We start from the raw sequence: 144,179 nt of genomic DNA on the forward strand, positions 1-144,179 counted from the left end.
TTGAGTGATTTTTGTGTCAATTCCGCATGTAAAAGGCATTCTAAAATTTTGACAAAAATAGTAATTTTCTGCCGAACCCAGAATTCTCAAATTCGAAGCCTAACTATGACTTTTCGAAGGTTTTAGTTTTTCGAATGCAAAATTTCGTAAATTTAAGATGTTAAATTAAATATTTGCGATTCTTGTTGATAAATCTTGAATTTTTGATTGACCTACTGTATATGTTTAACAAGTTTGAATGCCTAGCCTTGTTAATTATGCAATCTAATTTGTAATTATGATTAATTTGTTGAAAATTAGAATAATTTAGAATTAATTTGATTTTCATAATTAATTATAATTTAATTAGAAACCTATGATTAAAAACCACCATAAAAATTGTAAATTTATGATAAATTTTAAATTTTTATGACCTAGACTTGAATCCATGACAATCGGAAATCAATTGAATAATAAATTTTCGATTTTTCGCCCTAAAATTATGAAATTAATATTATTTATTAATTTGTCATTAATTTTAAATATAAATTTTAAATTTTTATGCGATTCGTTCATATAACTTGCACGCACAAAGCAATGGACGCTTCGTGTTACCCTTAAGGGGTGTTGTATAGTGCGGGCATGCGACGACGAGCAAGGGAGCTCGTCGCCCGTGCGGCACGAATGCAATGAGCAAGGCATGGTGCACGAGCACAAGGCAGCAGCCCTGCCTTGTGTCGTGGGCCACGAGCTATGAAAAAATGGGCATGGGCGAAAGGCAAGCCAAGGCAGTCGTGTGTGGGCAGCAAGCGAGCTACGCCACAACGCGCACTGCCTCGCGCAAGGGCGCGCAGCCTCGCGCGCAGCGAGCGCAAGCTCGCGTGCCACGAGCGCTGCGCCCAGCGATTGATCGCGCGCAACTGCTCGCGCGCACAGCGAGCGATGGCTCGCGCGCAGCGAGCGCTGGCGAGCGCGCGCAGCGAGCGCTGGCGAGCGCGCACAGCGAGCGATGGCTCGCGTGCGTCGAGCGCTGGCGCGCGCGCAGCGAGCACCATAGCGTGCGATGCCTTGCGATGGAAGATGCAGCAGCTATGCGACGAGCGCATGGGCTGCGCGCACATGGCCAGCGATGGCTGTGTGCGTGCGGCCCATAGGCGTGCAATGCGTAGGGTGTTTGCGTTGCGATTAGATCGTTTTGAATGTTTAATTTGAAATTTTTCAGTTTACGTAATTCTAATTAATTTTAAAATTAATAATTTAAATTATTTTCTAGGATTTTAATTTTGAATATTGTAATTATAATAAATTTTATTTATTCTAATTATTTTACTAAAATTAAAATCATGAATTAATTTAAATACGACTGAAATTAAATTAAACTTTTTGGATTCAATTATAAATTTATATGAGCTTTAAATTTTAATTAAATTTGTATGTTTCCGGTTAGACTTGAAATACATTTTTATGTTTAAAATTAGTAAAGCATATGAATTTATTGGTTTAAGTGGGAGCCCTTTTAGTCATAAAACTCTTGATTAGGTCTACAAATCCTTAAGGTTAAAACAACTTGATTAGAATTAATAAGGACTGAATAATTGGTAGATTATTAGAGCCCTTGATTAATTGCTGCAAATATTTACGTGATGCATAATGTGTTTTACTAACCAGCTATGTGGGCCATTCATGATAATGAATGGGTGAATGGTATATATTGTATATGTACTGTTTTGCAGGTTATGAAGTGACTAGTATGGCCCAAATAGGATAGAAAATATGGTCTGCGTACCATTAATTTGAATGTAATTGGTCTAAAGTACCAAAGTTATTTTTCAATTCAAATATGGTCTGCGTACCATCAAATAGTTGTAATTAGTTATAGCTTATCCTATTTGAAGAAAATGGTGCCTCCCACGGAGATTTTCAAGACGGACTTTGAAGTCAAAGCTTCAAGATGAAGTCGGGCCATACTAGATCACATTTATCTTATGCATGTTTTAAGTTATTTATTGCTTTTAAATATGTCTTAAAATGCATGAGATCAAAAGCTTGATTATGTTGCATGATTAAGGATTTTAGTTCACTTAAAATCTAACCAACATAGTAAGAGCCTTAAGTTCCAAACTTAAAAAATTGAGTTAAACGGTGCCATGCCAAAATATACACTTGCTTGGATATCCTTTACATCAATCTAGTAATAGTTTTCGCTCAGCGAGGTGTTACTTATTGGTCCTAAAGGGGCAAGGTACACAAATAATTGTGAGTACATGTTAGTTTTGGTGAAACTCAACGATATAAGTAAGGAGTCCTTTTATGTCGTGGCAAAATCGATAGGTTTACCTAATAAGTTCTTAGACGTACCTATCAACCAAGAATAGTTTCTAGACTATTAGCAAAAGGCTTTTGCTTACCTAAGATGTTCTAGGATTAAGTCGACAAACTGTGCTTAGTTCTTCAATGATTTTAGGATCTTAGAATCATTTTATTCACACCTGCCGGAACACATAACTTGAATAAAATGCTTAATAAACATTGAATTATGCATGTATGCTGGAATTTAAGTTTATTAAGAGAAACTGTGAATGGTTATTTATTTGTTTATTCTTTTCAATTGTAGTTTTTAATATGGCAAACAGCAATTCATTCAACATTCGATCAATTCTCGAAAAGGAGAAGTTGAACGGGAAAAACTTCCTTGACTGGCAAAGGAACTTGCAAATAGTTCTTATGCAGGAAGAAAAGGAGTATGTCCTAGATGAGGCGATGCCCGAAGCCGCAGGCGACGGGGTCACTCAGGCAGCCCTCAATCGTTGGATTGATGCCAACAAGGATGTGAAATGTCTAATGCTCGCCACCATGAGTGCGGATCTGCAGAAAACGTTCATCAACTCAGATGCTTTCACAATCATCAGTGAGTTGAAGAACATGTTCCAAGATCTGGCTCGAGTCGAAAGATTCGAGACTCATAGGCAAATTCTTGAGACCAAGCTTAAGAAAGGCGAGCCCGTAAGTCCACATGTTCTCAAAATGATTGGACTCATTGAGAATATGAGTCGGCTGGATCAGCAGTTTTCTCAGGAAATGGCTATAGACACCATCCTCCATTCTCTTCATAGCGGGTATGATCAGTTCAAACTGAACTACAGTATGAATAGTCTGGACAAAATGCTCACTGAGCTTCACGGTATGCTGAAGACCGCTGAAAAGACGCTCAAAAGTGATAAGCAGGATGTGCTTATGGTGCGTGGGGGCAAGTTCAAGAAATCTGGAAAGAAGAGGAATGCTAAGAAAGGTGGCGACAAGGCCAGCCCAACTAAGCAAACTGGCGCCAAATCTGTAAAGAGGAAGGTCAGTCAACCCACTTCTGAATCCGAATGCTTCTACTGCAAGAAGAAGGGGCATTGGAAGAGAGATTGCTTGAAGCTAAAGGAAGATCAGAAGAACGGAACAGTCGTTCCATCTTCAGGTATTTTCGTTATAGACTGTATACTTGCTAATTCAACTTCTTGGGTATTAGATACAGGTTGTGGCTCACACTTATGTTCCAATCCACAGGGACTAAGAAGAAGTAGAAAGTTAAGCAAGGGTGAAGTCGACCTACGAGTGGGAAATGGAGCACGGATTGCTGCATTAGCTGTAGGAACTTACTATTTGTCGTTGCCCTCCGGGCTAGTTTTGGAACTGGAAGAATGTTTCCATGTTCCAAGTCTTACTAAAAACATCATTTCAGTTTCTTGCTTAGATGCTAAGGGATTTTCCTTTTTAATAAAAGACAATAGTTGTTCGTTTTATTTTAAAGAGATGTTTTATGGATCTGCTAGATTAGTCAATGGACTTTATTTATTAGATCACGACAAACAAGTATATAACATAAATACCAAAAAGGCCAAAAAGGATGATTCAGATCTCACCTATCTGTGGCATTGTCGATTAGGCCATATAAACTTGAAACGCTTAGAAAGACTTCAAAAGGAAGGAATTCTAGAACCATTTGACTTAGAGGATTATGGTAAATGCGAATCATGTTTACTTGGCAAAATGACAAAGCAACCTTTCTCTAAAGTTGGAGAAAGAGCAAATGAACTATTGGGTTTAATCCATACAGATGTATGTGGACCAATGAGTACAAATGCTAGAGGTGGTTTCAGCTACTTTATCACTTTCACTGATGACTTCAGTAGGTATGGTTATGTCTACCTAATGAAGCATAAGTCTGAATCCTTTGACAAATTCAAGGAATTTCAGAGTGAAGTAGAGAATCAATTAGGCAAGAAGATTAAGGCACTGCGGTCTGATAGAGGCGGTGAATATCTGAGCTATGAATTTGATGACCATCTGAAAGAATGTGGAATTCTATCAGAATTGACTCCTCCTAGAACACCACAATGGAACGGTGTGTCGGAACGGAGGAACAGAACCTTGCTAGACATGGTCAGGTCAATGATGGGTCAGGCCGAACTTCCATTAGAATTTTGGGGACATGCACTAAATACAGCTGCACTCACTATAAATAGAGCTCCGTCTAAAGCTGTCGAAAAGACTCTATACGAATTATGGTTTGGAAAGCCTCCAAATGTGTCTTTTCTTAAGATTTGGGGATGTGAAGTATACGTCAAACGATTAATTTCAGACAAACTTCATCCAAAATCTGACAAATGTATCCTTGTGGGCTATCCAAAGGAAACAAAGGGGTATTACTTCTACAATACATCTGAGAACAAGGTGTTTGTTGCTCGAGATGGTGTCTTTTTGGAGAAAGATCACATTTCCAAAATGACAAGTGGGAGAAAAGTAGACCTCGAAGAAATTCGAGTCGAACAACAAACTCTAGAGAATGCTCAAGATGACATTCAGGATGAAACTCAGAGATCTTTAGAAGAATCTAGTGAGAATCATGGTCAATCTAGAAATATTACCCCGCGTAGATCGCAAAGATATAGATCTCAACCGGAAAGGTACTTAGGTATCTTGACGAACGAGAGCTATGACGTTCTATTACTTGAAAGTGATGAACCTGCGACTTACAAACAAGCTATGACGAGCCCTAGCTCCAAGCAATGGCAAGAAGCCATGCAATCTGAATTAGACTCCATGTCTGAAAACCAAGTATGGGATTTGGTCGATTTGCCAGATGGCTACCAAGCCATTGGAAGCAAATGGGTTTTCAAACTGAAAAAGGACAAGGATGGGAAACTTGAAGTTTTCAAAGCTAGATTGGTTGCAAAAGGTTACAGGCAAGTCCACGGTGTGGACTACGATGAAACCTTTTCACCAGTTGCAATGCTAAAGTCTATTCGGATAATGTTAGCAATCGCTGCATATTACGATTACGAAATATGGCAGATGGATGTCAAAACTGCTTTCTTAAACGGCGTTTTAACAGAAACTGTGTTTATGACACAGCCTGAAGGTTTTGAGGATCCAAAGAATGCTAAAAAGGTATGCAAGCTAAAGAAGTCAATCTACGGATTGAAGCAGGCATCCAGGAGCTGGAATATACGTTTTGATGAAGCAGTCAAGGACTTTGGTTTCATCAAGAACGCAGACGAATCTTGTGTATACAAGAAGGTCAGTGGGAGCAAAATTGCTTTCCTAGTATTATATGTCGACGACATATTACTTATCGGAAATGACATTCCTATGTTGAATTCTGTCAAGATTTGGCTTGGGAAATGTTTTTCGATGAAGGATCTAGGAGAAGCACAGTACATATTGGGCATCAAGATTTACAGAGATAGATCTAAAAGGATGATTGGACTTAGTCAAAGCACTTATATCAATAAGGTGCTTGATAGGTTCAAGATGGCGGACTCCAAGCGAGGCTACCTACTCAGTGCTACGCAAGACTCAGTGCCCAAAAACACTTGATGAGCGTAGACGAATGAATGGGATTCCATATGCATCATTGATTGGTTCAATAATGTATGCTATGATATGTACACGCCCGGATGTTGCGTACGCACTCAGTGCTACGAGCAGATACCAGTCAGACCCAGGAGAGGCGCATTGGACTGCTGCCAAGAACATTCTGAAGTACCTGAAAAGGCACAAAGATGACTTCCTGGTCTATGGTGGAGATGATGAATTAATTGTTAAAGGCTATACGGACGCAAGTTTCCAAACCGACAAAGATGATTTCAGATCACAGTCTGGGTTTGTCTTCTGCCTCAACGGAGGAGCAGTAAGCTGGAAAAGTGCTAAGCAAAGCACCATTGCGGATTCTACAACTGAAGCGGAGTACATTGCTGCACATGAAGCAGCAAAGGAAGCTATATGGCTAAGGAAGTTCATAGGTGAACTTGGTGTAGTCCCCTCCATTAAAGGACCAATAGCCCTGTATTGTGACAATAACGGAGCTATTGCACAGGCAAAAGAGCCTAGACACCACCAGAGAGTCAAGCATGTACTTCGTAGATTTCACCTTCTACGAGAGTTCGTTGAAAGAAAAGAAGTCGAGATAAGCAAAATTGGAACTGATGACAACATATCAGATCCATTAACTAAACCTCTGCCGCAGGCGAAGCACAACTCACACACTGCAGCTATGGGAATCAAGCATATTGGAGAATGGCTTTGATGTCTCTGTTTAATGTTTTGAAGTTTTAGAGTTTAAATCTTTGTAAAACATTATTGGTTAATCATTCACAATAAATGAAAAGAATTCATTTTTCCATTTAATTTGTGGTTTATTAAATGATGAGTCCCTTCAATTTGACGATATATTCAAGATAGACTGTCAGGACCAGTCCTGTGACTAAGAAATGTCTATCAAGTGAACTTGAATGTCAAAGGTTGAAAATGGTCCCTAGTCGGAGTTTTCTATAAAATTGGACGCATAGAAAACGTTAGACGACTAGAATGCAAGATGACTAGTAGTTCTGTTTCTTGAACTATGTGGACATGGCAATGTCATAATCATTTGCATAGATACTTACTTTGGGAAGACTAGTATCGGACAAGACCTATGAAACTTTACTGTAAGAGATGAAAATCTGTCATAAGTAAATTTCATTAAATTATTAGACACTAAATCCTCAATACCTGAGTGATTTGAGATTACTTGTTTGAGAACTGGTTGCTTTGACGTTGACCAACCGTCGCACCGTAAAAGGAGGCTATAAAGGCAACGCTCAGGTAATCACCTATCAAACGAAGTCTAATCTCAAGATCGCAAGATTGGGATTGTCCTCCCATAAATCGGGATGAGATGCTTAAAAGTTGTACAAGGCCACTCGGAGAGCTAGAAACTGTGAAATGCATGGCCGTGCTCGGATGAATCATAGGCTATGATTATCTGTTTATTTGATCAGTTGAACTCTGAAACCGAGGAACACCTCTGGACATAATAAGGATGACAACTCTTACCTTATGTTCAAGAGCAAGCATCGAGCGACAAAGGAATTAGGAAATGCACACTTGTCCCTAAGGACAAGTGGGAGACTGAAGGAAATAATGCCCTTGGTCCAAGTATGCATTCTATGTTAAGTCTAATAAATGCGGTTCAGTATTAATTAACAAGTTAATAATTCAGTGAGATCAAGTGAGCTGAATGCCTAGCTAGAGGCCGCTTCAGTTCAAGTGGAAATTAATAATATTAATCCACAGCTTACTCTTGACTGAACCCGTAGGGTCACACAAATAGTACGTAAACGGATCAAGTATTTAATGGCATTAGATACTCCATCTATGGATATTCGGAATCGACGGATCTTGGTTTCAGTGGGAGCTGAGATCGTCACAGGCAAGAAATGAATACTCCGGAAACGATGATATTGCCGGAAACGGAAATATGGATCGTATCGGAAATATAAATATTATCCAAGTCGTAGATGTTGCCGGAAACGGAAACATGGTACGTATCGGAAAATATTATCGGAAATGGAAATATTACCAGAATCGGAAATATTGCCGGAAACGGAAATATTGTCAGAATCGGAAATATTATCAGAATCGGAAAATAATTCCGGAAACGGAAATATTAAATATTTGTTCGAAACAGGAAATTGATTCCGGAATCAGAAATATTAAATATTGTTCGTATCGGAAATGAATTCCGGAACCGGGAATTTAATCGGAAGCGTATCATACGAATTAGCATCGGACGAGGCCTGCCGGACGAAGGCCCAGCACGAAGTCGGGCCATCGCCCAACAAGCCAAACGCGCGCCCAGCCAAGGCAGCGCCCAGGCCCACCGCAAGGCAGGCCCAGCGCGCGCCTAAGGCCATGGGCCTCGCTGCGTGGGCTGCTGCTCGCACGCACGCATGGGCGGCCCTCGTGGCTGTCGTGTGTGTGTGTGAGTTTGTGTTCATGCACGATTCCTAAAACTATTAGAATTAGTATATGATTAAATTCCTATTCCTAAAAGGATAAATTAATTAATTAGAGTTCTTGTAGGATTCTAAGTTTAATTAATTCGTATCCTACTAGGATTCAATTCCCTTTCCATAACTCTATAAATAAGTGCCTAGGGTCACATATTTTCAGAGATTAATTCAAGTATTCAAAGTGAGTTTTGAGAGAAAAATTCAACCATATTTCTTACCTAAGAGTGCCGAAAATTCTAGTACCTTAAGGGTGATTCTAGTTGGTCAATCTTAAGGCGGATCCGGACGTGCTGTGGACTATCTACGGAGGGACGACACTTGGAGTCCTAAAGACTTGTTCTTGTTCGGTTCGGGCGCAGCTAGGGAAGGCACGCAACAAAGAGTATGCATCTAAATTATGTTATATGATTATGTGTAAATAATATGTATTCCTGGCTTAATGGTTATTTCCGCATGATTTATGTATTGTCATATGTATCATAACCTAACATAATCAACATGCAAAAGCCATATAATAACAATTCAAACAATCATGAGATACAAGACTCGACTCTTGACTCGACTCTTGACTCACAATTTAATTAGAATAAGCTTCGAACGGGCCAAAAGAATAATCCACAAAGGGAAAAAAGGTGATGGGAGCCAACCAAACACCAAATATAATAATAATAAAATCGGGCCATACCGAGTGTCGGGCCATACCGACGGAATTCTTGCACATAATATAAATGAAACAACGTCTTGTATCATTAGTAGGAGTACGAGCTTTCCGGCAAGACTCCCCCCATTGTTCATACTCAAGGTATATACGTTCCAAGAGTTTTGAAGCTTGTTCCGGTTGCACTTTACGTTTATTAATATTTTAATAAGGCGAACTCAAGACTCGACAACATGCATACATACAATTAATAACGACAACCAAAACAATCTTATTTTAATGCTTTAAGACTTGTGATCAACCAAGCAAGACACTTGTGATATTACTACCATGTTCCTCCTCACCAAAGTGAGACTCCACATCATGCATATTAACATGAGGGTTGTGCCCTTGCACGACAAATCCTAATTCATTTCATACATAATATTCCCAACTGAAACCTACATGTGCGGTGGCTTACGTGAGCTAACCCTTCACATGTGGTAAAATAAATAGTACAACGAGGTACAAATAAATGGCTCAAAGTATGCTAGACATCCCGTACAATAGCATACAATTAATTAATCCATCCCTTGCATGTGAATTTAACCATACATGCATAAATATTGAACAACATGATTGACAATGAAATCCATACTCATAATAATCTCAACATGCTTGTTCAACAATTAATTCAATAAATCCAACATCACAAAACACATGCTCGTTCACCAAAATAAACATGATTTCACATAATGTAATTCACATCATCAACAATCATGTAATGTCATTGACAAAAAGGTGTGGTCGCCCTAGACTTGTACGTACCTTGAATACCTAAGCGTAGGGGCCACTTTGCAATAACGAGCACTCAACTAGAAATCACCTCCTATCATCAAAATAATGAAACTTAAATTATTTCCATGTTCATTAAATTTCCAGCAACTTTATAAAATTTAAAACTCCCTTTAGACTTTAGAATTCAATCGTTTTTCAATAATAAAGTTGTCTCAATTTGCAAAATCAATCCCTAGTACAAAAACCTACTTTTTCCGCCTTTAAAATCAATAAAAATCAACACTTTAAACCTTTATTCAAATCTGAAAATATAATTGATTATCATAATTAAAATCATCACCTAATTATGCTAATCAATTGACTCATTAGGTCTAGGTTAAAACCCTAACTTGAAAATCCCAATAACACTAGTTTAATATAATAAAAATCCATGCTTTATTAAATAAACAAATCTAAAAATTCATCCTTTAATAATTAAAACAAACCTAATGAATCACAACACACAAATCCTCAAACCACGGTATTCATAACCGGTTCCCGGCATTTTAATTTCTCAAAACAATATTAATATAATAATTTAAAATACGGAATTTAAATAGAATAGGTAAGGAAGAAGAGAATTATACCAATCCGACCTATAGCACGGAACAATCACGAATTAGGGTGATTGGGCGAAAAATTGAACAAGAACGAACACGAACAACACACACACACACACGCACCAACCGTGTGTGGGTGTGCGCGCAGCGACGAGGGACGAAGCACAGGCGCGCGCTGCGCGAGGGAGAGGCAGCAGGGGCGCGCTGATGTGCGCGAGGAGGGAGCAAGGGGCGCGCTGCGTACGCGAGGGAGAGAGAGAGCAGGGGGCGCGCTGGTGCACGAGGAAGAGGGGGCAAGGGGTGCGCTGGTGCGCGAGCAAGAGAGAGCAAGGGGCACGCTGGGCGCGAGGAGAGGGAGAGGGGCGTGCGAGTGTGCGGGGCGTGAGGCCGAGGCACGAGAGCACGAGCAGTGTGCGGGGCGTGAGGCCGAGCACACGAAGGGCACGAGCACGGGTGTGCGTGCGTGCGGACGAGAGGAGAGAGAGAGAGGAGTGAGGTGCAAGAAATCAAAAAGCGGATTTATGAAATTTTAGGGGTTTATTTAATGATTGGGAGTCCTATTTATAGGCTCCCTAATCCCTTGATGGGCTAGGCTTAGGATATTTAAGTTGGGCTTAGGAATTAAATGAATTGGGCTAGCTTAGGACTTCAATTAAATACTTTTGATTGGGCTCGTTTAATAAAACGAATTGGACATTTTTATTAAAAACCTGAAGTTTTTAAAAATCATTTGCAACTCATTTAATTTCCCGACTCAAGAGTTAAATTCGTTTCGTAATTAATTAAAATAATAAATATTCTAATTAATTAAAATACATTAAATACATTTAAATATTATTTAAATGCTAATAAATCGTAAAATTCTTTATAAATATAATAAAATATATTTATAAATATTATAAAAATACGAGGTATTACATTGGCCTTTGTTGACATAAACTCATGACACTAGCTTGAGGCTGCAAATAGTGAGTCCTAGCAGATATGATCCTCGTGCTTACCTGTACAAATTATCTTACCTCATTCAACCCATCTTTCAAACCGTCTTGAGTCACGAATAAAAAAAGAAAACAAATGAAAAGTACAAAAAAATAATAAATAATAAAAAAGCAAACTTTGCAAAGCGCCTTTAAAAAGTTCGTTTAAAAAGAAAAAAAAAGCATTTAGCGCACCAAAAAAGATCCGCCCAGAAGTCATTCTCAGCGCCCATAGCTGGGCGCCGAAATCTTTAGCGCCCCAGCCTGGGCGCTGAATCTCTCTGCTTGCTAAAATTTGTCCAGAAGTGCTCGTCATTTTATCCGCACATACACGGAAAAATAACGAACACTTGGGGGGTACAGCATGTATTCAGATATACGTACCACCAAAAAATACATGTACTCAAAATAAATATATATAAAACAAATTTTTGGCTTACGGCAAGGCAGCAGATTAAAATAATAATAAACTTCACTTATTCTACCGTTTCAAATAATATGTTCCCACCTCATAACGTACTTGTTTAAAATCGGCATTCTAAGAAACCATTTTCTGGCTAAGAACTACGCAAGACCTGATTCCGAATTAAATCTATTTAAGGCGGATACGTAGGCAATCCATGATTCGGTCCAACCAATATTAAAGCCTATAGAAAAACAAGAATAAAAATAGAAGTCCCTTATTGAAATTTAATTACTTGCAATCCAAGTCGAAAGAAAAATTTAAGTCAAAAGGAAGAATCCAAGTCGTCAAAATGCCAAAATTAATGAGCACACATCGAAAAATAATAAGGGCACGTACCCTTGCCAGAAGGAGCACTCACACTCCTAGGCACTTAGCCAAGACTCAAAAAGATCGCTTTGCCTCAATTGAATGGGGGCTAGCGCAAGCGTCTATGACCTCTAAAGTACTCGGCTTGACCCTCCCTAAAGCGAACTAACTCACTTAAAGACTTTCTTTCACCACTAGACATAGTCGTTCGCTTAAAGACCTTCTTTCACCACTAGACACAGTCATAATCGCCAACAAGTAGTAAAGGCAGTAAGTTTGCTATAAAGAGGATTATTCTACGGCATTGCCCCATCGTTCCTTCGAACTCAGGGCACCCGTTCGTGGTAATTCAAATGCTTGCAAATCCCCTTTGAACCCGTAAATTAGACATTGTCAATAGGACTTGGCACTTAACCAAGGCTCACCCTACTCAGACATATGACACGGGCATCTAAAATCGAAATCTGAAAACATTATTAATGGGAAGACATAAACAGCAACTGGGGGCTAAAAAATTGAAATGAAAGAGATAGGGAAGGAACTAAGTATACCTCGACCTTTTATACAGACATACACCAAGTAAATCTAAGTCAATTTGAAAACGGTTTATATTCCCGCAATTTTGGAAAAGATGGCCCTAAAAGCCTAAAGTATATGCCAAACGGGCACAAGTATACCTTGACGCCTGCACCTTGGCTTCCAGCTAATCCTTAGACAGCATTCCAAAAATCGTAACAGTATTTTGATTCACTCATGTAATCCTGTACGAACCCTTCTATAAGTCAACTTACTTAGGACACCTCGGATTGTACACAGTAGGACTCGGACTTCAAATGATTTTCAAAGACTTCTTCGAACATAATAAAGTGTCGTTGGTTTAGGCTAAGTATGCGTTTATCTCAATGTTGCAAGTGAGTCAAAAGATTTCTAAATATGATTATGGGTAAAGAAAGGCACCTAGCTTTTGGTCAAGGCGCACTTCAACATGTGACTACCTTGACCATAGCAAGGTCGCACAATACGACATTTACAAGAGAAGTAGCAAAATCACTACTCGAACATACCTCGCACTAAACGAGTCTGGTTCAAACTATTCATGATCCATGTCACCATGAATGCACAAAAACGTATGCAAGGCATTATAGCACCAAGCCAATCCCGTAGCTACAGTTGGAGGCTTGAGAAAAACACTCTAAAAATGCTCGAAATGACGATTTCATCGCAAATTCTTGACGCTAATGCTATACATATGTCATAGGGGCACGATCCTAAGGTCTAATCATGTAAAACGAACCTTAGAATGGCTACAACCCCTCCCAAATTCTAAGCGCTACTTAGAATATATAAAGTCACCCCACTAACAAAGGTAACTGAAAATCGCGAGTCACCAAAACTCCGATCAAACTACTGCACATAACGCTCGCCCTACAAGCGCCCGTTACACAGTCTAAGTCATTCCAAAGCAAAAGCGAAAGAAAAATCAAGGATAAGAACTGTCAAAATATACCTAGAGATAATTTTCAACGCCCAGGGCTGGGCGCCAATATCTTTAACGCCCCAGCCTGGGCGCTGAATATCTCTGCTTGCTAAATCTTGCCCTGATATAAAAAAAAGAGAAAGAAACACCTATGAATCCTCGCATCGAACGAAGTAATAAGACGTGCAAACCCACGCAGAAGGTGCTACACTTGTTCGAACACCTGAACGAGGCATGATGAAGTACTCCAATGCAAAAATAATAATGATATCCTAACGCCTGGAGGAATGTTCTAAGACACGCTGTTAGGCCACACAAGCCTACGTCGCACCATAATTTAAACCATCCCACGGTACAAGTCTAAAAAAGAGAGTAAGGCATATCGCACTAATGCGGGCACGACCAAGAGCATGAGTAAAAGAGGCAAAGACTGCTTATCGCCCAAATTCAAAATGCAAGCCCCACGAAGGGATAGCTCGCACCTACACGAGCGGAACCCCAAGGCATCTTTCTCGAAAGAACCTACAAAAATCGTACGCCAAAAGGAAGCATCCCAACATGCATACTTGGGGGGCTCCAAGCTACGAGACAACCATAGCAAAATAAAAAAAATCTCGAAGCAAATGTTTGAACAATCGAAAGGGTACGATGTTTGAGCCCACTTCATGAATGGGCCTGAACCCTATCAAGCTTCTAAGCAAACTATTCAAAATCCGTCATTGCTCAAAAACAAGAAGAAAATGAATGATTCAAGAAAACTGATTAATGGACCGCACACAACGGCCATTCTATGAACGCTCGTTCGCACACACATGTCATCATTCTAAGTATCGAACATTCACGAACGCGTTCAAAAGGAAAAATATACAACAACAAGAGCGGTCAAAGTCTTACGCCTCAAGGTATGTTCCTCGGGCCATATAGACTCGCCCAGCTATCGCAATAACTGTACGCCTTAAGAGCAACAGTTCCTTAAAATAATCGCCCCAAAGCGACAAGCACCGTAGTCCACCAATCGGCTACGGCTTCTCAAGAAAATCATCACGTTCTAAAAACAAAGGAAAAAACAAAAGAAAAGAGAATACATAGAACTTCCAAGTGAAATAAACGAATGAACAAGAGGCCAACTGTGTCATCAAAGACCAGCCCAAACAACACTTTCAACGCCCCACCTGGGCGTGAATTATTTCAACGCCCAGGCCTGGGCGCCGAAAATGAACCCAGGCTCAAAAAAGGCCCTAACTTCTATTGGGCCCTGCCGCATCCATTCGACTCAAAAATTGCACCTCACGACTTTGTCAAGAGTAGCATACCACTACGAAGATCGCTCGCACTTACGAGCACGATCCCAAACACAATCAAGGACATTACAAAATGCGTATCCCCAAAGAACCTCTTTGACAAGAACTGACCGCCAAGCACGAGTGCTTGGTGGCTCGAAAGAAAATATATATTTCAAAAGAAAGTGTGCAAAGTTAAAACAATATTCCCAGACTACGCTGTTCAAAGTCCCGTGTTTGGATAATCTCAAAAAAAAAAAAAAAAAACCGGATTACGACCTCAAGACAAAGGTCGCCATTGATACTTATACATAGTCCCCTAATCAAGGACCCCAAGTAGTGGCAAAATTGAGCCGAAAAGACTAGCTCAAAACTATGAAAAGATGATGGCCACAAGACAATGGTCCGTCTAAGCACGTTGTCAACCCACATTCAAGTGACAACTAAATCCGAGCATCCCTCGAAAGAATTCGCTCTTACAAGAATGAATAAAAGAAATTCTCAAAAGAAATCACGATAGGGACTTGTCCACCTCAATCAGGCAAGACCGCGACACGCGAATCCCAAATTAAAAGACGAATTCAGGTTCGCTCACCTCCAGCGAGCGGGGCGTCCACCCTTAGCGGACAGGGCTCGCCCACCTTCAGCGGGCGAAGGAGCGCTGAGGGGAATTAAATTTTTTTTTTAATTTGAAATTGGTTGGGAGGCAAATCCAGCGGGGGTGCTGGATTGCCAGCGGGCATGGCAGTAACTGCGATTTCGGAATGTTTACGGGCCAGCGGGCCCGCTAGGAGAGCGCTGGAAAACACGCACATGAGGGAGCAGCCAACTTGTGTAGACACCTACTTTTGTCCCCATTCCCGAAAGGGAAAGGTTCTATGATGAAAACATAAATCTCCACTTAACAACGCATCTCCTATAAAATAAACGAATCTCAATTCCCCTTTTCATTTCACCCGAAACCTGCTATTTATAGAAACCTGCTAAAAATAGTAACTGCCGTAAAAGGTAGCTTCTAAAAGTGGCAAGTCATAAAAGATAGAAACCTGTCAGAATTAGGTGTTGCACTCCAACATAAATCCTACATGAGATAGAAAACTGCGAGAATCCTATTCCTAATATGATTCAGAAATAAGAGTTACGTATTAATTAAAATCCTAACGAGCCTAGAGTTCGTAACGGGCCCAGACGCATTCCGTCAAGAAATTGATACGCACTAAAAGACTCGATTAAGTCTCAAACACTACGGATTTCAGGAATCCGAATCTGACAAAGAAACGGCCCAAACAGCAATTTCAACGCCCAGCCCTGGGCGCTGAAATTGCCTGGATCCTATTTTCAACGCCCAGAGCTGGGCGCCGAAATCTTTGGCGCCCAGGCCTGGGCGCTGAAATTACCTGGGTACGTGTTTTTTCCTAATTCTTTGTGGATTAGAACTCTGCAATTCTATCTTTCCACGAACTCTTCCCCATAAATACAACCCGAAATTTGACGTGAAAAGGACACACAAACACACACAATTATATTCTGAGTATTGACTCCAACCCTAACCTAAGCCTCACGCTGCGAAATTGTTCACGCGTTCTGTCGCAATCGATCCATAAATCGAACAGAACGTATCATGTCCCATAATTGAGATTCGTTAAATAAAAAGGAGAAATAGCAAAGTCAAAGTGGTTAGTTTTCTGAGAACCGTGACGCACCTCTCAAGGGTGCGTCGTAATGTATCCCTTTTCGATGATTTAAATGCTTTCCTCGCCCTTTTTATGAACTGTTAAACTAACTAAATCTGATTGTTCTATCACGCCTAACAAATATAATATTTTTGGGAAATCGGATTATCATGCTAGGTCCCTTAATGTTATTTAAATCAGATAATCGCGATCGATCTAGTATTATATGTTGCATATTGCTAAAATCAACTCAGATTAGTTTAATAGTTAACGCATGTCCCTTCAATTATTTATGCTGAGCTAGTAAGGATATCCTGCCTCTGGAGTTATCGACGAGCGAAAAACTCCTCTCGGTAGTTACAGTCCCCCGAACCCTCAATCTCTACCTTGCGGGTGTATGTTGAGAGATCCCCACACCAGGGATCACAAGGGAACCTACGGCCGTCGTGGTCAAACATAATTGCACTCCCTTTATGTCACGATAACCGGGTTTTGTCAGTTTTTCTCATTGTTGTTAAAAACTGAATGGCGACTCCTATATTACTAGTCAATTGGGTGTATACTCACAGGGAATCCAATTACACTTGATTGAATAAAAGAATCGTCACACCCACGAGGGACGAGGTCACGCATTAGCCTCGTGCTTTTTCGACCCCCTCATAGCTTGCTCGCTGCATTGGTGATGCTCGCCGATGCATCATCGTGGCTTGCTAAGACTTGTCGATGCATTGGGATTTTCATAATTAATTTGATCTTACACCTATAATCCTAAAAAAAAAATCAAGCACCACTATACTCAAAAGTTAGAACCGTTAGTATAATTAAACACACACAAAAAAAAATACGATTAACGAAAGAGAAAACTAATCTAAAATGAAAATAAAATAAAAATATGAATTCAAGTGAAATCAAAAGAAAATAATCGTTAGTGAAAATTAAACGCACAAAATGAATAAACAAATAAATAAAAAAATACGAGTAACGAAAATTAATCGGAAAAAAATAAAAAAAAATTATGAATTCAAGTGAACTCAAAGGAAAATATTTTTGTGCTTTGTTGTTTTTTTAATTTTTATTTTTCAATAAATTAAGCAAATAGAAATAAAATACTAAATTAAAATGGAAATAAATGAAGAAAGTTGAAATGAGGGAAAGTTAGGAATCGGGTTGTCTCCCGATAAGCGCTCGTTTTAGGTCATTAGCTTGACTCCACTCAAATTGTTAATTAGAAGAATCCAACGCCTTGAGTAATTTATCAAATGCCCCTGCAAACATGTCATTGAGCACTACGTATGGCTTGAGTAAAACCAAATTCATCCTCGCAAATAGGGTATTAGATAAATAAGCAGAAAAAATAAAACCAAAAGAAAAAGAATCAGAATAGAGGAAAAATCAAAAGAAAAAGAAAAAGGAGAATATTTACAACTTCCCTCTAATTGCTCCTCGGGCAATGTAAACGTTTTAGAATGAGCATCAAGGTCGGCAAGGTCAAATGTATCATGGAATGGAGACCTATTGATAAAGTGCGAAAGACTTAACATGGGAGATGTAGGAAAAAGATCAAGCCTCTGCGAGAACGGGACATAGGCGGGAGGAGATATAGGCTCAACATTAATTCTTTTACCTATAATTCCACCCTCGTGAACAAACTCGTCACTAAAATCGTCAACCAAAAGTTTCGCAACCAACGATTCTACAACCATTAGTGATTCTTCATCCTCCAAAGTCTCCGTTATATCCAACTTTTCCTCATCAGTACCAAAAGTCAAATGATAACCTTCCTCTAATGAACTAACATTCTCAACAAATCCACCATCATCATCATCATCATCATTATAAAGGATTTTCATGTCACAATAAGATGGTTCGAGTTGGAAATTTTGCATATCAAATCGAAGGAAAGGGTTGACAGTACTAACACATGACTCGTTATAGGGACAAAGAGAAGTATCATGGTCATGACAATGACAATAAGAACAATAATATGGGGGAGGGGTGTGAGTTTGAGGAATAGGAAAAGAGAAATTTTGCAGAGTAGGTTCAACAAACATTGTCATCTCCCACTCATATGTATCCCTAGCTAATTGCTCAATCAAATCCCAACACTCTTCTGGAGTCTTCTCCACAAATATATAACTACTCATGGAATCCAACACCAATCTTGTATCTTCATTCAATCCTTCATGAATCACCATACATAGTTCCCATTGTTCAAAAAGATGATTTGGACCAAGAAAATCTCCGAGCCTATAATAATACCTCCAAAACACTTCATTCTCGAATTGAGGAAAACAAATAGAAGCCATGTATATTTTAAAAAAAGCTAAAAAGAAAAATAAAACTGTCTCCCCGGCAACGGCGCCAAAAACTTGATGAATTAAAAAGTGATACCGCAAGTGCACGGTGTCTGTTGTTAGCAGATACTTAGCAAATACGGGTCGATCCCACAGGGAGACAAGTTCTATTAGTTTTTGCCCAATTATTGTAAACTATTTCAATAAACGAAAGTTGATTTTGGTTTATAAACTAATGAAACTAAAGCAATAATATAAATGTTGAATTTGACAATGAATTAAAGGTCTAGGGCATCTGTTCGGTTCACCATGCTTATACCAATCCAAGAACACAGATCAATCCAGAAAAGAATAAACTAAGCCGAGTAATTAAAGTACATGTTAATCCTACGGTCGGGTCTTAACACTTTCAATCCAACATATGCAGTATGGTCGCTAGCATAATCAGAATTGCCAATTGCACCAAGCCTCTAAGAATATGATCTTTCAATTCTAATTCCTATTAGATAAATAATCAATCCACGATATTGGCCAATTACATTAATCAACAATTAAGAACAAATCAATTGGAAATACTCAAATATAATCTACAAATTTACAAACTTTAATGCATAATAATCATGGTATAAACATGGCTTCCCTTACTTAGCCCTAGAAAATGACTACTCGCTCATAATTGAATTAACAAACATGAAATAAATAATTAAAACGAGATTCATAATCAAAGGACGAATTAGCTAAGGAACGAAAATAATAAGAAAGAATTAAAGCAAAAACAATTCTTGAATTACCTCTAGATCGATGAATTGAAATATGTAAAATCTAGGGTTCAACAATGGAGGAAAGAAAGAAAACAAAAAATAACGTGAAAGAGTTCTAAGAGAATTTAAAACGTAAGGGGAAATAAAAGCGTAAGGGAAATAAATTAATTCCCTTGAAGTATTTACATGCTTCCTAAATTCTAAACAAAATAGGAAATAACAACAATTACATAAGTTATCATTTAATTCCACGATCACCAAAACGAATGAAACGCCCGCACGGAATTCAGTTGGGCGGAGAAACCAGCGGGCCCGCTGGTGGGTCACTGGTTTTCGCGCCCATGGGGAAGATTCGGGCCATCGTTTTGGGCTGCGGGCGAATCGGATAGTCGAGCCACCTTGTTTTTGTCATAACTCTTGTTCTACAATTCCTAAAGGGACGTATGACCTGTCATTGGAAAGCTCTTGAAGCCTAATTTCTAGTCCAATCAAAATCGTCTCATTCCGACATGTAAAACTTGAGATATCATCAAAAGAGTGAACGCATGTCCGTTTTGATGCTTAGAAAAATAGCGTTTAGCTTCGTTGTTGACTCAAAATTATCCCTAGAGACATGCAATGATCCTCGAGTCAACATTCCGTCCGTTCATCATCCAAATCAACTCATAACACTCCGAAAGCACCGTGAAATCACCTGAAACATTAAAGAAAACACAAACGGGGCGTAATAGAGTACGACAACGATAACTTATGCAAATGTGACCCTAAATGCAACTAAAATGATATAAATGCCTAATAATGCAACCTAAATGTGCCTAAAATACCTTATACAAATATGACTCATCAAGTGTCCTTATACAATAGAAATAGTTGATTTATATTGAGGGGAATATGTTAATCTTGGTAACATAAGTCATTAAGTCTACAACGAGTACTCCGTATACCTTTCGGCTTTCTAAGGGAATTGGGGAAGTGTCTTACGATAATTCCTTATGCAACATTACATTAAAGTATTAAATATTTAAATGGCATACGAGGAGTACTGACAACGAGTCGTTCTTGATGCAAACATAACTAGTATTCTGAGATAATGTGGGTATCACTATTGATATGTGAGATTATGTTAGTGGGTTAGATGGAGGGAGTTAACAATTATCGATTCATCTTAACACGTTCACGGAACCATTTGATCAGTGGATTTTGGAGTTTTTTCTATTTAATTAATTAGGGAAAATAATTTTTATTTCTGCATTTAGAAAATAAAATATGCACTAAGTAACACCCATCTTTATCAAAAATTCTTATTTACATGGGGATGTACGATAAATATTGTACACCGAAGTTAAAGTTAACGTAAAATGCTTAAAAGTTACCCTTATATATGTAAAAGTTATCTATTTTTTTAGTGATAAAATTTTCAATTTAATAAAAAATATTTTTTCAAAATTACTAATAATGTATAAAATTAATCATTTAACCCTTAAAATGTTTATCTATCAATTTTTTTTAATAATATAAAAGTTGGAGAAAACTAGGTAAAAGTTAGAGAAAACTGGATAAAAGTTATGTTGGTGTACAATAAATTTCTTGTACGCCTTGTGTATGCAAGACCTTTTGCATCTTTATTTACAACAAACTGAAATCATATACTCAAAAGTATGATGCTGTGCATCATGGCATCGAGCGTAGAAACGACGAACTTTCCTTTGCTTCGCAACTACAGAGTAAATTAAACGGTTTTTCATGAAATGCCCATGAGGTTTTGAAAAGGCGCACCAAATACCCTCGCGTCTTTTGAATCACATAACCCAAGTTTGCACCAAATACCCTTAAACCGACCTTCCGTTAGTCCTCCGTTAAGTCGTGTTTATAATTCACAAAATGCCCCTATTTATAAATGTATTGCACAATATACACCTTTTTTGAAACTAAGTTGCACCAAATACCCATAATGCTTTTAAACTACAGAATTTGATTTCCACAAATCGTTCACCTAATATTATATGCTTAATATGCTAATTTGCATATGCTTTTAAACAAAGGGTCAAATTAAACCGTTATGAGTTCAAGAAACCCTGTATATAATGGAACCAAAGAGTACAAGATGATATGGAAATCAAAACTGTAGAAATGCAGAAATTAGTAAAAATAACAGTCCTTGTGAATAAAAACTGAAGCTCAGAACCGTCTTTTCAACTCTTTTGCATCTTTGAGTCATTCTTCATTCTATTTCGGGACAATTTAGATGAGTCTGCATCCAATTTTAGTTTGTGGTGAGGGAGGATTTTTTTTTCTTCTTTTTTGGGGGTGTCCGGGGAAGGGAATTGCTAACCATCATTATCAAATTGTTATCTGAAATGGCTACAAATGACCAACCACCTCCTCCTCTGCTTTCCGAAACCTAGGGCCTTGAACCCAAGCACCATCTATGGAATCAATAAATCCAGTCAAGCCATCGTCAACAAAATCACCAATACTCTTAACTTTGGCCTCCTTGGGCTCAACAAGGTAATTCCCTGAGAAACAAGCATATCAAAATTTGGGCGAATCACCACCCAACAACTTCCTCAAACTATCAAGATTTAAAAACGCAAGCGAATCAGACCCAATGAACTCCCTAATTTGCTCCACATTCAACCTATTTGAGATTAGCTCCTCGGAGCTAGGAGCTGAGTATCCACACCATAATAGCAAGAACCAATGATGGGCGGGCTAGCAATCCTCATATGTACCTCCTTTTCACCCGCCTCCTTGAGTAATCGAACTATCTTCGATGATGTGGTTCCCCTAACAATCGAATCATCAACAACCACAACCCTCTTCCCCTCTAAAACAGCCTTAACCGGTGCCAACTTAAGCTTCACACCTCTGTGAAGCTCGATAAAGGTTCTCCCCACATCAAACCCTGTTGAAAAGGCACTCCATCTTTCTCAGCATACCCAAGAGAAGAAACAACCCCAGAATCAGGCACTGCAATAACCACATCACATTCAACAGGCGAATCAAACCAAAGAAAAAAGGCCCAGAAATCATACGCCAATTTGTAATCAAAACAACTAATCAACAAGATCAAGAAATCAAACCTAGCAGAAGAATTGCAAGAACGGTCAATCCTTCAATCAAAATCAAGACTGAGGAATGAGATGCCTTGCTCCAAACAACAAACCCAAGAATCATAACCAAACCACCGATCAAAATCTGGTCAATCCTTTGATCAAAACGCTGAAGAACGCACAAACAAATCCGGCGACCTTTAGCTAGATCCCGGGCTCGATCTGGTTTAGTATCCTTGCAATTCGATGGCGATCGAGCCACTATACTTCAAAATTGTGAGTTAGGCTTGTCGGCGACCAGAGATCGGAGATTGGCCTCCGTCGGCGACCAGAGAGCGGAGATCGGACGCCGCCGGCGACCAGAGAGCAGGAGGAAGAACATCAGAGAGGAGAGAGAAAGAGAAAGAAATTGAGATTTTTTTGGGGAATTTATGTCGAAAAACATGTATTAAGGGAAAAATAGTAAAACGCGCGCGCCTAACGGCAGACTAACACCATTAACTCAAAGGTATATCTCATGAACAGTACGCAAAAATAGGGGTATACTAGGTTAGGTCCCGTGCAATGCATGGATGAGACTAAATATTTTTTTTTCCGTTCTAAATAATTTATTTAAACGAAGTTTTTAATAAAATAAAATCATTTTTTATCAACGGTTGTTGGGAAAATCAGAGAAAATTATTATTTATTTGGATTGTAAAGTGATTTGTGCAATTTTAGGAGTTTAACATTTCGACAAAAATACTTAAGTTGGGAAAATATAAGAAAAAAACTTATCAGACAATTATTAGATATCATTTTATTTTGGAATTGAATAATATCCCTAACCGTAATCATACCCGTACCCTCGATCTATCCAAATTTTGGGATATGGTATTAATTTGATAACTATATCAGTTATAATACCCTATTTTCTAGATTGGGTATATAATAGGCTTTCAGGTTTATAAGTAATTTTGTTGGACACACTTTTTAACACTTGTTTTACATAAAATAAAAAATAAAAGATTATTTTTTGTTTGGTATAGTCGTATAATAACACATTTCAGTGTAATTTGTTTATTTATTTATTTATTAACAATTGTAGGTTAAGGGTATAATGCATTTTTTTGAAATTTTATATGCAAATCAAAAAATATTTTGCTTGCTTGCTTTTACGGAGTTTCCGTAATAGCTTACTACGTATATTATAGAAACAGTAATATAAAAAAAACTATGATTTTTTTTCCATTCCTAACATATATGTTCTTCAAATGAATAATAAAATATATATTTTTATCCTTGCCGTAATACATGAAATCATAATTTATTTTTTCTTTAAAACAAAATCGCGCGGTTTTTTAACTTTTATTATAAAACCGCGTGGTTTTATAAGGGGTTAACCGCTACCTGAAATGGAGGCTCATTAAATACATAAGCCGCTATTTCAGATAGCGGTTTACCCCTTTAAACCGCTGTTTCAGATAGCGGTTTATTGTAGATTTTATAAAAAAAATTAGACCGACTTTCTTGCTGACGTGGACGGTAGAGTGGGAAATAAGTGAAAATGTAGCGTATTTTGGGAATTTACGAATCTTCAAACAATATTGAAGGAAATCGCTCTGATTTTTAATCAATTACTAATCAACTTTTTAAATAACAAATAATAAATTTTTAATTGAATTTTATTATATTATATGGGGGTAGTTTAGTCATTTTTGAAAGAGACACCAAAAGTGTGATTACTATTTTAACCTCAACTGATTATGTGATTTAAAAAACGCGAGGGTATTTGGTGCGTTTTTGCAAATGAAAAAATCGTAAATTAAATCGTTCCATTTTCTTTTTGGCGCAATAACCAGCGAGCCCGGCACAACTATAAAGCCGTTGCTGTATATCTGTCATCATAATCATAATCGTCCTCAGTTCTTCAACAATCCGCCACACAAATCTTCACTACTTGCAGGCCTGTTCAACACTTGTTTATTTCGGTAGGTTCCTTGTTTTCCTGGTAATAATTTCGGTTCCTAATTATCGTTTCAATTTGAAAAAAGAAATTACATTTCAATTTTCATCATCAATAATTGTCTCAGATTTCGTGGTTTTAACCTTGACTTTCACAAATTTTGTCACAAATTCTCTATTTTATTGAGCAATATTTTCGTTTAATTGAGTGTTTGCATCTATGTATAAGATTAGATTAATGAACTGTTCATAAAAATAGTAAAATATATTGTATTTTTTTTATATTTCTATTTTTATTTAGGGTTAACGAAAATGAGGAGTAATGTTCATTTTTGACATGAGAACTCTGAGATTTTCTCCCAAATTGAAGCTTAAACCCATTATTGCTAGTTTCAAGGTTATAAAAATATAATTCTAGCTTAGGGACACAATGTATTTTGAATGTGGATCTCTTATCTTGGAAGATTGATATGATACTTGATAGACTGTTTGTTGAGAAGATTAACTAACACATGAGTTGAGACTAATTGTCCCACGTGGAATAACATATAAAATTGGCGGGCTATTCCACCTTTCACCAATTGGTTATAGGATGGAACCCGTTAGACTTGTATGTGTTCAATATCTTCTCTTGTATGGGCTTGTGTATGGCCTGGTGAGTTTATCACTGTTGCTTACTCAAACTCGAATACCCGTGTCAGACACATGAACATACGGCTGTTTCACGAATTTGGTCTAAAATGAAGTGTCGAGGATCCGGCATGGTTATTAGCGGTGAAATAATGAGGGTTCCAAGTAATATAGAATGCATCCTCTGTGGCTCTGTCTGAAAAGTATATGCGTGTAGTTCACTTAATTTGTTAGTTCCAATTTGTGGTACATATTGTATTGTGATGGTATAATATTGTGATGATTTGGGTGTTTTCTTTCTTGAAGACTTTTCTATTTCCCATAAATGTGTGATTACTTTAAAAGGTCTATAGTTGCCTATTAGCATTTGAATATGAAATGAACAGAATGATTTTGAGAACTGCAAGACTGCGGAAGCTTTAACTAGAGATATTATTTTTATGGTGGCTTGTAGAAGCTATTTTAACCTGAATTATGAATTAAAGTTGTAATAAACCCATGCAGATGAAGAAAATTCCTCAAAATCCGCCTATTAGGGTGTGGGGGAGTGAATACTGATGCATTTATATGGGTGTTAAGCTTTCTGTGGCTTAGAGGTTTGTTCTCCATTGTCATATCATTGTAATAATCAAATTTTCTGTTTGTGAATTAAATATTTATTTCCCAAGAAAGGTTTATGTTGGTATATAGTGCATTGTCCGAATCGTGTAAATGATGATTCTCTTGAGCATAAAGAATTTATGGAACTTTTTGGAGAAGGGGACTATAACTCTAGGTCAATAACCAAGCAATTTGATAAGTATTGTGAGTTAGTTTGAAGTAGGTGGTATTCAACTGCCATGCTTCTATAACAAGAAAGTACAATACAATTCTTGTATACAGAGTAAAGCATAGTGTAACTGTCCAGAGACATAACTTTACATTAGGAAAACCACTTAGAAACATTCGTCAAGAACTCATGAGCTTGTAGAATATCGACCTTTTCTTTTTCTGAAGCATGTTTTATATGTCCCTACGTTTCGGTAAGTTTGTGTATGGGCAATGAGACATGCCTAGTTCCATCCTTTGCTGTTTAAGGTCAGGGGAGTTCTTTAGTAGTAAAAAACTAATAATCATCTGGTGATGTGTGCAATGAGTGAGTCCATTTCTAAGTGAGCAGTACCACCTTTAGTGACCGATCCTTGAACAACTTTTCCTAGTTTTGCAGCTCTTTTTCTCATCTCTTCTCCTTCCTTTGTGGCCATCAATGTTTTGATATGTTCACCATAGTATTTGATTCTACCAACTGAGCGTGGTGTGACCAATCCCTCACCAATGTGCAAATTCTTTAAATCTCTGTTACCAGAACGGTGTTCCTTGGTTGGTCAGAATCTCAGACCAGGCTGCTGTAGGGACTCCCACACTGATACCATCATTGCACGAGTTCCATCCACAGTGACTCATGAACCCCCCTGTTGCCCAGTCTCTTACTACCATCCTCTTTTTTTCACTGTCTCTTCATACCCTTGTGGTAGTTGGGGACCTCTTACGTTCATCTTCTGCAATAAAATGTCACTTGTATTAGAGTCTCTAAGCACCCATACAAAGTTTTGCCCGCTTCTTTCAAACCCTGTTGCCAATTCCTGATCTGCTCAGCACTTAGGGATGTTGAATTGTCGATGATCTAAAAGATACATGTACAACATAACTTTTGCTATTGTTCGTCTAGCCATTCTAAGGGTTGATGTCTCTGTTTTCCACTTTTTCTTTACATTTCCACAATTAAAAGGTCCAAATACAAGTCTTTTATCTCTGCACTTGTTGATATCTTGTCCAACAGATCAACTTACCTGCCTTCTATCAATCTGGAAGTGTTTTAGATTCTTCCAGATTCAAGCCCAACAACATGAATTGATTGGTCACAAAGCTGTCATCTCTGGTGGAGTGCATCCTCAATTAGAAGGAATGCATTTTGGGATATCTTCTAATTCAAGCTGAAAAGGTTTTTCAGCTACGCTGTCCCAGGAATTCAAGAAAAGGGTAAAAGCAGAAATGAAATCAAATTGTAAGATTCAGCATTTTGGATGAATTTTACATCTCAGAAGCCAGTACTATATCATAAATGGCTATAATCCTCCTATCGATAGTTGAGACTTTCCTTGAGAGCTGCTTCGAGAAATGGATAAAAGTGCACAGGATAAGGGATACAGTTTCGGGGTTCTGAAGTAGGTTGTACTATAAGCAGGGAGTTGGAAGTCATGGAAATGGATTTTAGTTAAACCTTTTACATCCATCCATGGAGATGGAGCTTTGCTTTGCAATCGTAGCTTGCTGATCCAGCAAAATGAACTGGTATTCCATAGGAGGTAATGAGACGAGAGGAAGTAATGAGGACGAGAGAGATGAAGGAGTTGGTTGAGATGGCCTTGCATTGTAAGGGGCACAACGCCGCTGTCACTTGAGGAAGTTGGTTTAGGTTGCAATTCTGGCCTTCCATTTTGGTTCAAGTTTGTGGGGCTAGACTTGGAGCTGGAGGAATATAATTTTTAAACTGTTGCAGCCTTTGAGTGCACACAAAAGGAATTTGCTTGACCTAACATTTCTCACAACGGAATTTACTAGCTTATGAGCCTTGTGCTCTCTTAGACAAAAGTAGTATTAGACTAATTTTCCTAGTCCCAAGGACTCCCAACGTTTTATTTTGTGCTGATTATATTCAGAAGAAAGTAATAGCCACTTTTCTTTTAACTTCTTTTAAACATCTCAATAATAATAATAGAATCACTTTGGCATTGTTTTGTAACCCAAGTGTAGAAAACAGCTAGTGATGTGTGCATAATTGCTTAGGTCATCCATTATAGTATCTGGAATAAAAACAATAGAATCTGAATTGAATACCCGTCACATAATTTCTTATCTCTTAGGGAAGTTGCACTTCATGTGATGCGGAAGTCAATTAAGTAATTCATGTCAAGAGATGAGCTTCGTTCTTGTATTTTAATGCATAAATATTTCCTCGTTAATCTAAGATATCATATCTTTTGTTTTGATCTTGTTCTTCATGCTCATTAGGGTGAATTTTCTATGCTTTAGGTATCCGCGGCGGCTTCCGTGGTCACTAAATATGTCCTTTGTTCTTTTTAAATGGTTGATCTGTTCTCCCTGCATTTCCTGAAGGTGTGATATTTCAGTTCTCATAGAAATATGTTTCTCTTAATTTTCATCTTCACATTGCTTTCAGTCTCTTGTTCTTGCTTTGGCATAATGTTGTTAGGTTTTAATCTGGTGCAGACATAAATCTAGTTTTCCTATAAGCAGATACTTCTAGCCTAGAAGTATCTGCTTACAAGAAAATTAGATTTATTTTGGACATTGGAGTCATACAGAATGCTAAATGGAGCAATGTCTTTATTCAATACAGAACTTTTTAAGAAGTAAAATGAGATTCCTTGATCTAATTATTATCGAATGAGCAGCACATTTTCAAGATTTCTTTTTCAATTTTAAATTCTTGATGGGTGAAGAGAATGTATTTAGATTGACGTAGTATAGTTAAGTCCTTTGGAAACATTTGCTTCAGCAACTCTAGTTGGATCTCTTATCCACTAAACCATCTTAAATAAGACTAAAGTTCATTTGGAAACCTATTCCTTCAGCTACTTTGTTATGCATGGAGGAAGTTACCAAATTAATGGCAAAAAAAAGATTTTTTTTGGGTATTTACTACTTTAAAATACACCTCTTTACTATTTACTACCTTATTGAAAGGTTTTTGTTATTTACTAACTTAAAGTATGTTTTTGTGTTGGAAACACTATCACTTTACGGTTTTCTCATTTTAAAATTAAGATATCTCTTTATTTTATTTTATTTTTATGCAAAGAAGGGAAGAGTTTAGAATAAAATTAAAGAGTAGCTACAAAAAGTCTAGGGACGCATTTCGTCCATACTTACATCCGAAACTAAACCAGGAGGGTTATTTAAAATAATCTCTACAGAACTTGCATACCTATTACAAGCAGTAGTTCTACACAACTTTACCAAAATATCGGCTATTCTGTTTGATTCCCTGCCTGCATGTTCTGTCTGTAAGAGCCCTTCATTGTATAATGATGTTACGATGAATATCATCATAATTTAAGATCCTGTCAACAGCCTGTTTTGAATCCGAATGAACCATGACTTTATTCCATCCTTGGTGAATTGCAATTTCAGTCCCTCCAAAATAGCTAATAATTACCCCATAAGAACTGGGTAGACTGTGTTCTTTTGAAAACCAAGGATCCAATGTCCATTGTTGTTTTTGAAAATCTCAACAACACCTGCACGTTCTGAATCCTTGGAGAAGGAGACATCACAATCATTTCAACCAATCCCCCGGGGGAGGGACCATACATGGGTAGGTGGGTGGGGGGAAGTGGATAGGCTAAGCTGCGGTTTAGAGGAGAAAAATTCCAGCAAGGTTGTGAGCTTAGTTTGAAAGTTTTTGGAAGATGACCTTGTTTCTTCTTTTCCAGATGGACCTTATGATGCATGGAAACAAGGTCTTCCATGGGAGAATAGTGCGGTTAGCAGTTGCATGGTTGGATGGGTGTTTGAGGTTCTGCTGCATCCATGCCTAAAGGGGTTGGCTAAAAAAGGAGGGGTGGAGAGGGAATAGGTTCCAAACTTGTCTCGCTTGCTTGACAATCTCTCATAATGTGAAGAGAATTCTCATTTGATTGAGGACACCAATCACAAGTACCAGATTGAGACATATTTCGACAAAATAGAAGCTTTGTGTGGGAGTCTATCTTGGATAACCACCAAAGAAAGAATTTTATCTTTGGTAAGGTATCACACCTCCAAATCCACTAAGACCAACAATTCATAACATCAGGATTAGCAAAAAGTTAACAACTATTTTGAAATCAATTTTTTTTATTCAAAGTGAAATCAGAGAAAATAAAGTCAGATGTTTGGAGTGTAGGATGAGGATCAGGGATAGGAATTGAGTGCATAGACTGTAAGATATGAGCAGGAAGGGTAATAGAGAGGTGAGACACATCCCAAGTAATATACCAGCATTAAGGGTCAAATTTTCCTCTCCCTCCCTCAGCAGGCCACTAATGAGACTTCTAAGAGGACCTAACCCCAACAGATTATCGTGCCAAAGAGAAAAATTTCCCCCTTTCCCATACCCCGTCAAATAGAATCTGAAAAAACTGACCAGGTTGTACCCATGCTTTTCCACAAGGGGGAACCATTCCTAAAGGATTTAAACTTCACCACCATTTGAATATCTATCCTTAATAACCCTCATAGCTAAATTTCCTTGTTGATTCAACATTTTCCATCGTAACTTACTGATGTGGGCTTTGTTCAAGGCTTTTCAACATATAATGTTGAGCTAATTTTTAATGGACGTGGGGATATTTAGGGCCTGCATGTAGTAATTAGGGATAGTATTCAAGGTAGCATTTGTCAAGCAAAGTTTTCCTGCTTTGGAGAAAAAGTTGGTTTTCCAGTTTGTAAGCCTCCCTTTTACCTTTTGGAGAATGAAATTGGCCTTACTTTTTGACATTCTGATAGGGGAGAGAGGAAAACCTAAATAGATGGATAAATCCTTTGGTTCCTTCACATTGGGAGCATCTTCTTGGGAGGTGTTCTTAGAAATTAGGATTTTACTCTTTTCCTCACTACTGGTTTGACCCGAGTGATCCATAAATTTTCCTCGTGGAGATTAAGTTTTCTACAATTTCTCATAGAGATTAAGTTTTCTACGAAGGCTTCACCAAAGAGTAGGATATCATCCGCAAAAAGGAAGTGAGAAATAGGAGTGTTGCCCTTCCCCATAGTAAAAGGTTTCCCAAAACCCGTATCGCTAGCATCATAATCATTCTGGACAAAGTTTCCATACACATGATAAATATGTACGGGGATGGGATCACCTTGCCTAATACCCCTAGATGGGAAGAATTGAGTAGTAGGGGAGCCATTTACAAGGACGGAAGAGGAGTCAGAGGAGATACAATTCATGATCAAATGAAGAATACTCATCTAAACCATACATATATAAACAACTCCTAATGAAACCCCATTCTAGCTTATCATAAGCTTTTTCAAGATCTAACTTTAAAGCAAACCATCCCGGAGAATTTCATTAGTGATGATAACATTCGTCTCAGTGAAGAAAACTATTTTGATTGGGGGAGATCCTACTAGGAATGTAGATTCTAAGCCTATTGGCAATAATCTTGAAAATCAGTTTGCACAAACTAATGGGCCTAAATTGCTTGATGGTTTCAGGATTGTCAATCTTGGGAATCTAAGCAATTGAAGTCTCATTAATGGAAGGAGGAACCATCTTTTCAGAGAAAACCTTTTGAACAAGATGAGAGAGGTCCTGGTGATAGTGTTCCAAACTTTTTGTAGAAGAAATCATGGTAACCATCCGGCCCCGGGTAGGGATGGCAGTGGGTAATGGACCCGACCCGGATCCGTGGATCCAGATCCGTTTTCAACGGATCTGGATCCTCAATTTTTGGACCCGACGGATCCGGGTAGGATATGGATCCTTGGTTTTAAAAACGGATCTGGATCGGGTCCTAAGTCATTATCCGGATCCAGATCCGTTTACCCGTTTTTATATAAAAATATAAAAGTAAAGACTTAAGACTTGTAGTATTATTGAAGTTTTTGAACTTTTAATATTATTTATGTTGGATTTGTTAAATTTTATTTTAGTAAATGCTTGTATGGAAAAATAGCTTTGTTATTGAAGTTTTATTAAACTATGTTTTAAGGTTAAAATGAAAATTAAGGTCGTTTGATGAAAAAATAAGTTAGGATCCGTTTTGGATCCGTTTTGGACCCGGATCCGTAGGATCCGTCGGATCTGGATCTGGATCCTCAATTTCATTACCCAGCGGATCCGGGTAGGATCTGGATCCTTGCCCAAAAAACGAATCTGGATCTGGATCTTAGAGGATCCGGTCCAGATCCTACCCGTTGCCATCCCTAGCCCCGGGGTCTTACAAGAACCTATTTGGAACGCCACGTTCTTAATTTCAAAGAAGGAGAGTGGGTAGTGGAGATAGGACTACCCCTTAAAATCACTTATGAAACAAAACAGAGGTCCAAACTCTATCATCAGCTAGGAAAGTGGAGGTAAACAACTTATCAAAATAATGTTTGATATGATTAGCACAGAAAAGGAGGGTCACATATGTCTTCCCCTACATCATTTGGGAGATGATTCTATTTCTCTTACACCTAACAATCACATTCTTATGAGAAAACGAGGTATATCTATCCCCCTTTATATAATCCATTTATCTCTAGACTTCATTTTCCTAAAAAAACTTCTTCCTGATTTAAGATGTTTAAAAGCTATTTTTAAAGTGAATCCTCTAGGTTAAACAAGAAGGGGATGCAAAGGTTTTGACATTGCAAGTTCAGGATGCCCTCTATCCTCTTCATTAACCTAGCTTTTTTCTTAAAAATGTGACAAAAAACAGTTTTGTTCCAATTCTGGAATTTTGGAGAGAGACCGTTAAGCTTTGGGAAGAAAGGTTGGGAACAACTATTCCAATGGTTAAGGACCAGATTCCTGAACTCATAGTATAGGCACCACATCAGTTCAAATTTGAAAGGTTTTTTTTATGTGGATATGGATTTTGTTGAAAGATGGATAAGGATGAGACAATATTCCGACGTTAATCTGGGAAGGTGTTGTAAAAAGGCAGTTTGAAACACTTGCAACAATCTATAGTTGCACAGGCTCTGTCAAGTCTTTCTGTGATTGGTTGAATTCTCTGTATTCGTCCTGGTGAATTTTTTGACCACAAAATCCTATTTCAACTAAACCACAATCCGACATACGATTCAAATAAGCAGAAGCACGATATTGTTTCATGGGCCTTCCACCAAGTTTCTCACTCTGAAAACATTAATTGCATTCCAAAGCAAATTTATTATAGCCGCAAGCTCCATAAATCCAGCCAAAGAGATTTCCTAATTCTATATTTTTTATTAGGGTAAACACAGGAAATGAAAAAGGTTTTTTTTTTTGAGAAAAAGTACTTGAATAATTCCATGGATACCCTGCTCCAATTCTTGTTTTCTTAAAGAGAACATCCATTGAGCGACGCCTGGTACATTGGTGGGTTCAAGAGGGGAGGGGGTTCGCTCATTCTCATTTTCTCTCTCTACATATCTCTTATTTTTCTTAATCGTTTTAAATGATTCAAGGCCCATTCTCCTTCTTTATGTGTAAGAATTCCATAGAAACTGTGCTTTTGAAATTTTATAAAGAATCAAATTATAAAAACATTGTGAACTTTTAAAATATTTGTGAAGGATTAAACGAGTTGTTTTGAGTATCGGTCTATGAAATCCTTATAGAAAAGGAGAAATGTGAGCTTTCAATCACTTAAAACGGTTAAGAAATGAAAGATATATCTTAATTTGAAAATGAGAAAACTGTCAAGCGATAGTGTTTCCAACAAAAAAAAGTACTTCAAGGCAGTAAATAACAAAAAACTTTTCATAAGGTAGTAAATGGTAAATAGATATATTTTTAAGGTGGTTATTACCAAAAAAGTCCCAAAAAAAAATGAGTATAGACAACATTACAATCCATTTTTTTTTTGCTATATGATTGTTATCTGAAATCTGATTCTTAAGAGGTTCCTGTGACTTTTATGCGTCTGTGGTCTTCTGATTTTTTGTTAGCTTGTTTAGTATACTTACTCTGATTTGCTTGGAGATCAGTAAAGTATTGGATCATGTCATTTGTCAGAAGTTTTATGCTCCTTTGTTTGGAATTAGGTATACATTTCTTTCTGAAGTAACCTTTAGGTGTAAGTCAAGTCATAAAGTTGCTTCCTTGACAGTAATTGTAAATTTTGAGCAGAGATAAAGAAAAATCTCATTCTGGCTATTGTTCATCTGACTGAAAATAGTAGATTAATGAGTTTGAAGGTTGGAATCCCTTGACGATTAGCAGATGTCAGGTAGCTTGCCTAATAGATCGACAAAGTCGGTGCATGTATACCATTTCTGCCTCCTTGTGAACTATGTCAACTATCCTTTAGTCAAAATTTAATCCAAGGACAAGCAGATGCAGAAGTATAGGGCTCGAACTCAGCTTATTAGTCGTATGACTCGTATCAGCATTTTGTTGAGCCTTATAGGCTCAATGTCCATGAAGTGCACATCTGTTTTTCTTGGAGAAGAGGCAGGAATGTCTAATGGAACATCTTCTCTACTTGGTGATAAAATAGGCATAATGGTCCCTTGGTACATTTCATACCACCACCCCTTACTCTAAAAAGTTGTTTTCTGTTTATAAGACAAGTCAAGTTCAACTACACATCCTCAACTGGATTTATTTTGAGTCTTCTTAGAGCTTTCTTCCACTAGTACAATTGTAATCTAGATTCTAGAGAAAGATGAACTTGCAATATTGATTCATTACATGTTTAGGAACAATGCTGAACTTGTGTTTCACTGCATTAAATAACAATGTTGAATACAAATGAGATACATAGGAGTATAGGACTAGTTGGGAACCATTGGAAAATCTTAAGAAAGCTTATTGATTATTAGGAGTACTACCATGATAAGCTAATGCAGATAGATTGGTAAAGTATAAACATAACATGTGATTCTGTTAATATTGTATAAGACACTGCATAACTGGGATGTTGAGCTTTATGGACTTGAAGCAACTGAGATCCTCAGTGAAGTAGTCACTTTCTTAGTGAGAAATCTGCAGAAGCATCCATTAATGACGGCTGACGCTGACCATCATCTGGTGATGTGAAAAATGAAAGAATCCATTTCTACGCAAGAAGCACCACCTTTAGTAACTGATGTTCGGACTGCATCACCCAGTTTTTCAGCTCATTTCCGCTTCTCCTCTCCTTCCTTTGATGCCATCAATCTTCTCAATACATTCTATATAGTGGTTGAGGTTACTAGGTCAGCACGGTTTGTCCAATCCCTCACCAGAATACCAGTTCTTAGCACCTCTGTCACCAAAATGGCGTTCCTGGGTTGATCGGAATGCATGGGCCAAGCTGCCATTGGCACACTCATGCTAGTGCTCTCCATGCATGAGTTCCACCCACAGTGACTCATGAACCCACCTGTGGATGGATGTGCTAGAATTTGCAGTTGGGGTGCCCAGTCTCTTACCACCATTCCCCTGTTTTTCACTCTCTCTTCATACCCGTCTGGAAGTAGAGGATTTCTCACTTCAGTTCTCGAGAAAATATCAGTTGTATCAGCTCTTCGAAGCACCCATATAAACATTTGTCCACTTTTTTCCAATCCTAGTGCCAACTCCATGATTTGCTGATCAGTCATTGAGGTTGTTGATCCAAAAGAGACATATATCACCGAACCTACCTCTTGTTTGTCTAGCCATAGTAGGCATATATGTCTATCATTTTCGTTTTCCTTTTCCACTAGATTCAGAGGTCCAATAACAAAGTGCTTTGTCTCAGGATTTATTGATAGCTTCTCCAACAGTTGGATATATCGACCTTCTATCAGCCTGGATGAGTTGTAAATCATTCCTGCCTCAAAACCCAAAAGTTTATGTTGATCGACTATGAAGTTCAAAACCTTGGGCGTCAAGCACCCTTCATTAGAGGGAATACATTTTGGGACCTCAAAATCTAACTGAAAAGGTTTTTGAGGTATTCCTTCCCAGATATTAAAGAACATGGTAAAGGCAGAGATGGGTAAGAAGACATAGGATTCAGCATTTGGGATGACTTTTACATCCTGGATCACAGAAGTCATCACACTATCAAAAATGACAATGATTTTCCTGAACTTAGTAGAAAGTTTTTGCAAGAGTTTGGAAACAGGTTCACGGAGATGCGTAGTAGCATCGAAAAGTGGCTCAAGGTTTGTAGGAAAAAGGGTAGATGGGTCAGGGTTGGGAGGGGGTGAGCTATAAGGAGGGATCTGGAAGTCATGGAAATGGATTTTACTTAAAGTTTCAGAATCCCAACCATGGATTCGTAGCTTCACCTGTTGGTTGTGAGTTGCAGATCCAGCATAATGAACTGGTAATTCATAGGACGTTACGAGATTAGAGAGGTGGAGAAGCTGGTTCAGATGACCTTGGGCGGGAAAAGGTACCATCACCACTGCCACTTGAGGGTGTTGTACTTCATTTTGCTTGCCATTTTCACTGCAATTGTGGTCTTCCATTTTGGGGTCAATTTTTGGGGTTGAGTATAGAGAATTAGGAAGTGACGTTTAAACTACTCTTGATAAATAGGAATTCTATATTGAATTATGCATACTTGGAGTGCAAACAAAGCAGGACTTGTCTAATGTTAATTAATAATACAAGTAGCAACATGATGCCGCCTCAAGGCCCTCAGTTGTTACGTCACTAGTTGCGTCATTGCCCCCAAAGATGCATGTTACAGTTGGATTTATATCATTTTATTAGCGATCCTGTATGCTGAGAGCCTGAGAGGTAGTTTTTGGTTGTATAAGAGTGACAATCTTTTCTTCTTGCACGTCTACGCTGTAATTTGTTCAAGCAGTTAATTATGTTCAAATAGGGTTCAGATAATTTTTTTTAATTCGTGACACATTTTAAATAAACACAAGTAAAAAAAAATTATTCATCTATTCTCTATACTTATATTTTTCTGTGTAGATTTACTAGTTTATATTGTGTGTCCGTCGTACTTCTTACTAGTAAAGTGGTACGATGGTTCTAAAGGGGTTTGGGACTTATTTAGGAATGCTATACTAAGCCTCAGGAATAGGAAATATATCAGCCATATAGGAAATTTGTAAGTTTGAAGGCGGAAGCTAAAACATGTAATATGCCTTATGAATAAATTAGGAACATTAGTCTTGTCAAGAATGAAAGTAGAGGTCTCAAACTGAGACGTTAACTCAGGTTTCTAGATAAATGGAGGAATAACTAATGGATCATCCTTCCTTGACAGTGATGGCTTCGTCGAAATGGCTACATTCTATGCCAGCATTTTTTTAAAATCATCACCTGCTTTCTGCTCTTACAAACTAAAAAGTCGTGGTTTCTTGATTCACATATTCTCACCGACCTTTGTGTAGGATTTTTTACAGCTTTCCTGAATATCTTAGTGTCTAGTGGTAATCTAGAGGACATGAAAGGAACAATGCCAAACACAGAGGAAATAACAAGATCAGGAATAATGAACTATAGAGAAGCTAACAGTCTGTTGACTATGATGCTGGTAATGTGATAAAGGATCAACAGTAATGCGTAAATGGCCAATTTCTGGAATTAGGATAAAATAGATCATAATTTTGTTGTACATCCTTATGCATTCATATCAATCTAGTCTTGCTGTAATTATTTAATATCATCTGGTGATATGAGAAATGAAAGAATCCATTTCTAAGTGAGAAGCACCTCCGTTGACAACTGATGCTCGAACCGCATCACCTAGCTCTGCTGCCCTTTTCCGCATTTCCTTTCCTTCCTCAGACACCATCAATATTCTTACAACATACTCTATAGTAGTTGATGCCACCAGCTCAGCACGGTGTTCCCAATCCCTCACTAGCGTACCCATTCTTAGCACCTCTGTCACCAAAACTGCGTTCCTTGGTTGGTCGGAATGCATAGGCCATGCTGCCATCGGCACTCCCATGCTGATACTTTCTAGGCATGAGTTCCACCCGCAATGACTGACGAACCCAGCTGTAGATGGATGTCCCAGAATTTCTATCTGAGGTGCCCAGTCTCTTACCACAATTCCTCTGCTTTCCACTCTCTCTTTGTACCCTTTTGGCAGCTGTAGCTCTTTTACTTGAGCACCATTAAAAATATCACCTGTATCAGCCCTTCTAAGCACCCATATAAACTTTTGCTTACTTCTTTCCAATCCTAATGCCAATTCTGTGATCTGCTCATCTGTCATTGAGGTTGTAGATCCAAAGGAGATGTATATCACCGAATTAGTCTCTTGTTTGTCTAGCCATTCCAGGCACACATGTTTATGATTCTCAGTTTTTCTTTCTATTTCCATTGGATTCAAAGGTCCAACTGCGAAGTGCTTCATTCCATATTTTCTTGGCAGCTTCTTCAACAATTCAACATATTCACCTTCTATCACCCTTGATGTGTTGTAGAGCCTTCCAGACTCGAACCCCAAAAGTTCTCGTTGGTTGACTATAAAGCTTGTTACCCTAGGAGTTGAGCACCCATCCGTGGAAGGGATGCCTTTTGTGACATGTAAATCCAATGTAAAAGGTTTCTGTGGCATTTTTTCCCAGGAATTGAAGAAAGATGTAAAAGCAGATATAGGAACGAAAGCATATGGTTCAGCGTTTGGGATGTTTTTTACATCTTGGACCACAGCAGCCATTAGGCAATCATGAATAACGATGACTCTCTTCAACTCACTTGACAGTTGTTGTAAGAGTTGGGAAACAGGTTGACGGAGATGCAAAGAAACTTCAAAAAGCGGTTGAAGGTGCGTAGGGAAATGGTTGGAAGGATCTGGTTTGGGAGGAGGAGTGTTGTAAGGAGGGAGGTCGAAGTCATGGAAACGGATCTTACTCAAACTCTCCAAGTCCCAACCGTGAAGGCGGAGTTTCGCTTGTCGATTGTGAGTGGAGGATCCAGCATAGTGAACTGGTAATCCATAGGAAGTAATGAGATTAGAGAGATGGAGGAGTTGATTGAGATGGCCTTGTGCTGGAAAGGGTACCATCAGAACTGCCACTTCGGGCTGAGATTTTTGGCCTTCCATTTTAGGATTGGAGTGGGATTTGGTAAGGCTGTAGATTTTCTGTTGTTGAAGATGAGCAAACTTATTTGAGAATTTAACGCACGGGAGATTTGTAAAATGAGAGCAGCTAGTTTTTTTACCACTATGTACTACTCCGTACTCAACTATTTCGTACTTTAAAATAGTGGTAGTCCTCCCGTCCCCGATTACTCGCACCACAATTTTTTTAAGTCCATCCCGATTTCTCTCATTTAGCTATAATTTTTTAAGGTGTAACCATTCACAACCCCAATGAAAAGTTTTTGATTGGTTGAAAAGGTAACTCGTCCGTATTAATAAATTTAAAATAAAATATAGAAATGTGTTAGTCAGACATTAATTACTGTCTAAGTGTCAAACATGTATGACTGGGACCATTACTTAACATGGTAGACTCTATGTTGGAGTATTGTTTAAAGTGAATGAAAATTGCGTGCGAAAGTCTATCTCCTACATAGATGGATTCTTGTTTATGTTCCTCGTTTGCGTTAAAAAAAATTTCTTGTTTATGTTAGATTACTACAGACTGTAAGATAAATTTCTAACGTTATCCATTGTAATTATTAACATTCCATTTTTGGGCCCACTGTCTTCTAGGTACCGATTTTCTTAAAATAGAACGGAGGTAGTATAGTAGTAATACCTTTTCAAAAGGAATTGATATATGATTTAATTGCAATTGTATCGACTGATTCATCACCCGTATATAGAGGAAGTATAAGCGCATATCAGATAATGTATGGGCAAATACATATCAGAACAAAAGACAAAATAGGAAAAAGGACGAAAAAGAAATTAAATGGAGAGTACTTTTTTAAACAAAAATGGTACTTTTTTTTTACAGAATGGTACTTTTTTTAACAGAATGGTATTTTTTTTTAACATGAATGGTACTTTTTTTTTTTTGTCAAAAAACAACCTCCCCGTATATGACCCGGAACAATTGACTTATAACCAAGCCGGTGGTCTAAGATGTTTAACGCCTCTTAGTTTCAGCTACATTCTTATTGGTAGAGGGGGATGCGCTGTGGCCCGGTTGAACCCGCTTAATGGAATAATGGATGGGTTGAGAACTTCTAGCTTTTATGTCATTAAAGAAACTGAGAAAAAATGGTCCTCTTGGACTGGTCCACCTCCCACGGCCCGATAACAATGACTGTCGGCTATATATTTTGGTGATTATTTTCGAGATTATTGCCTTGTTTTTTGTTAATGTGGAAGTAGACCTTTGGCTTTCAATTCGGGGTGAAATGAAGTTGTTAATTTGTGTAGTAGCTCTGATTGTAAAACATTCCAGTGACTTCACTTTTGTTGTGATTTTTTTGATCCATTTATTAGTTTGCTTCTGTTTAAGATATGTAGTCTAGTTTGTTTTTCACAGCCCAAAATCCTTGAACTATGTTTTATATCTGTAGTTTTCTTACAGTTCAGCAGACATTTCTTTCTGAGGATATGCTCTTGGCTACTAGAATTTTTCTTTAACTGAAAGTAAATTCTGAGATCAGGCAACAAGATTCAAGTTGTTGGAAGGAGTTCATTCTGTAAGTATGATGGGCTGAAGCTAGAACATGTATTTCGCCCCATGAGTCGGAAAAGGAAAATTGGTTCTGTGACGAAAATGGGAATACTGAGCTCAAACTCAGTCTTTGAACTTGGTTTATTATCGTCTTAAGCCCTTTTAAAACTTCAGTTCTCATTCCCCAGTTTGCACCATTCCTTTTAATGGTAGATATTCCTTTGCAGTGGTACACTGATAGTTTTGTTTAAGTGGATACCGAGAGCATTCTATGCCAGCAATTGGTTGACGTAGTCTTAGCTACACCAATTATTTACAGTTTCCTGAATGAGATTGTTCCATGAGTTTAGTTATGATCTTGAGCAAGAGGACTATGCAGTTTAGTTTCAGTATAGGGAAGAAACAGAGCTGAACACGAGGAGGCAAGATAGGAATAAGGAACCATAGGAAAGATAAAGTGTCTTCTTGCTATGATGAGAAGACACGGAATACATGATAAAAGATAAATGATGGAACAATGATGCTTAATCGATGGTATCAGAAATTATAATAAGATAAAACATAAATGTCAGCCGAGATTGAGAGTGATTTTATTCCTTTCCATCAGAGAATTTTACAGTGAATAAATCCCTTTTGATTTAGATTATTTTCTTGTGATGTGAGAAATGAAAGCATCCATTTCTAAGCGAGAAGCACCTCCTTCAACAACTGATGCTCGAACAGCATCACCTAGCTCTGTTGCCCTTTTCCGCATCTCCTTTCCTTCTGCCGATGCCATCAATCTTCTCAATGCAGAATCAATAGTCTTGGATGACACTAGCTCAGCGTGTTGTGTCCAATCCCTCACTAGCACACCAACTTTTAGCACTTCTGTAACCAAAACGGCATTACTAGGTTGGTCGGAATGCATTGGCCAAGCTGCGATTGGTACTCCCAAGCTGATGCTCTCCATGCATGAGTTCCACCCACAGTGACTCATGAACCCACCTGTTGCTGGGTGACCCAAAATCTCCAGTTGGGGTGCCCAGTCTCTTACCACCATTCCCCTGTTTTTTACTCTCTCGTCGTACCCTTCTGGTAGCTGATCCTTTCTTACTTCAGCACTTGTGAAGACATCACCAGTATCAGCCTTTCTAAGCACCCATATGAACTTTTGTTGGCTTTTTTCCAACCCTAATGCTAGCTCTGTGATCTGGTCATCTGTCATCGAGGTTGTGGATCCAAAAGATATGTATATAACAGAATCTTTCTGTTGTTTATTTAGCCATTCAAGGCATATATGTTTTCCATTTTTGTTTTCCATTTCCACTGAATTTACAGGTCCAATGGCAAAGTGTTTTTTCTCAGGACATATTAGCAGCTTCTCAAACAGTTCAACATATCTACCTTCTATCACCCTGGATGTATTGTAGAGCCAACCTGACTCGAACCCCAAACATTTTTTCTGATTGGCCAAAAAGTGTAAAAACTCAAACGGTAAGCATTCATCCATCGAGGGGACGCATTTTGGGGATTCTGAATCTATAAGAAAAGGTTTCTCAGGGAATCTGGACCAGGCATTGAAGAAGGTTGTAAAGGCAGAGATGGGAACAAAGACATAGGATTCAGTATTTGAAAGGATTTTTGCGTCTTGGACCACAGAAGCCAGTAGTGCGTCATGGATCATAATGACTCTCCTGAACTTACATGAGAGTTGCTCTAAGAGTTGGGAAACAGGTTGACGGAGATGCAGAGATGCATTGAAAAGTGGTTGGAGGTGCGTAGGGAAAGGAATGGAAGGGTCTGGGTTGGGTAGAGGGTTGGTGTAAGGAGGGAGTTGAAAGTCATGAAAATGGATCTTACTTAAACTTTGTGAGCCCCAACCGTGTAAACGGAGCTTGGCTTGGCGGTTGTGAGAGGAGGATCCAGCAAAGTGAACTGGTAATCCATAGGAGGTTATGAGATGAGAAAGCTGGAGGAGTTGATTGAGGTGGCCTTGTGCCGGAAATGGTACCATCACCACTGCTACTGTTGGTGGAGCAATTTGAATACAGGCATTTTGGCCTTCCATTTTGCAAATGGGTAAAGTTTGCAACGATTCAGACTTCGTGCTTGTAGTATTCAGGGATCTTAGGGATGAGATTTATACGGGTTGAAGATTTGAGAAGCTGCTATAGCTTGATAGCAATTACTACTCCATAGCTTGTAAGTAACAACTTCAGTAACATTAATACTACTCCATAACTTGTAGGCTACAACTTAGTAGTAACATGAACTACATATGAGGCTATCATGCTGAAATGGCCATGTGCGAAATAAAGTACCATCATCGTTGCCACTCGAGGTTGAGAGGCATATCTTCAGCAAGGATGTAAATCTATGCTGCTGAACATTTCAAAAAATTTGAGCAGCTTCTGTAGTTTGGCAATGCGTAGCTGCTTGATAAGTTGTAATAGATCTGCTCTTCCAGACTTCAATATTTCGTATTTGTATTTGCCATGCCATATTGCGTGGGCATTGTTTTTATCTGATAACAAATGCTGTACTTTTTCAATCACCTATCTTGAGAAGGAGTTTATATTTGTTAGTGTTGGCTAATCTGGTATAGTTTTTAAAACACTGCCTGTGTTGGGAATTAATTGTTGCATTGTCCCATTTCGTAAGAGTATGTCCTGAAATCTAGTTGGTTGAGGAGGTTAATCATGAACAATAATTTCACTCTTTCTAAAACAGGTGTGCTGTATTTCACAGTCTAGTGCTTGATTCATGGGTAATGAAGCTCCTTATACTGCAAAGTTTTGAGCATCTCCTATGAAGTTCACAGGAAAGGTATCTGCAAGAAACTATGGTAAGAATCAAACTTACAGAACCTATATCGTGCTCCATTTGTTTATACTAGTCTTATATGCACGCGATGCGTGCAGAATTGTACAAATATTAGTCACTAAAAACCATTCGCAAAGTTCATATTTTGCTATAATACTTGTAGCCTTACATGAAGAAAAATCGAACCATTCAATTGATGCTCGTAGTCTTATAAATATTATTAACTGTTTTACGATAGTGAGTTCATACAATACTTGTAGCCTTACATGACGAAAAATCGAACCATACAGATGATGACCTTTAGGTGTTTCATAGAGTGTGCCTTGAGCTAACCACTCCTCAAGCCGCTTTTGACTGGAAGGGTTTCCCTCTCTATGAAACAAAAGAAGATGAGGAAGAATAAAGAGATAAATTAGTTTTGTTTCACATATAAACTGAAACTGAATGCAAAAGCAAGCAAAAAGGAACAGCTCAAGAAAATGAAGCAAATAGAAATATTTTACTTGTTCAACAGCAAAATTATGTTGATAAAGCCCAATATTTTCTCCATCTACGTACTATAGCCTCATAGTAAGAATGGTTGTCAATCCACTCCTGCAACACAGCAGAGCAACATAGGTCATAAGAAAAGGGATAAGAAGTGATGCTTATCAGTTATCACCATCGCAGCTTATGTTATCATCAAAGTGGTAAAAGAATTTACTGATATGGTTCAGACGCGTGTAGAATCTACCGACCTTGACATTTTTCAGTCAAAGCATCCCATTAGCTAAGCACCATAAACTTTTTCCTCCCAAAATAAATAAAAAAGTTCAAGTATTTTACTCATCTTCTTATGCATTAACATGCCCCATACTTTCTTCCTTAATCTTCCAAGAACATCATAATCCAATTGACAACGTAATCTAGTCCAATAATCACGACTCACAACACGATCCTTCATTTCAACAGCAAATCATAAACTTCAGCAATTGAGGCATCCATTACCATTAATTAAGTATCAATCTTCCAATTTAATTTAGTAACCTTGATTATTCATTCAAGGTCAAGATTGTTCAATCATGGAAAATGAATTAATTACAGTGACTACCATTTTTTTTTGTTATAGTTTGCTTCTTGCATTGTCCTAAATCTAAAAAAAGTTTGAACGCCAATTGTCCTCAATTTACACTCTATATAGAACGAAATTCTATTTTTTTTCCTGAAAATAGAGAACGAACAGAGTACAAATAGAAATCGCCATCATTCCGGCGACCAAACCTTGAAAATTCAAGGGTTTATGAAAAATTTCATCAAATCGTTTGATTTTATAAAAAATAAATAAAAAGATGATGAAATTGGGGGAGATGAGTAATAGGATCAGATAGAGCGCTAATACATTGTTGCCATCATATCGGCGAATCAAACCAATAGGGAACAAAATAGTTCAATCATCATTCGTAATTTATAAATTTTATGAAAATAAATGAACAAAATGTGATAGCAAAACTACGTAGATCTGAAAAACATAAGAAAAAAAATAAAAATAAAAAGATAGGAGGGAGATACGATAATGGCAAAAGAGGATGAAGAGTGGTGATGAGAGTGATACGATAATTACATTTCAATCCCATCGCGTGCATATAAGATTAATTAAATTCAATCCAAAATCAATTGATTAGATCAATTCAAACCTAAAATAGAAAGTTAGAAACCAGATTAACAAAAGAAGATGAGGAAGAAGGAAAAATAATTCATACCTGATGAGATGGCGCCGGAGAATTAAAGTACACGGCAGCGTGACAGAAGAGCGCAACAAAACATTCATGCCAAAAATTCATTCTTGAGATAAATGCTGACGCTTGGTCACATCAATTTTTACCTCCTCGAATTCGATATTGTTAACCCTACAACAAAACATTCATGCCAAAAAAAATACCCAATTAAACAGTAAAGTGAAGAGAAATAGCATAACAAACGCAAATAAGTAACTCTCAATCTGCTCCCTGAGCCTCCTGATTGTACTTCTCAAGGGTACTGCACTGGCGGTGTTGTTCAAACATAAAAAAGACAATGAAATTATGTATGATTAGCATAAATTTCTGCCTATATACTTCAAAGTGTAAGCACCACCAACCTTGACCTTCCCACAGTCCTTGCATCCCCAAATACCAACAGCCTTTCTCTTCACGGCGTACTGCAATGCATCATAGTGTTTTTGCAGTCAGACATCAAAAGTTAAGTCGATTCACAGACCATAGATATCTTATTGATTGAGAATGGAACTTTACCTTTCCGCAGAACTCACAAAAGTACTTGTTGTGTTGACTGACCTCCATCTTCTTAATCTTCTTACACAGAGTGGCACCAGACCGGGTATCTAAACAATATAATGATATTCATTAATTGTGATAATACATTTCATCCACTCAGCGAGACAAACAACCAAATTAAGACCCTAGAGAAGATAACTCGCTCCTAATAATAATCAAACAGAAACATTTAAACAGAAAAGTCTCAAATTAACTTCTCATTATCTTACACCACTTTAGTATGAAGCTATTCTAGACAAAAATGTATCAAATCTCTATTATATAAAGATACCGGATGATATCTTGTTTTTCTCACTATTGTCACATACATGATTTCAAAACAAATGGCATTGATTTATGCTATGTGACATCCTTTGACATTATCGCAACAGAACTCACCGTATTTCCCAACAATATTGACCTTCTTGGTTCTCTTGGCATGTATGCATCAATAACATACAAAGTCAAAAGTAGCGATCAAAAAAATCTACATAACTTTAATGAGCATTATTAACTAAACTCAGCTCACCCAAAAATATACAACAAACAAATGACATCAATAACAAAAACAACAAAGCAAAAATTACAACTCCGTAATATTACTGGACAACCCATTGGTTCTCTACTTCTTGTTTAAACTTTAATGTGGATAGACTTTGCTTTTTTTTTGTTTTGGTTTTATATCATCAATCTCATCTTAAGCTCATTTTAAACTTTAATGTGGATAGACTTTGCTTTTTTTTGTTTTGGTTTTATATCATCAATCTCATCTTAAGCTCATTTTATTTCTACTCCTGAAAGAATGCCAGCTTTTTTATATGGCGCCTTTTTTAACCATCTTAATACTCCAATATTGTTCTTATGTATACAATTAGTTCAATACTACTTACCTTTTCCAGTGCTAATTACCCAACTGAAAGTACAATTAGTTCACTATGAGATCGAGTATGGAATTCTGTTTACTCAATTTAAATTGAGTATGCTCCCATTTTTAATAAAATTCCGGCTAGCAGCATAATTAGTTCACTATTCAGTTCAGTTCAATCAAGGGCTTATTTCAACTTAAAAAACATTGTCTGAGCATAAACCCTAGAACACTTTCTCAATCTACACACCCATAATAATGGAATAAATAAACAAAGTTCTGAATTTTGATAAACAATTAAAACCCAGAATATAAAAAATAAGAGATAATTACTTTGAATTTCGAGGGAGGGTGAATTGGAATTGCAGGGTCCTCCATGGTTGCTTTCGAATCATCGCCTCCGTTTCTGCTTGTATTGTTGTACTTCACAAAAATTCAATTCAAGATTAATAAGAACTCAAATTTCATAATGTAATCAACAATTTAACACTAAAATATTAAGTAGTAACAATGTCGATTATCGGAAAATAAAAAACCTTAAAAATTAAACCAACCACATTTTACATAATCCTCTACACAAACTTAAATCCCCCAAAAACACATCACTTATCTTTAGTAGAAACACCATATTTCTCCTGCAATTTGGTAATATCCTCCTTCTTAAAATCAATCTTCGTGTTCATCTTAACAGGCTAATAATAAGACACAATCAAGTACCGATTTGCGACATTGAACCCAGTCAGATGATTAAGGGCAGTCTTAGCATCGTAGATATCCTCATACACCATTCGACGGAGATAATTAGGGAAAACGGGATTAGGTTGCAGAGAAGTGGACGTCGATGGAAGGCCGATCAGAGTGATGGTGGAGACGACGGTGATAGCAGACGGCTGAGAAGCAGTAGGAGAGAGAAAGTTTGAGAGAAAAAGTGGCGAGGTTTGAGAAGCGAAGACGGCGAAGATCGAAGGAGAAGATCTGATGGAGGAGAGAGAAGAAAACGAACGGGACTACGGGAGGGAGTGCGAAGGGTTTGGGTAGGTACTGAAGTGTGAAGGGTATATTAGACATTTTAAATGGGGACACGAAAAGTTAAGTTACAAAAAAGTCCTCGGGAGTTGGCTTATATAATAGAGATATGTGTCCCATTCCTGATAAAAAAAAATGAAACTGTAATTTGATTGTTATACTGAGGTGAAAAAAGAAGGGGGGTGAGATTCCGAACATAAAAGTTGGGGTGTGGAGGATATCAGTTACCTAACTTATTCTCCAACTCCTTGGCGCCACAAATGACAAAAGTACGATTACATCCTCTTGGAGTTGGAGATTTCTCAACCATAAATAACTTTTGACAAGCAGCTTTTTCTACTCCTGTAGTGAGAATGGCGTGTCTGAAAAAATGCATTCAATCTGGATCAAACATTTTTTTCTCAGGAATTTACTAGTGAATATTGTTTCCATAAATGGCTCTGCAAAGTCAAGTTTGGAAAATTAATCAGCGATTGTAAAGTTTCTTAAAGGTTTGATCTAGTGTCCTTTAGATGATCTAATCGGTAATAAATGATATTAGATAATCTAGTGTACGTCAAGAGTTCTAAGAGAATAAGATAGCCCTTTGTACGTCCAAAGTTAATAATCACGTTGATAGTGTTATATGATAACTAAATCCGGACTGTGTAAATATATAGGTTTTACAGTGAAGCCAATAGGATAGCGAACTGGTTGGCAAAAATACACTCTGATCAGTGATCAGTGATCAGTGATCAGTGATCAGTGATCAGAAAAGGGGGATGGCTATTATTGAAATACCAGTTTTCCTGTTGACCTAATTGGTTGAGAGGTCAAATGTTAACCTCTTGATCTTAGGAATAAGCAGTGTGTAATGTCAGGCCTGCACAACCATATAACATTGCCTCAGATTTTGCAATGTCTGGATGACTGGATCAAAACTACAACTTCACTGCCTAATTCCCATGGTAACTACACCCACTTCGCTGCCCCGCACAACAACCCAACACCAACGGTTAAATTATAGTATGATATTATTCGTAGGCATGCTCCTCTATTTATATTTAAACTAGATATCCTACCCTTTGTAATTTTCCTATGTCTTGTACACTTCTATTTGATATCCTTTAACATAACATAACTCTATCTTATATGATATTCTATCCTCACTACGTTATCCTCAACACCCTCCCACAATCGTAACGGCAGTTTCACGAACGTTGCGATTGTAAACGTAAAAAATGTCTTCTAGTTAGCACCAGTTGAACGTATTCGTACGTCTTTGTTCGTTGAAGTCCATATTTACAACTTAGTGATGTCGGCTCCAAAAAAAACTCGATCGAGCAGGAACGCCATTCTTTTCAAACCTGCATTTTTTTTTCTCTTAATGAGAACGCCTTTCTTTTGGAATTCACCAATTATCTCAACATAATGGGAACACCATCGGCTTCTCTTGAGCAAATGATGCTCAATCCGTCATTGGTTTTTCGGAGCAAAACCTAGCTCAAATTCTTCATTGGTTTTTCAAATCAAACCAATCTCAAATCTTCTTTGGTTTTTCGAAGCAAAATCAAACTCAGATTTATACTCAAATTGGACGTGACCCAAAATATGAGTCTTTTCTCTAACACAAACTCATTGCTCAGAGGAATTTTTCGTCTCTAAACCATAAACTATCAAACTCTAACTAAACCCATGGTGGCAAAAGAAGCCACGAACATCATCATGCATATACTAGAAAGATGCAGTCAAAACAACGTACTCTTATCACGTCAATAATAATATATCCTTCAACTCACAAAATAGTGAAATCACAACTAGCATTAAGCCATTAACGCAACGGAAATATGTAACCGAAACTTTTTGTTAGACGGTCCCTAAGATTTCCCTAGACTTTTGATACCATGCTAAATTATACGGGGCAAATTAATATTTGATTGCCTCATATTATTCGTGGGCATACGCCTCTATTTATATATTACAAACTAGATGTGCTACACTTAATGTTTGGCAATACTAGCTGAAATCAAGCTGAAACTGATAAGGTAGCTGAAACTGATAAAATAACACCTGAAATTGATAAGGTGCTGAAACTGATAAGGTCGTAGTTTACATTAACTGTTTGGTACGACTAATTTTTTAAGTACCTGAAATTAAGTTATATTTATTTCAGATGAAACCTTCCATTGGTTTTCCTTATTAAAATTCAACCCCAAAAAAAAAAACAATTAGCACAGGTATTTGTTTCAAATGGAAATATGAGTATGATTTTCTTTTTAAACAAAATTGGATAAGTATTAAGTTAATATAGCTGAAAAAAGTTACAGGCCATTACCAATAATGAATATAAATATGAGCAGTGGTATAGTATAAAGAAGATAAACTCTTTGCAACACAGTTGAAAAATACAGCCACATATGCCCATTAATACGTTAACAGCAAGTCAACATGTGCTTTGGAGGCAAAAATTTCAGTGACTGATTGTAAAACGTTACTCTCGTTAACGTTTGAATTTCAGTCAAGTTATCAACCTTAAATTTTAATTTATCTTCCTATCAAACACTCCTAATCATTTAAAGTGACTTAAATTACTAGCACCTAATTATTTAAGGTGACTGAAAATAGTTGCCAAACATAGTAAGGTTTCTTATGTTCTACAGACCTTGTATCTGATATCATACTCCGTATAACATAACTCTATCTTATATGATATTCTATCATATAGGATAACTAACACCAACACTAAATCATACTTTTGGACCGTTCTGCACATACTCAGCTGAAATTGACCCGACTTGGACCAAATCAACCAAAAATGGCAACAAAAAAAAAAAAATTCATTGATTTTAACTTGGGATTAGATTTATTGGATTAGACATGAATGTGACACAAACTTAAATAAACAAGGTTGCAGAAAGATAGCATTATCTAGAGATATGGGCAATAAAAGCTTCCCTTTCTAAACAACAAACACCACCTTCAGCAACTGAACCTCTAACAGCTTCACCTAATTCTGCAGCTCTTTTCTTTATCTCCTTTCCCTCCTCTGAAGCCATCAGTGTTTTCACTGCATCCTCTATAGTACTCGACTTCACTATCTCACCGCGGTGTTTCCAATCTCTAACCATTACACCAACTTTGAGCACGTTGCTCAACAGAAACGCATTCCTTGGCTGGTCCGAATGCATAGGCCATGCTGCTACCGGCACACCCATACTTATACTTTCCATACATGAATTCCACCCACAATGACTCATGAACCCACCTGTTGATGGATGTGCCAATATTTCAAGTTGTGGCGCCCAATCTCTCAATACAATTCCCCTGTCTTTTACTCTTTCTTCATAACCTTCAGGAAGTTGGGGATTGTTCACTTTATCAGCTTCTGCAAAAACGTCGTTTGAATCTGCTCTTCTAAGCACCCATATAAACTTCTCCCCGCATATCTCCAACCCATTTGCCAACTCTTTGATCTGTTCATCGGTCAGTGATGTTGTCGACCCAAACGACACATATATCACCGAACCTTTCTCTTGTTCGTCGAGCCATTCAAGGCACTCATGTCTGTTTTTGCCATTGCTGCATCTGATATCCACTGGATTAAAAGGTCCTAAGACAAAGTGCTTCTTTTGTGTTTCAGTTGAATATTTCTTCTCCAGCAATTGAACATATCTATCTTCTATAACTCTTGAGGTGTTGTAAATCCACCCTGACTCGAAACCGAGTAACTTCATTTGTTTGGCAGCAAACTCCAATACTTGTTCCGTAGCACACCCGTCTTCAGTGGGGATACCTTGAGGGATATCTTTTGAATCTAGCTGAACTGAATTATCTTCCTTAGATAAGCCTTTCCATGCATTTACGAAAAAGGTAAAGGCAGAGATAGGAATGAAGTTATATGCTTCAGCATTTGAGATGAGCTTCACATCTTGGACAACATACGTCATAAGAAGATCATGAATAACTATGACTCTGTCGAACTCTGCAGACAATTGTTGCAAAAGAAGAGAAACAGGTTGACGAAGATGTAAGGAAGCCTCGAAAAGGGGTTGCAAGTGCTCAGGGAAGGGGACGGAGGGGTCGTCTTTCGGAGCACGTGACTCAAAAGGAGGGAGCTCTAAATCATGAAAATGAATGTTGGTTAAGCTTTCTGAGTTCCACCCGTTGAGTCGGAGCTTCGCCTGACGGTTGTGGGAGGCGGAGCAAGCATAATGGACGGGTATCCCGTATGAGGTGATGAGGTGAGAGAGGTGGAGGAGTTGGTTGAGATGGCCTTGGGCTAGTAGTGGCACCATTACCACTACAACTTGAGGGTGTTCTTGTTTGCCATTTTGGTCTTTCATTTTTTTGTGGTGTAAGTTTTGGTGGTTAGAATTTGGACAGGATGTTATATTTATTAACAAATGAGTTTATATGGTGATCACTTAGGAAATCATGCCAAATCTGTTACAATGATGTCACTTGACTGTATATGCAAGTGTTAGCCAGTCAATATCTGTTAATTGTAGTGCGTATTCTGGATGGTGTCCACTGCTTGACATGACAAAATATGGATTATAGCTCTCGTTGTTAAAGTCTAAAGAATAGTGAAGAAGGGTCAATTATTATCCTCATCGTGTCTCTTCACACGCCGTACAAAACCAAAATGCCAATTACTGGAGTACTAAATAATTCCCCTATCCTTAAAAGATTGCCCTATAAAATTGCCCTATATATCTTTTTGAATATCTCTATTTGTTTTATCGCATATCCTTTTAATAACTTTTCCTACTGGCTAGATCTGTTTTTTTTGTTTTTTTCAAGGGCTCACTTTAGCAACCCATGTGTACATTTTATATTCAAATATTAAGGCTTTGTTATGTGACTTGGCCATATTCTCTTCACCTTATCATTGTTACTTATTGAATCAGATCTTATTAGACCAGACCAGACCAGATCAGATCAAACCAGCAACATTCAGACCAGACCAGACCAGACCAGGAATTTTTAATTATTTATTATTATTATTTTAATTATTTATTATTATTATTTTAATTATAATTATAATAATTAAAAAAATTATTATTATTAATTAATAATATTATAAATTAATAATTAATTATTAATTATTATTATAAATTAATAATTAATAATTAATTATAATTATAAATATAATTAATAATTATTAATTATTTATAATTAATATTTAATTTTTAATTTTTAATTATTAATTATAATAATTAATAATTAATAATTAATAATAAATATATATTAATTTTTAATTTTTAATTAATAGTTACCAATTTTTAATTTTTAATTTTTAATTATTAATTAATAATTAATAATTAATAAATAACAATTTTTAGTTATTCATTATTAAATCTTAGATATTAGTTAATTTTTATTAAGTAGTCATTAATTATTAAAAATTAATTTTTAATTATGAAATAATTTATATTTATTATTTATTATTTATTATTTACTGTTTATTGTTTATTGTTTATTATTTATTATTTATTTTAATAATAATTAGAATAGTTCAGACCAGACCAGCATGAATCAGACCAGACCAGACCAGCAAAATGAAAAACCAGACCAGACCAGACCAAGAGAACAGAGCCTTATTTTGACTTAATTTAGACAAAATAAATTTAGATAAGTTCAGAAATAATAAGTTTTTTCCAAATATTTTTACACAAATAAGTTTATTTCAGAAAAGATAAGTTATCATTCCAGATAAAATAAGTTCAGAAAAGTTCAGATTAAAATAAGTCCAGACAAAATAAGTTGAATAGAACGGAGCTTAATTTAGTGAAGTTTGTTCTATAGACCAGTCTTTTAGGGACATAGAAAATATTGATTTTCAATAGCTTTCTATAAGACCATTTTTTATGTATTTTTGCGTGTGCAGCATGACGTCAATTTTTCTTTTAACATTTATTTTAGTACTACATAAATTAATCCTAACACTTTAAAACATACAAACTTCAAGTTACTATTGCAGCAATAGTGTGCTGCCTATTTTACCCCTACCTATATCTCTTTACTACTCATTTACCCTTCTTTTCGGATCATGCCAAGTGCACCCTTCATCCATCGTTGTTTCTTGCGTCTGTTCTCCCTCTTCATTCTTCACTGCTTCGGTGCTTCCCCCCCTTTTTTTAGGGGTTTTCCCTTTCCTCCTCTCCCTTTCGGCGCCTCCTTTTCTGATCTACCCTTCCCAATTTCTTTTTCTTCGTTCTTCGTTTGATTCTCAAAGGTGAGTATGTCTCTTTTATTTAATTCTTACTCTGTGAATTCTCAAAATGGTAGATCTAATTGCGGAAATAATTTCCCCATTTCGTTGCCTTTTCTTTTAATTGGGTGTTTGAATTTGCAGGGTTTAATTGAGGGTTTGGAATCGAAGGATTTGATTAAGGTCAGCGAAAATTCATGAGTCGGTGGTCGATCTCCATTCGCGAACTATTAAAAAAAAGTGAGGATCGTTGGTGAAATAAAAATGGGATCGTTGAAAAGTGAGGAAGAAATTGAATGATCGAAGCGAAAGAATCATATGGCGCTATAATTTACATCGATGGTGTTAGGAAAGTAATTCCTGATGGTTTAGCTCACTTGACTCTCCTTCCTTTAGTATCTTCGAGGTACTTTGATTATTATTATTACTCCTTAATTTCCATTTTTAATTGGTGATTTGACTTGTTTTTTTATTTTACTGGGTTGAAAATATTGTTCATAATTTGTATTGATTTATGTAGTTTGTAAAATTCGTGATCTTTAAGGAATTATGTAGTTACTATTATCATTATTATTATCCTTAATTTCCATTTTTAATTTGTTATTTAAATTGTTATTGAATTCGTTGGGTCGAAAAAATTGTTAATAATTCGTATTGATTTATGTAGTTTGTGAAGTTTGTGATCTTAAGGAATTATGTATTTGTTACTATGATTTATTATCGAGGATTGATGTTTGGCTTTGCTGGGGAAATCACTGACTTATGCTTGTTAGGGTTTGGCAGTTTAGTTTTAGTGGGGGACTCTTGATCAATTTATAGTCCCCGAGCCCCTGGTTGATTGTTGATTGTTTATTGGTTATATATTGGTTGTTGTATACCCTGGTTGTCCTTCCATGATTGGAATGTTTATATCTTCATGTCTAAAAGAATTGAAATCAAGTTGTATTATTGTTTATTAAACTTGGGATATCTGCATTTCAATTTCCGGGTGATATGTTGTGAGGTAAAATTCTTCCTCTGATATGTTCCAAGGACCTTAACCTTTACATTTAAGTTTCTTGTAGCTGGTTCTAATCTTATTAGTTACTGTGGTGAATCACCTTATTTATCTGGCAGCTATTCATTTTTTTTTACCAGGATTTTTGTGCTCCTGCTCAATTTTTCGGTGCATCAATTTCGGTTTGTTAATTTTTTTTTTTGTGTTCCCTTATTTTAGTTGAATTCTGATGAACTGAATCTCTTTGTTTTGTTTTGTTTTTTATATTTTTATATTTGTTTCTTTTTTGGTGATATAAGCGGACCTGATTCTTCGAGATATGTTGAGATTTCAATTGATAATTTTTTTGAAGTAATTGGTCAATATTAGTTCATTGTGTATTTGTAGTTACGAGTTATGACTTCTGACGCGCGATTTCTATTTGATTAAAATCTTTGATATAATTCGCAACACGCGTACCAAGCTTTGATGCTAAATAAGATCACGTACCTAAAACTATTCTCTTTTGTTGCTATTCTGCATAAGTTCAAAATTTGAGAGTCACTGTTTTCATCAATTTTACGGTTGAGGTTTTCGGATTGCGACGAGAAACCATTTGACGAGTGAGTTGTTATTTTTGGTATAAGAGGCATAGAGCATGACCGGGTTTTGTTCTTCTATTTTGGTACTTTTTAATTGAGAGTGTATGATTTTTTTTTGGTGCTTCACAAATTTCTCTCCGTCTCCATAACTATATTATTGTCATAAGTATAATTGTGCTTTTATTGATGTAGATTCGAAGGTTATAGGTTATATCATGATGGTGTACAGATCTTGGTGATGTTGTAAGCATGCAGTCAACTGAAAACACTCCTTTACAATGTATTGAACACCTTAGTTCTGGTTAAGGGAATGGGGGTGGGGCTTTCGAGTGGCAAGGTGACGCCGGTGTCGATTAGTGGGAGGTCGGAATCAGTGGTGTTTATGGAGGAGGATGAGCCTAAAGAATGGGTGCCTCAGGTGGACCCTGGTCTTCTTATTACTTTTGTTTCCATGCCCCAAGGTGGTAATGATCTCAAGCGCATTCGTTTCAGGTATAATTTATGTTTTTGGTGGTTTTTTTTTATCTGATTTTTTGTTAGTGGGTTGATATACCTCGTTCTCTTGAGCATTTCTCTTAACTCTCAGTATTTTAAGTGTTATCATTTCATCTAATGGCTTCCAGATTTTTATTAGTTAATAACCTATGATGTTAACTGTTCAAACCTATAATTTAGGCCGGACATCTGGACCATCCTCCAAAATGTGTAGTAGTTCGATAAAATCCTTGAGTACATTTTATGCCTTTGCTTCAAGTGGGTTTTTTTTTTCCTAATTTGGTCCTTTGCAGGTAATTAGTGTTGTGCGTCTGATGTGCATTCTATAGTCACCGTGGAAATCGAGCTATTGTGAAAAAGAAGCAGAATTTCAACTGGTTTCCCTTTTGGAAGAAGGAAAACAGGAACACATGGCTTGCAAAGTTTATGCAAATGAATGAGTTGAAAGACCAAGTGTGCTCTTCTTGGTTTGCTCCTGTTGGATCTACAAGTGACTACCCTTTATTGACGAAGTGGGTAATTTACAGCAAGGTATGTGATCAAAATTTTAAAGAATTTTTCTTGGTAATGTTATGGCGATTAAGCTCTTCGTAATTTATCTTATAACACTGCGTGCTTGTTGGTCTATTCTTTTGTTCCATGGCAGCTTGCATGCAGCAAGCGAGCAGCGGCACATGTGCAGAGTCGCCAGACAAAATTTCCCCTATATAGTCCTTATGGGCCACCTTTATAGGGATTTGCATAGCTAAGTATGTAGTGGCAAGGTCAACTGGGTGAGTTATTACTCTCTCTATTCCCATTTTCGTTACCAAGTGATATTTTACCTGTTACTGAATTTATAGCTGCCAAAATTGTATTAACGATGTTCAGGCAAGAAGGGACTAGGCTAAGACATCTAGGAATTCTATCACCTTTACCTATGATACTTGACTTCTTCATTTCAACCAAAGTGTCGTTTCCAAATTTTATTACTTCCTATAACATGAAATAATTCACCTCCAGCAAAGACTGAAATGTTTTAGAAGTTGCAAGATCCGGTTGCTTCTTTGTGTAAATAGTATCTATCCCTTTTTATCATGATTTTGAGGTTCTGCACTTCAGTATTGTCTTGCAGTCAGAGAAATCTGAGCTTTACGACGATTTGAATGCTATTAAGGGTGAAAAGGAACAAAACTGGGCATTTATAAATGAAAAAGATCGCAATTGAAGCTCTTGCAGGAAGCGTTGGGCTCCTTACGTGGTGATGGTGGTGGAGAGAAGAGATTTCTCATATGTTCACTAAGAAGAGTTGTATTACTTATGTCCAGCCTATCTACGTGCCTGCTGATGATTTGACAGATCCTGCTACAACTTCTGCTCACTTGGATGCCACTACTGTGTTATCCCAACAGTAAACTGAGGAGCTTATTTGATATTTGCAAATAAAAAACTTAGATAAAAGGATTTGTTCTTGTCTGCGTCTTTTGAGTAATATGTACCTTGTGTGGAGGATCATTCTTTAATATAACTCAAATCTCTCTCTTTCTATCTCCTGACATAACTCAAAACTCAAGTCACTGTCATAATTCGCATTGTTATTTGTCTTACATGCACGTCATACAGAAGGGAACTGTCCTAATCATAGAAATTTCATGTTTTCAGGGACATTTTGAGCTGCTAAATTGGTATATGCGGCACCTAAAAAGAACAAAAGAGTTGGTTTGTTCTCTTCCCTATTCATGTCCTGCATTGTTTTCAAGATTTTATTTATCACCAAAGACCATGTAACTGACCTGCCTACTTTTTACTTTACCTTCTATGCAGGATGCTCATTCGAGCTTCTCACTGATCATCCTAAGGTTTCTTCTCGCGCAGAGAGATCTTAACCAAGAGGTGTAACTTCTAATTTTGATTGCATTTTAGTAATTTTGATATCTAGGGTTGGGGTTCTATCTATTTGCTTTTGCATCTCCCATTCTCTACTCCCTCGTCCTCTTTAATTATATCTCCTGCATTTTCGATTTGAATTGGATTTTAACTTCTTTTTTTTGTTTTTCTTGTAAAAATTTGACAGTGAGAGTACAATGTCCACAATACAGCAATTCGCGAGCGCAAAAGTCGATGAATCGGTTAGTCGTTGATGAATCAGTTATTATTATGCATCCTGATACAATGAAAACGCTTCAGCCCTTTCGCGGTGATACTTTTCTAATCCAGGTATAATTTTTATCATTGATGTGTTTATATTGTTATAGTTTTTGTTGTTTCTATAATTATATAGTCAATTGTCTACTTGAGGGCTCCTTTTCTAATGTTGCAAGAACTAAAATAAATTAAGCATAAATAATTTTTGTTGTTTCTATAATTCTATTGTTAATTTATGATGGAAGAGTGTCGTATGATCATTCAATAATACACTGGTGTGAAACTGAACCTTGAGTAATTTTGAGTTATTCCTTGTATTTGTATTGAATTTATATCAGTTGTTCATATGGAATTTGTCTGACTTGTTAGTTTTTACCTATGACAGGAAAAGAGAAAAACATTTGATACGTCATCAGTGTACAAAATAGGACAGACGAGCTGTTGTTCCATGCATCACGTGCAAGGAAAAATAGTACTATGTGCGATGTATCAGACAATGGTAAGAAGCTACTGCAATGCGCTGTGCGTTTTGCTGCACTTACAAATTCGATTATCGTGCAACTATATTTCTTTTTCTTTTTTTTAACTGAGGTGTTTTCTTCGGCGAGTAGGTATCCTCGTGCTTCTGAAGTGGAACTTGCACAAGCCAGTCCCTTCTGTCAAATTTGTGATTGTAATGAGAGCAATTTGACTGAGCAAGCCTGCCCATGTATTGTTAGATTCTTATGTTTCTTTGAAGTTGAATAGGGTAGGATGACATATCTGGGTTCCTAATTGGAGATAGTGAGATACTTGGCATGTTTCCTTGATTTCTCCGAACAACTGAAAATTCTTGGAAGTATGAGGTAAAAGCTGGTTTTGTCTTGATGTTATCTACTTGCCAGTGTTCATTTGGATCACTTTCTTAACCTCTTTGTTGCTTATTATAGTGTGTAGGTCGTTTTTCTGTTTGGTAAAGAGTGATAAAGATAATAAGTTTTCCTGATAGTTTTTTCAAGTATGTTTCGTAAAACCACTGCAGTATTAATGTGAAGGCGAGAAGTTGTTTCCGAAGTGTGGCAGAGACAAAGCAAGAGCAGAAGAAAAAGGAACCCAATAAAGTGACATTTTTCGATAACGGTAGACATTGCTCAAATTACCCATCTACCAAGATTTCAGAGCATGAGAACTATCCAGCTACAGGTATTTTTGTTCCTTGTGAACTCCTTTTCTCTCTTTTTTCTGAATTCATTTGTTGTAGTGATTGCTTTTATGTAATTCTTAGACATAGATAACTGATTTGTGATTCATTCATACTATGTGGTAAATGTGATGCATTCATACTATGTGATAACTGGTGAAAAGCAGACATGACTATCTGAGGAATATCTTTATGGAACTCATGTTTTCAGTTCAATAAGATCATATGCTAGGTTTATCTGTTCTCTTTCCCTTGTTTAGGTGTGGAATTAGGGGCTCATTAGCATGGGTTCCACTTCCCCACCCCTTCCTTCCACCACATATGTTTAATTCTATCCCACAATTAATTTTGAATTTAGTGTAATAAGAATATTCGAGTAATGAAAGAAGTGGAGTACTACACATTCAATGATTCAAAGATATAAAGAAGTATTACTCATCCTTCATCCCTGTTTTTGCATTTTAGAATATTTTGGATGACCTTGTTCTAACAATAGACTAAAGGCATTAGTGGTACTTAAATATTTCTCTTCTTGTCTTTTGTGACAGTGACATAGATAGCAGTTGTCAAATATTTAAATTTGTTGTTATTTGTGATGTAGGAAGAAGATGTTGCTGTTTTGGAGTGCATGTTTGGCGAAAGATAACTTGAAAGTTCGAACGTGAAATTAGTAATTACCGTCTCCAAATTCAGATCAAGAAGGATAAGACACAGAAGAAGGATATAAATTTAGTAATTTTATTAGTTTGGCGGAAAAAATACTTAATTATTTATTAGTAAGAATAATTCTTTAAAATAGTAGTTTGAAAACAACTTGGTGTATATATTAAACTTTTGTGGACAATAAGGAGAAGGTAGCTACATTGATATACTACCAAACATCGTGTATTCTAAAGTTGTCTAAACTTGAAAGCTTTATTTTTCTTTTCATGGCTCCAAAACCTTAAATGATACATTATGATATTCTCAATGCAGACTTACCCTCCAAAGATGAACTCAATTGGCAATTCTTCCTCTTAACCAAGTGAATGGCTGAATAATGTCAACAAAAGATAGCTTTCACTTATGTGTAGCTTTTTTATTTTTTTCATAAGCATTTTTTTGTTGCTGCTACAAATATATCAATTAAGAAAATTATAATTTCACAAAACATACCATTCATATTTTAACAAAATAGATTTCTATATCTCGGGGGACGGCGCGCGTTAGCGCGCCGGCCAACGACTAGTTAATATAAAGTATAGAAGTATATTAAAAGTAATAGAATCATACTCCCTCCGTCCCTTAATACTCGCCCCGCTTTTCTTATAAAGTCGTCTCTTAATACCCGCTCCGTTTCATTAAATGGCATATCTTTATTAATATTATATTATTTCTCACTTAACCATGGACCCACATATATTCCTTATTTTCTTAAAAAAAACATTAATAAATTCAATTTTCACTCATCCTATCTCATCCCAACCCATTTATTTGACACTTTTTTCACTAACTATATTAAAAAAAGGAAAATTTGTCAGAAAGCACATTTTAAATGATAGATTTTGCGAGAAACCACCTTTTAAAAAATTTCTTGCGAGAAGAAACCCAATTTATAAAATGTTTTGCGAGACACCACCTTTACTCGGATTCTGATTGTTGACTTGATTTTCCGGCGTTGACCACCCTCGGAGGACCCCCTCCCATTTTTTTCCCTCAAGCTTTCCTTGGATTTAATTTCCGCTCGGCTCTTCCCCAATTTAACTTCATGGACTGATATTTCTTCAACGCAACTCAATATTCTTCCACTAAATTACAATTCATCCACAGTACTAGTTGTTATTAATGGCTTTGATATCCTCTTTTGTAAGGTAATTTGTTGGTTTTTTTTGTTTATTGTTTTTGTTAAAATAAGATTTGTATTAATTTGTGAAAAATGAAAGTATGCAATTAGTAAATAAATATATTTTGTTTGCATATAATGATCGTAATTCGTGTTAATGTTGAAGAATTCCATCCACCTCAATGATTATTGTGATCCCATAACGGGTGATAATGAATTCGAAGTATGATTGTTTATGGAAGATAAATATATGCAGATTTTAAGAAATAGTTGGGAGATATTGAAGGATGTAGTGATGAGTAAATCTGTAAATGTTAGCCATTGTAAATGATGGGTTGTAAAGGACAAAGAATGAAAATGGAAGGAAAGCAGGGGAAAATTAGAAAGAAATGGGAGGGAAGTTTGTCACATGGGTCCCATGTGGGGTGGTCAATGCCGGAAAATCAAGTCAATCACCGGAATCTGGCTAAAGGTGGTCTCTTACAAAATATTTTATAAACTAGGTTTCTTCTCGCAAGATTTTTTTTAAAAGGTGGTTTCTCGCAAAATCTCTCTTTTAAAAGGTGATTTTTGACAAATTTCCCTAAAAAAAAATAACGCACTATAACTACCACATAATAAATTAATAAGTCAATTAAGTTGCCTAAAACTATGTGTCGGTCAAACTGGGGCGAGTATTAAGGGACGGAGAGAGTAATTAATTAAAAAAACAAAATACTTATACTCACTCCGTATTTATTTAAGGGATACACTTGGCCGGACACGTGTATTAAGAATAAGAATTGAATGAAATAAAATAATAAAACAAGTGGGGTTGGGTAGATATTTTAATAAATAAAACAAGTGGGGACCATGTCATTTTAAGGGATGGGGGTGGGGTGTAGTTCTGAAATTATTTGTTTAATAGTGTGGTGGGACATGAGATATATTAGATAGATTATTTAATAAGATGGTGGGGTTGATAAATTACTAAAAATGGCAAGTGTATCTCTTAAATAAATACGGCCGAAAAAGGCAAGTGTATCCCTTAAATAAATACGGAGGGAGTACTTTCGAGTACAATACACATAGTTAAGTTCTTATATAATTAGTTAAAGCCATACAAGTAGTTGTACTTATGAATTGAATAGTCAAGTTATTATCTAGGATAAATTGTTTTTTACCACCTAAAAAACTAAAACTTGTATTTTACCACCTAAAAAAAAATTAAAACTTGTTTTTTACCACCTGAAAATTGGAAAAATAGATGAAAATGTTATGTGGGAGGCCACAATAACGGTAATATTTATGATATGTTCTCTTTTTCAACTATTTCATGTATTTAACTCTCTTCTCTTCCCCCACTTTCTTATCTTCTATAAATTCACATAATTTTCCACCACTATTAATTCATAAAATTAATAAATTAAATTTGATGAAAATAAAGAGATAGGTAAAAGAGTTAAAGAAAATCACAAAGGGGTGTAAAAAAATGGAGGGGAATTGAAGTAGGAAGCCACGCGTAAAGATTTCATCTATTTTTTCGTTTTCAAGTGGCAAAAAACAAGTTTTAAATTTTTTTTTAGGTGGTAAAATACAAATTTTAGTTTTTTAGGTGGTAAAAAATAATTTTTCGATTTTTATAGGTGTATAAAACAATTTGTCCTATTATCTATGTTACTATTCCTGGACGGCAGAAGTACATAAATTAGTAATAGTATAATACAAATAGTTGCACTTATGAGCCGAATAGTTAAGTTCTTATATGGAGCCGATTTCCGGCAATAATATGTTAGAAAAATGCTAAAATTCCCAAAACACGTCTCATGTTATGTTAATTCCCATTCTATTGCCCACGTAAGCAAGCAAATCGGTCTATTTTTTCTTTTTATCAGTCAACGCGAAACAGCCAACGAAAGGTTCGCTTAAGCAACTTCATACCTTAAACTAGTAAAGGTTGTTTCAAATTCAGGATCTTTAGCTTCACGGATTTCATGAGAAATGAAGTCATAGGCACATTTTATTAGGTTTATGCTCTACTCAAGGTAAAAATATGCCCTACCGTGTCCGTAGTGCCTAGAGAACAAGGATTGCTTAGCTTAGAAAGCTAACTTACTAAGAAATACATAAGAACTCTTGAATGGAAATGCTCGAGGTATAATATCAAACACTTCACGTCCATCCGAAGATTCATTAAATTGTGAAACATTACCCTACAATAATGTGATTGATCTAACTAGATACTATGTTTCCATATGAATCCCCGCCTCAGCTCGTTCCATTCCATCTAGATGAAAAAGAAATGGAAGTTCCTTTGTAAAGGATAAAAAGCAAGTTTTGGTAGAAAGATTGGATTGTTCAAACTTTGGAACTTCCTAACACTTGTATATATGCAACTATACAAGTGTTAGGAAGTCGGTATCTCTCAATTGTGGTCCGCATATGCATGGTGCATGTATATTCAGTCAGTAATAGTATTCACTGCTAGAACATGACATGTATACGGATTATACCTCTTGTTGATAAAGTCTGCAGAATAACGAACAAGGATAGTTTTATAGCTGTATACCCGTACATATCTATTAGATTATGGTCTTCAATGTTGAAGTTATGTAGCACTTTGTCCCACTGGGAAAATATCAAGTATTTGATTGCTTTAGAAAGTGTAATCATGCCTTAATCTAGTTTATTTATTTTTCCGTTTTGGTATTTCGTAGTATACGGAGTAGTTGATAACAATATCATTGTCATTGTGGCTCCTTATAGGGTTGTACACAGTTGTACACAGTACACTGTACTAAAGAATATTATGCAGACCTATAAAGAAAAGTAGTCTTTAAGTAGAGATGTTAGATCTGAGCAGTGAGAACCTTAGTTAGCTTAGTCTAACTGGACCAAATCTAATATTATGAACTCTTTATTAGATTAAACACCGAAAATTGTAAGCAGAGAAACAAAAGTGCATCATTTTATTAACTATTTGAGACAACTACAAGTGTTCTGAGTAACTCATACCCCTAACAGAGGATTTTGATACGGTAATGTTCCGGAATATAACCTTACTGAAAAATCAACCCGATCTGAACGACTCTGTGTAATTTATAGAGGGAAAAGAGACTAACAACTTACACGGTTGCTAACATTATCTAGAGATATGGGCAATGAAAGCTTCCCTTTCTAAACAACAAACACCACCTTCAGCAACTGAACCTCTAACAGCTTCACCTAATTCTGCAGCTCTTTTCTTTATCTCTTTTCCTTCCTCTGAAGCCATTAATGTTTTCACTGCGTCTTCTATAGTACTCGACTTCACAACCTCACCCCGGTGTTTCCAATCTCTCACAGTTACACCAACTTTGAGCAAGTTGCTCAACAGAAACGCATTCCTTGGCTGGTCCGAATGCATAGGCCATGCTGCTATTGGCACACCCATACTTATACTTTCCATACAAGAATTCCACCCACAATGACTCATGAACCCACCTGTTGATGGATGTGCCAATATTTCAAGCTGTGGCGCCCAATCTCTCACTACCATTCCTCTGTCTTTTACTCTTTCTTCATAACCTGCAGGAAGTTGGGGATTTCTCACTTTATCAGCTTCTGCAAAAACGTCGTTTGAATCCGCTCTTCTAAGCACCCATATAAACTTCTCCCCGCATTTCTCCAACCCATTTGCCAACTCTTTGGTCTGTTCATCGGTCAGTGATGTTGTCGACCCAAAGGACACATATATCACCGAACTTTTCTCTTGTTCGTCGAGCCATTCAAGGCACTCATGTCTGTTTTGTCCACTTTCGCTTTTGATATGCAGCGGATTAAAAGGTCCTAAAGCAAAGTGTTTTATGTTTGTTTTAGTTGAAGATAGTTTCTCCATCAATTCCACATATCTACCTTCGATGACTCTTGAAGTATTGTAGAGCCATCCTGACTCGAATCCTAGACATTTAGATTGATTGATTACAAATTCTAACATATCTTCTGTAATGCATCCCTCTCGTGAGGGGAGACATTCTGGAAAATCATTTGGATCTATCTGAAAGGGTTTCTCTTCCTCAGGTATGTTTTCCCATAAACAGACAAAATAGTAAAAGGCACATGTAGGAATGAAGGTATATGCTTCACCATTTGTAATTAGCTTTACATCTTGAACAACGTAAGTCATACTATTATCATGAATGACAACTACTCGGTTGTACTTAACCGAGAGTTGTTGCATCAGATTATAGACAGGTTTACGAAGATGCATGGAAGCCTCAAATAGGGGCTGCAAGTGCGAGGGAAAGGGGACCGAGAGGTCGTCTTTCGGAGGACGTGACTCAAAAGGAGGAAGCTCAAAATCATGGAAATGAATATTTGTTAAGCTTTCTAAGTCCCACCCGTTGAGTCGGACCTTCGCTTGACGGTTGTGGGAGGTGGAGCCTGCGTAATGGACCGGAATCCCGTATGAGGTGATGAGATGAGAGAGGTGGAGGAGTTGGTTGAGGTGGCCTTGTGCTGGTAGTGGCACCATCACCACTACTACTTGAGGCCGTTGTTGGTTGCCATTTTGAACTTCCATTTTTTTTTTCTTCCTATGGTGAAGTGTTGGAGGTTTGAGTTGGAAAGGAAAAGGTTTGCTTTAAATAAGTAGATAGTGATACTCCTACCACTAATTCTTAACTAGACCTAGTCCACAAATTTATCATTGACCATACCTAATAAAAAAAATCAAACAACTTGATTCTAAATTATTTTGACATATTTATTAGATTTATTATGAAAAAATACTACATTAGTGACATTAGTACATGTGGTGCTTGAATAATTTGATCTTAAATCCCAATTCTTTTAAAAAAAACATAGGGCTATATATTCAAAAACTATATCTATAAAAATCCGTGTTTAATTTATTATAGTGACTATCTGAACAATAAATATCATTATGTATGTAAAATGAGTGTTAGAGCAAATTGTTGACTTTGTCTACAATAATATCATCGTGGACCAGATTCATGCAAGAAGAATATATCTTTATTCATTTTTTTATTTTATTTTTATTTTTATATGCCGCCAAAGAATTACAAGAAGAGTCTGTCTTATATTTTCCTTTTGACCTCACTAACTGCGTCATTTGGTGTGGTAGTGAACAAATTAAAATTAAAATTACTTGTGGACCTGGTCTAGATGTTGTCTAGGAAGAATTCACACGGAATCTCTATGGAACCTTACTATCTTATCACTATCTCATTCCTTAAATATTTAGTCGGTAACGTTGTGAGGGGGGAGAAGAATATTGATCGGTAAAATAAATATTTAATTACGTAATCCGTCCAAGTCACCTTGCTAATACTTATTACTACCACCTCCGTTTTAAAATAGCCTTTACACTTTCTGGGTTAATCGATTTCTTTACTTTGTGTTTTATTATACGGAGTATGTTTGAAGATGAACATTTATTATGTTAAAATGTCTTTCCTCCAAATGATGGGTGCCGGAGTCTGGAAGGCTCTACAACACATCCACACTGGTAGAAGGCAGATATGTCGAAATGTTGCAGAAGCGGTCAACAAATGCTGAGACAAAACACTTAAAAGTACTTGGACCTTTTAATCTTGTGGAATTGAAAAGCGGAAGTGGAAGACAGAGACATGAATGCCTAGAAATGGGTAGATAAACAAGAGGAAGGATCTGTGATATATGTATCACCAACATCGCTGAGTTACGAGCGGATCAAGGAATTGGCAATAGGATTGGAAAGAAGCAGACAAAAGTTTGTATGGGTGCTTAGAAACTCCGATACAGTTGATGTTTTTGAACAAGGTGAAGAGAGAAGTCATCAACTACCACAAGGGTATGAAGAGAGAGTGAAAAACAGAGGAATTGTGGTAACAGACTGGGCAAAACAAGTAGAAATTCTAGCTCATCCCTCTGACAGGTGGGTTTATGAGTCATTGTTGCGTTGAGACTTGAGAGTATAAGCATGGCCTATGCATTCTGAGCAGCCAAGCAACCCGTAACACCCTATTGGTAACGGATGTTCTAAAAATCGGTACACTGATGAGAGATTGGGCACACCGTGATCAGTTGGGTAACATCAACCACTATAGACTTATAGAGCATGCAGTCAACACATTGATGACTACAGATTATGAGGAGAAGAGCTACTGAACTTGGTGATGCTAATCAAGGATCCCTTGCTAAAGGTGGTAATGCTCACTCTGAAATCCATTCTGAATTAGACATGCTTCAGCAAAAGAAACCGTGGATAGTCAGGATTTCAATTTTGTTTTTCTAATTATTCATCTGGAAACTTACTTCATATGTTGCAATATGTTTTTAATACTATGATTAATTATGTGTGCTTCTTTTCTTACATTTTCTTTTGCAAGCAAAAATTACTACAATGCCATATTTCTAAGATCTGAAATCAATGCAGATACTTTTTAGCATAAAACATACCAAGTATTCAATAGATGTACCTGTGCGGTTGTGCCATTCCGTAGTCTAAAATCCCAGAAACCTACCAAATCCAGTGCCGATGTCATATTCATGTCACCTGTACGGACCAGTGCACCAAACCAAGGAGCCTATCTCTCTGTCATCCAAAGTCCAAACACAAGAATTTTGCCGTGTCATCACAAAACTCTAGATTGCAGCTATCCTCCTGATATCAAAACAGAAAACTCTTGCAGAGTTACTTACAGCCCAGCTAAGAAGTACTCCCATAAACAGAACGCGAGATTTGTTCTATGCTCCACTTCTATCAACAGAAACCAAAGATACACAAGCAACTAAATGCCTGGTTTACTAAAAGATATTTTTTCAAACACGAGCAAAGTAGATCACCGTTTTGTTACTTGAGAAAGAGATAAAGAAAATAGAAACAAAACAACAACAAAAACTCCATTCAATAGGAAAACACACAGGAGTTTTGTTTAGTAGTACATAATAGAATAACATAGGCCCATCAACTCATTGAGCCATCATACAAGAAAACATAAAGCAGCAGGTATGGTTATACGCCAAACATTCTCAACCCCTTATTTTAACAGCCAAGGATAAAGATGGGGGAGCTCAACTTAAAAACTGAAAAGTAATCATCTTATTCCTCATCATGGTGCCTGCGTTGGTGGTGGTGGTGCCTCTGACGGCGTTTCTCATCATCATCAGAATCAGAATTATTTCCACCCTGCCAATTTTGAAAGGAAATAATGGTAAGTGATTGCCACGTCCTAGAAAGTTCACTACATTGTTGACCAAATGTCATACACAAGATAGAGATCAAGCCATCTAACTTTACAATCCTGTCGGGAGGGGAAAGAAAAGATAGTAATCACACCATATAAGTTCAGGTCAATAATTCGCCCTGTTATACAAAGAATATTAACAGAAGGATCAAGATTTTTCCAGAAAACCCTTTGTTTCTTCTTCTGGACACATGTTTTTCAACAAGGAGGATTTAGTTTCTTAATGTTTTATGTTACTAAACAGATAAAGATTTCATGCGATTCCGCCATCAGAATCAAAGGAAAGGTAAAGCAGTCAAATTCTTGCACTGGTGCTACTGTAGTGAACAAGTAAAAAGAAGCAGAGGACAGGCGTCACCAAAATAAATGCTAGAGTGTTGCAGAATCATATTTTGTACTCCGTACTAGAACTTCTTCTGTCCAGAAATGTTGTCACATTGCTCTAAACTCTTTTAATCAAAGACCCCTTGCAATACATATCAGTGATATGACTACTATTTCCTGATGGAGGGAGTAATAATCAAGTCAAAGCCACGCCAGAAGGAACCTTGCACAATCCCAAAGTTTGTATGCACACAGAGGGCCGCATCGAATTTCAAATGAATGTGACGAGGAAAAAAGAAAGACTATCTCAATTAAACTGAGAGAATACAAAAGCAAAGATGCAGCTGAATTGTAAAATCACCTCAGATAAGGCAACGGACAATGATTGGACAATAAGCGAAGCTGGAAATATCACATTGCTGATCAATTTATCTAGCGCAGTTACTAGGAAAATGAATTCAGATCACCAAGTACTAAGGATTGAGCCAGAAACGAGATCCTAAATCATATTATTAGCTGTCATCTTATTCCAATCGTCTCTTCATCCCAGTTTTCCAAATCACCAAATATTCAAAATATGAAATTAAAAGCTCATATATATTGGTTTTGAAGCAGTAACGTGGCAAGATGGTACTTGAGAATGTTGGGGGAGTGTATTCCAGACTGGAAATGGGAGAAAAGGCGTAAGCCAGGGAGCAGAGACAGATTCATCATCCAGATGTTTCTCCGAGAATAGTCAGTAATCATATCCTAATCCCAAAATTTTAGACACACCATTTCACTTGCCTGAGCTCTGGACACTCAGTTATCATCATCCTCGTCCCAAGAGTAGCAATACCTTAGGGAACTTATGTTAAACAAACATATGTATTCAATATATATATATATATATAGCTAAATCACTAGTAGGTGCTTTAACTTATTCCTAGACCAAATTCAACTATGGCTAAGTTACTAGATTCAAGGCTAAACAACTACTGAGTAATTGACTTCTAAATTCTACTAGTGATTCCACATCGCCACCAGTCTACGTTCAACAATGGCTATTCCACTAAAATCTAATTGACTCTGCATTCTGCATCTGTGTTGCTAGCCTTGATCACATATTATATGTCACCGAGATCATTTATTAACCAATTGTCTAAAATGTGGGGCTTGTTCCTACTTTCTAGCTCATTTTCTAGATAATTTATGTCAATAAAATCACAATACTAACAGAAAATTAGGAGCAAAACCAAATTCACAGACATAACAAATTAAATAGTTAGATTCTTACATATTTCTTGCGGCCATAGCCTTCATCTTCATCATCACTCTTTTTTCCATATTCAGTCCTACCATAAGAAGATCCACCATATCCCTCTCCTTCCTCCCTTCCATATTTGGGCTTCTCGTACTCACTCCTCCCTCCACCATAACCAGACCCATATTCTGGAGTCGGAGCTTCATATTCCGTCTTCCTCCCGTACCCAGATCCGTATTCCTGTGCCGGTGCTTCATATTCCGTCTTCCTTCCGTACCCAGATCCATATTCCGGTGTTGGGGCTTCGTATTCCGTCTTCCTCCCATACCCAGATTCATACTCCGATGTTGGAGCTTCATATTCACTTTTCCTCCCGTATCCGGATTCATATTCCGGTTTCGGAGCTTCGTACTCGGTCTTTCTCCCGTACCCAGATCCATATTCTGGTTTCGGAGCTTCATACTCGGGTTTCCGCCCATACCCAGATCCATATTCCGGTGTCGGAGCCTCGTACTCTGTTTTCCTCCCGTACCCAGATTCATATTCCGGTGTCGGAGCTTCGTACTCAGTTTTCCTTCCATATCCCGATCCATACTCCGGTGCCGGAGCTTCATACTCAGGCTTCCTCCCATACCCAGAACCATACTCCGATGAAGGAGCTTCATACTGGGGTTTCCCGCCATACCCAGATTCATATTCCGATCCACCGCCTACTCCCCCACCTCCATAAGGTTGGGGAAGTTTGGGCTGAAACCCAGACCCACTCCCGTACGCAGGAGCGGGTTGGGGTGTTCCGCCGTAAGTGATGGGCGTACGAGAACTTGGGCGGCCGTAGCTCTTGTACTCATTCTCCTGAGCCTCCTCACCGTAAGCAGAAGGTTCGGCGTAGGAGGTGTATTGAGGACGATCGTAGTCAATCCCACCACCACCTCCGGAGGAGGAAGGAGGGTAGCAAGTCTCCTCGCAAGGAGAGATAGGGCGACCGTAGGTGAGTGATTGGTCGTATCCTCCGCCGTAGGGGGTTGGATCATACTCTTCAAAGTCATCGCCGTCGTTGTCTCCGCCGCGGCCTCTTGGGTAGTACGACATCGTTTCTTGGGGTTGATTGATTGGTTGATCAGATCTGGTATTCCGTTTTCTTTTTTTTAATTGGCTTGGAAATTGATTGAGATTTTTGTAGGATGTATAAATAGTAGTGAAATCACTGAAAATCTGAAATGACTGATGAATTTGTGGAGGAGCTTTTTAAAAAAAATGTTATTTACGGAGGGGAGAGAAAGTCAACAATATCGTGGCCTCTACTCCTTCGGTTTGTACTAATAATATCCTTTATTATTTTGGAAAATTTGTTTTAAATAATTTAATTTTTCGACGATTTTCATTAAAACGTACTTCCTCCGTCTTTTAATACTCGCAATGTTTGGACTTTTGCTACTATTCATATAATCTACTTTGACTATTCGTAGTGTTTTTTAAATAAGATAAAACATAGTCATGTGGGATCTTGTTAGATTCGTCTCAATGTGTATTTTCAAAATATCAACTTTTTATAATTTTTACATAAAGAGAATTTAATATATAAATGATCAAAGTTGTGCATCGGCATGCGTGAAACTAACAAACGTTGCGAGTATTAAAAGACGGAGGAAGTATGTTTTAGGAAATTTTCCAAGAAAAAAGACGCATTTTAACGGCACGACACAGTCAATGCCGGAAAAGACTCAGTCAACATCTGGAAATGGACTAAAGTTGTTTCTAGCAATTATTTTTTTAAAGGTCTGAATTAGCTAGAAAAATTACGTTAAATTGTTTATCGCAAAATTAGACATATAAAATGTTTGTTTTGACAAATTTGCCTAAAGTTTTAAATAATATGTACGAAGTATTGTTTTTATTATGCTGCAATCTCACTATTTTTACCAAACACTCATACTAGTATCGCAATTTTGACATCTAACTGTTACTAATTCACTACTACCCATCACACACTACTAAACTGCTAAAAGATATCCTTTACGCTAATTTTACCAAATAAGGTCTATTTGGGGCTATTGGTAGCATTTCCAGCAACATTTTATATGAATTAACAAATAGCGCGTCTCCTGTGAGACCAGTCACATCATCAACTTGATGGTGTGACGAGCGCGAAACCAATAGCGTACCTCTCCTAAAACTATAAAAAAAAAGTAACAGATCTAAACTATATAAGTAACATACCTAAACTAAAAAAGTATCTCCTCTAAAATTATATATAAAAAAAAAGTAACATGTCTAAACTGTAGAAGTAACATACCTAAATTAAAAATGTACCTCCCCTAAAACTATTTCGTATAAAAAAAAAGTAACATGTCTAAACTATAGAAGTAACATACCTAAACTAAAAAAGTACCTCATCTAAAATTATATAAAAAAAAAAAAGTAACATGTCTAAACTATAGAAGTAATACATAAACTAAAAAGGTACCTCCCCTAAAACTAATCCGTATAAAAAAAAAGTAACATGTCTAAACTATAGAAGTAACACACCCAAACTAAAAAGGTACCTCCCCTAAAACTACTCCGTATAAAAAAAAGTAACATGTATAAATTATAGAAGTATACCTAAACTAAAAAAAAGTACTTCCTCTAAAATTATATAAAAAAAAGTAACATGTCTAAACTATAGAAGTAACATACCTAAACTAAGAAGGTATCTCCCCTAAAACTACTCCGTATAAAAAAAGTAACATGTATAAACTATAGAAGTAACATATCTAAACTAAAAAAATACCTCCTCTGAAATTATATATAAAAAAAAAGTAACATGTCTAAACTACAAAAGTAACATACCTAAATTCGCAAGTGTGAACTGGTCTCACCATCAGTTGATGGTGAAGACAGTCTCATATAAGAATTTGGGATTAACAAAACTTTGGAGTTCCTTTTAGACATGTACAGAGTAATTCTTACCAATTCGAGGAGTTTCTTAAAAGAAATACTTCTTATTAATAAAAAAGTGGCATTAAATATATTTTGTTGTTTACAAGATAACTTGTTATAATGTTTAGGCCGACATATTATTTGATAACTCAAAATGATATTTTGTGATGTGCAAGTAGACGTTCCATTACTAGTATACAATTTTCAAGATGAGATTAAAATTTTAAGATCACTCAAAAGTTGACCTTTTATTTTTTATTACTTTCCAAAATATTTTCTTAACATATACCACAAGTTGACTGAAGTATATCGTACTTTTTTCCTATTTTGAATCAAAACAATGAATTGAAAGAAATCTAAACGAAATGAACTTAAATAAAAAAGATATGTGTTTCAAAAATGTATCCTACACGTAACAAAATTACAGTTGGATGCAAGTGATTCCACATAAAAATGACACTGTGAAAAAGAAATGAAACTACAACATTCTTATATATTGGTCATACAAGTTATAGAAGCTTCTTTCTCTCAAAATATGTCTTAAGATGCCATATTTGCAATGCGGCTACAGACATGACAAGTATTATTGAAATGAAGCTGAAAGTTGCCATCTTTGATTTTGTAGATTTATTCAATAGTTGCATTTCTTCTTCTCTACAAATACAAAAGTCGGAAAGCATAAGATAAATATTTTTGTGTGAATTTTAAGGAAAATCCTACCAAAATGAAATAACTAATTCTAAACTTATATTAATATGAAAAGTAAAAAAGAGTTAGTTTTACCTTTCGCGGAGGTGAAACATTTCATCACGTATTGATTTTACACCGTCATACAATCTCTTAAGCTCAACGTCCAACAACTACACGAGGGGAGTGGGGTTGTACATAAAATAAGGGTTAATTAAAAGAAAAAACTAATCATGTTATTTATAGAGGAACTAAAAACGTCGTGTCTATTGTATTGGTAAACTTACACATGCTTTTGTAACTAATACGTACAAGCCACGAGAAGTGAGATAAACTCAATCTGTCGAATTTATGACTTATGATATAAATTATATACATCCAATGGCGGATCTTCTTGATGGTAGGGGTGGGCCCTGCACACCCCCCCCCCCCCCCGGGCGGAAATTTCCGTTGTGTATTTCTAACCCCCCTAGATTTTAATATAATTGTATAAATTACATAATATATTGGTTAATTCTTCTACTTCCCCTCGTAAAATTGTTCAAGATCCACCACTTATATATCTCTCTGTTTTATACAAGCGATATTTTATCCCATTCCATAAACGATTACACAAGTTGGTGACTCTTTAAGCAAGTTGAATTATAGTACATGCTCAACAATTGGTCACAAGTTGGGGATTATTTAAGCCCATTGCTTCATAATACATGCTCAATAGTTTGTTATAAGACTTCTAAGTTATATTGTGAAGGAGGAAAAAAATCAAACGAAGAAAACAAACTTGCTCTGATACCATGAAAGTGAGGAAAATAATTTCTTAGTAAATATCAAAGAACAACTAACACATATGTTGCATTGTTATAAATATATATGATGAACATGGCAATTGCATAAGTGAGATGATCTTAATAATATGTGGAGTAGCAAGTAATTGAGGAAGATACAAGTTACATAATGTAAAATATGTACACCATAATATATTTATCTTCATGTCTATAATATTGAATTATATACTTAGGGGATATTATGTCACATATTGACAACTTAATATTAATACAGGAAAATAAAAATCTAAATTGTTGAGACCCATCACCACACTTAAATATTGTCAATGCAGTTATGATATTGATAGAAATAGTTTGCTTCAATCTTCAAACGAGTTCAAAAAGTTGAATAAATGCATGTCATGAAATATTAATCATGAAAAGTTAGTCACAGTTAAGAGTTCTTATGTCTGAAAATTGAAAAACAATAACTTTGATTTGTGAATAGTTTAAACAACATGACATTTTCGTAATTAAATCAATGAAAAAAATATGGAAAACAACAAAAAGAACATGAATTAAATCAATATATTTGAGAGTAAATGAACAAAAATTGAGTTTAAATGAATAAAAGTTGAGTTTATATGTATAAAAGTTGGGTTGATGATAAAGGTCTCAAGTTGCGACAATTAAAATATGTCACAATTCTACGAGTTACTCTTTTAATGACACCACATGGGTGCCAAGTAGGCCGCGACTCATCAAATTATTTTTACGATCAATGCTACTCCCTCCGTATTTAAATAAGAGATACACTTACCATTTCTGACCGTATTTAAATAGGAGATACACGCCAAATTTAATAACTTTTCAACCCCACCATCTAATTAAATAATACTCCAACCCCAAGACCACATCAAACAATTAATTTTATAAACCCCCACTCCAAACCCCTCCAAAATTTAGTGGTCCCCACTTATTTTACTTGATTAAAATATTTACCCCAACCCCACTTGCTTTATTAATTTCATTTAACTATTTTTCCTTAATACCCATTCCCGACCAAGTGTATCTCCTATTTAAATACGGAGGGAGTATATTTTCACTATTAAAATATTTAAAAAAAGGTATCCAGAAATAAGAAGGAAATAATTTTTATTTTCGTTATAGAAAATATATATTTCTTTTTATCTTGTAAATTAAAAAATTAAAAAATAGAAATTATAATTTAATAATATATTTTTATGTAATTAAAAAAAAAAATTTACGATATAAATAATTTGTCGCAAGTTGCTGACTTTGTCACTTTGTTAAAAGTTGTGTTTAAATGAATATTTTGGTCTTACTCAAAAGTATTTACAATTATGAGAAATCATTTTTACTATTTATAAATAGCAATTATTGATTATTTTTTTTAATTTTTTTTATAGTATAACGTTATTGATTTAGAATCACCTTTTCATATCATTAATATTAAAGTGTTAGAATTTCATGAACAATAACTCAACGATCTAAGTAAGAGAATCCACCTGTAGCTAACCCTTAGCCCCCTCTTAAATAGAGAGAGTCTCTAAGAGCTAACTCTTAAAAGAATGAGGGCAACTCTTAGCTACTTCTTATTTAGAGGTTGATTTTAACATCCTCTAAATAAGACATAACTCTTAGAAGTAAGAGGGGGAGTGTGAGGTGTATTTTATATGCATGTTTTTTTGTTTATATTTGAAGGAAATAATGACATTGGTCCAAGTTTGCATTTAATGCATTTAATGCTAAGTATAATAAATGCGGTTCAGTATTAATTAAACAAGTTAATAATTCAGTGAGATCAAGTGATCTGAATGCCTAGCTAGAGCCCGCTTCAGTTCGAGTGGAATTAATTAATATTAATGCCACAACTTACTCTTGACTGAAACCGTAGGGTCACACAAATAGTACGTGAACAAATCAAGTATTTAGGTGAATATAATATTCAGTAAATACTCTAATTATGGACATTCGAAAATGATGGATGTTGGTTCCAGTAAGAGCTAAAATCATCAAAAGGCAAAGAAAGAATATTTGTCGGAAATGAAGATGTTGCCGGAAACAAAAATATGGTTCATGACGGAAATATAAATATTATCCAGGTTGAAGATATTGCCGGAAATGAAAATATGGTTCGTTTCGAAATATATTAACGAAAATAGAAATATTAATAGGAAATACTGCCGGAAACGGAAATATTATCGGAATCGGAAATATTGTCGAGATCGGAAAATATTGTCGAAATCGAAAATATTATCGGAAACGTTAATATTGTTCGAAACGGAAATAAATTCCGGGATCGGAAAATGAACCGGAAGCACGAGAGCGATAAGACGGCAAGCGAGCCAGCCCATCGCTCGACGAGCAAGCCCACCAGGCACGACAAGCCAGCGCCAGACACAAGGCCCAACGCCAGCGCCGAGCACAAGGCCTAGCGCCAGCACCAGGCCCAACGCCCAGCGTGGCCTGCCAGCCTTTGCGTGTGCGACAAGGCAGCGTGTGGCAAGGCAACAACACACATGGCATCGTCAAAGCTTGGGCTCCAAGGCTACTTGCGCGGCAAGTAGCTTGGGCCACAAGCTATCTGTTTTCCTTATCCTACTTGACTTAGAGTTTTATGGTTATTCTAATACTTAAGTGTTTGAATTTTCCTAAAAGACTAAGAATTTGAGATTGGCTTAAATCCTAAATCTAAAAGTTTTAGTAATCCTAATTCTAGTAGGATATGACTATTCTATTCCCCTATAAATATGTGATCCATGATCATAAATTTACACACAACTTGAATTCAATAAATTCAATGTTATTCCCTATCACTTATAGTGAGTTCCTGAGTGCATAATACCTTAGACGATATACTAGTTGGTTGAACCTAAGGCGGATTCGAACCTGATGTGGACTATCTACGGTGGGGCGACATTTGGAGCTCCATACTTGTTCTTGTTCGGTTCGAGAGAAGCTAGGGAAGGCACGCATCACATAGTGTGTATACTAAATTAAGCTAATTGATTACGTGACAATTAATTTGGATTCTGACATTTATGGTTTATTCTGCATGTTAATTAGATTGTTCATAACCTAACAATATTGCTTTTAGAAAAAAAAGAAGAAAAAGCATGTAAAAATGTATTTAAGAGTTAGTGTATAAGAGGTAGCCTATTTCTTGGATTTTTTTAGTAGAGAACTCTTAATAAGAGATGGTGATGATTTGGATGCGGAGAGAGATTAACAGTGGATGAATAAGAGTTAACTTACTATTGATGCTCTAAGAATTGTAGGAATAAACTTCGTCAGGTAGAAAAGAGAGAAACTCACATCGATTTGCCCTTTTCGTGCAACATTGAACCAATCCCTAGCATCAATCCCCGTTTTCCACTCAAAATCAATAGAGATTTTTGTTGGAAGATTGTGACGAGGTGCCCAAAAACATATCATATAATCCCCAGTATCAGCTGCAGTGAATGCAAAGTTGCCCGATTCTACTACTTCTTTATAATGATAATGGTTTCCTCGTGGCGATGTCACCTGTGCATCTCAAATTTATCAAATAATGGAATGTGAACTTCTTTATATATGTTGCAATGAAATTTTCTTCAAATTTTAGCTAATACAAGCAACAAGTAGTAAATTAAACTCACATTCATTTTTAAATAAAATTAGGAAGTACTTTCTCCGTTTCATAAAAATTGTAACACAACTTTGTCACTATTCATATTCTAACTTTGACCATGTAATTTTACTCATTTACAAAAAGTGAATGCTATAAACAAAAAGTGAATGTTATAAGTAAAAATATTGGTGGATAAATTTCAATGTATATTTTCATAATGTGAAACTAACTAATGTGTAAATTTAGAGCCCTTCCGAGTTAATCTCATTGAATTATTTACGAAAATGCCATTAAATGTGGGTCAGAGTACAATGACATGCCATCAAATATAGGCCACATGTACCGTCATTATTGTATTCTCATAATACATCAACATCTACATAATATACAGTCAACAGCTCGCAATATACAATAAGCTTCTGCTAATAAACAATCTACAACTATAAATATACAGTCAATCACTTACCAAGTTACCAATAGACAATATTGCATTTTAGTAATTCATCACGATCATAAAATATACCGTCAACGATAAGTAGTATACAATCAACACAGAATAATATGCAGTCATGACTATAAATATACAGTCAACACCTACCATTAATCCATTATACCACCTACAGTTTTCAATTAAAATATTTACGAAAATGCCAAGATCGAATCCCATCTTCTTTAGGCTTTATTTGGTTGGGAGGAATTGGAAGGAAAAGAAAAGAAATGAAAGGTAAAATAAGGTTTCCTGTATTTGGTTCAAATAATTATATGGAAAGTGGAAGGAAAGGAAGGGAATTGGAAGGAAAGCTCCTTTATAAAATTTTCACTTTTATTTCCTTCCAAAATTGGAGGAATTTGGAAGAAAAGAGAAAATTAAAAGCTGTCATTTATATTTCTTTTCTCTTCCCTAAAACCAAAAACAGAAAAATAAAATCTATTTCTTTTCTCTTCCTTTCCTTTACTAATAAGAACCGAATAGGGCCTAAGAAAGTGAAAGAGGGGTAGTAATTACACGAGCAGTGATGCGATGAGTGTCTGGAATAGGATGACCATCAATGGGCGTAATCACATTATACTTGCCCACAGTCATGGCATCGTGTTGAATCTCTTCCGATATGCATTTTGTCGCTCCTGATGCCAGATCAAATCGCATTGACTCACACACTTCTGCGCTTAGCCAGAGCCAAAGCGTTACAAAGATTACGACATTTCTATCAATTATTAAATTTGGCATGGCACTTCAGAATTTCTAGGGTTTTTTTTGGGAGGAAGAAGATCGAAAATGAAAATTTTAGAGGTTGTTTCTGATTTTTCCGTAATTTAAGAAAAAATTGCATTGATTTTTATTAAATAAATGTTGAGTTAATTTTATTTGTTTAGTTAATACCATTTTTGTAGGAGGAGGAGTTGAAGTTTTCATCCATTGTTTGTTCCCACGGCCGTCACCGTAAGTTTCGCCTGGTAATTTCTGTTGCTATTTTATGGTTTTATTTTGATTTTTTTTGGTTAGTAATGATAATTGGCGCAATTTGTGTGACTTAATCCTTGATTTCATGGCGTTTCTTTTAATAATTTTGCAAAATTGTTGTGGTTGTATGAATTTCTGAATTAATTAGGTTTTACTCTGTAATACTTTAATCACAGCAAGTTCGGCAATTGCGTTCAATAATCTGTAGATTCATAGTTTTTTTAATAGTATTTTGATTCAGGATTGGAAGTCAAGCAGCCAAATAAATTCCAGACATTGGCAAGATTAGTACAAGCTAAACAAAAAATTATGTTAAGGAGGAACTAGACGGGCGTCTCGTATGTCCTCCTTTAAGGCTCCGTTTGGTAAGGCGTAAAATATTTTCATTGTAAAACGATTTTCCATGGAAAACATTTTTTAAGGGAAACACAATTTCAAACTAGTTTTCCTTTGTTTGGTAACTTAAAGGAAAATGGGGGGAAATGGTGAAGATTGAGGGGAAGAAAGGAGAGGGAGGTAAGGAGGAAAGAAGGAAAAGTGGTTTCCTTCCCTTTCAAATGGAAAAGGGTTTTCCACCTTTGAGAGAGTAATGAAAAATTGTTTTCCATCCCTTACCCAACCAAACAACGTAAAATGATTAAAAAGGGAAAAATCGTTTTCCATGAAAACGTTTTACGCCCTACCAAACGAAGCCTAAGATACGAAACAAATCTAACAGAATGGAATTAATAAACTAATACAAACATCTTGTAGAACCCCTTGATTGGCAAGCCAATCTGCCGCACGATTGCCCTGACGGTACACATGACACACCTTGATAACCGAGCTTGGCTTCATGATCCTCTCTCGGAAGTGGTTTATCCGTTGCATTGTTCTGTAACACTTGCACAAATGCCAAGTTATCAAGCTGTATCTCGAGTTTTGGTATCTGTAGCTTATGGGCTAAGTCTAGTCCTCTAGCAAGTGCCATAAGTTCTGCTTTAAAGGCAGAACATTGGCCAAAGTTGGCGGTGAGAGCTGACATGAGATTGCCACTATCGTCCCTGATTATAGCACCACCAGTCCACCACCAGCTGGTCTCGGGCTTGAATTAGTTATTGATTGCATATTGTATCAATATTTCATAGATGAACATGGTATTTTAAAGTTTAATTTACTTTATATTAGTACTTGCATATGAATTTTTGGATTATAATGGATTTTGAAGTATTTGCATTTTAATCTCTAGTTAAGATGGAGTCAAAACTGTCACTTTCATTTTCTGATTATACGGGTGATGGTAAATCAACATGATTTATTAAAGTACTTGCCCTTTTGTTCATTCTAAAGTACATTTTTTGTTTTAAATATCATTGCATATGAAATTGGAAAGAACTTTCCTTCCCAATTATTCTAGAGGTAAAGTTGTGTACATCAGATCCCCTTCATCCCATCTAAGAGCATTGGGGTGATGTAGTTTTTAATTAGTATTTTCCATCAATCATAAACTGAATAAAATTATTTGAGTCAAGAAAAGTTTTAAGGTGATCTGATGTCTATATGAAGTTATGAACCTTGAGAGGACAGAGTGACAGACAGTAGGCACTTTGCAGAGTAATCGAAATATTTATTTGAGTGATCATTTACTGGTGGTTTCTTGGGTTACGGAAAGGGCGCTAATGATGTGCAAATTCTGTTATTGTCTCCTTCAATTTGGATTTGGAACTATTAAACATATCAACTTGTCATTGGTTACTTCATTAGATTATTATATTTGTAACCATGTTTAAGAGTTATACAGTGAAGAGGATCAAACTTAAGGAATCATTTTGTTTTATATATATAGGATGATTATGTGGAGAGGGAGTGACATGTTGTGGATTTCAGCTGGGGTCATCCATACCCATATATTGTTGTGATTAGGGGATTCAATTCCCATCCAGAGCAGTTAGTGGTGCTGAGTCATGATTCACGAATGAAATACAAATTTATCCTATTTGTTGATTTGCTCATGTAGAGCATGGCCATGCCGAATTTTCTTCTCTCTCAAGAAGTTGGAACTTCCTCTTCAATCATGAAGTATTTTCTACAGCGGTTCTAAGAGTTGAACTTTCCTGCAAATCTGCAATATGCTAGGAACACCATTATTGCAAAGTGGTGCTGATTATGAGGTCTAAATCACGGTACTTAACTACACAAGGTTTTTTATTTTTATGTTGGGTATAAAATGTTCATTCTTGACTGTTGATTCTTACCAGAATTGTCACCTTATCATTTTATTCATTGCTTCCATAAATTGTCCTTGATTCTTCTGTCAGTGACATTGTTGAACTGTAAAGCTGTCAACAACTACCATTTCTGTCATGAACTAGGTTACCATAACTAGAAATCTGCCACGTTGAATCCCCATTTTTAGTTTCAGTCTTAGAAAGGTAGAGTTGAAGTAATTTTGCTTTGGGTTCACCAGAAACTTACACAAGAAAGTAAATGTACAAAAAGAGATTACGGAGCACGAATTTATTTTATAGTATTGATGCATAGTGAAACATATCCAGCTATGTATTCAATACCATGATTAAAAAAACCAAATTGAAACATACATGAAAAATGTGTTCAAGTGGGAAAGGTATCCATGTTTTCTTTTGCTGAAGCCTGTAGTTGAGCTGTTTGCCTATATATGTGTTTCGGTGAATACGTCAAGGACTCAAGGGAACAGATACTGGTGCCATCTTTTGCCTTTCCTAGAGGATGGGGAGACCTCTTGATATAGAAAGATCACCTGCATATATGAGCAATGAAAGAATCCATTTCTACCTCAGCGGTACCACCTTTAGCAAGTGATTGTCGAACAGCATCACCTAGTTCTATAGCTCTTTTTCTCATCTTTTCTCCTTCCTCTGTAGTCATCAGTGTTTTGACTGCATTCTCTATAGTGGTTGACGATACCAACTTATCGCGGTGTTCCCAATCCCTCACCAATGTACCTACTCTTAATACCTCTGTTACCAATAGGGCATTAAGTGGCTGCTCTGAATGCATAGGCCATGCTGCTAAGGCAACTCCCATGCTTATACTCTCAATGCATGAGTTCCACCCGCAGTGACTCATGAACCCACCTGTTGAGGGATGGGCTAGAATTTCTAGCTGGGGTGCCCAATCTCTTAGCACAATTCCTCTGTTTTTCACTCTCTCTTCATATTGTTGTGGTAGCTGAGGTCTTTTTAGTTCACCTTCTGCAAAAATGTCACCTGTGTCGCAGTTTCTAAGCACCCATACAAACTTTTGCCCGCTTGTTTCCAACCCTGCTGCCAATTCCCTGGTCTGCTCATAACTCAGTGATGTTGACGATCCAAAAGATACATATATTACAGAACCTTGCTCTTGTTGGTCCAGCCATTCCAGGCATTCATGTCTCTGTGAACTGCTGCTGCTTTTCAATTCTACAGGATTAAAAGGTCCAAGTACAAAATGTTTTTTGTCTGCTGATAGCTTTTCCAACAGTTCAACATATCTGCCTTCTATCGGTCTGGAGGTGTTGTAGATGTTTCCAGACTCTATTCCTCTGAATTTGAATTGATTAGCAACAAAGCTATCAATCTCTGGTGGAGTGCACCCTTCATTCGAGGGAATGGATTTTGGGATATCTGTCAAATCTAGCTGAAAAGGTTTGTCAGCTATGTTTTCCCAGAAACCTAAGAAAAGAGCAAAAGAAGAAATGGGAACCAAACTGTAGGACTCAGCATTTGGTATAAGTTTTACATCTTGGACCACGGAAGCTATTACAATATCATGAATGACAATGACTCTCTTGTACATTGTTGAGAGTTGCTGCAAGAGTTGAGAAACAGGTTCTCGGAGATGTGTAGCAGCTTCAAAAAGTGGATAAAAGTGAGCTGGAAAAGGAACAGTGTGGCCGAGGGTTGAAGGAACTGGAGGTGAGGTATTATAAGGAGGGAGTTGAAAGTCATGGAACTGGATTTTAGCTAGCCTTTCTGTATTCCAACCATGGAGACGAAGCTTTGCTTGGCGATTGTGGCTTTCAGATCCAGCAAAATGAACTGGTATTCCATATGAGGTAATGAAATGAGAGAGATGGAGGAGTTGGTTGAGATGGCTTTGTGCCGGAAGTGGTACCATCACCACTCCCACTTGAGGAAGTTGTGTTAGGTTGCTATTATGGCCTTCCATATTGGTTCAAGTTTTGGCTGTCTGGATTTGGATCTGGAAGAATGTATATTTATATTGTTGAAAAGACTTGGAATGCACACAAAGGTGTTTGACTAGTCAATTATGAGTGAAAAAATAAAATAAAATAAAATGGTAGCCAGAGTGCCCAGCTGTAGACGTGGTCTCAGTCAAAATTACTCAATCCAAAATGATTGTGACATTTGCACCTACTCAGTTTTTCCTGGTAAGGAAGTTCCTATACTGTATTTTATGCTGGTAGTGGTTATATTACTATTAAGTACTCCGTATTAACTATGAAAAATAATCAACTACTGAAATCATATTAATTTACAAACTTATCTTATCTCTTTAGGAAATTAATATTCGTACATTAATTAATCATAAAGTTAAGGTTACAGCAAATAGCTAGATCTCTGTAGGAGACACTAATCATAAACTATTGGTTTCTTAATTATGTTGGCTTCCTAGCTAGTTTCACAATATATAGATAGGAGTTACAGGCAGGTTATAGTGTAAAAGTCTGAGAGATCTCAAGAGTCAAGATGTAAATATCTATGGGTATATACATACATTTTTTTAAATCTTGAATCATTTCTGTTCTTGTTCTTGTAGTAGTGAGATCTATATGGATCGATTTTGAAACCATGTCAATCTTATACGAAGTATTAGAACCTCGTATGTATTCTTGATTTCTGGATGTTCATGAAGTACAACTAAGTATTTGGGATGGATGGGAATACTGTCTAATGGAACACCTTACCTTAGCTATAATTTAGCTAATACAGCCAATTAATACTTTTGATTTCAGTAGTTGTTCAAAACCTAATGCTGCTTTCTGTTTGTTAGAAGTCAAGGTTGATCAACTAGGTCTGTTTTTGTTGTCAGAAGCATAAAGCATCCCTGAATGATATTTTTCAACACTAAAGCTTTGATCTAGAGCAAGATGACTATGCAGTTATGGTTCATCATATGAAGGAATTCTGTCAAACGTAAAGGAGATAGGACGAAAAGTAACATTAAAACTTAACAAAGCATGTCTGATAAATTTCTGAAAATGTAAATTTAGGAAGACAAGGCACACTGTTTCATAGAGACTTCTGAACATAAAACAACTAACTGATTCAGTGAAATGTGAAAGGTTTCCTCTGTCATCAAGAATTGTGCAGTCAATATTATCTGATGATATGAGAAATGAATGAATCCATCTCTAAGCGAGAAGCACCATCTTTAGCAACTGATGCTCGAACAGAATCACCTAGTTCTGCAGCTCTTTTCCGCATTTCCATTCCTTCCTCTGAAGCCATCAATGTTCTCAATGCATAATCTATAGTATTCGATGGCACCACCTCAGCACGGTGTGTCCAATCCCTCACCAGTGTACCAATTTTTAGCACATCTGTCACCAAAAAGGCATTCCTTGGTTGGTCAGAATGCATAGGCCATGCTGCGATTGGCACTCCCATGCTGATGCTTTCCATGCACGAATTCCACCCACAGTGACTCATGAACCCACCTGTAGATGGATGTGCTAGAATTTCAAGCTGGGGTGCCCAATCTCTTACCACCATTCCTCTGTTTTTCACTCTATCTTCATATCCTTCTGGCAGCTGAGGTTTCCCGACTTCACCAACTGTAAAAACATCACCTGTATCAGCCCTTCTAAGCACCCATATAAAGTTTTGCCCACTTCTTTCCAATCCTAGCGCCATTTCCATGATCTGCTCATCTGTCATTGATGTTGTTGATCCAAAACATATGTATATCACTGAACTCGTCACCTGTTTGTCTAGCCATTCCAGGCATATATGTCTATGTTGTTCCTTTCTTCTTTTCATTTCCACTGGATTTAAAGGTCCAATTGCAAAGTGCTTTATCTTAATATTTGTTGTTAGCTTCTCCAACAGTTGGATGTATTTACTTTCCATCACCTTGGATGTGTTATACAGTCTTCCTGACTCAAGTCCTAACATACTCCTCTGCAGGACTGCCAAGTATGAAATCTCAGGTGCAAAACACCCGTCATTGGAGGGAATGGATTTCGGTACTTCTGAACCTAGCAGAAAAGGTTTTGGCTGTATTTTATCCCAAGAATTGAAGAAAAAAGTGAAGGCAGATACAGGAATGAAGGCATAGGTTTCAGCATTGGAGATGGTTTTTATACATTGTACCACAGAAGTCATCATACTATCATGAATCACAACAACTCTCCTGAACTTACTTGACAGTTGCTGTAAGAGTTGGGTAACAGGCTGATGTAGATGTACAGAAGCATCGAAAAGTGGTTGGAGGTGCGTAGGGAAACCCACAGAGTTGTCCGGGTTGGGAGGAGGGCAGTTGTACGACGGTAGTTCAAGGTCGTGGAAATGAATTTTGCTAAGAATTTGCAAGTCCCAGCCTTGAAGGCGGAGTTTGGCTTGGCGGTTGTGGGAGGAGGACCCAGCGTAGTGTACTGGTAGCCTGTAAGAGATAATGAGATGAGAGAGATGGAGGAGTTGGTTGAGATGGCCTTGTGCCGGAAAGGGTACCATCACCACCACAACTTCAGCTGATAGGTGCTCGTGGCAACTTTGCTCACCTTGTTCACACAAATTATGGCCTTCCATTTCGTGCTGGGTTTGCAGATTTGTAATTTAGTTTTGTAATTACTTAAGCAGATACTAAATTTCAACATTCTTGTGTGTTATCACCTTTCCTTATCAAACACGCTTTCGGGCCTGCGGAGCCACCAGGCACCTTGTCGTATCAACATTATTGTCCGATATCGTCGGCTATTTTTGTTGCCTTGTGTATATACTTATATTCAATAAGGTTTTAATGTCAATAATATAATTGGTGGACTCATAGCTATACACAAATTTTAATTTTTTTATGCCTTTTGGGTTTTTCTGGTGACCATATTGTGTCTCTATCTCTTTTTATTTTCGTCCTTTATTTCCTATTCTATCCTTTTTAATCTAGTCCTTAGTGTCCTAATCAAATGTCATATAGGCAAAATTTAGCATATATGGATACACGAAGATTAAAAGCATTGGGAATTGATTTCTCTAAATTTCTTATAGAAATTTTGAAAATGATGCATAACTGCTATATAGCCTTCGATCACTCAGTAAGTTAGAATTTGGAAATTAAAGAAGCCTGGGAGAGCAAGAAAAGATGAAAATAAAATCTCATAACATGAAGATTCTTTTGTGCCCTTCTCAAGCCACGAGCCCAAAGGCGGTGGCACTCCTAGTCAACCCTCTGGGACGAATTTCTCAATGCAGAATAAAAATTATACCAAGTGGGATCATCATTAAGAAATTAATAAAAACTTAACTAAATTAATAAATGACCCCGCTTAATTTGCATTGCCTCCGCCAATATGCTGCCAATTTTTGTTTTTATTTTATAATTTTAAAAATCAAACGATATAAAATCACGTGGCTCGATTATCTCCTTATCTTCTACTCGTATTAATGATTTGCATGATACAGAGCACAAGAAAATCAAAATTTTGACTAGGACGGGAGTATAAGCATAGAATCATTATCTTTATTATCCCAGAAAAGTCTTCTATAGACAAGTAGGGAACAACTCATCCAGATCCCGAAACGAAATCAACTTTGTTTTTCTAACCGTCTCTTATTTAATTAATTATGGGTATTTGGTGAGTATTACATCATATTTGTAATTTTTTATAAGAGAACTAAATCGATTCATGTTATTTTTTTTTTTTTTTTTGGTTCTACTACGAGGAGTTCCCACCGCCTTCGGCGGAGTAATCTCCCGTGGGAGTTTGCATGGGTACCTCGATGGGCAACATCCCTCCCAGTTGAGATTTTTTCCATTCCCAAGGCTCGAACCCGAGACCTTGGTTAAGGAGCAAGAGACCCTTAACCACTCATGCCAACCTCAATTGGTATCGTTTCATGTTATTATGATATATATAAAAAAAATCTTCCCATAAAGCGCCCCTAACTAAGATTGACCCCCCCCAATCTATACTAATATATTAAAAGGCGTTTGTAAGAAAGTATACAATGCCACGTGGTGCTCTCCTCTTTCAATTTGACACATGTCATTATGTGTCATCCAATATTATTCAAAAATTACAAATACAAGATTGGAACCACTAATGACTTATCCACTTAGCTATGCAAATTTATGTGTTATATTTTGCAAACGATATATAATAAAGTGATAGTAAAGAAAGAAAAATGATTTTAATAAAAATAGGAGTTAATTATGATTTATTTTTATTTTTTTAACAGAAAAGTAGGCATAGTTACAATTATTCAAGTGATGACTCGGCCTTCGGGGCATCAAAATCTAGTTTTATAATTGAAAGGTGCAAATATTTTATATGTATTGTTTACGTGATACATAGTAGTTTATGTGTAAGAAAGTAAAATTAGTTGTATAAATTGGAATACATTTGTAGGATTGAATAGAGCAAAGAAAATGGAAGCAAATTCTATTTCAAATGAGGAAGCAAAAGAGCTATTAGATGCTCAAACTCATATATGGAATCATATGTTTTCTTTCCTAAATTCCATGGCCTTAAAGTGTGCCATTGAACTAGGCATCCCTGATGCCATTAAAAAACATGGCAAAGCAATGACTCTGGATGAGCTTGAGCTTGCCAAGTCTCTTTCAATCCATCCAAATAAGGCTCCTTAATTTCTTACATAACTTGATCCGCCTTCTTGTTCACTCCAACTTCTTCACCACCAAAATACTAGTCGATGGAGACGGCGAGGAAGCATTTGATCTTACCCTAAGTTCCCAACTTCTATTGAAAGACCATCCACTGAGTCAAGCACCTTTAGCACTTATGGTGATGGATCCCATTGTAACGGATCGGAGCCTCCACATCAATTTGGTCTTTGGTTTCGGAACCAAGACGAGTCTCCTTTTCATAGTGCTCATGGAAGTCATCTATATGAACGTACGTCCAATGAGTCTATATTCAATGCTTTTTTCAACCAAGCCATGGCAAGCGATGCTCGATTAGTCTCGACCTTGTTGGTCACTAATTATGAGTTCAAAGGCTTACTCAAAGGGATTGGATCTTTGGTGGATGTTGGTGGAGGCGATGGGACTTTGGCTAAAGCCTATCCTATGCTGAATTCAATTGTATCGTCTTTGATTTACCACATGTTGTCGATGGGTTACAAGGAAATGGAAGGAACTTGACATATGTTGCGGGTGACATGTTTGAGGCCATTCCTCGTGCTCATGCCATTATACTCAAGGTAAACTCATCAACTTATATATTCTGTTAAAGTCATGTTATTACTCCCTCCGTCCCGGAATACTTGCAACAGTTTTACTTGACACGCTTGCCAATGCACAACTTTTACCATTAATATCTTCAATTATATACGAAGTATTATAAAAACTGGTAAAATATTAATATTTTGAATATATATATTAAGATGAAGCCAACAATATATTATATGCTAACACTTATTTTCATATACTATAAATAAAGTAGGGTCAAAGTGAATTATGTAAATAGTGCAAAAAGTCAAAACGTTGCGAGTGTTTCAGGATGGAGGGGGTAGGAAGTTACATGAAATCCATCCCTTTTACACCAGGATATATTACTAGAAAATGCGATCTCAATCCCCATGCATCTATTGGTACTTTAGACTGGCCTAGTTAGGACCCCAATCCCGATGCACCAGTAGTTATTATTTATTAGTGACTAAGGTTGAGAGCTTGTATACAATATGTATCATATTCGATTTTCCTCGTTCCCATTTATAATTTGGTATTGCCTTCGTGGTTCATTCACACATGCACACACAAACACAAAAAAACCCACTTATTATCTTTGTCATATCTAGATAATTTTGGATAATATATTTATACCTAGTATTTAAAGGATGAAATCATAGATGACAATACGATACGTACGTGTCTTCACATTATAAAACTTTCCTTTTTCTTTCTTTCTTTTAAAAAAATGGAAAAAAAATAAAACGTCATTATTAATGTACATTTCTATTCTATAAGGAAACTCTCTAGGTCATTTTTATAAATGATCTTTTAGTGCCCCTATAGAATAGACTAAAATATTTTAGACAATTTAATTCACAATTTAAAAGCCGGATGTTTTAGTAATTTTTAAAACTTGTTATGTAATGAAAATTTGTAAGTTAGTAATCCAACCAAATTATATCACGCATATGATCTTCCCTATTGTCAATGTTACCGCAAAAAGCCAACAAAGAATTAAATATTTTATCCAACAAACATAAAAGGAAGTAAGTAAAAAAATGGAAATCGGCCCCGTTATAACTCATTTTCATTCACGAAAACAATAAAATCGGTCAATAAAAGTCAAAAGAATACACAAAAAATCAAATCTTGTTACAAATTTATCATAATTGTCAAATCTCTATTCTCTATACGGAAAACTAAAATTACTCAAATCACTTTTGTCATTCAATTTACTATAAAAGTAATAAGAGTTTGAACAATTCTAAGAAAAAAGAGTAATCAAATAAATGAGTTTATCAAAAAAAACTCCACCACCGTTTCTTTTGAAGTCGCGCCGATACATGTGAATATATACACTCTTCTCCCGAATCCAAGCACGAGTTAAGAAAATAACAATAAAAATTGTGTTGTTGAGATTTATCATTTTCGACGACAAAATTCACACATTGGACTGACATAGATATTTAACATTTTCTTAACTTTTCAGTTAGTCATTTGTGATGAAATCTTGGAATTAGTATTATATCATTGGTTAAGATACTTTCTGAAAAATAAAAGAAAAAAGGTAATCATTTTACGTTAATAAATTTTGATTTCTTAAAGTCAGCTTACGTGCACGCACTCATCGCGTGCATAAAAGAGTAGTATTAATATATTAGTTTTTGGGCCAAGGCGATTCCCCGGGTTAATACATTAATGACATTCACATTTACTTATACGGTTTTTTTTTTTTTTGGCAATGATAACATGAAACGTGTAATAACTTAATGGAAAAATGTTTATTGTTTAAACGCAAGGCCATGAGTTTAAACCTTACACAAACCATGTTTATCATTTTTTTTATGTATATGAACATTACATGGAGGAACCACCTATAAGCATAATGCCTCGTGTCATGTATACTTTTTTATAAACGCATTTAATATATCTCTATTATATAAGTGAAGAGGGAAGAGGAGTTTCGGTAATCCCATTTTGATGTCCCCAGTGTAAAAGACTAACATATCCCCGGTTACTTTACAATTTAATTAATTACGCATAAGTATTCCTTAAAAAATTAACAAAAGTCAACAAAGAATATAATGGTTTCCAGAAATCAATCAAGCAAATCTGTCAAATTCCAATTTTATGCACGAAATTAATCAATTTTCTCCATCAAATCTTATATGCAGGAAATCAATCAATTTTCAAGTTATATGCACGAAATCAATCAATTATCTCCACCAAATCTGTCAAATTCTAATTTTAAGGAAATTCAGTCAATAACGGCCAATCTACTAATTCTGCGCTATATTCAAAGATTACAAATCTTTGATTGATTTACAGCTAGAATAAATCTTTGATTGATTTACAGAATAATATAATATGCTTTGACTTATTTACACAATCATATCTCTATTATAAAAGTAAAGAGGTGAAGTTATTTTAATAAACTATTTTTTGTGTCCCCCTTGAATTATTAAAATACCCTTCACACTTATAAAATGGAGAATATAATGAAAACTACCCAATAGGAAAAGCCCCAAGAAGCAATTTAATCAATCTAGCCTCTTAAATACATTTTTACTATTTTAATCAATCTGTTTATATGCGTTCGACCATATCGAACTTATACGTGTTTTATATTCGCACGCATCGCATTTATATTATATTTTTTACATGTTATTTTAGGTTTAAATGTAATAACAAAAACTGTTTCTTATATATGCACGCATCGCATATATATAAAACTAGTAGTATAGTTATAGGAAGATCTTACCATTAATTTAAATCTATTTAAAAATTTAATTATTTGTAATTTGTAAAAGGTCAAACGGGTACTTCCAAATTGTGAAAGCCGAACAAAAGGTTCTTTATTCCATGTTCTGTTTGAATTTTGGCTTATTCAATCTAATCCGATTCAATTTGGAATGTGGTTTATTCAATTAAAAAAATGCGTATTGTGTGGCCATAAGGCTTTGGGTTGATATTTTTTACAATGCAGTGAAAATCAATTAAGTTGATCTAATTAAGTTGATTCACAATCTCTGTTTATGTCCTTGAACATGGCTTTTGAGATCGAACTTAAATAACGTAGTTTTCTAAAATGCAGAAAATATTTTCTTTATACAAAACTTAAAAGGTCAATTATACTCCTGATCTATTATTGAAAAAAAAGAAAAAAAAAATTATTCTCTTTCATGGCAGCTCCTTAACCGTGACCCATAATTAAAGTTTCAAAAAAAAAAAAAACCGTGACCCAGAATTAATGGATTGAAGATGAAGTACAATTATTTCTTTTTTTCATTTAAAGAACAAAACAAACTTCATTAAAATTCAGATTATGGCTAAGATAAATTGCTTAAACCTGGTTATGGAGAAAGAAACTAACGAAGATAAAATTAGTTGATTTAGCTATGAATCAAAGGTCAAAATGGCAGGTTAATTTGTCAAATTTTTTGATTTGAAAACAACCACGCTAATTGATTATATATCTAACGCAACAATAGTCAATTGTCGATTTATCATTAGTTTAAGTATGAGACAAGGAGAGACTATGGGAGTATTTGGAGGACCATTTTGCCGGTCTTCCGTGATGACCACCTAGGTTGTACGGAAATGTGAAACGGAAATGGAAACGGGGAAACGGTGAAATGGGAAATTTTCAAATGGTAGGAAATGAGGAAACGATTTAAAATATACAATTTTTAATATTTCATTATTTTTGTAGCATCAAACTTGACCAACCTTAAAATTCTCAATAATTTCTTCTTTCTTAAGCAAAAAAAATTGATTCTAAAATAAGCTAAAAGATAAAATATAAATGAAAATGCAAAATACTTTTTAGGATTATCACGCAAATACTCTGTAATGAAATGAATGGTCAAAGTCATTAAAAAATGAAAAAAATAATAATTAATTTTTGTCCACCAAACTTCCAGCTGTTATAAGATAATTAGAGGGTCCACTCCACACCCTCTTTCTCTTCGTACTGTACTTCTTCTTCCTTACTTCCTTTTTTCCTTTTCTTTCTTTTACAGAGATCTAACCTTTTAATACGGAGTAGTTCCTTACTTCCTTCCTTCACCTCCCATTTTCTGCTTCAATTACAAACGGATAGCCTAAGGGGGTGTTTGGTTAGGAGAGTTTTGAGGGAAAATGAGCTTTTTGGGGTGAATTAGAGGTTGACCTTTAGAAAAAGCTAATTGGGAGTGTTTGGTTAAGAGCTGAGAGGATTGGAAGAGAGTTTTAGGGTGAAAAAGATAATTTTGAAAAAGCTCAATATAGGAGCTTTTTGCAATTAGAGATTTGAGAAAGTAGATGAAAATGACTATTTTGTCCTACTGTTGCCTATTATTACAACCACTATCATCCTTGGTACCCTATATATTTTTCTCCTAAAAACATTATTCACACTTTCTTTTTCATTTCACCATATTTATTTGATTCGTTTTTTGTTGTAATAAAATTTATATTAGTACTTTGAAGCAATTGAATTATATTGAAAGCATGCTTAAAATTTCATTAGTGTATTTATCTATTTGAAAAATATATATTAAAAAAATTAAATAAAGAATAAATTTTTTTTAAAAAATTATTTTATTTAGTCAATATTTATTAGAAAAATATAGAAAGAAAAAATTAACACAATAAAATATTTGTCTAATACTAATAAGAAACAAAGTATGTCAATGTCCTTAATGGTCATTTTACATATTAAACAGCTAACTGTTGGGGAATACAGTTAAACATACATAACATGTGCGGAACATCCCCAAAGTCAGAAAACATGTATAAAGCACAGTTTAAGCATACTTACATTTGAAGCGTGTTTTCCCGAGTATTGTATCAACGAACACGAACAAAGAACTCCACTTGTCGTTCATCTACTTGGTTCACCGACACGTTCAGATCCGTCTTGATTATTGTAGCTTAAACAACACACAAGATTTTTTCTTTTCGGGATGAACAGTTTTTGAGCAGAGAGAAAAACTGAACAACGTAATTTTGGGAATTAGGTTTAGGGTTACTGGAAACTGATTAATGTAGTGTGTGGAAAAAATATAACTTAAATGTTATATTAGTGTAACCGGCCAAAGACCAAAGGGCCTTGACCGGCCACACTCCACACGCGAGCACAAGCCCCCGCGCACAGCCAACACACTGCAGGCCGAAGCCCACAACGCGCAACCGAGCAGCATGGGCCGTGGGCCTTGCGTGCTCGCTGCTGTGCTGCTGCGCGTATGTGCGCGCTGCCACGCCCTTGCGGGATGGCTTGCTTGTTGCTTGCGAGCTCGCTGGCTCGTTGTGCCTTGCGCGCATGGCTCGACGGGCCGGCAGCTCCGATGCGGCTCGTATTCACGACTAATGCCTTAAGGCTATCATTTATTGTATCGTATACGACGAATCACCGTCGTACGATACGATTATTCGTTTCGCCCAGCTTACGAATATTCGCAATACGATATACGATTCCGATGCAAGGTCGTATCGTATAATACGTTTTCCAAACTAATTCCCGAAAACCTATTACTCCCTCCGTCCCAGAATAGTCGTTACACTTACCTTTGCACAAAGTTTTAGGTGATAAGTGGTTGTTTGGTTATCAATTGTTATTTTATTGAAAAAGTGGATGTGTTAGGAGTTAGTGGGGTATTTTTTTTAATTGAATGAGAGAAGGGGTAGGGACAAACAAAAATTTAGTGGGAAGAGAGAGACAATATAATAATTGTGGGGTTATTCCTTATTTAGAAGTGTAACAACTAATCTGGGACGGACGAAAAAGGAAAGTGTAACAACTAATCTGGGACGGAGGGAGTAAATGAATTTCCGATTTATTTAATCCGGTGATCTGTTACATGCCATTGGTGTGACCTTGTAGGTTCAGTCAAGAGTAAGTTGTGATCCTAATATAGATTAGAACTCACTGATCGGAAGCATTGCTCCAGCTAGCTGTTCCGATCACTTGATCTTACTTAGTTAATTGTTTGCAATTAATATGAACCTTGGTATTAGACTTAATGCACCTTGGGTGAAGGACATATTTCCTTCACTAACAACTATCAACTAATTTACCAAACACTTTTACACAAACAACTAATGCAACCAGCTAGTCAAATCAGCTAATGCAAATAACTAACAGCTAGTCAAACCAGCTATCAGCTATCAGCTAACAACTAACAACTCTTAACCAAACAGGGCTAAGAAATTTAGAGTTTTAATAAGAAAAACGTCTCTTATTTCTCCAAAATTCATTTCCCATCAAAATTTATGGGCTTTAGAAAAGCGGAATGGTTCTAGAGAAAAAGAAACGTTTTATGCCCGTTTTGAAACGCGTTTCGGTGTTTCAAAATGTTTTCGAAATGGCTGGCTCTAAAAAAATGACGTTTCCATGCATCATAGATGATAACCTTAACCGGTGGCTCATCTTTCGCCGGTGATTTCTCCGACCAACGTGAAAATGGACTATGGGAAAGCATAGAGCTTAGTTTCACTATTTGGGTCTCTTGCCCCCCATCTTTTTAAAAAAAATTCTTGCAGCTCTGCATCTCTAATGTTTGTCTTCGTATTTCACACCAAATTTGCATACCAGAATATTTACCCTCACCAAACAATGGTCCAATGACTCAAATGTCTTGTAGAAGCAAACGGTTGAGATGGGTTGAGATGGAAATGATAAGTTCCAATTTTTGGGCAGTTTTGTCATTTTATATTTTGCTTAAAGATACTATTTTCTACATTTAACAATACCCATAGTTTCTAAATGCAGAAAATATTTTCTTTATACAAAACTTGAAAGGTCAATTATACCCCTGATCTATTATTGAAAAAAAAGAAAAAAATTATTCTCTTTCATGGCAGCTCCTTCACCGTGAGCCAGAATTAATGGATTGAAGATGGAAGTACAATTATTTGTTTTTTTCATTTAAAGAACAAACAAACTTCGTTAAAATCCGGATTATGGCTAAGATAAATTGCTTAAACCTGGTTACGGAGAAAGAAACTAATTAAGATAAAATTAGTTTATTTAGCTATGAATCGAAAGTAAAAATGGCAGGTTAATTCGTCAAATTTTTCGATTTGAAAACAACCACGGTAATTGGTTATATATCAAACGCAACAATAGACGATTGTCGATCTATCATTAGTTTAAGTATGAGACATGGAGATACTATGGGAGTTTTTGGAGGACCATTTTGCCGCTCTTCCGTGATGACCACCTAGGTTGCACGGAAACGTGAAATCGAAACGGAAAAGGGGATACGGGAAAACGCGAAGACGAGAAATTTTCAAACTGTAGGAACGGGGAAACGGTTTTGAATATACAATTTTTTTATTTCATTATTTTTGTAGCATCAAACTTGACCAGCTTTAAAATTCTCAATAATTTCTTCTTTATTAAGCCAAAAAAATTGATTCTAAAATAAGCTAAAAGATAAAATATAAATGAAAATGCAAAATACTTTGTAGGATTATCACGAAAATACTCTGTAATGAAATAAATGATCACAATCATTAACAAAATTTTAAAAAAAATTAATTCTTGTCCACCAAACTTCCAGCTGTTATAAGATAATAAGAGGGTCCACTCTACACCCTCTTTCTCGGATCCTACTACATGTATACCTAGTGTACAAGACATCTTGTACACCGTGCTTTTCTATTAGTTGAAATGTCATATTTATTGTATTTCATTCTCATTTTTTAATAGGTGTGATGATGTGTCAACAAATTAATGGCTGTGTACAAGAGAATCTTGTACACTAGGTGTACATGTAGCATTTTCCCTCTTTCTCTTTGTATTGTACTTCTTCTTCCTTACTTCCTTTCATCCTTTTCTTTCTTTAACCTTTCAATGGTTCCTTACTTCCTTCACCTCCCCTTTTCTGCTTCAATTACAAATGGATAACCTAAGAAATTTAGACTTTTAATTAGAAAAACATCTCTTATTTCTCCAAAATGCGTTTCCAATGCGAATTTATGGGATTTAGAAAAGCAAAGCAGTCCTAGAGAAAAAGAAACGTTTTATGCCCGTTTCGAAACGCGTTTCTGCGTTTCGAAACGTTTATGAAACGCGTTTCTGCGTTTCGAAACGTTTATGAAACGGCTGGCTCTCAAAAAATGACGTTTTCGTGCATCATAGATGACCACCTTAACCAGTGACTCATCTTTCGCTGGTGATTTCTCCGACCAACATGATCGAAAATGGACTTTGGGAAAGCGTAGAGCTTAGTTTCACTATTTGGGTCTCTTGCCCCCCATATTTAAAAAAAAAATTCTTACAGCTTTGCATCTCTAATGTTTGTCTTCATATTTCACACCAAATTCGCATACCAGAATATTCAATTGTCGTGTAAAAGCAAACGGTTGAGATGGGTTGAGATGGAAACGATAAGTTCCAATTTTTGGGTAGTTTTGTCATTTTATATTTTTCATAATGATATTATTTTCTGCATTTAGAAATACCCTTAAATAATCCAACGTTAATTTTCTTTATTGGGTTCTAAGTCTCTCAATCCGATCTTCAAAAGTTTTTCAATCCGATTCAAATATCTAGCTATTAGATAAGAGAAATCTTGAGCTTATTATAAATGACATTTTGGTGTCCTAACGTAGAATAATCTATAGTACCCTTACTCACAATTCACATTGCATTAAAAAAAAATTAATGTCACGATTTAAGGAAAGTGTGATACAAATTTACTAATTATACTATATTCCTAAGGGAAGCATTTTTATTAGAAAAAAGTCAAACCAAGATTATTTAGTGACAACAATTATTCGGTAAAAGATGCAAATAATACATGTAGTATATTCACTTTTGTGGATTAGGATAAATACGAGTACTAAAATGCTTAAATTATAGACAAAATATTTATGATTCACTTTTTAAGATTAGTAGCAAACAGTACGAGTACCGATTATATACTAGAGGTGTAGAAAAAAACCTACGCTTTACTGGGTAATATATTAATGTTCAATACAAAGTACTAAAAGTACTAAAAAGAAGTACATAGTACTCCGTTAATTACACACTAAAGATGGACCAACAAAAAATACAGTAATAAGGTTGATTAATGATATTGATTTTTTTTTTGTGAAGAATGTGGAGTCAAATCTCCTTAAATAGATAATGCAAAACACACTCAAATAAAAAAAAGCAAACCACACAAAACAGAAAATGACATCAAAATAAATAAGCTAATTAGCTAACTAGTCTACTGCTCCAGAAACAAGCAATAACTGCCGACACAAGATGCAACAGTGTAACACCTCCCAGCTCCTCCAAGTAAATAGCACGAAGGCACGGTGAAGCCGCTTCCATGAGTACAAGCTTGGGAGATAACCCAATGCCATAGTTTACCAACTAATCAGTCGATCTGTTGGCCTCTATATAAAAATGTTGGATAGTTACTTCCCACTCCTGTTTTGATGCCAAGTCCTTGCACCTTCGAATGGTGTGGTAATAAGGAGAGCTAGAGTGATTGTCCTCTAGCAAGGTGCGAATGACAATTTGAGAATTAACTTCTACGATCACTCGTTTAAGTCCTTTATTTCAAGCTAATGCCAACCATTTCAAAATCGGTAACAATTCTGCCTTAGTGCACGAAGAGACACCACCGTTAGCAGCAAACATCCCTATAATTTCACCTCTATGTCCTCTTATGACCCCCCCTGCTCCAGCTTGTCCCGGGTTTCCCTTTCATGCCCATCTGTGTTTAGTTTTTCCCAACCTTCACCCGGAAAGTGCCAAATAACATAGATACTTTGTTATCTTGGACTGCTATTCTCATTAAGACCCCCCCTGTGCGTTCCATAGCCTGCACAATCAGGCTTACCTTTCCTATGATGAACCCCAATTGGTTCACTGTAACTTTTGCCTGACGATAAAAAACCCTATTATTCCTCCACTTCCATAACCACCATAAGGTGGTGCAAAATACCACATGCCACCCCTCATCCCTAGTCTGATCAGTAGTTGTATTCCTAACAATCCATGTCCCTAGATTACTCCCAAATATCTCATAGTCATTGATCCCAGGAAATTTCCTCCATACCAATATTGCAATAGGGCACCTATGAAGAACATGGTCTATATTTTACTCTACTTCACCACACACTAAACATCTAGGGTCCTCTGTGATTTTACGAATGAACCTTTTTGCATTTGTCATTAATTTGTCATGGAGGCCTAACCACAGAAAGAACTTGATTCTCTGGGGAACCCGCATCTTCCAGACATAAGACCATTTTTTTTGTTGCTCTAAACTCCAATTCTCCCTTGATAATCTTGAGGGCAGACCTGATTGTAAGGCCACCAGAGGCCGAACCGTTCCAAAACATTGGGTCAATCTCTTCCTCACCCGCAACCAATTCAAAGGAGTAATTGCTGTAGGATATTTGAGGCAAGTAATCAACGAACTCTTCCCACCTCCACCCATGATGCGGCTCCCACATCTCTTGCACTGTCTTATCTTATTTCAAGTGCGGGTTCACTCAATGACTTCTCTAAAAGAGTGTGTTTTCCAGTCCATTTGTGATGTCGGAATAAGGTATGGTTACCGTTTCCCACTACCATGCCCACTCCTTGTCTCAAGATATCCACATTTTCCACAATACCTCGCCAAGCATTTGATTCTCCATTCTTATTCTTGAAAATGTCGAGGTCACAACAACCCTCACAACATTTATGTCTCAAAACTGGAGACCACATTACCTCCGGCTCGGCTATAACTCACCAGCCAAGTTTAGTGAGAAACACATCATTCAACTGCCTCATAGACCGGATACCCAGTCCACCCTTCTCTTTCCTTCGTAACTGTGTCCCAAGAAACCAAGTGCATCTTACAACCCTCATCAATGTAGCCCCAAAACACTCTGTCAATATCATCACATGTAGTCCTCGGGATTTTAGTAGTTTGCATCACATAATACGACATTGGACTAATCGTGGACTGTACTAGTGTATCCCTACCAGCAAGAGAGATCACTTTGGCCTTCCAGCAGACCAATTTTCCATTGATTCTGTCGACAAGGTACTGATATTCCCTCTTAGATGTTCTACCATTAATGGTAGGAACTCCTAGGTAGATTCCCAGATCATTGGTCTCCTCCATCCTTAGTTCGCGGCACACCAAATCACGTACTTCAGTTTGCGTATTTCTTGAGAAAACACTCTTGACATCGAAATACTCACCTTACTACCCGATTCATCAAAAAATTAGTCTAAACAAGCCATGACTATTTTTTGTTGATCAACCGATGCCTCACTAAATAATATCAAATCATATGCAAAAGCCAAATTAGATAGTTTTGGGCCTCTTCTTTCCCCAATCTCCCTCCATGCTCCAGATTGAACCGTGCTCTCGATTAATTGTGTCCGTCTTTCCATACACATTACATAAATTTACGGTGATAACGGATCACCTTGACGAATCCCCCTAGTTGGAGTGAAACTCTCTGTAGGTTCCCCGTTCCAAAAGATTTGCAATGAAGTACATGCAATACATTGAATAATCACTGCCAACATATTTTGAGGAATGCACATCTCTAGCTAGTAACGTACTCCATATAAAATTTAACCGCAAACGATCATAAGCCTTCTCAAAATCGATCTTAATAACCATATAACCCGAAGCTCCTTTATTTTTACACATAGTATGTAGCATTTCTTGGACGATAACAATATTATCCGTGATATGTCTCCGAGGCACAAAACTATATTGAGTAGGGGAAATCATGCTTGGTAGGATCAGTTTCAAGCGATTAACGATAATTTTTGTGGATGCTTTGTAGACTATATTACATACCCGAATCGGCCAAAATTGGGACACTACCTGTGGTTTATCCACCTATGGTATCAGCACGAGAAGCGCCTTGTAGAGAAAGTCTCGTCCATTCACCACATCTAGGACCAACTTTGTGACATTAGGACTAACAATATCCAAATATCTTTGATAAAATAAGGGCTGGAAACCATCCGGGTCGGGAGCCTTAAATGGTTCCATACCCTTAGTTGCATTGACCACTTCACAATTCGCGTACGGTCGATTGAGTTGTATCCAATTCCTTCTTTGATAATACTGGGAAGTAATTAGGCCTAAAGTTGTTACCTGGATAGTTTGGAAATTCTTCAGTAAAAAGACCCTTCCAGTAATCAACTACCATGCCCTTGACTGCCTCCGTGTTCGAAATCCACCTTCCCGTATTATCCGGTAGCATCTCAATCCGGTTGTGATTACGTCGAATAACAGTAGATAGGTGAAAGAATTTAGTGTTCCGATCACCATCCTTGATTGCTTCCAATCTAGACTTTTGTAACCAGAGCATTTCATCTTCATGTAGGACATCTTCAAGTTCCCTTTGAAATTTTCTTTCTAGTTTAATCAAGCCCCTATCCCAGCTTGCTGACAGTTTACATTGGACTCCTTCAATCCTTGCCCACAATTCTTTATTTTTACGAAAGATATTGTGAAACTCTTCCCTATTCCATCTATGTAATTTCTTGCAAACTCCCTTTGAAAGGGAATTATTGGGGATGTAGCAACCCAAATCTTCTCGACAAACTCATCAAATGCCGTATGGCTAAGTCATGCCGCTTCAAAACGGAACGGCCTAGTGGCAGTGGCAACCGACGAAAATCCACTGGAACTGACTATGATAAGGCAATGATCAGAGTTTCTCCTTGGTAGGTGCTTCACAGATCCTTCATCGAACCTCATTCTCCATAGTTCATTGCATAAAAATCTATCTAAACGGGCTGCTTTATAAGTGTCAGCAGACTCTCTTCAAGCCCAAGTGTGGCTTGGGCCTGAGAACTTAAGATCAATTAGCCAATTAGATTCCACCCAATTAGCGAAATTCCAACACCAATCTATTCTTCCATACTAACCATATCAATTAAGTCACCTCCCAATAACCATGGTTAACTGAGCCAGGACTTGCGTAAATCGCCGTGAATACCCATGGCTCTACACTATTTTTAAAATTTCTATTGTGAAATGTTGTGCATTAGTATCTAAAACCCTAACCGTTAACTCCTCTGACCTCCAAAATAGCCATATACCACCTCGAAATTCCTGCGCATCTACTGGAAATTGTCATGAAAAACCAATTTTATTACAAACCTTTTGGGTTGTTTCACCACTTTTGTGAGTTTCAACAAGAACTAGGATGAAGGGTTTGTTGATCCTCACAATTTCGATTATCATTGTCATGAAATTCTGACTACATGCACCTTGCACATTCCAAACCATGATTTTAACAAACATATTAAACATATTAAATCAGGGGTACCTATCAGAAACATTCAGAGGAATGTTAGGCAGAATATCCATGAAAGCGTCCCATAGGTCGTTCATGGGGTGAACTAACTCCAGTAGGAGTTTTACTGTGGCCATCAAATCTAGTGAATCGTATCTAGGTTGGAGATAAAAATCAATTTGAATCTCCACCTTGTGTACTAGTGGATTGACATCCATGATGAATTAAAAAGTGATACCGCAAGTGCACGGCGTCTGTTGTTAGCAGATACTTAGCAAATACGGGTCGATCCCACACGGAGACAAGTTCTATTAGTTTTTTCCCAATTATATAAACTATTTCAATAAACGAAATGTGGAATTTGGTTTACTAGCTAATAACTAAAGTAATAATATAAATGCGTAATTTATCAATGAACTAAAGGTTTAGGGCGCATGTTCGGTTCACCATGCTTATACCAATCCAAGAACACAAATCAATTCGACATTGAATAAACTAAGCCGGGTAATTAAAGTACATGTTAATCCTACGGTCGGGTCTTAACACTTTCAATCCAACACATGCAGTACGGTAGCTAGCATAATCAGAATTGCCAATTGCACCAATTAAGCCTCTAAGAATATGATCTTTCAATTCTAATTCCTATTAGCTAGATAATCAATCTATGATATTGGCCAATTACATGAATCAACAATTAAAACAAATCAATTGGAATTACTCAAGCAATAATCTATAAATTTACAAATTTTAATGCATAACAATCATGGTATAAATATGGCTTACCTTACTTAGCCCTAGATAATGACTACTCGCTCATAATTGAATTAATAAACACGGAAGAAATAATAAACATGAATTTCATAATCAAATGACAAATTAATCTAAGGAACGAAAATAATAAGAATGAATTAAAGCAAAAGAAATTCTGAAATTACTTCTAGATTGATGAATGAAAGAAATAAGGAACTATCGTTCAACAATGGAAGAGAGAAAAAATAAAATAAACGTCTACTGAGAATTCTAGCAAAATAAAGCATGAGGGAAATGAATTAATTCCATTGAAGTATTTATAGTTTCTATTTTCTAAAATAAATAAATAAATAAATAAATCGTCAATGATTGGCCGATGGACGATGACGTGGCAATGAAATCCGAGCACGACCAAGTCACCCAAGCGACACATAAGGGCGTGCCGTGGGCGCATGCACTCGCAGGCCGAAGGATCCCTCGCTCGAGTCGAGAGATCGCTCGTTGCATTGTTGGGAAAAGCATCTCTTGCTGGAATCAAGAGATCGCTCGCTGGGGCGACGAAGGGCTGGTGTGCGCTAGCTAGCTTGCAAAGTGTTTAGCGCACAGGGAGAGCTGGTAGCGCGAGATCTCTCGTTGGCCCGAGAAGCATCCCTCGCTGATGGCGAGGCATCGGTCGCTGTTTGGCGAGTCATCCCTCACTGGGGGGTTGCTGCATGTGGGCGCGTAAAACAACAAGAAATGGGGTGAGTTGGCTGTGGGCATGTTGTGGGCTCATCTCACAGTCGCGTCACCTTTGTTTATGTAATAACTCTCGTTCTACAATGCCCCTAGGGACGTGTGACATATCGTTGGAAAACTCTTTAAGATTACTTTCTAGAAAAATCAAAATCGTCTCATTCCAATATGTAGAACTTTAGATATCATCAAAAGAGTGAACGCTTTTCCGTTTTGATGCTTAGAAAAATAATGTTTCGCTTCGTTGTTGACTCAAAAGTTATCCTGAGAGACATGTAATGATCCTCGAGTCAACATCCCATTCGTTCATCATCCAAATCAACTTCGAACAATCCGAAAGCATCCAAGTGACTGTAAAATCACCTGAAATATTAAAGAAAACACAAACGGAGCGTAATAGAGTATAATAACGACAACTTATGCAAATGTGATTCTAAATGCAACTAAAGTGAGACAAATGCCTAGAAATGCAACCTAAATACATCTAAAATGCCCTATACAAATGTGATTCACCAAATTCTCCCAAGCTAGACTGTTGCTTATCCCCATGCAACACTAAACCAAAGACAGAGAAAAGTGACGCACATGACTTTCATCAAACCATGATGAAACCAACCCAACTCTCGAGCAAACAATCAAACAGAGTTATTGAGACAAAAATATAGATCGGATACAAATAGAGCCATAAAGCATCATGATCCACAATTGAAACAACCAAGCTTAGTCACAAACTGCTCTCAATCAAGCTAGTCGTCGCCGCATACCTTTTAGAATATAAATATATGATATAATGTAGGTAAGATGACAATATCAAGAAACAATTTTCACTCAATAACAAAACAAACATACCGAATGGGGCTAGGTACAAAGAAAGTGTAGGATATAATTTGGGAAAAGGTGAGAGTAAGGTCCAACTTGGGAACCAAGGGTGAACTATATGTGTCGGCGTGATAATGCCGAAAATCCAACTCCATCGAACCATGAACTCAAACAATCAACCAAGTTATAACCAAGGGGAAGAACATAATATAATGTCAATGATCTTTCTTCAATCCCTTTTCCTGGCCTTCAAACTATATACAAAATGAATAACATATTTTTTTCTTTTTCTATATTTTTTTTAAATAACATAAAATGATGAAAACGAAAGTACAAAAAATAAATGATATTGCTAATTGTTACAAGCTTGAGTGCTAATGTTTATATACACCATTTCCGGACCACAAATCTAAATATAGCCTCGAACCACAAACTATTGGCTTAGTATGCCAATCAATCAACATCAAAGAAACAATTACGAACACTGAAGATCCTGCAAGCTAGACTCGGGACAAGTAACCAACGGGGATAATAGGGCTCGATTTTGTGGAGTTAAAAAGAATAAATGGACAAGGCAACAACATGGGTATGAAAGGAAGGAACTGATGTTTCTAAATTCGTCCGAAGGCTTCCTGAGAGAATGACCTCTGTCATACGCGGCATGCGCGAGTTGCAACTAAACTACTAATAAATCTCAAGCAAAAATCATACGATAACAAGTCACACCAATCACACAAACCCATAGTAAGGTGACCTACAAGATAATTGGCTAGCTATTCTTGACGCAAGACCGACATCGATCTTACCGCATACCATTTAATTGGTTCATACAATGCCAAGCAGTTATCAACGTATAGCACACTGACTGAATTTCAGAATCATAGTTAAGTTCAAAAGAAGCTAAAGAGAATCAAGTAAAGTCCGGACACGGTTTGAAAGTCAAATACACAATGCAGGGTATAAAAACATATGAATGCAAGTAAAAATACAACTAAGTTGATCAATATTACTAGGAAAGCAGTACATTTTTTTGTTGCACGTAAACTCCCACCCCTAATGGATGGTACAAAGCGTACAACGCCTACAAAAGAGATAAAATTACACTAAGATGTAGACGCCTACATTTATCCATAGGCCCAACACGGTGTGTTCGATGATGAAACCAAACACCGCTTGACTATGCTTTCCTAAAACATGCAGCGAACGATCCAGACTAACTGACAATCCCGTAAGCCACATTTCCATTTTTAGAAGCTACTCCCTCCGTCCCAAATTAGTTGTTACACTTACCTTTGCACAAAGTTTTAGTAGATAAGTGGTTGTTTGGTTATCAATTGTTATTTTATTGAAAAAGTAGATGTGATAGGAGTTAGTGGGGTATTTTTTTAATTGAATGAGAGAGGGTGTGGGGACCAAATTTTTTTAGTGGGAAGAGAGAGACAATATAATATTTGTGGGGTTATTTCTAATTTAGAAGTGTAACAACTAATCTGGGACGGACGTAAAAGAAAAGTGTAACAACTAATCTGAGACGGAGGGAGTTCTATTTATAGTAACTGCCATACCTGAATGTTACCCAGAATAGCAGCCACGTAAGATAAAATATCTAGTGTTCGGATCGCTTTACGATTCATCATTAGACAAGAGCTAAGATTCGTTGTCCGACTCATGCTCCTAAAGGTTAGAAAACGTGATAAGATTCGGTGAAAAACCGCAAAGACTGGTACAAGTGAAGTGAAACACCAGCGCTGGAATTTTCCAGCGATGGCTGGACAAGCGTCACAAATTTCCAGCGCTCAAACCACCACCGCTGAATAAATCCAGCGCTAAAGTTTGATTCTAATATAGTCACGCAAAAGATAAAATTATCCAGCTGTCACATAGAGCAGATCTGGCGCTCAGAATGCCTGGGCTAGAAATAACCAGCGCTCCTGAGTCAGAAAATTCTCTTTCCGAAATTTATCTTATTCTGGCCTATTTTGCTATACATAGGGCCTCTGAAAACCAGAAAAATACACAACAATTCCAACCCTAAACCCTTAAGCTTGAGTATTGACCGAAGCTTTCTAAGTCCCAATTCGTGTGTCTGTCGTATTTAACACATTGTTAAGCATACCCTGCCCACACGACTTCCTGATCGCTGAATCATGTCGAAGTGCTGCAGAAACCTAAACACAATCCTAAGCCCCAAAATAATCAAAACTCTGGAAGAATCTTGTCCCGTAATTAGTAAGTCGGAAAGTTTGAAAGCCAAACGGAAACCAAAAGAAGTCAAGTGTAAGTGTTCTTTAGAACCGCAGTAAAGCCTATGCTTTGCTGTAACGTGAATTACCTTTTTATTGCTTTCCCCGCCATATAAATCTGTTCTTTTATTCACGCCTAAATCAGATAATACTCGGACAAACCGGTTTATTGTTAAGCCCCTTTAATCAATCTAAATCAGCTTTTGACGTTTGTTTAGTAAATATCTGTGCATTAAAATCAATCAAGAGTAGTAATGTAGCATAACGCATGTCCCATCATCGTCACAATTGAACTAGTAAGGACTGCACCGCGTGGGCTAATGCTGGGCACTTCCCGTATTAGTAAACTTTCCCCGAACTCTCAATCTCTGCTCCGCTGGATGTTACGTTGAGGGATCTCCACACTAGGGATCACAAGGGAATCTATGGCCGTTGTGATTCACACATGTTTGCACTCCAGGAATGTCACGATAACCGGGTTTATTCAGTTTTCTTAAACTGAATGGCTACTCCTAAAGACTAGTAAAAAGAGGCTAACGCCCACAGTTAGTCCCTGTTTACTTAATATGCTTTCCATATCCAGAAGAGGGAAAAATCGACACCCTCACATAAGAGAGAAATAAAGGATAGAATATCCCTCCCCCAAGCTAGAATGATGCAGTGTTCCCACTGCACAAAACACGACTGTAAAACCGAAATGAGGGGAAGTGAAAACTTACAACTTCACCGATCAGGGGCACCAAACCCGGTGCCATCGAGTACCGAACCTCTTACTCCTACTGTTGGACTAGCATCACCAGGATCATCATCACCTGTAAAACCTTTCAAACCAAGTGCGTTATTTAATTTTTTTTTAGAATACGAATGAGGAAACTTAGCATTAGAGGCAATAAAAGAACATGACACTTCTTGCATTAGACCTTTCATCACATGAGACAAGCTAAAGGTCACCTTGTCATTCCTTTACAGTCAAGGTTAGTTTCCCTTTCTTAACATCAATACCTGCCCTCGCAGTATGAAGGAATGACTTTCCTAAGATTATTGGAATTTGGGTGTCCTCTGCTATGTCAAGCACAACAAAGTCTACAGGAATATAGAATTTACATACTCTTGCAGGGACGTCTTCTAAAACACCTAAGGGGTATTTAATAAAATGGTCGGCCATTTGAAGAGTAATGGTGGTACATTTTAATTCACCCATGTTTAAGTTTTTGTAAATAGATAGGGGGATGACGAACACACTAGCACCTAAATCACATAGAGCCTTATCAATGAATAAAGAACCTATATGACAAGGGATGGATAAACTATCGGGTCCTTTAGTTTAGGAAGAGACTTCTTTTGTAATATAGCACTACAGTCCTTAGTTAGAGCCACTCTCTCTACACCAAAAAGATCCCTTCTCTTAGTGATTAATTACTTTTAATATTTTCCATACATAGGAATCTGAGATATTAAATTAGTGAAAGAAATCGCTACCTCAAAATTCTTGACCATAGCCAAGAAATTACCGAACTGTTGATCAACCTTTGTTTTTTGTGTTCGGTGAGGAAACGGCAGTAGAAAAAGGGGGAGAATCAGTAACCTTCTCCTTACCGCTTTCCTTCTTCTCTATTTCATTCTCAACCAAGTAGTAACACCCGGGGTTTCAACCCCTACTTCCACAGTCTTCCTTTCAACATATGCCTCTTCACTAGACTAATGATCACCCTTTGACTTATTTTGTCGATGAGGAAATGGAAATCGAGGAACAAAAGGGGGAGAATCATCAGTAACCTTTTCCTTGACTCTTTCCTTCATCCTTCTAGCCTCATCTCTCCCCTTTTCAAGATCCACAAAATTAGTAGGTACCGAGGGGGAACCATATCTACCACTCAGAAGAACAATGGAACAAGCCCTCTCTCTAGTGTGATCTTGAGAAGAAGTAGATTTCCCTGTAATTTTACCCGGTTTTGGCAAAGTATCGGCGAGTTGAGCAACTTGATTCTCCAACATTCTATTTTGATTCTTCAACTCCTTTATGCTCTCATCATGGTTCTTTTGAGCTATATCTATGTGGTCTTCTGCATATTTGCAATGAGCTTATACAGATCACCCAAGTTAGGCTCTGGAGTAGCATTGATCTAAGGAGGTTGTTGTTGTTGATAGCCTTGGTGCGGCGGTCTATTAAACCCCGGGGGAGCATTATGTGAGGCTCCTTGTGGAAATGGAGGCCTACAAACATGTAGCTGAGGTGGATGGAACTGTGGTTGTGACCATTGTTGCTGGGGTTGAGGATTTTGAACATTGTTGCTCCGATATGAGAAGTTTGGATGATTCCCCCCAACCTGGATTATATGAGTTGGAATATGGGTCATCGTGTTGCCTCTGCTGAAAAGCATTCACTTGCTCCATTTGCGTGGTATCCTGCGGACTATAAGAGAACTCATGACCAAAATGACCTTGGATGCCACATACTTCGTAGTAAGAAGTTATCACTTGAGCTACACTAGACATATCATTGATACTCATTGAGGAATTACCAGACCGAGGAGCCTTCAAAGAATTGATCTTTAAGTTCAAGGCTTCCACTTGTGAGGATAATAGAGAATAAGCATCAACTTCCATTTTTCCTCTTTTAGATGTGGTTCTGGAGGTTCTATAATGATTAGCAGCAAGATTGACAAGGAAATCATAACCTTCAGCCACTTCGTTGTCAAGAAAAACACCCTCAGCAGCAGAATCAACCGTGTTCTTTGTTTCATCTTGCAAACCATGGTAGAAAATCTGAGCCAAGAACCATTTTTCAATATTGTGAGGTGGACACGACCGCTACAATGCCTTGAATCTATACCAGGATTCTCGAAGTGACTCTCCAGGTTCTTGCGTGAATGTAGTCAACTTGTGCCTTATTTCAGCAGTCTTGGTGGGTGGAAAGAATTCTTCCAGGAAGGTCTATGAAATAACACTCCACTTTGTCTCCTTGACATCGTTCAACCATGTTTGAGCCTTATCACGAAGGCTAAAACCGAACAACATAACTTTCAATTGTTCTTGAGTGACCCTTGATGCTTGATAGTACCACACAATTGGTTGAACCTTTGCAGATTGTTAGTGGGTTCCTCAGATGGATGACCACCGTATTGATTTTGAGATACCATGGAGATTAGAGAGGGCTTGATCTCAAAGTTGATTGCCTAAATAGTTGGCATTGTGAGCTCAGTCGGAACACTGCTCGAGGAAGGCAACCCATATGATTTAAGGGATTTAGACATCGTGTGACTCGGTGGAGTCTGTGAGTCTTGAGACCTTGAATGCTTCGTCTTCTATTGTTTCTTTTTTAGTTGTCGAAGAGTCTTACCAAGATCGGGATTGGGAGGAACCAAGGTACCCGTTCTAGCAGACCTGGGCATAAACAACAGACAAGAAACCACAGTGAAATTTTGCTTAACTGGAACTAAAAGTTACAATGAGGCAATGGAAACAGTTCAAATAATCAAACTAAAACTAATAGAATCTAGCCGTCTCCTCGGCAACGGCGCCAAAAACTTGATGAATTAAAAAGTGATACCGCAAGTGCACGACGTCTGTTGTTAGCAGATACTTAGCAAATACGGGTCGATCCCACAAGGAGACAAGTTCTATTAGTTTTTGCCCAATTATATGAACTATTTCAATAAAAGAAATGTAGAATTTGTTTTACTAGCGTATGAACTAAAGCAATAATATAAATGCGTAATTTATCAATGAATTAAAGGTCCAGGGCGTATGTTCGGTTCACCATGCTTATACCAATCTAAGAACACAAATCAATTCAACAATGAATAAACTAAGCCGAGTAACTAAAGTACATATTAATCCTACGGTCGGGTCTTAGAACTTTCAATCCAACATATGCTGTACGGTCGCTAGCATAATCAGAATTTCCAATTGCACCAAGCCTCTAAGAATATGAAGTTTCAATTCTAATTCCTATTAGCTAGATAATCAATCCATGATATTGGCCAATTACATGAATCAACAATTAAAACAAATCAATTGGAATTACTCAAGCAATAATCTATATTTACAAACTTTAATGCATAACAATCATGGTATAAACATGGCTTCCCTTTCTTAGCCCTAGATAATGACTACTCGCTCATAATTGAATTAAGAAACATGGAAGAAATAATAAACATGAATTTCATAATCAAGTGACAAATTAATCTAAGGAACGAAAATAATAAGAATGAATTAAAGCAAAAGAAATTCGGAAATTACCTTTAGATTGATGAATGAAAGAAATAAGGAACTATCGTTCAACAATGGAAGAGAGAAAAAATAAAACAAACGTCTATTGAGAATTCTAGCAAAATAAAGCCTGAGGAAAATAAATTAATTCCCTTGAAGTATTTATAGTTTCTATTTTCTAAAATAAAATAAATAAATAAATAATAGAAGTCGTCAATGATTGGTCGATGGACGATGACGTGGCAATGAAATCCGAGCACGACCAAGTCACCCAAGCGACACATAAGGGCGTGCCATGGGAGCAGGCACTCGCTGGCCGAAGGATCCCTCGCTGGAGTCGAGAGATCGCTCGCTGCATTGTTGGGTGAAGCATCTCTCGCTCGAGAGATCGTTCGTTGGGGCGACGAAGAGCTAGTGTGCGATAGCTGGCTTGTAAAGTGTTTAGCGCAAAGGGAGAGCTGGTAGCGCGAGATCTCTCGCTGGTCCGAGCATCATCCCTCGCTGATGGCGAGGCATTGCTCGCTGGTTGATGAGTCATCCCTTGCTGGGGGGTTGCTGTGGGCGTGCAGAAACGGAAAGGAATGGGGTGAGTTGGCTGTGGGCTTGCTGTGGGCGCATCGCACAGTCGCATCACCTTTGTTTATGTCATAACTCTCGTTCTACAATGCCCCTAGGGACGTGTGACCAATTGTTGGAAAGCTCTTTAATACTACTTTCTAGACAAATGAAAATCGTCTCATTGCGATCTGTAGAACTTGAGATATCATCGAAAGAGTGAACACTTGTCCGTTTTGATGCTTAGAAAAATAATTTTTTGCTTCGTTGTTTACTCAAACGTTATTCCGAGAGATACGTAATGATCCTCAAGTGAACATCCTATTCTTTCATCATCCAAATAAACTTTGAACACTCCAAAAGCATCCAAATGACCGTAAAATCACAAGAAATATTAAATAAAACACAAACGGGGCATAATAGAGTACAATAACGATAACTTATGCAAATGCAACTCTAAATGCAACTAAAGTGAGACAAATTCCTAGAAATGCAACCTAAGTGCATCTAAAATTCCCTATACGAATGTGATTCATCAATCCACCTTTGTAGGTCATTCTGTGATATAATCGATGTACGTTGAGAAGGGTAAAGGCATGTTCACTTCCAACGTTATCAGAATATCTCTGGGGTTCATGGTCTGGAGGTTCATTAGGTCGAACAAGTGGGCTTTCTGGACTCAGTGGTTGGTTCTAAAGTATTCTCTTTCACGGTTGTGTACGGACTGCCAATGTTTTCCTTTATAATATACTCCTTCTCTTCCCTTGTCACATTAACCAAATTATTAATGGTAACACTTTCACGTATTGGTGATTCGGGTGCCTTCTAATTCGATTGAGTCAAATTTTCCCGTTCAACAAATTCTCCTTCCAATTATTGAAAGATCTCGTCCCTTGAAAAGGCTAGTTGTGATTAGTTCCTAGGCTCACCATACTGGGATTTCCTTCCATAATTTCATCCCTTAACAATCTGTTGACCTGCATTATTATATTCCTTGCCAAAGAGGCAATATTCTCATCCAAAGTAATTGATTCTAAATGAGGATTTATTCGGCTTTCTTCGCTATTTTGTGGCACAATCAAGGTATTATTCTTCTCCAAAATTAACTCAGAGTCAACATTATTCTCTACTTCCATGTTTTGACCTTCCATATATTTCCCTTTCACATATACTGCCTCCTCAATTTAACCTAATACTACATACCTCGACCCACTACTAACCGGGTGTGGGTTAGGATGCACCTGTCCAGCCCCTTGTGTGCGAACGTGGCCCCGTTTCCCGTTAACACCCGAGTTTCCATGACTCTTAGTACGTGTAGTTCGTGTGTCTATTTTCCAGGGCCGTCTTAAACATTTCGGAGGCCCTGTTATGATCTTGTTCAAATCTCAAGAATAGGCCCCCTAATATTAAAAAATTGCGATAATCAAAATCCAAAAATTGAGAAATATTGAAATCCACTTCTTTATGCTTTCGTTTAGAAGCCATATTACAAGAAACTAAGTTAATATTCTAAAAACTATTTAACGAACAATAAAATACATAATACTCTTCCCTCCAAAAAAAAAAAAAACATAATACTCAGTAATAAAATGTACTTGAAAGTAAAAGACGGACCAATGCAACATGGTGATTTTTAGCCGATTGAACAATAATTTCCGGATGAAAAATCAATATCTGCTCCTCATCTTTAGCGCTCCTAATCTTTAGCTTCAAAGTAAAAGAAAGAAAAAATCAGTATAATGAATAAAAAGAAACGATCAATTGAAATTACAACAACAAAAATAATAGAAATTACAACAAAATTAACTGGTTTTAAATTGGGGTTTGTTCGGAAATATCAGTTCTTCAATAATGAAAACAAATAGACAATTGATAATTTCATGACATCGTCGATTATCCTTAGTACTCTGCACGCCTTTGTGTCCCCAACACTCCGTATCAATCTTAGGATCGTATATTTACCTAACTATTATGATGGTTAATTAGCTGCACCATATTTTTCTTTAGCTTTTTTGTTTTGTGGGAAAAGAAAACTGGGTTTGATAGCACAAAATTAAAAAAAAAAATTGTAATTTACAAACATTAAAATTGTAAAATTGTAACTAATAGGAAATTACAACCATAAAAAAAGAACGAAATTAAGAAGAAGAAAAAATTCATAAACTGATAAATGATAAGCACGAAATTACTTGTGCCTCTGCGATTTTGGTTCTTCATCTCCAACAAATCCCCAAATCTCACCCCTTTTCAATTCTAATCAAATAGAGGATCCAATTATCCAAATTATCAAATGAAAATCCAGATGAATTTTTCGATTCTTCCATTCAAATTTAAGAGTGATAAATCGAAATTGATGATTAGAGTATGGAAGGATTGAAAATAAGATTATTGGAATTGGGAATTTGGGATAATATTGGAAACAAGGAGTAATTCAGGGGAGATAATGGAGCGTTGAATTCTCTAGAAAGGAAAGCGTGGGGAGTTGAACTGATGAATTCGCAGAATAGCAGGGCATTCATTTAATTTTTTTTTATTTTTAAAAAAAAAAATGTATGTTAGGGCTTTGAAAATGGGCCATCTTTTTTTTGGTGGCCCTGTGCTGTTGACCAGGATGCACATGGCCACCACCGGGCTTGCTATTTGCTTTGTCGTACCTCTCTTAGGCCATTGAGGAAATTTTCTAGGTGTATGTTGGACCAACATCCAAGCCTCGTATTGCCCATCTACTTGAGGTCGTCCTACCGTCTTTTCGGTCTTACGATTGATAGCTAGCCCCATTGTTTTCGTGGTTACATTACCACTCCAAACTTTGGACATGAGTCGTCCTTGTGGCCTTAATTCACACATTTGAAACAAATCTGGAGGAGACCTTTATATTGTATTATCTAGAATTTACCATTTAACCAAAACTTTGAAAGCAGAGGCTTCGATAAGTCAACCTCGATACAAAACCAAATGTATTGTCCTATATCCATTGATTTAGTATTTTTATCAATACGAACTACCTTACCAATTTTTTCCCGTATGCGATGGAGGAACTTCTTATCAAAGTATTCCACTGACAAATTTGAGATTCTCACCCAAACCGTCAGTGTTCGAATCGGTTCTTCGCCTAGTACAAAATTTGATACCCATTTGCGAATGGTGAGGTAGTTATCCCCTATCATCCATGACCCTTAGGTCATGACAAAATCATAGTCTTCCCATGGACGTAAATCTGGCTACATAAAATGCGCACCATACATTAGTGAGTGCGATCTTTCCCTCAAGACTCCACATGAGTCTCAATATTCGAATCAATACTGCATAGCTTAGTTTCTTATTAAAAAATTTGATTATAAGGGAGAATTTCCATGGTCTTCGAAGCCTTTGCTTTTAATTTTTGATAGTAGTATCACAGGACATCATCTGAAGACTCATCTTCTTCCCCAACCGCAACATGCATCTCTATATCATGCCTCATTCCCCTACCTTGCGCTATATATGGCTATATGACACGTTGGTGTTTCGCTATGTCGAACCCAAAATTGGTTCTACGCGATACTCATCCATAGACTCCATTGGGATTCCACCGTCATCCACAATATTGTGGGGAATCCTCTCATTTCGTTTAATCTTTTTGTTCGAACGGTGAATTGAGTCCATTTCTTCGACAGACAATTCCTTTTCTTTTTGGGTGCTCTCCATAATTTTAATGATGTTGGTAAAAAAAAATCTTGGAATAAGGATACCATGGTATTCAAGATCGAAGGTCAAAATGGATGGATAAATTAATACCGCATTTTGATCGAAGGTAGATACTAATACCTGATTTCTTTTAAGGAAAAAATAATATCTGATTTAGTTTTATAGTTTTATTGATTCGACATAATGTGTTTTGATAAAAGTGGTAATTTGAGAGTAACAATATTGTGTGACCTTGCACACTACATTTTAGGATGATTATCTACTGAAATAACATTAGTACTTCAACATGTTTCAATCTACTATATCTAAATGGTTTTATGATTTTGTTTAGGTCATATTGTATATAAAATTAAAAGGGAATTTTTTTACGCCTAATGTACGTAATCCGATCATGAAACCTTCGGAACCAAAAACAAAATTGTGGGTGTTATCCACACAATTGAATATTTTAATCAAGAACATTCCTATAATATTAGTTACGTGTTGCAAATCGAATGACCGAAGGAGTGCATATGGTTAAACAAGTGTACCGCGAGGAAAAAATAAAAAAGTGAAACACACTATTTTATATGTTTAATTTCTTTATTTTGGTACTACAGTTTAAATATTTCGTCATGCAAGGGCATGGGTATTACATTGTTTCACTATTTTTATGTTAGTGCATGAGATGATGTCTAATTTTTTTAGATGAACTTTGTGAACAAATTTTCTTGCCTATTTTTTTTGGTTTTTATTACGATTTTTAATTATTATATACTCCCGCACGCATATAAGACTAGTGTACTTATGTTAAAAGAAGGGGAAACCCAAAATTCTTCCTTAAAAAAACTAAAAGATAATAAATATTCATAACTCAATGAGCTAAGTTAAATTGTTATTTATATTCAATAACAATAAGCATTAGTTCTTACTAAAAAGAAGGCATATAAAACTAAATATCTTCTCGAAATAAGTCATCCGCTCATCTTCCATGCACTCCTTATAAATTAACTAACAACCATATTTGTTATATCACTTACACAATAAACTCTATGTAATCATATATTTTCAGAGGTAATGTGTGTTTTATTTTATGTGTTTATTCTCTTTTTCTATGGCTAAGTTTCAATTTTCGTCAATTTATTATGTATATTTTAATAATTGGTTTGTTTTACTATTTCCATTATAGTATATGTACATTATCACCATCTTTGATTGATCTTTAAATGTTGTTAGATTAACTTAGTAATAACCTTAACATATACACCTTACATAACGTGGTTCTATATATATATATATATATATATATATATATATTACACTAAGAAAAAAATTATGAATGCGCATATATAATTAAAAATTTTATAATATCTGAGTTATTGTATGAGGACTGACGTGCAATGTAAGTTCTTATAATACTTTATAAAATACTCTTGTACATAGAACGGGTTGAAATACTAATTAGATTAACATTGACAAAAACCACAACCACAACACCCCCCCACCACCAACCTCCAACACATTACCGGCCTAAAAATCTAAAATAATGTACATAAGGCCCCAAAATTTGTAAATGTTTGAAAGGAAATAATAAAATAATTTTTTTCAAACATTGCATCCGCCTTTTAGACGAACATATAATTCAAAAACATGACAAGGCCGACTCTTCTTTGTTTTCAACAAAATGTGTTTATATAACCAAGTGCATAATGTTTACAATGCACCCTGCTTTTAAACAAACATATAATTCAAGTTCAGAGAATATATTAGTCAAAAGTGTATAATATATGCTCCACATGCATGTACGTGTACAATGAAATCATTCTCCATGTTCATTAATTATGTTCTCAATGATTGTTTGTAGGGATGCACAATGAGCATTGTTTACCCAAATAACAAAGACTATATAGTGTGTAATATATGTTCCACGTGTACGTGTACAATGATATCATTCTCCATATTCATTATGTGCTCAATAAATGTTTATCGGGATGCACAATATATAAGTTAATTGTTTAACCGGAGGCATGATCCAAATTATGCACAACACCTCTTCATCTTTTTTTATTCAAGAAAATACTTATTCAACGAGCATTCATATGTATGTTACAATTCTTCATTGTTGTTCCTTAAAAAATTACTACACCCGACTAAAAATATTTTTTAACACTTTTTGTTTTATTTAATTTCATAATGTTATTTACATTGTGATTTATATTATACTTGGATATAAAAATGTACCATCTTATCTTTCTTACCCAATAAATTCTACATCTTTTCTCTCACTTTTTCTTACTTTATTCATTTTTTTCGTACACCTACTCATATTTTTACATTATCTCTCTTACTTTATCTACAGTTTATTATGCCTACCCACCTTTTACATATTTTATCACATTTGTCTTAATATTTGTGCAAATAGTAACTATAAAGGTCATTATAAAAAGGAATAATAGTAAGGGAAAAAAGTTTAAAATCTATGGCATATTCTTTTATCATAAGTCGTGTTCTTTTACCTATGTACTTGTATTTTTTTAGTACACCATGCTCAATATACATCTTTGTCTATATACTACCCACACAATGGTTTAAAATTTAATTTTCTTTTCGTTGTATCATTTTGGTGTCATGTAACAAGTAACTCAAAGTATAGTAATATCTACTTGTTGCAGTGGATAATGCACAATTGGAGTGATGATAATTGCATAAAGATACTTAAGCGATGTAAAGCATCAATTCCCAACAAAGATGATGGAGGCAAGTTGTTGATCATAGAAATGGTGGTAGGGATTCCAAATGACAATGCAAATCACTCTCAATCCCAATTTCTAATGGATATGCAAATGATGTCCGCCTTGGGGGCAAAACAAAGAACTGAACAACAATGGAAACATCTCTTCATAGGTGCCGGCTTCGGTCACTATAAAATATTACCGATTCTAGGATCGAGGTCAGTTATCGAGGTTTATCCTGCATAAGCAAGCTTGTTACTGATCTCTTGGCAACTTCAACCTTAATATACTGGATCAAGCTGCAGAAAAACTAACTTTGGGATCAAGCCAGCTCATCGTTTTAAAATACTTTTTTTTACGAACCTTTAAGATACTTCATTTCGTTGCTTTCTAGTTCAATTTTCAAGAAACTTTGGAGAACTGCTAGTTCATCAACGCTTAATGCACTGTTGAAAATAATAATAAGCCAAGTCCCGTTTACACTATTTGTTTATTGTCTTTTATGGCTCTCTCTACACTAAAAAAAAAAAAAAAAAACTACAAGGAATGAGAATGGCTATTATGCGAAGATCAAAGAGGCCTTGTCATAAGATCTTCTTTCATATGTCACATAAACATCCACTAACAATTAATAATTCAGATTCTTGGTATTTACCCTGTTTGGTAATTAACTGTTAGTTGTTACCTGGTTTGAGTATTTGTTAGCCTTTTATATTAGTTGTTTTGACTAGCTGATTTAATTATATGTTTGGTAAATTAGTTGACAGTCGTTAGCTGTTTAATATGTAAAAGGACCATTAATGACATTGACATAAAATAATATAAGTTGGTATGGTTGTAGATAGTTTCAGACAACATCAGGAAAAAATTGTCACTTAACAACCAATTCTTCAAACTTGTAATACAAAATTAAACTCTTATATTTAGCTTTTTTTCAAAATTTGCTTTTATATCCAACAACTCTTTGTCAAACCTCTCATAAACAAACAACTTTATTAGCTTTTTTAAATGGTCAAACCACTAATTCACCTGAAAAACTGTATTTTCTACAAAACCCTCATAACCTACCATAACCCCTGTAATACCCCCATATTTTTATGCATTTTTATTAATCATTTTATCCATTTTTCAATATATATTTGGTATTAAATTACTTTGGAGGGAAACTATTTAAATATTTCTGGAGAAAATATTATTTTTGAAACTTATATTTATTATATTATTTTCATATTTTATTTAATTTTAAAGTAGAATTAAATTCCTAATTATATTTTGAAGAAAAAGAGTTTTACTCAACTTAACAATACTTTTATAAACAAAATAAAATAAAATTATTTGTAGTATTTTATAAAACTATTTTTATATGATAAAATATTTATGAGACTATATTTAGGATTAATTTGGAAAAATAAAGTAACTCTACTCAAAATTGTATTTTAATGGTTTTAACAATTCAAAATTTCATAAAAACCCAAATATTTCAAGAGCAATTATTAAAATTTCAAGATAAATCCAAAATGTTTATTCAAGTCTTCGAATAAAATTTCAAAATTTGCATACTATTTAAAATCATTTTTACTCTAAATCGAAAATCACCACAATCATGACTAGATTAAATTTTTTATTCTAGCTAAACACCAACTTCAAATCTATCTCTTAGGGTTTAGGTCTGACCCTAACCCTAATCCTACAGCTATAAATACCCCGTCTCTCATTCATTATTATTCAAACCAAAAGTTGAGAGCTTTCTCATGTCCGTTCATAAACTTCTTTTTCTCTCTTTGGCTCTAAACTTTCTTACATAAAACCCAAATACCACCACCATGACACCCCCGTAGTGCACTTCCTACCGCCTAAGTCTACCCCTTGGTGTTGTGACTTCCATAACCCAATTGGTTTCAAAACCTTCTCTTTATATGACCAGTTTTAGTAATTAAATTCTTTTAAATTAGTGTCGTAAATTTTAAAAGTGTATTTCAAACCATATGTTTTGAAATTAGGATTAATGGTATTGTTGTTATAAAATTAGGATTAATGGTATTGTTGTTATACATGTATAACGCATGAATAAAATTCAAGGCCATTGTATTTATTGTTATGAATTTAATTGTTCGAATCGGGATTTAATTAGGATTTTTTCTATAAATGGGCTAGGATCGCGTGAGGGACATATAGGCCGAACGATTAAAACTTTTTGGAAGTTATAAGTTGAATCAAGGTACGTGTATGTGCCTAGATTATTATATGATTGAAATCTACGTATGGTTTGACTAATCATTTTGAGTTATTAATTGTTTTCAAATTAAAATTGTGAATTAGCGACTTCAAATTCTTTCTTGATTTGGGAATAATTGTTTGATGATTTTCGAAAGGTTAAATAATTATATTGATTTTCATATGATGATGGATTTATTCAAGTGGTTTTCGAATTTTTGAATTGAGTTTACTTGTTTTAATATTCATTCTCTATTTCAAAGCATGTTGTTCAATCTTTAAAACTATGTTTGATTAACTAAAAGGATGATTGTTGGTTTATCATATGGTATGGAATTGGATGGTCTTTCATGACATATTTATACTTGTGGAAATTTTTAAAGTGGAATTGGTATCATGAAACTTTATGTTCATACACATCATTTGTTATGTAATTTGATTGTCAATTGTTGACATTATACTTGCATAGATTTGAGATGGAATACTAGCATGGGGGCCGGGTGGTGCACATTTAGGAATGAAGGGGAAATAGAAAAGGTTTATTTTCATAGTTGATATGTTCAGATTTTATAGTATTTTTACCCCCGTCCATTAGTACTTTTTGATCTCAAATGAGCTATTCGGAGCGATTTTTAGTACTAATGTGCTCCTTTTAGTGTGTTTGTAGTTTCAAGTTCAACAATGTGGGAATTAGCATATTTTGTGCATTTCCTACTCATTTGAATCAATACAAGAGATTATGTACTTTCGAGAGCACAAACATTGAGTTGGAAGAGTTTACAAGCAAAGCGAATAGTGAAAGAAGTAGAAAAGCGACTATCGTCCACTCTTTTGATCATAAATCAAGTGCTACAACTCCAAATACAGTGATTTTAATTGGGTTGGATTCTAAATTTCAAGATCTTTCCAACGAGTGGTCATTTGCCTAATTCAAATAAATAACGAAGGAGTTATGACATTTTGAAGATAGAGACTTTTTGCAGTTTTGCACCGAAAACCGGCCGGGTTCCGAAAACCGGCAGGTTACGAGTGCAACAGGGTTTTTGGACGATATTCCGCCCAACAGGTTGCACCGAAAATCGACCAGTTTTCGATGCTTTTCCCTGTTTTAGTCGGTTTCCTCCGTATGGTTTTGGGGGAGCCTATATATATTAAACTTAGTTTTTCTTAGATCCAAGTTTTAATTCTGTATCTTAAATTTTAGTTTTTCAGCACTTAGTTTATTCTTAACTTAGTTTTTATTTCTCTCAAATATTATCAAACACTTAGTTTATTTTAATTAAAGTTTCAATCTTTTGGTTTTTTCCTCGTCATTCGTTTAGGTATTATTTTGTTCCTTAACTTTATTATTTAATTTCAATTCATTCATTTGTTTTATTAATTGCTTTAAATATAATCACGTTTCTAATTAATATTATTGTTTTGCTTATTTCAATTATGGGTGAGTAGTTTATTATCTAGGGTTTGGGAATCCATGAACTAATATGAAGGGATGATTGAATGTTGTTGATTGTTGGTATTATCTGTTAATTCCTATTGATTGGTTCCATTTACTATGCGACTGGATTTGCGCAGGTCTAATTGTATTAGTCTAGCAATATCAAGTTAAGATTCGAACTTTTGAAGTTCATTTACCTTAATAATCCCAAGAGTTCACTTATAGAATAGTGACGGGTATTACTAGACTTGAGACTATTATGAGACTTTAGTGCGTTTTCTTTGTAAAAAGTTTTAGTTGATTTACTCTTTAAGTAATTCAACATGACAATAAACAGTGAAACTTCACTGGAAACAATGATTCAAGCATAACTTAAAGGATAAATTAGGTAAATAAGGTAAAAAGCGCGAAATTCTACCGCACTCTACCCCTCTTAAAGAAAACGAGTTACGGCCCCGTAACTCAACTAACCTCGGGAAAGCTCGGGATATTTCTTTCTCATTTCTTCCTCGGCTTTCCAGGTAGCTTCCTCAGATTCTTGGTTAGACCACAACACTTTAACAAACTTAACATCCTTAGTCCGTGTACTACGCACTTTACTATCAAGGATTTTGACAAGTCTTTCCTCAAATGTCAAACTTTGGTCTAATTCTATGGTCTCCGATTGCAGTACATGAGACTTATCCGGGACATGCTTTCTCAACTGAGATACATGAAACACATTGTGCACTCGATGCAAGTCCATGGGCAAGGCTAATCTATATGCTACCTTCCTTATCCGTTCTAGGATCTCATATGGGTCTATATACTTTGGGCTAAGCTTTCCTTTCTTCCCAAATCTCATCACACCTTTCATTGGTGAAACCTTAAGCAATACTTTGTCACCTATTTGGAACTCTTCATCCCTACGCTTTAAGTCTGCGTAGCTCTTTTGGCGATCTTGCGCTGCTTGGATTTTGGATTGAATAGTCCTAACCTGGTTCATAGTGTCCTCTATCATTTTGGGACCTAGTACGACGGTTTCACTAATGTCATTCCAACATAGTGGACTTCTGCATTTTCGTCCATATAGGGCTCCGAATGGTGCCATTCCAATACTGGCATGATAGCTATTGTTGTATTAAAACTCAATTAGATCTAGGCCAGCTATCTTCCCATCCACCTTGAAAATCAATCACACAAGCTCTTCGCATATCCTCTAAGGTTTGAATAGTTCTTTCGGTTTGTCCATCTGTCGCTGGGTGGAACGATGTATTCATTTTCAATGTGGTACCAAAGTTCTTCTACACACTTTTCCATAAATTCGAAAGGAACCTAGAATCTCTATCTGATACGATATCCTTAGGAACTCCATGTAATCTCACTACATGTTTGATGTAAGCTTTGACAAGTTGTTCCATTTTCCAGGTTTCTTTCATTGGTATGAACACTGCTGACTTAGTCAACCTATCAACCACTACCCAAATGGTGTCATTTCCACTTTTCAACTTGGGTAAACAAGTGTCAAAGTCCATTGAGATACAGTCCCACTTCCAACTCGGAATCTCTAAAGGTTGGACCTTTCCTTGAGGTCTCCTATGCTTAATCTTAACCTTCTGACAGGTCAAACATCTTGCCACGAATTCAGCCACTTCATTCTTCATCCTTGGCCACCAATAGACCTTCTTCAGATCCTTATACAGCTTGTCACCTCCCGGGTGAACAGAATATGGTGTATTGTGACCTTCTCTCATTAACTTTTCCTTTAGTTCACTACAAGTTTGGGGTACACACCACCGTCCTTTATACCTCAAGCTTCCATCTTTGTGGATCTTAAAATCAATCTCCTTCCCTTGCAAAATCTTTTCCTTGATTCGCTCTAACTTAACATCATCAGCCTGATTCTCCCTGATTTCATCAAACACCGACGACTGGATGGTTAAGGCATTCATCATACCCTCGAGGCATTCTCCACTCACTATCTGTAAATTCAATCGATTCATGTCCTTACACAGCTCATTACCAACTACTAACGCATTCACACCATGGCTTGATTTCCTACTTAAGGCATCTGCGACTACATTGGCTTTTCCCTCATGGTATTGAATGTCCAGATCATAGTCCTTGATTAACTCCAACCACCTTCGTTGGCGCATATTTAAGTCCTTTTGTGTGAAAATGTACTTCAAACTCTTATGATCCGTGAATATCCTACATTTCACACCATACAGATAGTGTCTCCATATCTTTAATGCAAACACTATGGCGGCTAACTCTAAATCATGGGTAGGGTAATTGGATTCATATGGTTTCAACTGCCTTGATGCATACGCAATCACTTTCCCGTTCTGCATCAACACACACCCTAAACCATTCTTAGAGGCATCACTATATACATCATAAGTACCGCTCTCATCTGGCAAAGTTAACACCAGCGCGGTTGTCAATCGCGTCTTTAAAGCTTGGAACGCCTCCTCACACTGGTCATTCCACTCAAACTTCTCTTCCTTCTTCATCAAGGTTGTCATTTGGAGATTCTAGAAAAGTCTTGCATAAAGCGTCTATAATAACCCGCTAAACCAAGAAAACTCCGAATATCTGTGACACTCTTAAGTGTAGGCCACTCACTCACAGCTTTTATCTTTGCAGGATCTACTGCAACTCCTTCCTTGGATACGAAATGTCCTAAGAACACAACTTTCTCCAGCCAGAATTCACACACTCGAGAATTTGGCATACAACTGGTTGTCTCTCAGGGTACTCAACACTGACCTTAAGTGTTCCGCATGGTTTTTTCGCCTCAACAAGCGGGCTATATTGACTACTCACCATAGAGGCCAAATTCCAAAAGGATCTTCGCAGGGCCACCATAAGAAGAAGACATGGCCATAAACACACATAACAAATAAACACACACGTCAGCAAAAAACTGAGTAATCACCTGTAACAAAAACATACCAATACAGAATAATACTTGCTCATTTACACAACGTAGTATGAAACTACGTTACACGTATAATCCCAAAGATATGACTAACTTTATGATCTCAAATATAATAATATAATCCTTCCTCTAGTAGCTTTATATATATATATATATATATATATATATATATATATATATATATATATATATATATATATATATATATATATATATAGAGAGAGAGAGAGAGAGAGAGAGAGAGAGAGAGAGAGAGAGAGAGAGAGAGAGAGAAAGGCTCCCGTAAGAACACTTCTTACGGTAAGAACACTATATGGTAATGGCATTTTCGTAAATTTTATAAACAAATACCCCAATTTAATTATTTTTTCACCGTATTTTTTTCATTATGTCCTGCGCTCTTTCTCTCTCTTCATTCCCCCTCTCTCTCTCCTTTTCGAACACTTCTCTCGTTGATCGCCGCCGCCGCTGCTTGTCTCTTGCTTCTCGCCGCTGCTCGCCTCTCGGCACTTGCCACTCTCCACTCGCCGCCGCTCGCCGTTGCTCGCCACTCGCAACTGCTCGCAGCAATCGCTGAATATGAAATCGAACAAAAATGGCGGTGGTGGTGGCGGTGGTTGTGGTTCGCGAATTAGGTGAACACAAATTCAATTCAGCAATTCTCATTCAATTCTTCGAAATCGAAATCAAAATCAATTTCAATTGATTTCTCATTTCAAAAATTAAAATCAATTTCAATCGATTTCTCAATTCCAATATTTAAACCGATTTCAATCGATTCTTCGAAATCGAAATCGGATTTTCAATCTCGCCGCTTGCCGCTCGCAGCAAGTCGGCGCCGCTGATAGATCGCCGGCGACGTCGACGTCTCCTCCTTCCTCATCCAATTCCTCAATTTATCCGAATTCATGTTCTAAATTAATCCGAAATTTATCCAGATTCATGTTCTAAATTCCAATTCCAATTCCTCAAATCAGATTCAATTAATTTAATTAATTTTTTTGTTCATTTTCATGCGTTTATGACTTCAAGTCCTCGAAGTGTTGTGTTGTTGTCTTCTCTGTTTGGTTGTTGGAGGCGATTGGATATACTAGTACAGATGCATCGCAACCCTACAAACATATATAAATTAATTAAAAACAAGCTATGATGTATATATATTCTTGAATACTTGTTAGAACATTTTTGAATAATTTTATAACATGCTTAAATAAATTTAGAACACTTTTGGATGAAGTTAGAACATTCTTGAATAAATTTAAAACACCGTTGAATAGAGTTAGAACATGCTTGAATAATTTTTGAACATGCTTGAATAATTTTTGAAACACGGTTGCATAAAGTTAGAACATGCTTGGAATTTTTTTGAAATATAGTTGAAAAAGTTAGAACATGCTGAAATCTTGAATAAATTTAGAACATGTTTGAATAGATTTAGAACATGCTTGAATAAATGTAGAACACTCTTGAATAAATTTATAACATGTTTAATAATTTTAGAACATGCTTGAATTAATTTAGATCATGAGCTTGAAATTTAGAACATGCATATATTTTTTCAATTCGCATTATAATTTGATTGAACCTCTTGATAATTAGCTTGTACCGCTTTAATTGCGCTAGGAAGGCCTATAATAAATTAGAAAATTATTGAATAAATTTAGAACATGCTTAAATAAATTTATAACATGCTTAATAATTTTAGAACATGCTTGAATTAATTTAGAACATGAGCTTAAAATTTTAGAACATGTATATATGCATATGTGTGGACTAGATTTTCATGTTTTAAATTTAGAACATGGTTAAATAAATTTAGAACATTGTTGAATAAATTTAAGAACACGGTTGAATACATTTATAACATGTTTAATAATTTCAGAACATGCTTGCATTAATTTAGAACATTAGCTTGAAATTCTAGAACATGTATATAGGTATATGTGTTGACTATGTTCTCATTTCTAAATTTAGAACATTGTTGAATAAATTTAGAACATGCTTGAATAAATTTAGAACATGCTTGAACAAATTTTGAACATCATTTAATAAATTTAGAATATGCTTGAATAAATTTAGAACATGATCTCGAAAATTTAGAACATGATTGAATAAATTTAGAACATATTTAAAAAATTTAGAACATGCTTGAATTAATTTAGAACATGAGCTTGAAATTTTAGAACATGTATATATGTATATGTGTTGACTAGGTTCTCATGTTCTAAATTTAGAACATTGTTGAATAAATTTAGAACATGCTTGAATAAATTTAGAACATGTTTTGAACAAATTTAGAACATGGTTGAATAAATTTAGAACATGCTTGAATAAATTTAGAACATGAGTTTGAAAATTTAGAACATGATTGAATAATTTTAGAACATGATTGAATAATTTTAGAACATGCTTGAATTAATTTAGAACATGATCTTAAAATTTTGTAACATGGTTGAATAAAATTAAAACATGCTTGAATACATTTATGGTTGAATAAATTTAGAACATCGTTGAATAAATTTAGAACATGGGCTTGAAAATTTAGAACATTGTTGAATAAATTTAGAACATGGTTTAATAAATTTAGAACATGATTGAATAAATTTAGAACATGGTTGAGCTAATTTTGAACATGGTTGGACAAATTTTGAACATGTTTGAACAAATATAGAACATGGAGAGTGTAAAAGTGTTCTTACCGTAAGAAGTTTTTTTACCTAAGGAGTTGTTCTTACCGGATCCCTCCCCTATATATATAACACTTTGGGGATATTAAGAAAATAATAAAAATTGTATCGTACTCCTCTACTAATGGTCACCATCTCCTTACCAACATGCCAAGGACTAAGGTTTACAACGTCGAGCCTTAAACCAAAAATATAGTTATTATTCTCAACGTACATGTTCTCATGATCTGATAAGTAAGATCGATACTCATTATGGGTGAATAATCTAACTTTCTCAATAGCGGCACAAATTCCCAGAATAATTTTCTCATTATGGGTGAATAATCTAACTTTCTCTAGAGAAATAAACTAATACCCAACATAACTTCTCAATCGATCCCTAAATATTGATATTTTAAATCCTAAAAAAATATTCAAACTCCAATGCTACACATATAAGAAATTATCCTAAAAGAATTTTCTTGACTTGTATTATAGTATAAACTAGTATAATACCCGTGCGATGCACGATTTTTATAATTTATACATAAATGTGTATGAAATATGTTAGGAAATTATAGCCAAATAGAGATTATATATATTCTCCAAATTAAAATTAGTTACTGGTAAATTTATCATTACTCATTTATCAAACCAATTAAAACAAATAAGAGTACATAGATAAAATTATTTTCATTTTCATTCACCACTTGTGTCAATCATAAAATTATCTCATCACTCTTTACTTCGATAGTAATACCCACTTAATACTCGCAAAGTCTCCCAATCAACCTCATTACCCGATCTCTTAACACCTACGCACACCATTTACTTTATTAAGTTAAAGATGACTTTTAGGAGTCCAAATTAAAATTAGTTACTGGTAAATTTATCATTACTCATTTATCAAACCAATTAAAACAAATAAGAGTACATAGATAAAATTATTTTCATTTTCATTCACCACTTGTGTCAATCATAAAATTATCTCATCACTCTTTACTTCGATAGTAATACCCACTTAATACTCGCAAAGTCTCCCAATCAACCTCATTACCCGATCTCTTAACACCCACGCACACCATTTACTTTATTAAGTTAAAGATGACTTTTAGGAGAAGCGGGGGCTGCACACCCGTACCCGCCTACAGTTCTCATACCCATCCCCTCCATCCACGATGGAACGATACCCACCTCTCTCAATCCCCGTCTCGAGAGGTACAAAATAAAATTCGCCCCCTCCTCATCACCCCCCTCAAGTATATCTACACCCGCCTGAAACCCACACCTAGACTCAACTTTGGTAAAACAGTTTTGAATTTTACAACTCTTTTCTAGAGTATTTGACTATTTGTTTGTCTAATTAGAGTAATTATATTGAGTAAATAAACAAAACATTATAATATATAAGTTAGTAGTAAATTTTATTTAATATATTCATTATTCAATTAGAAGAAGGATTAGAGACGCAGGCGGGTCCAATTTAAAATTCATTATCGCTCCATCAACCACGTTGTATACCTTTTTAACCCCCACCACCCACCAAATTTTCCTCCATCCCTGCCCACTTGGAGAGCATCCACGGGGGATCTTTCAAAAAATCTGCCCCACTGACAATCTGACATCCCTATATTCGATAAACAATCCACTTTTTCTTTCAACTAACTTTTAAATATATTGACACAAGTTTATTACGAAGTATTTTAATTGATTGTATTAGCTATAATATTAATAAAATATATTTAAAAGTGACATATATAATTAAGATTGGGTGAGCGTTCTCAAATCAAATCAAATCAAATCAAACTCGCCCCATCACCAAAGGGGGCACATGTTATCCCTATACCCGTCTACCAACAACATATCTCTATTTGTTAGTCAGTATTGGTCAACATAAGGCAATCATCTACGTTTATCTCTGTCGTCAGCCCAATCTAAAATCGAAACTCGCGCCATCATCAATTGTGATGCACCATTTACATATATAAATTTGATTTTGCACAAAATTTTAATGTGACATTGCAATCATTTACATTAAGATATAAAAAATATTTTTTTATTGCAAACATATTAATAATAAGGAAAGTTAATCATCTAAATCTTATGATTTTGGAAATAATTGATTACGATTAGTCAAAATTTCAATCAATGTGCCCTTAAGACTTCAATAATATGAGCGGATAAGTTATTATCCATGCTTCGTATAAAATTATTGCGATAATGAGAATGTGGCAAAATTTATTTTTGATATTTAAGATTAGTATAGGCCAGACCCCGTCATAAAAAAGTATGTGTCTAGGGGTTTCATTTTGTAAGTTAACACCGGGCCTATAAAATGTTTGAAACAACCTTGTTAAATATATTAAATCAATAGTTATAGTTTGTTATGCATATCCTGATTTATTATATGACACAGATTCTTAAAAAGTTGATAGTATTATAATAATTTAATTGATATTACATGTTTAACTATTATAAGATTTTCTATGTCGATCGGTTATCAGAAACTTTATGCAAAGATTTTTCTTTGGATTACAAATAATAAACGATCAAAGGTAAACGTTCATTTTTCAGAGAGTGACATTTTTTTTATCACCATTGACTTCCTCTCTTTTAGTATATTATACAGATATGGAGTACTCCTCCTGTTCTCGGATATTAGTCCTATCTGGAATCTTGTCACTATTTATAATTGAATAAAATCTTATAATTTATTTCAAATATGTATTTCAAAACATATTAATGTGATAGTTTATTTTGTTCGTCTCAATGTTTAGTTTAATAATATCAAAATTTTATATTTTTTTAACATACGTATTTGTATATATATTTACGTTTAAATATTAAGTTGAAACGGGTGAAAAAGTCAAAAGATGACTAATATTTAAAAAACAGAGGGGGTAAATAGATATACATTCAAATTAAGAAATTTATTGCCATAAGTAAATAAGTACTTCGTAGTATGATCGATTATTACCATAAATAGAAGGTTTTAGGAAAACTATATACGAATTATATTAATTATTACGCAATAGAGTAGTATATAGATTAGATTACGCAAGCTTTACTCATGTTTAAGAAAGTTACATATTACTATCAACGACGGTGATAATTATTGAAATTAATTGCTAACTATACTATATATAAAACAATAGAATAATTGGCGGTTATATTTATCGAAATTAGTTGTTTAAATATTATAGAGTACTATAGTAATTTTTTTATACACTTTTATAATCTTATTCAAACTTGATTGATTCTCTTATTTATTTGTATTTTAATTATGTAAGTACAAATCAGTAGACTACTCTTAATTTTTTTATGAAAATACTACTACGTACTCTATATAATGGATTAATTATTCGTAGTATAATGTTTATTACATTACATTATATTAAAACAAACATCAGGAGTGACACGTGTCACTTCCTTGTGCAAATTTTTCTACCAACTTTTGACAAATTTGTCTATAAAACATTCGTAGTATATAATTAGAAAATGGTTATTAAATTAATAAATCAAGAGTTTATAATTTTGTAAAGATAAAAAGTTCATGATTTTTTAATGGAGCTAGAAATTAAAACAGTAGTAGATACATAGTACATGCCTAAGTAAAATGTCAATATATATTTTAAAATTTTAAGTTATTTTTTAGACTTAGCAATACATTTCATTTCAATTTTTATTTTACCTTCCTTAGCTAGATTGATATACTGTTATAGGAATGATTAAGTACATGTTGGTTTATTTTGATGAAATAAATACATCTTCTGTACTAATGGATCATATTTTTATGTGTATTTAATTGTGTTAAAATAAGAATTTCTAATCGATACTGAATATATTATAAATAAATTAGTCCACGTTTTAAGGAATGAGTTTCCGTATTTCTTTATTTATATGATGTTCTATCTAAATCAAGATTTTATATCGTTGGCTAAATGTCTAACCAATAGTAATGTTTACTTTTATAGAAAGATAATCTTAAATTAGTTATATTTGTTATAAAAGTATAGAAAGATAATTTACACAATAATTCCCATGTATAGGTGGATTTTTTAAGGAAAATAGAATCAAATATTCTGATGAGGTGAAAGTTAACAAAATTTATAGAATATTTTTTTTTTATAATTTTTTTATATCTAAAAGAGAGGCCAATCAATGAGTGACATTTGTTATCACCACATTAATTTCCTCTCTTTTAGTATAATATATATAGATAGATAAAAGTATACACAAGGTAAGTTGGGTCAATTACTGCCGAACAACAAAATTTACTAAATCATGCTTGTCAACATAGCATCATGATATTCACATGATCGCAATGGACATATTTATACATTTAGCAAACAAAAACAAATACTCCTAGTCTGACAAATCCAAATCTGTTAAGATAGAATATAGGAATATTATATTGTGAATATTCTGTAGAGTCCTAAATATGGTATGTTACCTAATATGAGTTCTAAATATGTTATGTTACCTAATATGTAATCTAGGGTTTAGGTAATGAGTTGTACTATATATATACGTGTGTTATTAATGAGAAGGATACGAGATTACACAATATTTGACATGGTATCAAGAGCCTAGGAGATTCTAAGGACCGTCTACACGATTTTTCACCTGCCGGTGGGTTAAAAAAAAAAAAAAAAAACCCACCGGCGGGATTCGTAATTAATATAATAATTCCGCGGCAAATTGGTAGAAGATGAGGTTGGTGTTGGAGAAAAGACTCGTACTTGGAATCGCGTCCAATTCGAGTATTCATATTGAGATAATTGGTGAGTTCGAAAAGAAGGGCGTTCTCATCAAGAGAAAAAAAGAAGAAAAAAAAAGAAGTGCAGGTTCGAAAAGAATGGCGTTCTTGCTCGATTTTTTTATAATTGAAGAATGGTTGAAGGCGGCGTCACTGAGTTGTGCAATCCGACTTCAACAAAGCCGAAGAAGTTCCAGTTCATCCGATTGATCTGGTACTAATGCAGAAAATATTATGTTTCCAATCGCAACGTTCGTGAAACTGCCGTTACGATTGAGGGAGGGAGTTAAGGATAACGTAGTTATCCTAGAGGATAAAATATCATATGAGATAGAGTTATGTTATATGATATGAGAGATACTGAGGGAGTGTCGTCACCTATGGGTGATACTGAGGGAGTGTCGTCACCGGGTGATACTGAGGGAGTGTTGTCGCATACAGGTGACAATGAGGACGTGTCGTTGACTAGTGGCGTCGACGAAGGGGTGTCGTCGCCTGTGAGGGAGGAGCCAGTCGAGTGGAATCAGACGTCGTCTCACCAACGACAGGTGTCGATGAGACGACGGGTAGTGATGAGAGTGAGACAAGGCAGTGTGTGGAGGATACGGAGTTAGGAAGGGGGAAGCGTGTCGTATGTGTCGACGAAGGTTCAGTTAGCAGATGTCTTCACTAAAGCGTTGGGGAAGGCGCAATTTGAGTTTTTGTCTTTTTTGAACAAGATGGGCATTCGAGATCTTCGTGCTCCACCTTGAGGGGATGTTAAGATAGAATATAGGAATATTATATTGTGAATATTCTGTAGAGTCCTAAATATGGTATGTTACCTAATATGAGTCCTAAATATGTTATGTTACCTAATATGTAATCTAGGGTTTAGGTAATGAGTTGTACTATATATATATACGTGTGTTATTAATGAGAAGGATACGAGATTACACAATATTTGACAAAATCAAACATGATTAACAGACAATACTACGTAGGTATTTAAACATAAAACTCTGTGTTTACAACTAATGATTACACAAATAATTTGAGAGACTAAGTACGCGTGATTATCTTCTCGTCACATCCCAACTCGAGTAAAACACGAGCATATAAGTATAAATGTATATTTAGCGGCTGTTGGAAACCCATATATACATCCGTGGCTAGATGAATTGAAGATGGGATTGCTTCCTGTTGATACATGGTGTATCAACTTAATTAAAAGATGAGTTGTTGATCATGATGAAGTTAGGCGAATTCATATATTAATGGGCTGGTCGTATTGAAGAAAAGAACTGATGATTAAATAATTAAAAGCAATAAAGATTTTGATCATAGAAATAAATGGGTAATAATTGAATTTGGAAAAGGTTAGTCGCAAAAATTCACGAGATAGTATGGAAGAGAAAACGACGGAACAGGAAAAATAAAACTTAAGGTTGCACAATTTTTTTTTCTTGAATTAAAATTAGGATTAAGAATATTCTCATAAAAGAGTCTTACTTATTAAAATAGGGTTTTAAACTTTACGAAAATATTAAAAGAGACTAAATAAAAACCGAAAATCATTTAACTATACTTATAACTTAATTTCCTCTATAAAATATATTTTACGAAAATAATAAAATATTGGGGTATTACAATCAAGATCTATAGGGATAAATCTAAAAGGATGACTGGACTTAGCCAAAGTACTTACATTGATAAGGTTGTAGCTTAGTTCAATATGATGGAAGCCAAAAGGGGACATCTACCCATGACACGTGGTATATATATCTAAGCAAGACACAATGTCCTAAGACATGTGATGAGCGTTGAAAGATGAATACGATTCCATATGTTCGGTTGTTGGATCTATCATGAATGCCATTATTTGTACAAGGACATATGTTTCGTTCGCACTCAGTGCAACGAGCATATACCAATCAGACCCAGGATAGGTGTATCGGACTGGTATCAATTCCTATATGGACGCAAGCTTCCATACCGACAGAAATGATTTCAGATCACAATCTAGTTTTGTGTTCTGCCTCAATGGCGAAGCAGTAAGCTGGAAAAGTGCTAAGAAAATCACTATTGAGGATTCCACAACTGAAGCCGAGTACATTGCTGCCTCAGAAGCAGCAAATGAAGATGTTTGGATTCGGAAGTTCATCAAAGAACTTGAGGTTGTCCCCTCCATAAAGGGACCAGTGGCTTTATATTGTGATAATAATAGAAACATTTTCCAAGCAAAGAAGCCTATGAGCCACAAGAAAGGCAAATAAGTATGAGAGATCATTGATAGGAAACAAATATAATCGAGATATGCAAGGTTTGAACGGACTTCAACGTCGCAGATCCATTGACTAAACCGTTGCCACAGGTAAAGCACAACGCACATGTAGCAACCATGAGAATCAAGCATATTGGAGAATGACTTTGATTTTTTTTAGTTTTGTTTTAGAACATTTGTTGGATCTATGTTTATAACAATTGGTTAACCATTTCATATTTATGAAATTACGTTTTCAAATTCATTTAATTGTGTTTTGGTATTAAATGATGAAGTAAAGTTATTCAAAATCATTCAAATGGGATGTCAAGATTGGAGCTTTGATAAAAATAATAAAAAACACACCTATAAGTGAACTTGAATATTGATTCATAAAGGATCCCTAATCCAGGTTATTAAATGGTTGGACGAACAATGATCGAGCAATGGATTAGATTGCAAGTAGATTTATAGTTCAATTTCTTGAACTAGTTGGGACTTGGATGTCAAACATCTTTTGCATAGATACTTGTTGGAATTCTTATCGGATTGACCACGAGAACACTTTAAGAGATTAAATTCATGTCATAAGTCGTTCTCATTAATGGTGATTAGAACTATTCCTCGGAACATGAGTAATTATGATTACTTGTTTGAAGATTAGTTCGCTTTGATTCTCTCTAAGCGTCACACCGTAAACGGAGACTATAAAAGCAGTATTCAGGCTTACTATGAATCAACGCAAGTCTTTCATAAGTTACAAGAAGGGATTGTCCTCCTATCTTTGATAGGATATGGTGTTTTTGTTGTTTCGGAGAGTTAGACAATGTGAAAATGCATAATCGTGCCTAGAATGGTTATTAAGGCTTAACCTTCTGTAAAAGTTTAACAGTTGAACTCAGTAATTCGAGAAACACTTCTGGACCTAATAAGGATGACTTGTATCTTACCTTATATCCAGCAAGTAACACTAAGAGACAAAAGAATGCGAATGCACACTTGTCTAAAGGACAAGTGGGAGACTGAAAGAAATGTGTCTTTCACCCAAGGTGCATTGGTCTAATACCAAGGTTCAGATTAATTACAGAATAATTAATTCAGTAAGATCAAGTGATTGGAACAGCTAGCTATAGCCATGTATCCGATCAATGAGTTCTAATTCTTATAAGGCTCACAACTTACTTTTGATTGAACTTATAACGTCACACCAATGGCATATAGCAGATCGCCGGATTAAATTATGAATCGGAAATTCATTTAATGCATGTCTAATCGGGAATTTAGTTCGAAAAATATAAATATACGATAAGTCGTTGGATCGTAATCATATATCGTATATTCACGGGATAGGTCGTATGGATAATTGTATCGTACGCCATTGGATCATCAAGTACTATACGATAAATAATGGTCGTAAGGCCTTAGACGCAAATACGAGAAGGGGCGAGCAACGATGCGGCCCATAAACCAAGCGTGCAAGGCCTATGATTTGATGATTACTGGTTTTAATAGAATTTACAAGGGTTCTAATAGATTTTTTAGTTATGGAATTAGGAGTTACTAATCTCCATGATTTGATGATTACTGTTGTTTGTACTCAGGAATCAGATTAAAGGTAGTCGATTATTGTTTGGTTTTGTGAAAAAGTGTTGTTAAACTGATAGCAAGTGTACTAGTTAAATTTCGGCGATTAGAAGCAGATTCTTTAGTTACCTAGTCAGTACATCAATATCACCTGTTAGGAATATTACGAGATAACAATGACAAAACACACACAATATAAATAACGTGGTATACCCACGTCCCAACTTGTATTATTAATCAAAACCGTTATTAACAATACAATCAATCAACCTCACAGGTGTTTCTCTCAAGCTATGCTCAAGCTCAGGATCTCAAGCATATCAATCATAATGGTATATAAATCCCTATTTATATACCCCAACTTCCTAACCCTAGCCCTAGTATTAGGAAACACAATATTACTAGAATATTACAATTTAGGAGAAACCAATATACTAACAAATCTATCCCTAAAATACAACTCGTAAATAGGAATACAATAACATAATATATCTCCTAAATAAATATCTAGTAATATACCATAACTGAAACTCGTTGCCATATTGGGTTTAAAATTAACATCACCATCTCTTCAGAATCAGCACTCAACCACTAGCTCCTTATACTTGCATCAGTAGTATCCCCAAGTCCCCATCTTCTAGGAAGGGTTGTACGGCTTTTCATTTGCATGAAAATAGAAAATAAAATGTCTCTCAATTCATAAGAAAGTTGGAACACCTACAGTTTACAGGACATTTTCTCTGGTGGGATATCAGTTTAAGAGAGTTGCTTTTGTTACTAAAGTTTTCTTATCAGTTTAAATCAAATTGTTACATGCTCAAACCTGAAACATGCTGAGTACTTACTGCTTCTGGCCCTTCTTGGTTATACTGACAGCAAGTGAAACCTCAGCATCTATTCTTGTACAGGTGAGAAAAATCAGCACTGTATCGTGTGATTGTTTCTGATGCTCGACACTCTGACATAACTGCGGAGTATGGCTACTAGACATTTCTCTTTGAACACTACAAGAAATTGTGCCATTAACGACGGGACATCCCGTCGCGAAAGGCCTATAATCGTTGATTAACGACGAGATTTCCTGTCGCGGACCCGTCATAAAAGGCGGCCGTCGTTAATGGAAAATCCCGTCGTTAATCCGTCGTAAAAAAACATTTGTGACGGTTGTTCCCGCCTTTGTTTGGTTGTTATCCCCGTCGCAAAAAGCTTTTACGACGGGATTTTTGACCCGTCTTTATTAGGTTGTCGTTAAAGATACAAATTCTTGTAGTGGAAAGTGCAAGATCTTCAAAAAAAAAAAAGTTCGAGTCTGGCACTTGGACATGTATTAGTGTTCAACTTTTGGTAGCTGAGGGTCAGAATCTGAGTAACATAGTGTATCTCTATTCTATAAGGGAACACTTGAGGTTATTTTAGTAAATACACTTTTGGTGTCTCCTACAGAAAAGACTAACATACCCCTACTAACGATAAATTATATTAACAACAACTATTAAATACAATAAAAAGGAAAAAAAATCAGTCAATAGACACTATAAATAACATCATAAGGTGGAAAATGTCATAAATAAATAAAGAAAACTACAAAAAAATAAATTAATCACATTAAAGATTACGTAGGCACAACCACAAATTACGGCACTAATGAAACCTTAAGTAACAACTGGCAAAAAGTAAAATTTTAAAAAGAATTTTTTTTACCAAATACTTAATTAGATCGAGCTAACTTAACCCACCAAAATCATGGCAAAAAAATTAAAAAGTGATATTTTCTTTACCAAATACTTAATTGCAGCAAACTAACCCACCAAATAAAAAAATGTCAATAAATTGCCCCTTAATTTTCTCCTCCATAATGTATTTTTGTTAATGTTAAATTGCTAATAACTTGGAAAAAGATGACAAAATCCCTTATTTATCTCCATTTTAATTCATAACCCCTTAATTCTCTCCATTTTAATTCGTACCCCTTAATTATCTCAATTTTAATTCATTAAAAAAAACAAGTATGGAGTATGAAAATGGTGGAATTCAAATGGTGGAACGATGCTCAATGCTGCAGTCTAAATAATCGACAAACTTATCAATTATGGAAGTGTAACACATAAATCAAGCAATTGTTAAATTTGACAACAAAAAAGTCAATGAGAAATTAATTCCTACAGCTAGCAAGAACACCAATTACGAAAATTAATGACAATTACAAATAATAAAAAAATGATTATATCAAACTGGATTGCAGTAGTTTTTTTTTTAAAAAAATGATTATTTAATGTCAATAAATAACAAGGAAATTCTAATGCAAATCACACATTGAATCTCTCTTATTTTCCTTCCTAGAAGCCATTGTGTAATTTGACAGTAAAATCAACAAAGAATATTTAATTTCTACATCAAACACGAATGCAAGAAGATTTATTTTATTATGACTATTAATAAATTTGACGATAAGATTTTCTCCATAGATACATTTCATGTACCAAATTTTCATATTTTTTTTGACAATATGCTTTTCAATATCGATGACTTTTATTCATAAAGTAAATGATTTTATTAATTTTTGCCTAATTTGTATTATTTATTTATTTTGTTGCTCTCAAGACCCTTTTTTAAAAAAGTGTTAATTAAAAAAACTCTCAAGACCATTTTTAAAAAAAGTGCTAATTAAAAATAAAAATAAAACCCTCTTTGTGGAACAACTGACACCAATATCCAATATCACTATAAATATGAAGAATTTCAATTACATCATCATAATTTCTTCGTAGAAAGGGTTGTAATCTACTACTCCCTCGTCCCGTAATACACGCAACGTTTTGACTTTTTGCACTATTCACATAATTCAATTTGACCCTATTTTATTTATAATGTATGAAAATAAGTGTTAGCATATAATATATTGTTGGCTTCGTCTTAATACATATTTTCAAAATATTAATATTTTATAAGTTTTTATAATATATAATTGAAAATATTGATGGTCAAAGTTGTGAGTTAGCAAGCGTGTCTAGTCAAATCGTTGCGAGTATTCCAGGATGGAGGGAGTAATATTTTAAGAATCACAATTAAAGTGTAAACAATTAGGGGTATAATGTAATTAATTACTTAATTAATTCCATAAATATGCAATTTATAACCAACAATACAAGAAACTAACTTAATGGATTCAGGTAATTTTGAAATGACTATTGTAATTGATCGTGAAGCTAATTAAGGTCATAATTGATGTATAAAATTCATTCAATAAAATTGACATTTCCAATGATATCATATCAATATGTAAGTAATTTTTTTTTAAGGAATTGACTTAAATTAAGCAAAAGCTTAATTGAAAATTTAGAAAAAGAAAAAATTAAGGAATTGAAATAATTAATAAAACAACTTACATAAAATTTCCCAAAGAAATTAATAGATTAAAATTAATGTTGAAGTTAATAACTTTATAATTTGGTTTACCTGAAATTTGAATAATAGTAGTGACTATTAAAATGCCAGCTCAAACAACGACGCAGAATTGAAATCAATACAAATTCGTAAAAATGTTTAAGGGTTTAAAACAATTTCATCTCTTTTTTTGTTTCTTTCAAATTATTTTTTCCCCTAATATATTTATTACTTTGAGCTTCTTTTCCTTTTATCTCAGTATGCACTTATCAATTTGTTGACAGAAGTTGACAAAATAAATACTTTGAGAGTCACTATCAGGGTTATCAATGAGCCATTCAGATCGAGTCATATTGCTTATGAACACGATACATGCTTGACAATTTTATAAAAGGTTATAATTCTAATAAAATCATATGGTCTTATAGTTTAACGTACGTATAGCGTGCATATAAGGCTAGTCAGAAAGATAAGTAAGCTCTTTTCTCTCTTATGGCAGATATTATAATAGTTTATCTTGTCTTTTTATTCTTACTGTTCCTAAAAAAGTAAGCTAGTTGAATCATAAAGTAAGCTCTTAGTGATCTAGTTTTATGTTAATCTTGCCAACCAAATTAAACTAGGCTATGGGTGGGAGAGTGGCACACATGCACTTGGGTATTCCATGTGCAAAGATGTCTTTCTGACAAAGCTTTCTTAGACTTGATTACCACAGGAGAACAATTGCAGATTCCTGCAAAATGATGTTACAATGTACAATCCAGAAGACTAGAAATCTAGAATACAGAAGGAAACAATGTTCAAGTTTAGGCTGCTTAGTCCTTACCAACCTCATTTCTTATGGTGCCAAAGAGTTTCATCTGCTGATATGAGCAACGAAAGAATCCATTTCTAAGCGAGAACTTCCACCATCTTCAACTGCACCTCGAACTGCACTACCTAACTCTGCAGCCCTTTTCCTCATCTCTTCTCCTTCCTTCGATGTCATCAATCTTCTTATTGTATCATCTACAGTAGTTGATGTAACCAGATGAGCTCTGTGTTCCCAAGCCCTGACTAACAAACCAATCCTTAGGACTTCTGTTATCAAAATGCTGTTTTTAGGTTGGTCAGAATGCATAGGCCATGCTGCTATTGGCACTCCCATGGTGATGGTCTCCAAGCATGAGTTCCACCCACAGTGACTCATGAACCCACCAGTTGCTGGGTGGGCTAGTATCTCAAGCTGCGGTGCCCAGTCTCTCACAATGATTCCTTTGTTTTTTACTTTTTCTTCATATCCTTCTGGCAGCTGGAGACTTCTGGCCTCATTTTTCGCAAATAAATCTTCTTTATCAGCATCTCTAAGAACCCATATAAAGTTTTGGCCGCTTCTTTGCAATCCTATTGCCAACTCTCTGACCTGCTCATCAGCCAAAGATGTTATTGTTCCGAAAGAGACATATATCACAGAATCAATCTCCTGTTTGTCTAGCCACTCAAGACATGTGGGCCTACGAGCACTTGTTTTTCCTTTTGCTTCCACTGGATTGAAAGGTCCAATAGAAAACAGTTTCTTGTTAACATTCGTTGGTAATTTTGACAATAATTCCATGTATCTACCTTCTATCAATCTTGATGTATTGAGAAGTCTTCCGGATTCAAATTTCAAAAGTTTGTGTTGATGAATGATAATTTTCTCAAACTCTGGTGTGAAACACTCTTCTCCAGAAGGGATATATCTTGGAATATCAGAAGCTAGCTCAAAAGGTTTATCTGTTATGGACTCCCATTTGTTAAAAAATACGGTAAAGGCAGACACTGATAGAAAGGTGTAAGATTCAGCGTTTGGGATGAGATTTACATCTTGTACTACTGAAGCCATTAGGTTATCATTAATGATGATAACTTTCCTGAATATAGACGAGAGTTCCTGTAAAAGTTGAAACACAGGTATGCGGAGATGTGAAGAAGCATCAGAAAGGGGTTTGATATGATCTGGAAATTTGATCCAGGCATTGGGGTTAGGGGTAAATGAGTTGAGAGGAGGAGTTGGAAGTCATGGAATTGGATGTTACCTGAAGTTTCCAGGTCCCAACCATGGACACGGAGTTTTGCTTGGCGGTTGTGCACGGTTGATCCAGCAAAGTGAACTGGTATACCATAGGAGGATATAAGACGAGAGAGATGGAGGAGCTGATTGATATGGCCATGGGCTGGAAAGGGAACCATTACCACTGTCAATTGAGGTTGTTTCAGACCAATTTGACAGCATTTTTGTCTTTCCATTTTGCATCAACTTCGGTGGTTCTGCATATAGTTATCTGAATAGATTTTTGTCAAACTTTATCACAATATTTTCTGAAAATCACAGTCAAGGCTGAAATTTTTTTGTCTTGATTGAGGAGTCACCTGATTTAGGTCATCCAAAGCAAGAATCAAAGGTTACTGCAGGTAGTTTTTGACAGTAATAGTTGCAAGGCCTGAAACCACCAATTCATAATATTCACATTTCTTTTAAATTCTATATTGGTATCATACATTCTATTCAATTATACATTATGCAGGTTGTTTTTTACAGTGATAGCTTCATGGATAGACCCAAGAATTTACATAAACAGAACTATGTTTTGTGTATCAATCAAACATGCACATCAAGAAAAGGTGCTTGTATCATTCTAGTAGAGTTTACTTATAACTATAAACTATCATCTTCAGGATTGAGTTAATGGAGACAAGAACCAGTTTTTGTCAAGTTGTTGACAAATCTTTCTTCTCTCCCCGTGATCATACTTTCAATCATGTTTCCAGTTATCCAAGATTTTCTTAGGTTGTATCCTCTATTTAAGAGTATCATCTGGTGATGTGAGAGATGAAAGAATCCATTTCTAAGCGAGAAGATCCACCTATAGTAGTTGATCCTCGAATAATGCCTCCAAGCTCTGCAGCCCTTCTCCTCATCTCCTGACCTTCTTTTGATATCATCATTCTTCTCACTGCATTTTCTATTGTAGTTGATGTAACCAGCTCATTTCTGTAAACCCAATCTCTGACATTTATACCAATTTTTAGCACTTGTGTTACTAAAATGGTGTTCCTTGGCTGGTCAGAGTGCATAGGCCATGCTGCAATCGGAACTCCCATGCTGATGCTCTCCATGCATGAGTTCCAGCCGCAATGACTCATGAACCCTCCTGTTGATGGGTGTGCAAGAATTTCAAGCTGGGGTGCCCAATCTCTTACCACCATTCCCCTGTTCTGGACTCTGCTTTCAAAACCTTCTGGCAGCTGAGGCCTTATCACTTCATCTTCTGCAGCAAGTTCTACTCCATCAGCACTTCTAACGACCCATAAAAACTTTTGCTCACTTTTTTCCAATCCAACTGCCAACTTACTTATCTGCTCTCTTGTCATTGATGTTGATGTTCCGAATGAGACATAAATCACAGAATCTGTTTCTTGTCTGTCAAGCCACTTGAGACATCGATGTCTGCTGTTACTGCATCTGTCTTTTATTTCCACTGGATTCAAAGGCCCAATTGCAAAAAGTTTCTTGTTAGAATTTGCAGGCAGTTTTTCCAGTAAGTTCATATATCTACCTTCTATCTGTCTGCTTGTATTATAGATCCTTCCACTCTCGAAGTTCAAAACTTTGTGTTGCTTTGCCACATAGTCTGCAAACTCTGGTGTAAAGCACCCTTCATTTGACGGAATGATATAGGAGATATCAGAATCTAGCTGAAAAGGTTTGTCAGTTATTGAATCCCATATGTAAAAGAAGATGGTGAAGGCACATACACTATGAAGAGCATATGACTCAGCATTAGGGATTAATTTCACATCTTGAACAACTGAAGAAATCAAAGTATCATGAATAATTATGATTCTTCTAAACTTAGTTGAGAGTTCCTGTAAAAGTTGGAACACAGGTTGGCGGAGATGATGAGAAGCATCAAAAAGTGGTTGAAGATGCCCAGGGAATGTGGTTTGCACATTGAATTTGGGAGGTGTTGAGCTGAAAGGGGTAGTTGTAAGTCATGAAAGTGAATTTTACCACTACTTTCGAGGTCCCAACCGTGGAGGCGTAATTTGGCTTGACGGTTGTGTGTTATGGATCCTGCAAAATGAACCGGTATACCATATGATGCTATGAGGTTGGCTAGATGGAGAGCCTCATTAAGATGGCCTTGCATTGGGAAGGGTACCATGACTACTGCAATAGGGGAATCTTTGAGCCTATTTTGTTGTTCTGCCATTTTTGTGTCAAATCTTAGGCTGGAAGATGTAGCTTTATACTAGAGATTAGCATGAACAATTGAACATGGACAGCCGCCATATTTTTATGTTCAGACATCTATTTCATTAATGATGTGTTCTTTATTTGGTGAACCACATTGATTATGATGATGAGAAGGTTAATCACTTATAAAAGCTAATATAGTTTGAAAGTGGAGTCTCCTACAATCTTGTTAAGTGGAGATTAACACATAATGTTACCCAAGTGTGGTTGGAGTATTTGTTTGGCTTCCAAATGTGCAATGTTGATTACTTATTGCTCTAATCCTAACACTTATAAAGCTTTGAACTTTGATTACTACTCATGTAACAGTGGTATTACTGAAATACCCTCTAATTTCTTCTTTGTTTTTTTTGTCTTTTCCTTAACAATAGTGCATTTACCATTTCCTCCTTCCCTCTTATTATATTTCATAGTAGTTGTTTTACTCTTCCTTCTTATTATACTTAATAATTTATTTGCTTAGTCTTTTCCTTAAACATAGTGTTATACTTCCTCCGTCCCTAAAAGATTGCCCCATTTGACTTTTCACAGTCTCCAAGACACGACTTAAAACTTAAATACGTCTAATACTACAAGCGTAAAAATTACTCCCTCCGTCCCGAAATACTCGACCCGGTTTGACCGGCACAGAGTTTAAGGGACTTGAATTGACTTATTTAATTTAATAGGTTGTAGTTGATAGTGGGGTATTATTTTAATGTAGTTAGTGGGAAATGTGTAAAGGGGTGGGGTTGGGGGAGAGTAGGGGTTGAATTTTTAATTATTTTTTGTATGGAGTAGGGGGTAGGTGGGTTAATAGGGGTGGAGTGAGAAATAATATAATATTGTTAGAATATTTCCATTTTTAGAAACAGGTCAAGTATTAAGGGACGGCCCGATAAGGAAAAAAGGTCAACTATATTCCGAAAATTTGTATATTTGTGAATTTCATATTTAGTATGTACTGAGGAATTTTGCAAGGCAATGTTTAATGTTCTTGACCAATACTCTTTGTCTTTACTCCTTTTGTAAAACTTAAAGAATCTTGGTTTCCAAGCACATCTAATGTATACTATTTATTACCTAAGTATTTGTGTTTAAAATTTGTACATTTGTGAATTTTATATTTCGTTTTTCCTGACCTTTACTATACATGTTTTACAAATTTTACTTTCACTAATCGTTTTTAATCCCTTGGAGGACCGTGCGCGCTAGCGCGTGGTCCAACAACTAGTCATTTATAAATGAGGTCATTCGTTTGTTATATATTTTATTTTCCAAATTAAATGAG

General features: G+C 35.9%; 8 protein-coding genes, 2 long non-coding RNA genes, 1 other non-coding gene and 6 pseudogenes across 11 annotated transcripts; 2 read left to right on the plus strand and 15 right to left on the minus strand.

The window, feature by feature from the left end:
* Positions 1-26,307: 26,307 nt before the first annotated feature.
* On the minus strand, positions 26,308-27,671 carry LOC110804167 (zeatin O-glucosyltransferase-like; annotated as a pseudogene).
* Positions 27,672-34,966: 7,295 nt separating this feature from the next.
* Positions 34,967-36,385, minus strand: LOC110804162 (zeatin O-glucosyltransferase-like; annotated as a pseudogene).
* Positions 36,386-37,542: 1,157 nt separating this feature from the next.
* On the minus strand, positions 37,543-38,937 carry LOC110804152 (zeatin O-xylosyltransferase-like). The gene has a single exon (XM_022009720.1). The coding sequence runs from the start codon at positions 38,935-38,937 to the stop codon at positions 37,543-37,545; it is 1,395 nt and encodes a 464-aa protein (XP_021865412.1).
* A 2,100-nt stretch (positions 38,938-41,037) lies between these two features.
* On the minus strand, positions 41,038-42,521 carry LOC110804165 (zeatin O-xylosyltransferase). The gene has a single exon (XM_022009732.2). It carries the CDS (start codon positions 42,519-42,521, stop codon positions 41,115-41,117), a length of 1,407 nt encoding a protein of 468 aa, XP_021865424.1. The 3' UTR covers positions 41,038-41,114.
* Positions 42,522-44,629: 2,108 nt separating this feature from the next.
* LOC130471205 (small nucleolar RNA Z102/R77) lies at positions 44,630-44,719 on the minus strand. Its single transcript, XR_008931866.1, has one exon. It is a non-coding gene; the product is annotated as a small nucleolar RNA Z102/R77 (small nucleolar RNA).
* Positions 44,720-45,401: 682 nt separating this feature from the next.
* LOC110804168 (uncharacterized) lies at positions 45,402-47,476 on the minus strand. The gene is made up of 3 exons (XR_002537650.2): positions 46,766-47,476; positions 45,547-45,635; positions 45,402-45,452 (listed from the first exon to the last, which is right to left on the minus strand). It is a non-coding gene; the product is annotated as an uncharacterized lncRNA (long non-coding RNA).
* A 2,801-nt stretch (positions 47,477-50,277) lies between these two features.
* LOC110804164 (zeatin O-glucosyltransferase-like) lies at positions 50,278-52,174 on the minus strand. Its single transcript, XM_022009731.2, has one exon. It carries the CDS (start codon positions 51,778-51,780, stop codon positions 50,362-50,364), a length of 1,419 nt encoding a protein of 472 aa, XP_021865423.1. The 5' UTR covers positions 51,781-52,174; the 3' UTR covers positions 50,278-50,361.
* An 11,594-nt stretch (positions 52,175-63,768) lies between these two features.
* Positions 63,769-66,314, minus strand: LOC110804171 (zeatin O-glucosyltransferase). Its single transcript, XM_022009735.2, has one exon. It carries the CDS (start codon positions 65,388-65,390, stop codon positions 63,972-63,974), a length of 1,419 nt encoding a protein of 472 aa, XP_021865427.2. The 5' UTR covers positions 65,391-66,314; the 3' UTR covers positions 63,769-63,971.
* On the plus strand, positions 65,876-67,307 carry LOC110804153 (zeatin O-xylosyltransferase-like; annotated as a pseudogene).
* Positions 67,308-67,689: 382 nt separating this feature from the next.
* Positions 67,690-70,935, minus strand: LOC110804172 (uncharacterized protein At5g39570-like). Its single transcript, XM_056840095.1, has 2 exons — positions 69,659-70,935; positions 67,690-68,000 (listed from the first exon to the last, which is right to left on the minus strand). The coding sequence occupies exons 1-2, from the start codon at positions 70,712-70,714 to the stop codon at positions 67,914-67,916; spliced, it is 1,143 nt and encodes a 380-aa protein (XP_056696073.1). The 5' UTR covers positions 70,715-70,935; the 3' UTR covers positions 67,690-67,913.
* Positions 70,936-72,754: 1,819 nt separating this feature from the next.
* Positions 72,755-79,100, minus strand: LOC110804176 (transmembrane emp24 domain-containing protein p24delta7-like). Its single transcript, XM_022009739.2, has 4 exons — positions 78,636-79,100; positions 77,335-77,544; positions 73,328-73,404; positions 72,755-73,198 (listed from the first exon to the last, which is right to left on the minus strand). Exons 1-4 carry the CDS (start codon positions 78,855-78,857, stop codon positions 73,054-73,056), a joined length of 654 nt encoding a protein of 217 aa, XP_021865431.1. The 5' UTR covers positions 78,858-79,100; the 3' UTR covers positions 72,755-73,053.
* Positions 79,101-81,494: 2,394 nt separating this feature from the next.
* LOC110804174 (zeatin O-glucosyltransferase-like) lies at positions 81,495-83,481 on the minus strand. The gene has a single exon (XM_022009738.2). The coding sequence runs from the start codon at positions 83,256-83,258 to the stop codon at positions 81,846-81,848; it is 1,413 nt and encodes a 470-aa protein (XP_021865430.1). The 5' UTR covers positions 83,259-83,481; the 3' UTR covers positions 81,495-81,845.
* Positions 83,482-84,257: 776 nt separating this feature from the next.
* On the minus strand, positions 84,258-86,109 carry LOC110804173 (zeatin O-glucosyltransferase). The gene has a single exon (XM_022009737.2). The coding sequence runs from the start codon at positions 85,859-85,861 to the stop codon at positions 84,431-84,433; it is 1,431 nt and encodes a 476-aa protein (XP_021865429.2). The 5' UTR covers positions 85,862-86,109; the 3' UTR covers positions 84,258-84,430.
* Positions 86,110-87,629: 1,520 nt separating this feature from the next.
* Positions 87,630-118,023, plus strand: LOC110804169 (trans-resveratrol di-O-methyltransferase-like; annotated as a pseudogene).
* Positions 112,460-113,772, minus strand: LOC110804170 (uncharacterized). Its single transcript, XR_002537652.2, has 2 exons — positions 113,212-113,772; positions 112,460-112,729 (listed from the first exon to the last, which is right to left on the minus strand). It is a non-coding gene; the product is annotated as an uncharacterized lncRNA (long non-coding RNA).
* Positions 118,024-139,248: 21,225 nt separating the features above from the next.
* On the minus strand, positions 139,249-140,898 carry LOC110804163 (zeatin O-glucosyltransferase-like; annotated as a pseudogene).
* A 223-nt stretch (positions 140,899-141,121) lies between these two features.
* Positions 141,122-142,865, minus strand: LOC110804178 (zeatin O-glucosyltransferase-like; annotated as a pseudogene).
* Between the last annotated feature and the right edge of the window lie 1,314 nt (positions 142,866-144,179).

Source organism: Spinacia oleracea, chromosome 3, assembly GCF_020520425.1.
Source record: "Spinacia oleracea cultivar Varoflay chromosome 3, BTI_SOV_V1, whole genome shotgun sequence".
NCBI lineage: Eukaryota > Viridiplantae > Streptophyta > Magnoliopsida > Caryophyllales > Amaranthaceae > Spinacia > Spinacia oleracea.

What these genes read in the sequence shown, in the direction of transcription:
- LOC110804172 (XM_056840095.1), bottom strand. Translation starts at nt 70,714, where the DNA reads ATGTCGTACTACCCAAGAGGCCGCGGCGGAGACAACGACGGCGATGAC. An exon ending in GCTATGGCCGCAAGAAATAT is followed by an intron (nt 68,001 to 69,658) that starts GTAAGAATCTAA and finishes CAAAATTGGCAG; the next exon opens with GGTGGAAATAATTCTGATTC.
- LOC110804152 (XM_022009720.1), bottom strand. Translation starts at nt 38,937, where the DNA reads ATGGAAGGCCAAAAATCTCAGCCCGAAGTGGCAGTTCTGATGGTACCC.
- LOC110804176 (XM_022009739.2), bottom strand. Translation starts at nt 78,857, where the DNA reads ATGCCAAATTTAATAATTGATAGAAATGTCGTAATCTTTGTAACGCTT. An exon ending in CTCATCGCATCACTGCTCGT is followed by an intron (nt 77,545 to 78,635) that starts GTAATTACTACC and finishes TGAGATGCACAG; the next exon opens with GTGACATCGCCACGAGGAAA. An exon ending in ATGTTTCACCTCCGCGAAAG is followed by an intron (nt 73,199 to 73,327) that starts GTAAAACTAACT and finishes TTGTATTTGTAG; the next exon opens with AGAAGAAGAAATGCAACTAT.
- LOC110804164 (XM_022009731.2), bottom strand. Translation starts at nt 51,780, where the DNA reads ATGAAAGACCAAAATGGCAAACAAGAACACCCTCAAGTTGTAGTGGTA.
- LOC110804173 (XM_022009737.2), bottom strand. Translation starts at nt 85,861, where the DNA reads ATGGAAGGCCATAATTTGTGTGAACAAGGTGAGCAAAGTTGCCACGAG.
- LOC110804174 (XM_022009738.2), bottom strand. Translation starts at nt 83,258, where the DNA reads ATGGAAGGCCATAATAGCAACCTAACACAACTTCCTCAAGTGGGAGTG.
- LOC110804171 (XM_022009735.2), bottom strand. Translation starts at nt 65,390, where the DNA reads ATGGAAGTTCAAAATGGCAACCAACAACGGCCTCAAGTAGTAGTGGTG.
- LOC110804165 (XM_022009732.2), bottom strand. Translation starts at nt 42,521, where the DNA reads ATGGAAGGCCAAAATGCCTGTATTCAAATTGCTCCACCAACAGTAGCA.